The sequence below is a fragment of the Chrysoperla carnea genome, chromosome 5 (genome assembly GCF_905475395.1).
Source record: "Chrysoperla carnea chromosome 5, inChrCarn1.1, whole genome shotgun sequence".
In the NCBI taxonomy this organism is placed as follows: domain Eukaryota; kingdom Metazoa; phylum Arthropoda; class Insecta; order Neuroptera; family Chrysopidae; genus Chrysoperla; species Chrysoperla carnea.
The window spans coordinates 12,140,407-12,284,585 of record NC_058341.1 but is presented as its reverse complement, the minus strand read 5'-3'; the positions used below and the strand labels follow the sequence as shown (position 1 = coordinate 12,284,585).

At 28.7% G+C, this 144,179-nt stretch overlaps 1 protein-coding gene across 1 annotated transcript; it reads right to left on the bottom strand.

Moving 5' to 3' along the window:
* Nucleotides 1-49,323: 49,323 nt before the first annotated feature.
* Nucleotides 49,324-112,662, bottom strand: LOC123300067 (TWiK family of potassium channels protein 18). Its single transcript, XM_044882538.1, has 6 exons — nt 111,226-112,662; nt 109,503-109,678; nt 62,655-63,073; nt 55,412-55,626; nt 54,462-54,687; nt 49,324-49,657 (listed from the first exon to the last, which is right to left on the bottom strand). Exons 1-6 carry the CDS (start codon nt 111,483-111,485, stop codon nt 49,589-49,591), a joined length of 1,365 nt encoding a protein of 454 aa, XP_044738473.1. The 5' UTR covers nt 111,486-112,662; the 3' UTR covers nt 49,324-49,588.
* Nucleotides 112,663-144,179: the final 31,517 nt, after the last annotated feature.

Below are 144,179 nucleotides of genomic sequence, written 5' to 3'. Positions count from 1 at the left end.
TGTTGTAAGAAACAAAATGGAGACTTCTCGATAAGCATTATAAATAAACTTTCATTATCGCTTAATAGTTAAACAAACTTTAAATTTAAGACATTATTCCAACCTCAATAAAAAATAAATGCTTTGTACATGCCAGCAATAAACCCATACCTTTAATAATAAGTTTTATGAAATGTAGGATTGTCTATCTGATATGAACGAACGGTAGTACTTATTATTAAATTCAGAATTTGGGATATGAAAAAGGGATTAGTTTTCGACAGGAGTGAATCGAATTACATAAAACATATTACATAATTTTACTCTTATAATTGTAATTGATATATTTGTTTTTTCCTTGGTATAAAATTTTCCTACATAATAATTGGATTATTTTAAATGAAGGTGGAGATTATAATGTAAATTTTGTTCAAAATCCATTTTGAAATGTGTTGAAATAATTGATTAAAATTCTTACAAAACAATAACATTTTTTAATGTCTAGTTATGGCAGCTTACTATAAAGACTTGTTTTGCAGGATTACAAATATTATTCACGCTTTTTAAATCTTGTAACATTCGTTTTGACTATATTCAGAAATTTTCAAAAATGTAAAAAAAAAAAATGTTGGTACCCAATTTCATTTTAGGGACTTATTAAAGCAAACCAATAACACTGTCATTGGCCAGAGAGTATTTCGAATATTTTCTCTCGAAAAATTAACTCCATAGGGCCAAAAATTACGTTTACAAGCCGAAAACAAGCCAAATTTTTTTCATAATTTAAAAAAAACCAAACCAATTGTAGTGCCTATAGACCAATTGAGAAAAAATCAAATTTACATTATATTTTGTTGTTGTCATTTCCAACGGTGGTTGTGGTAGACTTGGTAGAGTGTTGGGTTTCTAATCTATAGGTTTAGGGTTCAAAGCTCATGCAAGTTGGTCACTTTCAATTGTTCAATCAATTCACAATATATGATCTGGAAGTGGTTATCTGAGGAACGCATTACTAAGGGCACTGATGGCACAGTTCCGATTCGTCTCGACGGTAGTACAAGTACGCTAAGAATAACCCGGATCAGATCATTCTGTGGCCAGATTGAACAGCTGAATTGAAGAACAATTGACGAAAGCCGTTTGCAACTGTCTGATGTTGATAACCTCATCATCACATACAGTTTTTTTTTAAATTGTTTGAAAAAATTTAACAAACGAGCCAGATAGGTGTCAGTTGTTTGTGCTTCTTATTACGGATACAAAGTACCCTATTTAGAAAAAAATCATATGTGGAAAACTAAATGTTTTATAAAAAAAATTTCATACAAAAATTGTAGGGAATTCAACTATCTACAACTTTTGAAAGAAACTTTCTTTCATAGAACCTTCGGTTTTCGAGATAATAATGAAAACCGAAAAAAGTAACCGTTTTCAGTTAACCATTTTGTAAGCCATGCGTTAATAATCTTAACATTGAAATATTTTTTCTAAGATGTCAAAATAGGCAGTTTCCATAAATTTTTTTATTAGCATTTTTTTCACTCCAAAAGTCTTATTTCCATATTTCGATTAGTGTAAATTGTAAAATATTTGTTTTCTTCGTATCAGGAAGAATTTCCTACCAAAGAATTATCTTTTGTTTTGTTACATATATTCGTTAATTTCTGCTCGAATAATGAAAGTAATTAAAATTCAGTAAATAAATTTTGCTACGGAGCAATACAAAAATACTGTTTTTTTCATCATCAAATTTGTATACGCTACAATAAATATTGTACTTTTTTCTAGTGAATTGCTTTTAATTTAACAAGTTTGCTTTCAATATTATGAAAATGATTTTATATAAAACTGTCATATACAGAGACCCTTACATACATAAACCTTTTTGGTTTTCAAACGAAAGACAATAATATGTCCGATTCCATTTCAAATATTTCGCTTTTGTAGAGAAGAATTTGAATATTAAAATTTTTTATAAATACATTTAACTCAATTTTTAGTTGGGTGTATAATTCATGAGAAACGATAAAATTTGTTGTGTATGCAATTTTTATCTCCATTTTTCTTCAATTCAAAGGAAAACACCCACATAATTTTATTCTACAGCCCCATTTTTCGATTATGCATTTCTAAATGAGAATCTTGTATTTATTTAATTTTGCGAATATTACTTTCGGATAAAATATTTTTATCTGATAATACAAATTTTATGGTATACTTTTTATAAAATTTTACTATATTAAGTATTTAAACAGAATGATTCAGAAGTCTTTAGCTACCATTTAATATAAAATATGTCGATGAAGACAAAGTAATCTACACTTAACTTAATTTTTTTTTTGAAATATACATAATTGCAAAAGGGCTTGAATCAAAAATTCTGCCCTTGATTTAATTTCTGTCCTATTTGAACATAAAAATTCTACTACTTCTTTTCAGTTAAGAAGTTGGGTTGACTTTTAAATGGGCGTCAAAGCAAAATGTAAGAACTATTTAAGACTTACCCCCTTTAGTTAAGCGATTTTTGAAGTGAAAACTTCCTTCGCCGCGTTGAGTGCTTTTATTATATGTACATAGTAGTTTTTTATAGGAGGTTTTTTGATGTGGTGGTCACCATGGTTTGGATCGTAAGCTCGGTAGCGATATACATACAACGTGATATACAAAGCACGTTGAAAATACCAATTTACGACCGATCTCTGAAAAAAAGTTACCTTGGACACAGTTAGTTTTTATTTCCGCAAAACACGAAAAGTTATCGATGAACTGATCTATAATTTTGAAAGATCTTTATATATATACTTGTTTGTAAAAGGTCTTTGTATTTCATGAGTGATTTTCATGCATTCAAAGCATCCGGAAGTTCTCACGGGAACGAATATTTAAAAATAACTGAAAAAGGGATGCAAGTCATATAAATCTCAAATGTGATTCTTAAAAAATGACTAAGGACTTCTGGATCATTCTGTATAACATATACATATACAGTCAGTCAAGTATGTTAAGTTAAGTGGAATTTAACGTTATAGAGAAATATTATATACAGAAGAAAAAAAAAGAAAACAAACTTCCTTGGAACACCAAAAGAAGATTAAAACTCTTTTGAATGAATTACATAGTATATCTCACCCTATTTAGCGGTTATCTTTTTTTATTTCCGTTATTCTATTCATACAATTGTAAGTATTTTATGATCTATTAAACTTGGAAAAAGTTTTGGAAATTTTATAGCTTAACTGTTTTCATCAATAACTCAATCATAATAAGGATAGCCCCATTTATGATCCTTTTAATGAGTGACTGATTTTCTTGGCTCAAATTATCGTATCTACTTTGTAAGAAGGTATTTCCAAATTTCCTAATTTACTAAAATACAAATTCGTGTTGCATAACAGAAGTAGAGTGGTATAAGCCAGACGGGCGGATGTTTTTGGCCTTTTTTAGGGATTCAAAATTTACAGATCTCTTCAGCCTGTTTCTGTTTTTGCAATACCTGGGTTGTTTCTGTAACTCTTGGTTCACTGCCAATCTTACCCGGTTCTTTTAACAAAAGGTAGGACAAGGCTCCACTTAAGTTCTGGCTTTTCGTGGAAATTCTCACAGATGATAAAACTTCGTGCCATCCGCCTTGTCATAATCTGGGCAGGTCACACAGAAAAGGCCTGATTTTAATTAATCATATTATTAAAGTGATGAACCGATTTTAATTTTTTTTGTTTTGTTTGAAGGTAAATTATTGAAGGTAAATTGAATTTTCGCACCCGAAAAAAACTTGCAATGATCTTCCAAATCGGCTCACTTTGAAAAACGTTTTGAGGCAAAAGACAATTTAATGGAGATTGTCTTAAGGTAAGTTTCAAATGCGAGTTTAAGGGTTCCGTAGCCAAAAAATTTGTCGGGGGCTTTTTAAATTTTGTAAATTTCACTTGTCGTCAGATTTAATGTTTATAAAACACTTCAATCGTCCTTTACCAGAATATATAGGCCCAGGCCTCTATAATATGATACCCAAACATATATTCTACATATATAACAACGTAAGAGTAAAACTATGTAGAAATTTATATAAATATTTATATCTTTTTTTTTATTGTTCGTAGGTTGTAAGTATAAATTCATGTAATAAAAATTATACCATATATCTTAAGTGTGTAGTTTGTGGTTAAGGTTGTTATTTCAGAAGAAGAAAATAGGCTTTTTTTGCATCTTTCTTAGATTTGTACATGAATATTAAAGTCAGTTTATTTATTCGTCTAGCAAATAAAGAGTGTATATTTAAGAATGTTCATGTTCCATCATGCGTTTCTCTATGAGCGTTCATAGGGAAAAAGTTTGCAATTGAAAAATTTTGTGAAATTATGTAAAACTTATTTAGCCAAATTGAGCGATTTTAGTATTATGGTTTTTAGTAGGGGGTCTGGTGATCACCATGCTTTGAATTGTGTCCTCAAAAGAGTATACCATGCTTAACACGTGACAAACATACCACCGTTGAAAAAAACGGTTTGGACCCCATCACTGAAGGTAAGCAATATTGAGCATAGTTAGTACTTGGATGGGAGATCTGACATTGTGTGCCTAAGGAAATGAAGCTATTACTTACTTTTGTACTGATGTTGAAGAAGAATTGTTCATTGATGCCACCTAATAGATGTCAAAAATGACCATCGCTAAAATTTTGACATGTATATATGTATCTGTCTAGTGGTTGCAATTTAAGTCCGATTTGAATAAAATTTGGTATCAAGAAGGCTTTTGGTATTTTGGTAGAAGGATTTTAAGAAAATTGTGTTATTTTTCTGCGCTACGAATTATTATTATGTATAACAGTTCTTTATACCTTTTGTATATCAAATATATAAAAAATTTGCTGTCGTATGTTTATGGCCGCAAAACTAGAAAAATAGTCATTATTATTACTTATTACAGCTGTTTATACCCAAAGTAAAATAATTTCTATGTACAAATTATGAAATTTTAAGCATTCATCCTACAATTAATTTAATAATTCAAAAAAAACATAGTTATTTTCAAAGTTTTAAGTTTGGGGTTCTGGCGGAAGTTCCCATGACTATCTCTCTTCTTTTTTTTATATAAATTTTTCCTTAAAATGATAAAAAATAATTTTTTTCTCTTTTTGGTTTAAAATCTTGAATATTAAAGTAGGATTATTTATGAGTTTAATAATATATATCGTATATATATATATATATATATATATATATATATATATATATATATATATATATATATATATATATATATATATATATATATATATATATATATATATATATTCTTATATATGAATGGTAATGTCTATTTAACCTTACAAATGTAAGGATAATAATGACAAATTATTTTTATTACATGAGATTTGGGTTTCTATAACGTTAAAGTAACACACTTGTTATGTACAATAGTCACAAATATATCCGTTCATCAATCAAAATAAATGTACTCTTATAGTGAAATGTTTTTTGTATTGTTAAAATAACGCTTTTAACTTACATATGTTTGTCATTGGTATTATTACTTTATCATTTACAACGATAACACAATTTCCAATTCGAGCATAGTCGCAAATGTTGGCCAAAGCCGACAAAATTTGCTGTTGCCTCAACGCTCATTCTCGACATCATATCATGACAGACACCAAAGTAGCATTATGTTGCGATGTAAAATTGAAGGATTTGATTTGAACAATAAAACTTAAAACTGTTAAAAAAAATACATTCATTCAAATAAATTTGTTAATAAGACTTCTATGCTTACTTCGTCCTGAATAATAGTTTGAGATTAATAAAGTTGATTGACATAAATGTGATTGAAAAGGAGGCTAATTCTCTCTTATAATAATCGTAATGGATCGACCTAATAAAAGCATAAACTAATTAACTACCATTGATTAGTTGAAAATCAATATTAAAAAAAAAAAACTTATCAAGCTATTATTCTATATTTGCATTTGCAAATTAAAAAGTCACACACATTCATTCATAGTGTTGTTGTTGTTGTTAATATATAATACAATTTATGAGATAGAATACGGAAATTTGATTATCTACACGATTTTTCATATAAAAATAAATCCGGTTTGAAAATTGAAATAGAATTTTTGTTCACTCTAGGTGCATTATATACGTGTGTGCTGGTGTCTATATTGTGTACATAATCATCAACGTTAACTATTATTTTCGATGGAAAATTTTATAAAAACAAAATAGATTATACTCACTACTGAATACTGTATGAGTCAGATTGTATAGAATTTCCCAAGAAAGATTAAACTATCTTAACACAAAATAATGGGCCTCTGTCCTAAAATTTTTGAATTCTGCAATTGCCATAGAGACTACATATTAAAAGTTGTCTTGCAAGGACAAGATTAAAGAAAAAATTATTTAATTTTGATTTCAGATCTTCTCATCGATTCTCGCACATTTTCAAATTTTGAAGAGCTTTCAGTGAAATTCGCCTGCTTTGGTAGTTTCAAATTTAAAACAATAGAAATGTCAGTATTAGTTATTTCTTTTCAGTGCAGTTTCACAATTCTTCATGGAAAATACACGTTGACTTCTTTCCATAGTTGAAAGTCTATATTGCTTAGTTTTCTCTGAGGACGAAACGTTGTCTCATCTTTTCTTTCACTGTTTTTATATTCTCTTTACTGTATGTCCTTTTCATCTTTTGCGATGAGGAGATGGGCCCACCTTAGCAAGCCTTTAACTCCCCAAGTTTCATGGACGTCAAAGAGCTCCTGCTATTCTCGTCCAGTGTGTCCCACCCCAGGATAGCCACTCTAACCTTGCCTAATTTAATTGAAAATGACATGAAAATAACTTGTATTAAAAACATTAAAAATTTCACTTTAGGCTCTAGTCAACGCATGCCAGGCGTTCTACATCCTTACCCAATTTCAATAAGAAAGATCCTAAATCCAATTAACTAGAAATAAACTTTATCGTGACGTTATAAGTTCTTCCATTATGATCCGCAATATCATGTAATATATATAACAATTTAAGAAGTTCATCGCATGCCGAAAATTTGACTGTTCTAGGAGGTTTCATACTGGTGACATGTGGCTTTCTATATACACATTATGAATAATAGCTACTACATGATACCTTCTTTTATCCAGACAACCATTGCATTGCACCTGATTCACGCTACAAATTCATCATCATATCCCATAAAATAGCATAGTTATTTTTTTTTTCATCTTTCAACATCATCTTTTACCGTGATCGTTATTGTTTTGTTGCATACATAAAAATCCACGTTCTTGTTCTTCGTCTTCGTCTATTTAGAACAACAACATAACATCAGAAGTTAAACTCTTGAAGTGTTTTGTTGGTAATGTATTATAGTCAACAATCTTCCTTTTTACTATAAAGTAAGTACACATCTATATTTTATTGTTGTATACAAGGTAGTATGATGATGTGCATTAAGTATATAAATCATATTACATATCCAATATTGTTGTGATAAGAAGTATTATAAAGCAAAGTATTATAATATATATAACAAGCATATATAGCTAAAGCATCTTCATCGATAGCTGTAGATATGTCAACGGATTATTTTAGCGATTCTCAGCTATAGTTTATAATAAATCTAGTAAGATTGTAAACTAACAATAAATTGTAAACGATGTTTTCGAATGATAATAAATAATTCCAGTTTACAATTTAACGATTGACAGTGAAGTATTTATCCCAAATTTTCGTACAAAAGTCAGAAATTTGTTTTTTGGTATAGTTAGATAATTACTCCATCATAAACAGGTCACTTGAGTTACCTCAACCTTGCCCACCGTCTGTTTTGTAAGCCGAAATCTACCTGTTCTTACGGATTCATGTTATTATTGTTGTCACTCTCGATTTACCGTATCATTCAATTTACATTTACTGTGTTTGCTAGAACAATTAAATGAGGATTTCTTTTTTTTTATATTGAAGACGAAGGTTTGTGCTTTATTTGTAAGTATTTAATGTTAATGTTTCTATTAATATAATTCAATATTTGTGATTCATATTTGTTGCTAAAAAAATATAATTTTTCTCATTGAATTTATCAAAATCAAAGCTTTTTGTTTATGTGTCACGTTTGCCCAGCAAAATAATTTTTTCTAATAACGCAAAGTTTAAGTATTCTTTAATATGTTTATGAACAAAAAATCTTACGCGAACTTGCACCTTTTGTTTGAAAACTGAGATAAGGGGGACTACGATAGCTTAAGGCAAAAGTCAAAAACGGAGCAAGCAGTTTTCCAGTGAAACTTTGTAACTTATAATTTCGAAAATCACCTTACATGGGAACGAAAGCAAGCACAGATAATTAAAAAAAAGTTTCTCAGAAGCAAAAAAAAAAAAAAAAAAAAAAAAAAAAAAAAATGAAAAAATTGAAGAAGAAACTGAAATAATTGGGTTTGAATGAGTTAGCTGGTTAATTTATGATTTTTTCACTATAGAATAACGACTTATTCAGGCCGCATTTTTAATTTTTTCATGAGCAAAACTACGATTTTGGGTGACAAATATTGTATAAGATTATAATATATCGGTAATTTACAATCTGCCTAGATTTATTATAAAGGAACGATTCTTACAATATTCCGGTGACAGATATATAACACAATAAACGTATACTCTCTCTTATAAACAACTTATGATTTTATGCTTCGATGACGATAAGATAGCCCGTTGATAACCTAAGTAATACTTTCTTTACGAAATTCCTCCAAGTTATCGTTAGATTATCACTGTTATAAATTATTTGATTCGACGCTCTTAATTTGTTTTATTTTGTACTCACCTTTAAATAGTTTCAATGTGCGTTTAAGCAACAAAAGCATTTTATTTCAAATCATATACAAGATTTAATTTATACACGTTTTAAACGCTTTATGAATATTTCGTTTAAAACGTTTAAGAATAAACTGTATAGATACTTTGAAACAAAATGCTTTCGTTACTTAAACAACACCTATAAACGTTTAAAAAAAGTGAAATTTAAACACTTCTGATTATTTCCAGCATGGAATTTGCAGTTAACATGCTTAAACTATGGTAAAACCTAATAATCGACATAATTTAACGATTTTTTTCTACAGGCCTTCTACTTAACCCCAAAGTTTTTGACCGTTTAAACACGAGATGATTAATGCCTGTTGCCAATCTTGAAATTTACGTCAAAATTCATGTTTTCTGTGGATAAAAGGAAAAGATTTCTGTACTAAGGCATATGAGATTACGTAACTTAAGGTTTTGTGACATGAGATGTAAAATACGGCACGAAAACCAACCTTCCAAGCTCACGAAGATTCACGATGCAATACTCGTTAAAGTATCCATTGCCATCAACAGAAACCACTGACCTACTTACACAGAAACCGGCGTCCTCTCACAAAGATGTGTCCTAATTTTTCGATAGGCTTAAGAAAAGACGTTGGATATTCCAGATAATTATTTATATATGATAAGATATTATTATGCTTATATCTTCGTCTTCTCTAAAAGCTTTTGATATTTTACAACATTCAACCACCAGAAAGACTCTCTGATATTATAATGAAATACCTTTACATATACAACAACAACTTCGATAATATCTTGTTACGCACAAAATATTCTTATCTTATTTTCATATAAGACTTATATTATCAAGTATTTGCATATGATGATACACAGTTTGTAAAAATTAAACCATACTTTAGCCTACGGTTACATGAACGGAGAAAACTTAAGTGGTATTACGCAATTCGAAAAATTGAAATAATATTCAGTTAAGAATGTACGAGCGCCTTTTATCCAATTTTGGATAAAAGGCTTGATTTTTCCTTTTTTAATATGAAGTTGAACTAAGTAAATTCTAAAAATTCAAAATTCAATCAACTCAAAAAATTTTATGAGGCATACCAAAAGTAGGCGTATTTAACAAAAAACAAAAGTGGGTGTGTTTAAAATTGGTCTTATGGGAAAACGGTAGATGGATGATTTGTTTTCATAGATTTCCTCAACTTAGTCGGTGGAAATTAAAAAAACTATTTAAATTAAAGTTAAAACCTTAATAAATTATTAAAAACAAAAAAAACCCGTTGTGCCCGACTAATTAAAGATATATGAGCGCGATAATATGGACACGAATTTAAAAAAAATAATATTTTCAATTTTGATGGTGAATTATAACTTGGCAATATCAGATGAAAAGTAAAAATAAAATTTCTCGATATGTAAACTATTGAATTTTTTTTTTCTTTTCAGATTTTATCTAACGTAGTTGGGTTTTTGATTTTCTAAATTATTAATTTCATTAAAGTTTCGATCTTCCAACAGTTTTTAATTAGTAGAATTATATTTATTTTTCATCTTGGTTACAGAAAATATTTTTGGTGTGACAAAATTATTTGATGGTAGTTTATTGAAATAAAAAATATTTTTTATTCAGTTTTTTTCTAAAAGGTTCGATTTTCCAACAGCATTGAATGAAGCACTCGCTCGAATTACTGTTTTTTTCAAAGCGACATTATATATTATTTATATAATTTTTTTTCCAATTTTGTTATTAAAAATATTTTGTTTACATATTTTGAACAATTTATAAAATTTTTAATTATATTATTATTAGCTGTCTACTAATGATGTAAATAAATATATTCTATGTATTTATCCAAACAAATTATAGTGAAAAAAATTCTTTGTTTGTACAACAACAAAATTTCACAAATTTAATTAATAAAATTATAATCTAAAAATAAAATTTAATTAAATACATGATTATTGTAGTTACAGCCATCACTTGCCACCACTGGCTCAGCCATTATAGGCAAATAGATCTAGAGCCAGGTGTGCTAAAAGGTGACGCATACATTTTTTGGTATCGAAAGAAAATTTTTTTTTCAACAAACAGGTCAATCGATTACTATGCCACATTGTGTATAATCTCTATGGTGATACTTTCGTATGACGTCACTAGTGGGTATTTTCCTCTTTTTTTAATTAAGAATTCTAAGAGTTCATAACTTGGATAGATACTAGTAAAGATTTTAAAAACCAACTTCACTTTTCTATACTTGAAGTGAGAATTCTTCATCTAAAGTGAAAAAAAAATTAGTCCGATCCTTATTATTATAATATCCTTATTATTATAATAGCCTGGCTCTTTACCTATTTATTACACATAACACATACATAATATTTTTAATTAAATATTTATCTGTAATAGAATCAAAATAATAATTGTATATTGGGATAAACATATATTGTGCATTGTTTACATTTTTATGAATGTTGTTAGTTTTTACACTGTTTTTAATCGATGAAAACAAGAGGAGACTATCTCTATAAATTCACTTTTAAACAATTTATTCCATGAGTACAGGAGATGAAATATACAGAATGAAATTCTGAAAAGAAAGTTCTTCGAAGATCTTCAGCTCATAAAATGGCACCTTCATGTCAAGGTGACACCTTCTATATCGTTATTTTCCGATGTTTTCATGTGATAACATACAACAGTCAATATGACAACCATACGCAGGTTAAAATCTTCAAAAAACCGAGAAACTTCACCGATCGTTGCATGAGATAATAATTGTACAATAAATCTGTTGATTTTTCAACAAGTTTCAACTATTGTAATTAAATAAATTGCAATAAAATCAGGGATGTAAAATATGTGGTTTTTTATATATTTTGCATACTTAAATATATATATACAGGCCCATAAAATTAGGAAAAATTTCGTTTCGGTATGGTAATTATTTTATTGGAATATTTTATTATAATAACAACAACAAAAAACCACAACACTACACCCCCCACTATAAAATAAGTATTTTAAATACCTCTTAAATAATTAATAAATAACCTTTTTATAAAAACAGAATTAATAAATAAAAGACTATTAAATACTTAAAATATAATTTATCATTGTTGTTTATTATTATATTACTCAATTTTATATATTATACCCTATCACCCCACTTTCAATTAAGTAATATAAAATATCTTTTTCGACGTCACATTAAGTGGTACACACAATATTTTATGTGTTCCTGAACGAAGGAAATAGGAACGAGAATGTTTAAGAAATTAAATATATAAACATAAAAGGGGCCTTTTAAGTCAAATTTTGTACCACAGACTTATTAGTCCAGGAGGCAGCAATCCTGAAAGCTCCGTGATCACGGATTTTAATATTTTTAATAAAAAATAAAAGTAATTGTTCAGACGAACAAGATTTGCTTGGTCAGCGTGGATTTAATTAGCCGGAAATATTATTAAAAAAAAACATTTATTATTAAATTTCCGGAAATTTTTTCCGTCATCACGGATTTTGATCAATCTTATAGAATTTTGTGCGAAATATTATAGTCAACAAGAAAAAACCCGGCCGACCAAAGATTTTTAGCCGGAAAGGTCCCGCATACTTATTTGAATGGTATGATAAGGGGTAAAATTTATCCATTATCACGGAAACCTTTTTTTTTTTTTTTAATTGAAGCGTTTCAATGTTACATTTATTAATTTCTTGGTATGCGGGCTTACAAACGGCCGGAAGTATCGCGCATACCAAATTTTAACGTGTAAATGAGGATTATACTATTGAAGATTTTACTTACTTAAGGACAACTCTTTTAAGATCTTTTTTTTATCTCTGATTTCTTCCTTAAATTTTTAACTATTTATTCTATTAATTAACTCAAATAAGAGAAAAATGAGGAGGATTTTTATTCAACTTGATCATATAATAAATGAAGGTTCGGACGAAGAATATATTTTATACTAGTTTATTGATCAATAATCATCTACATCGTTATCATCGAAGTTATCATTTCTTTCTTCTTCTGATTCATCACTTTCTTCCTCATTCTGTTGGCAACTTAATATTTCTTCAACTTTTAACGGTGCTGATGGGCCAACGTACCACAATGGTTCAAGTTTACCAGATTCATTAACTTGCCACCCACATTCTGTTGGATCGTATAATATACAAGTAGGTTCAGTAGCATTTTGCCACATTGCATTGACAAAAATGGTGCGTAATATTTTTTGCATTAAAGATTTCCAACATGGTGGAATATTACTTGAATTAAAATTTATCATACCTTTGTAAAATGCTTCTTTGTCGTTTGTACTGGCGAAAAATCTTAAAAATAACTCAAATCTTGCACCGTTTACATCATTATTTTTTAAGTTATATATTTCATTTGTGAATCGCTGTACTAAATCTGTCTTTTCTTTATTATTTATGTCTTCCGGATTCGTCAAATGCTCGAACATGTTCTGATATTCTTCATTTTCTAACAGTAGGTTGTAGGCTTTAATTTTCCTCTTTTTTGAGTTTTTTCCTCTCATTTTCCTCTTATTTGAGTTAATTAATAGAATAAATAGTTAAAAATTTAAGGAAGAAATCAGAGATAAAAAAAAGATCTTAAAAGAGTTGTCCTTAAGTAAGTAAAATCTTCAATAGTATAATCCTCATTTACACGTTAAAATTTGGTATGCGCGATACTTCCGGCCGTTTGTAAGCCCGCATACCAAGAAATTAATAAATGTAACATTGAAACGCTTCAATTAAAAAAAAAAAAAAAGGTTTCCGTGATAATGGATAAATTTTACCCCTTATCATACCATTCAAATAAGTATGCGGGACCTTTCCGGCTAAAAATCTTTGGTCGGCCGGGTTTTTTCTTGTTGACTATAATATTTCGCACAAAATTCTATAAGATTGATCAAAATCCGTGATGACGGAAAAAATTTCCGGAAATTTAATAATAAATGTTTTTTTTAAAATATTTCCGGCTAATTAAATCCACGCTGACCAAGCAAATCTTGTTCGTCTGAACAATTACTTTTATTTTTTATTAAAAATATTAAAATCCGTGATCACGGAGCTTTCAGGATTGCTGGCTCCTCGCCTATATTTGCTTGTAATAGAAAATAGCTGTGTATGTCTATTGTTAACTGCTTTGTTAGCTGTTTTATGCGACTTGAGAAAATTTTGATATAACAAAAATAATCTTGATGTTCCACTAACATTCATAAGCGTGTCCCAGCTAAACTTTACTTCCTATTCCTATTCACAAAAACCCGATTTACTGAGAATTCTATAAGTATTTCAATAAGAGTGAGAGAGAACGTGATATCTTAGAATGAGAGAAAAGATAGGTGGCAAAATAGTAGTTGTTTTAGTGCAGTAAATCAGCTACTTTTAGTCTCAGGTCGTTAGAACTATATAAGGAGAATTATCCAAAGTTTTGCCATATTCAGAGATTTAAAAAAGTAACGAGTTTTCATTTCCAATCTCATCAACTGAAAACATCTATGTAAAGCTTTTTTTAATGTTCTTTTGCGATATTTAGTCGCTTTTTTGCATCTTTTCAAGAACAAGGGATATACGGTAAAGCATCGGCATGGAGATATATCAACTTAAGAGAAGCCTTGTGTAATTGCCTCAAGAATGAATGACTTTTTGAGAAGATAGAATCCTTGCTTCATGCCGAACAAACTTTAAAAAAAAAATTTATTTCTTCTGAAATAAAAATAGACGAGATTAAAATATTTTTGTTTAATCAAATATATTCTTTTAAGTCTATTATTTTTTATAATAAAATTTAATTCGCGTACAAAATTTACATTAAGAATACAATTAAAGGATATGATTAAAATGTAATTAATAAAGTGATACATTAAAAAGGATCTCTTTATAGAAAATGGATTTAAAACAGATTCTTCAAATAAAAAATAATTTATTTTAAGTGCACAAAAGGATAAAACAATTAACTTGGTAAATTATGTTTTCAAGGATACTACATTAAATTCTTTCAGGTTAAAATTCGATTTGGGTGAAAAAATAACAATAATATTTTTAGTTAAAAATTGTTCAAAGAATGCAGAAATATCAAAATTTTCTTAAAAAGAATTGTTAATAGATCATTTGGCAAATTTAGCGTCTCTTAAGATAATCAACGGGAAATTTCTATTCAAATTCGATAAATTCCAAATAAGGCTTGCCAATTTTACCAATAATATACCACTCATATAAACTGTTAAGACCGGTCATAACTAACAAGGCGGCTCAAAATCGACGAGAGGGACGTAATTCTAGTCAATTCTAGCTACCACAGACACTATTCATTCACATTCTAACAAAACGTTACCATATGATTTTCAGGTTTCAATGAAATATCAAATTGGAAGAGATACCAGCATGGGTGACATATGGTTCAGTCAATTTTCCTTTAAGTTAAAATAGATCGAGTCCACTCTATTGACATAAACATGTCGGTAAAATCTATTGCGAGAATGAAAAATTATCGCTGTGTGTTTTTCGAAGAGCAGTTGAATAAAAAACATCAAAATGGAATAGAGTAAGAAAGAGCGAGAAGTGTCGTGGGGTATCCGGTAGGAACTATGCTCTTTTCACTATAATTTTAAATTAAATTAAATTAATGCTTTCACATGAGGAACAGGAATGGTAATCAAATGATCCATCTTAATTCAGAATATTTGTGTCCAGATTTGAATCTCAACCATTTTTTCGAGTAGGTATTATTTATATGCTTTAAAGATGCTCCAAAAAGTTATTTTATTCAACCAATGCGTCGCTGCGTTAGTCTCTAATACACTGTCAAAGTTTGTCAATCATAGCTATACTTTTTATTGTATTCTAACAAATTTTAACCTTGAATGTAATGTAATTCACAAGACAGTTTTATTTCTTCCCCACTCATGTGCCCTTGGAGTGAAAAAAAAACGTAATTTAAAAAAACAAGATATCAGATATCTATCATATCTGAACTGTGAAACACCATCATATGTATATTTTTTATGTCATACAACACATCATACACAAAAAAAAAAAACGACACATGATTTTTATGTTTGCAGTATCACATCACACCATAAATTTACTGTTGTAACGTTATCGTCAAAATATCACCACCAGAAAAAATAGGGTGTCAAATCATTATCACCCACCGTGTATTATGTACAAACACAAAATATAAATAAAAAAACAAAAAATCATCCAACCACTTTTATGTAAATATATATATATATAAATATATACATGAGTAAATTTATCGCGGGGTAAAATTGATACTGGCTGGCTTAAGAACACAAACAAAGGTGAAAGATAAAGTGGTATGAATGAGGTGATCCAGGAAGTCAAATAACTTTGGCAAGTCAACATAGAAGACTATATCGAAAAGAGTTTGATTAGTATTATTGCCGTGAATGCATCCGAAACGAAAATGTGGTTATGTGACTGATTCGTATATGGCGAGATTTAGATCTCATTCACAATTTTCATTCACTTTTCAAAGAAATTGATGAGAAAACTTTTAGCAGTAATGTTTTATTCTAAGTGTTCAACCGTTTCTGGATTATCGAGATAAATAAAGTAAGAGCCTAAAGCGTAAAGAAATAATTTGGTGGGGTAAGATTGCACGATCTTGGAAGCTATGAAACAGGTCTATTATGTAAAATTAATAGAAAATTTTATAAATTTTCATTAAAATAAAAAATTTTAACATTTTTCAAGCGTTGCTCTGGCATGAGTCTACTTATTATGAAATGGCAAACCAAACTAAACACAAAGCAACTGTTTCTTGTCAAATCGTTAATTAAACAGAAGAGTGTTGCCAATTTAAAGGTATGACCCTCTAAAAAACATTCTTTATAAGGGAATAAAATGAAACACTTTGTTAATTTTTAAATAACCGATAGTTTTACCCATATGATGCTAAAAATAACATGAAAGCAAAAATAAAATTTGTTTACCGTTTTTATTCAATTTTTATACACATAAAAATACATTTTGTGAAAGATAATATATTACTACTATAACCAAATTTAATACTAATTTTTTTGTCAAAAATTAATATGCTTGTGATTGGTTTTATTTTGGTTTTTGTTTTTGGTTTCCAAAAATTATTAAAACATGATACAGTTTTTTAATTAAAAATTTTTTTTTTCTACATTGAATATTTCTGGTCGATTCTTAACGGTGGGTCGCCCTATTAGCTCAGTTGATTAAGGCGTAACCAATTCCGTCCGCGGTATGCTTAGGGTAGCGGCATAGGGTAGCGGCATTTGATTCCCGCCTTCGCAACAAAATTAATTTAATTAATAGTTGTGATGGGCTGGTGTAGGGCATGGTATACATGAAGGAGGTGCACTCAGCCTCTGAAATTGAGGCGCTGATAAATGAAATTATCAGCGGAAAGGTGGTAAAACACATATGTGGTATCACAATGTGCTCTATAGCCTAAGCAAGCAATATAAGACAAAAATCATCAAAGATTTTAAACCATATTGAAAATTTTTTTGACATAATCTCGAAAATTTTGGTTAGAGAAGAATAATATGGAGTATACCAATTTTATTTTCTCAGTTTTTGTATTATGTGGGCGTTTGTAAAATCTATGGCAATTTCCTATAATAGGATAAAGTGACAAAACATTAGTGTCGGATATTCTCTAAAATATTTTCACAAAAAGTTAGTCCCTAATTAGGTTGTCAATTAAAAACCTTCACTGTTAATATAAAATTATCACTTCATTAAATACTCATTAAGACCAGAGAAAATAGATTGAAACTATCGTGTATTATCAGAAATATTATCATACATTTTGCAAATCATTAAGTTATTGATTCTATAATTTATAATTTATTATAAATATGTTTTATCAAACTTTATAATCAATTATTATTTAAATATAATATTTTGCCGTTAGCATTTCCTTGAATTACTACTTTCAAGAAAATTTTCAAGTTAAAAAATAAGTAAATAGAAAACTTGTGATTATACAATCGACATATCTAATGTTTTCTCATTACAATGTTTTCAGCTTGGCAAATCCTTTTGTCTAAAAATATTTTTCTGCCTTAGTGTATTCTTATCTGCTATCAAAATATTGTTTGATTTAAGAAAATTAAAAGTTTAATTGAATAAATCAAAGAAAAGTTATTAAGATAAAAAACATTTTTTAAATTATTTACAACAATAGGAGTAAGTAATTAACCCTTTTAATATATTTACTTAACGCTTGGCAGGCTTTAGTTTGTTATGAAAACATTACCATCAAAAATAATAATTAATTCATTGTTGTCATTGTTTACCAATAAATACAAACTCGTTGTTAAATTATTAAAATACTCTCTTTTTAATAAATTATTTACACAAATATACGGTAATTTCTTCTTGTTGTAGATGAAATTTTCGGTTTATGGAAAATATAAATACCCACTTTTATAATTGTTGATCAAACAATTAAATTATATTGTGTACTTTATATAATATGCATACATACTTTAATTATATTTATAATTATACGGATTATACTCTGTCCGATGTTATTTTACTGTAAAAATAACTACGAGATTATATTTTCTTTTAGGTCTATTTTGATAAAAGTCTCAGCAAAATTACAAAAACAAAAGACCTTGGCAACAAAAAAAACAATTGGCAACGACTTCTTGACCTTGAAGTTCAATTTTCGAAGGAGTAAATTATTCATTTATAAATAATGCAAAAGATTATATTCTGTAATTTTTTGCATGATAAATATTTTCATTTTACCTATAAACGTCAAATTCTGAGTTTTGTATTTAAAAGACACTAAAGCTTTTTAATATAGAAATTTACAGCTAATTATTTCAGACATTATGTCAGTTTTCCACTAAAAAGGCAAAGAAAATAAATCTGAAACTCTAGCCCAAAAAAACAGAACTGCAACTTTTTTCCAAACTCTTTGTAGACTGGCTATTATAGTTTCAGTTTTGTTTTTCTTGCAGTTTGAGTTTAGTGGAAAACCGGTATTAGATAATAAATTATAATACCTAAAATTTAGTTTCTACATCTTCGCTTTTAATAAAAGAAATACTAAAATTTTCATTTTCTTCTTATCCACAATTATCTTTACCCACAAATGGGCTACAAATCAAATGAGGTACAATTCTCTTGGGCTCCAACATTCTTCAAATTTTATAAATCACTAGCTGCAAAACAGAAGTAATGGCGCTGAAATATTTAATCATTGCATACGTTTTCAAGTAACAATGATGGAAATTTCATGAGGCATCTTCAAATTTATGAGCAAGAGAAACACTTGAATAAACGTTTTAGAAAATACGTGAGTGCTTGGCTGAGTTGTTTCGAGAAAAAGCTGCACAGCTCTCGGTATAGAAAGAAATTAAGTAACTACAAGTTCTCGAAATTAAAGTCTTAATGCCTTAATTTCCTATAACATGATAGTTGAATTCTTATTGACTTCTAACAGGTTGAAACGTTACGAGGCCCATTCTGATGTCATTCGTTAAAATTAATGCCCTATCTGCAAAAAGTTTACAAAAAATAAGGATAACTAAATTTTTTATTGGTATATCCAAAACTTAACTTTCCATCTTTCTTGAGCAAAAATTGATTTCAGACAACCTAAAACGATTTAACTAGAATATGAACCAATTATATTAGAATTTTAACATAATTCATTCCTATATCTGAGTTTGAGCTTTCTTTTATCATAAAAAGGTTAATTTTTTAAATAGATTTGCAAAGGTAACAAAAAAACATTTTCAAAACAGCTGGAATTAGGCCCTTCTTAATTAAAGCTGCAGCATTAATATTACATATTTAATATTAATTTCAACAAGTTTTCCGTATACAATTTATAACTTTCGTATTTATGCTCCGAAATTATCCTTTTATGAAGGATATTATGATAGTGTAATATATGTAAAATAATCTTTTTAATTATTCCAAAAAGCCTACACACATATAGATATGTTTGTATGAATGAAATTTAACTTTTGAAACTTTTCCCCAAGTTCATAACATAATTTAAATGTATATTTTACATTTAATAAAATACATATTTGTATAGGTTGTTCACTGAATATTACCATCAATTACATATACATATTAAAATTTTAACTAGATGGCAGTTTTGAATCATGTGGAGGAAATTATCGAGGACTTTTATATGATGGTGTAAGCTTAAAAAGTACACCAGACTTTTTAATTTCGATATTCATTCACAAAATACAAACTTTCAAGCCAAGACGTTTTGTAAATGAAATTTAAATTTTGATTGTATATTAATTATATGAAATAGGTACCTACTAAGTCGTGTTTTCTTCACCTTGTGCAAAAAAAAGCTCACAAAACCCGAAATTGTAGCTATTGGAACCTTAAAAACACACACAAATAAGAGAAATTTAACATAATTCCTAGAAATCGCTACTATTTTGTAGAGATATTTATATATTTGTTATGAATCAATTATTAAAATGAGATGGATTCAGTTTTCAGGTAGCAGTGGATGAAAAAAACAGGTCTCAATCTACGCTCTTGAAAACTACAAGAGTAAAATTCACAGTACTTAAAGTTTAACTGGAAAACACAAATCAAATGACATCCACCAGATATCAAGTAACTTGAACAATTTCAATAAATGGTAGAGAAGCTCGAGCAAAGTGAAATCAAAACCTCCCGTCTTTTATATGGTAGCTTAGAAAATGATATAACATTCATTAATAAATGAGTAGAAAATCTTTAGAATTCTAGAGAAACACACAAATAAATTAATTAGAAACACGTACGACACCTTAGCCACAAGAATTAAATTTAAAATTTATTTCATTATTTTGAAATGATTTTGAATATAATTGTATTAAACAAGGTTATCCTAAAACAGAGTACACTAATGAATTTATTGAAGTGAAAACTTTTTAAGCTGCGTTGAGCGATTTTGTTATAATATTTTTTAAGTGGATGGTAAAAATTTGTACCTTGTTTGACCAAAAATTGGATCGTCAGAAGCGACATGTATACCACGTGATATGATCACTGAAGTTAAGCACAATTGAGTGGTGTTGCCTTTTTATTATTTATAATGGTTTTTTTTTTACCCATTGTATATGTTTTATATCAAAATTTAGCCACAGGCTTTGTATTTATGTGACTTTTTGGTAAGTTGTTGCATTTTTGTATGCATAAGTGTTTATACTTACTTTCCATTCCGAACTTAGAAGGCGGTAACGAATATTTAAAATAACTGAAAAAAGTGATATATATATGCCAAGTGTGTTTCTGCACTTTTTTATTTAATCCTCCAATAATTATTTTCAGACAAAACCACAGAGAAACGAGCTCAATCTAATGAAGTTTTAATTATTCATACTGGAATTAACTTATAAATTCAAAAAAACGCAGTTATTCCAAAGTTTTAGGTCTTCACTTCTGTTGACAGTTCACTGCTTATCATTTTTTTTTAATGGATTGATCCGTAAATTGAAACTGAATCATTTCTCTATTGGCAAAGAAATTTATTAGTCAAGAAAATTACTAAATAGTGCCCCTTTTTTCGAGCAACCCTTTATATAATAAATTTTCGGTTTCGTATGATGTGCTGATGTCTTTTCTATAGATGTGATGACTAACTGATATAATTTTAATTAGATTATGTTATCCTTTAATCTTTTTCCCCCTGATGAATAAAATTCTTCTACACAGTTCGACTTAGGTACACTAATACTTTGAATACAATATTAAATTAATCTTATTTATAAACATAATAAATATTTCTCATTTTACATAATCCAACACCACGTTGTTATAAGACAGATATTTTTAAAAGTGATACCGTACGGAAGATAAAGATGAGATGATAGGCTTGACATAACTACCATGTAAAGGGCTTTGTGAACTTAATTCCGTATGTATTTCAATTGACTTACGATATATGATGACACTATTTTTAAGTTAAGAAAGGAATAGAAAATCGTTGCGATAAGATTTAATCAAATATTAATTTTATTTACTTCCGATATGACATGAACTTTGTTTAACATTTTAGAATAGAATGTAAAACTAAAAAAAAATTCGTATTGCGTATTCTTAATATGATATAATCAAGGTGGCTTAGGTGGCTGGATAGATAATTTAAAAGCCTGATCTGGAATGCCATTAGAAGAAATGTGCTAAGTCCCGGAAAAGCGAAAAACATGGACTAAAGGAATAATATTTCATTAGAAGAAAATATTTCTCTTTCGAAATCACTACAATAATAACTTCTCGAAGCCAGGAATGAAATGTGGATAGAATCTATCTACTTGAAAAACGATAATTATAATATTTTTAAGTATATCTGAAGTACATAAGTGTATCAGCCTACTCAAATATTTGATATAAAATAAAATTACATATAACATACATTTTGTAAAGGTTCGTATGTTTATATTATTTCAGGATTGTAGAACCAAAGTGATTCAAGTAACATTTTATATTTGTGAGAAAATAAGGAAAATGTTATTTAAGTTCTAAGTAAGAATTTTTACAACATAAGTAATATTCAATTTAATTTATTTGTTGGAAAAATGAAAAACAATATTTTATTTAATTATTTTTATTTAAAAAAGCAATTATTTAAGCTTTTACACTTTAAATAATTGTCATTAATATAAAGATTGGTATTTTTCGGGAAAAATGATGATAAAAATTGCACGAGCGTGAGTGTTTCATGAAATAGCTTTGGAGATTTACGTTTTTTTCGTACTTACATACCAAAATATTATATAATCTTTATTATTTTAAGAAATATTACTTGGATCATTGTGGTTTTACCATCGTTATTATTTGAACTTAATATATATTTTATCTTGTATACGTTTTATTAATTAAAAAATGATTGAAGAAATACATTTTTTATTATATTTAATTAAAACGTGTATGAGTTCTTAAAAGTGGTGAAAGGAGAGCATTGAACAACGATAATTTTATAATCTCATTTCCATAACTTAAAAATTTATTTTAAAAAATGGATTTTATCGATAATTTTATTTTGTACTTTTTAGTGAGTATAGGTCTACCTTCGTACGCAATAAACAAAGTCACTTACACGAATTAGTCCAAAAAAGAAGCAATTCTGGGAACACTTCGAAAGTATCCTTTTTCAAACAACAAATTTTTCAAAATCGGTTCACAACTGTTGAAGAAACCGGTGAACAAATATATTAAATAAAGTCAAACATGAAACCTTCTTGTTTTGAAATCGGTTATAAAATCATCATAAATAATTTCATATCTGTATTTTCAATAATAAACTTCGAACTTGGAGAAATCAAAAGAAAATAAGCTCTTTTTTATCTCGTATCTAAACGATAAACTCACATTTCCATAGCTAAATAGGGAAAAGTTTGATGTTGACATACATCAGAAATTGGTCTCAAATGACTTCGTGAGTAAACAGTCAAAAGAAATTAAACGCTATAAATAGTCATACAAAACGAAACTGTTTAAAGAAAATTGACAACAGTATTTGTATGTACGGAAATATTGAAGTTTAATATAAAATTCAAACTATTTACTTATTTATATTTAAAAAGAAGCAAAAAAAAAGTTTTTTATTTAAATGAAACTTCTTTTTGTGTGTATACCGACCGACTTATACACACATTCATTCATATGTTTGAAGCGAAAATGTTAAAAGTTTGAGGAACAAGGAACGTTTTATTTACGTTTGAAACCCGTTTAAATTCATTTCATTTATCTGTCAAACCCAATCTACTTTTCTTTAAAAAAATAATCTAATTTTTGGAACTATGTTCCCTATCGCACGTTATGATTTGTTTGCTGGTTGGGAGGTAAAACCAAAAAAAACTGAAAGGAAAACGACCCCAAAGCCAGGCACTTACGGTACTTAGGAAACTAAAACCTTTTTAATCCATTAAGCTTGATATGAATTTTGAGAAGATGCAAAAATAATTTACAATCTGTCAATTTGTATTCTGTGACAAAAATTTATGTTTTTCCTTCAAAAGAATGAGTCTCTGCTATGTCAGAAGTTAAACATAGTAGAAATAATTTAAATTATAATTTTGGATCCCAGACGAATAAAAAAAACGAACTTTTGTGGACATTAAAACGAGTTTTGATAAAAAATTAGTTTTTTTAATAATAATGTTCCCAAAAAAGAGTTTAGCAATGGTTTCGATGTTTCGACACTTGCATGTCGTTTCCACTAGATTTCTTTTACATCGTACATCCACGATAACTTTATACGTAAATATGTGACAGGTATAAAATTGAATTATATAATATCTACCTACTCGAAGAACTTATTTTTTCTATGATAAAAAAAAACGTAAAATTCTTAACACATAATATTCTGTTCGTCTAAGTCGCAAAATATATTATATATATTCGTTTAACAAAATTACTGACGTTATTCATGGTATATCAAGAAATCAATAATCAAATTGAATAGATTTTCGACATAAAGTTTTTAAAGAAAAAAAATATGATAGATTCTATTATGAAAAGATTTTTGACATACATATATATACCAATCCTTAGCCTTGAAAATTGATGGTAATTCTGATCTTAACGAAACACTCATTTATTGTTGGGTTCGCTTTAAAAAAATATTTCTGGTCTAGTATGAATGATAACTTTTATTCACGTATATTTCGAAATATAACGATTAAATTTTTTTCCTCAAATTTGATCGTTATTTTTTTATATCAATACAAAAATGAAAGTGCTTTTGAATTTGGAAGGGTGTTTAATGTTCGGAAATCTTCGGATATTCTCTTAAAACATTTATCAATTTTGTTCCAGCTTACATAGTAACAAACAATGAAAAAAAAAATTAATGGAAATAAACAAGTTTTTCTGCAACTAGTACTTTATTCTTTATCGTAAATTCAATCGATGATCAGGCTTACGTTACGAATAAAAAAACAGTCGTCAATAATCGTTATTTTTCGAAGTAAAAATTGATAATGGTGTACAATACTAAGACATTGTATATTTGAATGTAATCAATACACACACACAATTGTAAATTTATATGTTATTTTTGTGTATTTCCGTTTACCAAGACCTAAAAGAACGGTTTTCTCGTTGCCCAAAAGTCATAAATTAATGTTTCAATGCGATGTTTTTGAAAAAATAGAAAGAACCGTTTTCGATATATAAAGAAAAGTATATATTTTTTAAAGTCGATATACTTCTCTTCCTGCCTGCTAATTATATACATTTTGATTATTTATATCTCATAACACAGGCGATGAAAAATTATCCTTTTTTATATTAAATAATTTTATTAATCTAATATTTCAATTTTCAATTAGTTAGATAAGCCATTTCACGATTTAACTGCCTTAAAGGAATCTCGACGATTATTGTGAGTTGTGTCAGAAGGACGATCAATTTTTTCTGATTAAGAATCGATTTAAAAGCTCTTAAAGCTCTCTTTTACTTTGTGATATTTACATATAAAAATTTTCAATATTTTTATTATTATAACATTTCAATTTCCTTATTTATTTACTTAGATAGCAATCGAGAATCGTTCGAGATTCTATAGTTATTCTATAGTTTTTGATCGATTTGTATCGGAAAATAGAAATAAATAATTTCCTTTTAAAACATGGAAATTTTATATTTGAATAAAAATATAAAATTTATTGTTCCATAAAATTGAAAATAAAGTTAACCACAAATCAATATTTTTAAATACATAATTTTATTTTTTATAATATTTACACCTCTTTTAAGCCAACAACTTTTTACACTACGAAAAGGTTATTTGTGGAACGTACTGGTTCATTGAGCCCAGAAAATTTTTGATTGTGCTTAGTAACTATGTAGTTATATGATTTTGAAAAATTTGAGTATGTGAATTCAATAACATCAGAATTAAAGTGAAGAAAAGTTTGAAGTTTCCTTTTTACTGAGAAAAAAACTATTTAACTAATAAATGACAAGTTTAAAAATATTTTTCAGTCATCCAGTTGAGAATCTTTGAGATCTTTATAGGCTGTTAAAAATTTAATCGTTAAATTCTTAAAAATTTAAACAATTTAAAATTCGTTATTTTACTAATATTCAGATCACCCAGATTCTATAAGAAGCCAAATATATATACCCTTCCACAGAGTAAAAAGCCGGTGAGGTATACAGATGGCCGATAGTAGGAATATGTTCAAGACAGCGGTTATTTGGGAATGTTGAAACAAGTATTCAAACAGTAGGAATAACTCCAGACGTTATAACGGTTTTATGATTTTTTCTTAATTTGAAAATGAAAAATATTGTGATAATTTGGGAATGATTGATTTTTCATGTTATTAATTCAAAGCACTAAAAAATTACGAAAAAAGTTCGCTGTAAGTTTTAAAAGACTTGAAGGAGACTAAATTTAAAATAAGAGAAATTTTCAGAGCCATCTATAAGAAGTCATATACTCAGCCATGAACTTGAGGAAAGAACAAATTGGTAAGGTATACGGATGGCGGATAGCAGTAAGAGGCTCGAGATAGTGGTTATTGAGACACGCTGAAAGAAGTCTTTGTCTCGTTGGATTAACTTCATACCTTAAAATAGTTTAATGATTACCTATGTCTCAATTTTTTTTATTTACTGTGAAAATTTGTAAATAATTGATGCTTTAAAGTAGCACAATTCAAAGTGCAAAAAAAGTTTCTCAAAATGCTCGCTTTAAGATTAAAAAAAAATTAATTTCATATAATAAATAAATTATTCTAAAAGAAATTTCAATAAAAAAACTTTGCTGCCTTAAAATTTTAAAATATTCCACTTTTATCTTAAATCTAAAAAAAGTATATACTATAAGAAAAATCGAAAGCATCTCATATAAAATACCTTTTAAAAATTATTCATTAAAATTTCATAACAGTTGTAGTAGCTATGAAAGAAAACATCTTCGGTTCGCATATTATGCTCACGACCACCAACTAATTAGCACTTAATATTCTTCACAATTTTTGTCATCACGACAAAGAACGTATTAAAAAACCATCATCACATTTTCACTAGATAGCAAAAAAAAAAAAATAAACCTCAAACACTTTTCAAGAAAATTTTTAATTATAAAAACTTTTTATAACAAAGTTTTTTAAACAACAGATAGTTTAAACATAAATGATTTTCACTTCAAAAATTTTTTGTCATTGAAATAAAAAATTTTAATTACTCGTTCACAATTATTCACAATCGGAATTATTGGAATCTATATAGATTTATTTATTAATTAGCTATATATATATATTATTGAAAGTTCAATATATATGTATATATGTACATATATATAATGTACATGTAATTGGAACGATCCGAATATAAACAATTCTAAAGCTCAACTAAAGCTCGTTGTATGAATGTTACGGTATACAGTAGGGGGGATATTCTGAGGTTATAACATTTTCAAATAGATATGGTATATCTGTACATTTTCTACTATAATATTGGAGCGCGCATGTGTATATAGGGCCGCCTTGTTCCAATTTATTTTATGGTATAGTCATGTTTTTACATATGTGGGTACTTCATATATACATATACGTACTTTTTTTTAAAATATAGATTGGCGTTTAAAATTTCGGATAAATTTTGGAATTTTACACGTGAAGGAATCATTATCTCTCGCGTTTTTCGGGTAGATTACAAATGTTTCTGGAATATTTATGTTCATGCATAAAAATTTTCAATTTTGGAAGTAAGGTGTTTTTAAAGTTTTACATCTTTGAGTTGAGTTTTGTTTCATAGCTCATTTTACAGCAAATTGCTGCTTTGTTTTTAGTTTGAGAGCAACGCTAACAAATTGTTGAAATTATATATTTTAATGAAAATTTATGAAATTTTTTATTAATTTTACGTTAATAAGGCCTCCAAGTTGATGTGTTCTTATCCCATTAGATTTTTTTTTTGTTTGAAAATATGTAAAGTGACTTGTCTAAGATAAATCAAAGACGATTGAATACAACATGAAGCGGGTTTTTTGCAAAATACGACATTTTATTTCTGCGAAAAGTGTGTCAAAATTGGAAATCGACAAATAAAAATGGACATTAAGTGTAGCATACTTAAAAACAAATTCTCAAATTTTTCTGCCATTTAATTTTCTGCTCTCGAAGAATGATTTCGAACTATCAGAAATTGAAAACAGCCACCGCAAACTTGTGTCAATATTATAATTATACTTGAGATATTAAATTTTCTGAATTCTGTCCGAATTCTAATGAAGTTTGGCAACGGAAAACCTTGAGCTCTGGAAAGCAAAGTGTATACAAAATATTTTATATGTTTTTAAATCAACCCCTGTAAGTGGGTAAACTAGAGTGAACTTTTTTTTATTATGCGCAGTACCTGATACCCCCAAAATAAATATTTCATGAAATTTGCAACATGAACTTTCCGGCTATCATATTCAACAATGAGATTTTTACTTCCCAGGAGAAGTTGTTGTGTGTGTGTGTGTGAGTGTGTGTGTGTGTGTGTAATTATGTGCGTTTGTTCGTTCGGATTCTTTCGCGAACCAGCTATGACATTAACACGTGACTGGGCTTATTCGACGCGTAATTGCGTATTTAGAGAACTGAAAGAGAATTAGTTGAAAAGTTACCGTTTTTTATTGGTAACAAAAAAACTGGAAAAAACTGAATAAACAGAATCTGAAAAGTGGATAAAACACATCATTTATCTATGGAGATAATGATCGTTCCAGCATAAGCTGTAGTACATGTTCAAAAAATAATTAATCAATGAAAGCTAACAGGACCCTTTTTTAATGTTTTTACTCCTCTGGGAAGTTAGTCTTGTGGACTACAGGGGTTGCACTCACACGACTTCAGTACCACATTGACAATGTACTGCCAATTTCTTTTTAGTTTTAAAATACTCTAAACTTTCGATTAAACTTTGTTTGCCTATGAATCACAAACTTTTTTTGGGGCATGTTTTTATACACCTTCCTATTATGCGCAGTACCTGATTCCCCCCGTTTGGTCAGACAAACACATGCATAAATGCTCAGGTATTAAATAGATCCTATATATTAAAATTTAATGATAAATGAAATATTTCATGAAACTTGCCGGCTATCATATTCAACAATGAGATGTTTTGAAAGCATATTTCATGAGACTTCCTATATAATATTATAAATACATAAATGTGAATAAATAAATAAATATGTTATATACATTAGAGGTGTAGATCTGTGTATACTGTACACTAACTAAACACTGTATAGTGTACGAGTGAGTATATGTATGCACAACAACAGTGTAGTGTAGTGTAGAGTTAAAGCTTTTTGTATTTTCTGATATTTAAGGTTGATGAATATAAATGTTTTGTTGTTGTTGTTGTTCAAGCTTGCTTGAAACATACATACATACATACATGCGATGCATGCATACACGCTCCAAACTATAAAGCTTTCATGCTTACGTTTTACTACTGCGTTTTGTTGGCATGTGTGTATTATTGCAATGCATATAGAGTCTTACATTAAGAATGATAGAATTTTAAAATTAAATTACACAATTTGTTTACGAGATATCATAAAAATTTTGTTTTTATTTAAGTATTTTATGAAAATTTGTACGATATAGTAGTTGTAGCAGGATTTTTTTTATTCTCCAGGGGATAATTAGGTTCACCAAAGCAAGCATTTTCATTTAATGAACATGTGGACGAAAACGGTCCCCTTTATCTATCACAGATTGTGAGGCATTCCGAAAAACTGTTCGACATCGTGTGGAAAGCTCATATTTCACAGCTTCACTATATATATCAATGTAATTAATATTGTGAAAATCATTATGAAACATTTCCATATGTTATTCATTATTTTTAACCTTCGAACCAAAAAAGGGGTGTTATAAGTTCGACCACTATGTTTTTGTGTCTGTCTGTCTGTCTGCCTGTGATATCGTAGCGCCTAAACGGATGAACCGATTTGGTTTTCTTTTGTTTCATTGAAATGTATTTTAGAGAGGGTGTTCTTAGCCATGTTTCAAGTACGGGTTAAGGATTTTATACCCGGAACAACTAAAAATAGGCGATGATCCTCAAAATCGTTACAGATTTTTAAATTTTGTAAATTTCACTTATTATTGGTTCTTATCGTTAATGTTGGTCGACTATTCATCGTTTAGTAGGAAATTTTAAATCAACTGGTTTGGTACATATCAGATAACATACAAACACCACTGTAACGTAAATTTTGATTATGAGCCCTTCAAAGTAAGTGAATCCACTGATTGAATTGGGCACCGGAAATCATACATTCTACAAATTGCAAAAAAACACTCTTCTAAAATTTAAACAAATATCGATTATATCTGTTTTCCTACCGATGAAGTTGTGTAATTAAAGTAAAAAGTTATACCATTCTTAATGGGAGACCCTTTACTTACTCACATGTGTTTGTAATATTAAATTATAATACATAGTTTTGTATCCTTTATCTAAATATTATGAATATTATATTGAATTGTTATCAACAATTGTTGGACTTGGACGAGTAGAATTCTGAAAACAAGTTGATATATATCAAAAGTTTTAATTAATTTGAATTAAAATACTATAATCGATAAATAAATGTTCAATTAACCATTGTCAATCAATTTTTATCACACGTAGTAACCTCTAAACTTTTTTTATTGTTTCTAGGAAAAAGATCGCTCCGTTAAAACAACGTCTATGAAATTATCAGCGGAAAGGTGGTAAAACATATGGTATCACAATGGGCTCTATAGCTTAAGTGTGTCGATCGTGGACAGCCAATGTAACCTACCCTAATTTGAAAGTTGGGAACCTCTTAAAAACATCGTTTACCTACTCTTTTTTCCAATTCAGCCACACAGGTTTCCGATTACTATTAAAAGACAACTCTCCTTAATTACACATAGATTTTTTTGCAAAAAATGTAGTTCGAAATTATTGTCACTATTTCAGTATTCATGGAATTCAAAGTATTCAAAGAATTTATCAAAAATCATCCTATTTTAAATTCCTTTGCTTAAACTCAGGCCTACTAGAAGCATCCATTAAAGTGAAAATTGAAACCAGTACCAACAATTTCTCGTAAAAAAGTTATACATCAACAAGGTACTTGGAATCAATAACGACTATTCATTCCCAACCAATATAAATGTATTTACATAAGTTACAATATAACATTTGTGTAATCGATTCGTAAAAAGAGTTATTATTATTATTATATAATTGGAATTGAAAAGTTTTCAACACAAAGTTTAAAATGTAAATAATTAAGTTACCTACCAGTTAGTAATAGTACCATGTTATATAACGGTACCAGTTTTCTCACTCGTTCTCGTACAAAAACGATGTAACAACTTTTTCAACTAAAAATAGTGTTGATTTTGCACCGTTGGATAGATACCATACATGAATGCTATATTCAATAATTATATTTTTGATTATAGGAATGAAATCATCGAAATCCTAGACCACATTGTTCTATCTAATAAAACCTTTGAATTTCTCTGTTAATATTAAACAACCTGGAAATTTTCGCTCATTTTTATAGCATGGAGACAGTCGATTATAAATAATAATTAATGGCTTGATCATTTTTTCTATGCAATTAATATTTAGAGAAATATTCACTCTAATTTATAAACTTCAGGCCGAAGATATGGTTTCGATCATCTACGGCCAAAAAACCACCTTCAGTGAATCCTTCAGCCTAAAATCCAGTCGTAGCCGAAGGTTTCGCCGAAGATGGTTTAAGTAATTTTATCGGTAGCCACACATGTTTGTTATCTTATATATTTAAACGAGCAATTCTTCCTGGTACTCATTAAATTATGGAAGATATTAATTAAAAGTTTTTTTTTTATTGATTCGTTAAAAACATGTTTTTCCTTTCGTATATCTGCTAGGAAGTCTAAAAACGTGATGAAGATGAAAAGGATCACACTCACATGAACGACTTGTTTTTTTGTTTGTTTTTTATTTTGTTTTGTATTCTATGAAAAATAATTTGCATTAAAAATCAATAAATCGAAAACTAAAATTCGGACTTTCACACCAATAACGTCTGACTATAATATACATAAATTCATACAAACTAATATATTATTTTCTATAATAAATTATAAGCTTTGTTATTATTACATGGACTCAAATAGAGCGAACCCTTATAGGCCTAAGGCTAAGTAAAGTATTTAATAGTCATTTCAGACCGGCTGAAAATTTGACTTGCTCAGATTAATCTCTAAAACTTTTTCTTCTATGGAAAATTTTATAGCATGGAATTTCTGCCTGGATGATTTTTATTTGTGTGGCACCATGGACGACGGTATTCAAAACTGGAAAAACGGACAGAATCTCTGTTGTACGCCATCGTAAAAATGACAATTTTCAAGGTACAAGGTACAATGCCAGGAGTGTCAGTCACCGATTAAGGGTAATATTATACTGACTAACTATGTTTTTTGTGTTTATAATAATATTCTGTACCAATATCAAGACTTTCAAATTTTAGAAAATGCTTGCATGTTTTTGGCAGATGTAAAACCACCTCGCATCAAACGCTACAGAACCTAGCCGACTGGTGGCAGGCATTTCTCTTCTCCACCAATATAACGTAAATATTACAAAATCATCCTTTAGAAAGTGCTTGCAATTTAATTGTTACTCACTTCTAAGACTATTGCGACCAGAGTCACCTAATATGTTCCCTTCTTCATGGTCAAATACCACCATCTGATCCTAGATCTATTATGACTGCTGGTTCTATAATATAAAATATATTATAGACTCTCTCTTCGAATACATATATAAATTTATAATAAGTTTGTTTAAAATCCATTGTAGGATTATCCTAAAGCAAAGTTTTACTGAACTATATTAATATTTATTTAATACTCATTAAAAGTACGACATCATGGCAGGTATGGGAGTGTGTGTCTGTGTGTGTGTTTTCTACTATTAAATATTTCTAATTAAAATTTATTTACAATTTTTAAAACTATTTTCGTGTGTTTTGTTAAACAAATTAATTCAGTAAGTTTGATCTAAGCTCACGAATATAAAATTTATTCAATGGCATCCTAATTTTTGAAATTTTCAGTATTTTAAACAAAAAGATAGCACACATATTTTCAATTTTTAATATTTCAATTGTTTGAGTGCTGACTAGACTGAAAAAAAAAACTTGTTTACCCCGAACCATAAAGTTGTTAAGCCGTTTGTTGGACGCTCAGAGTATTAAATTCATATAAGCATGTAAAAAGTTTTCTTTCAAAATACCAAAGAAATACTACATTACAAAAGAATGTTCATTTAAAATTGTTTTAACCATGACTGAAATTTTTGTTTATAAAAGCTGTGTTGCTGTTGATTTACATTGTATCTCATACAGGTAGGTAGGTGACTGTAGTAGGTAGCTGTATATAGCTGTATAGACTGTAGAGATTATGCATAAGTTTTAATTATTTATTTATAAATGTAATTTACAGTATTTAAATACCTTAATTCTATGTTTATAAGCATTATATAATATACACATACATACCGATTTACATTATATTACCAACATAGACAAAACTTAACAATAGCTTTACAGTAAATATTTTAGGTATATATTTTTAACAATTTCATTTACTTTAATTTATAAAGAAATATGCAATATTAAGGTTGGTAGGACATAGGATTTTTGAATTTAAAGAAATTATTTTCTACCTTTTTGTTCAGCTAGTTACAAAAGCGTGTTTTTTAGGTTTTTTTTAAACTATTATTTATTTTGTATTTTTTAGTTTTTTAGACTATATTATTTATTTATCAAAAATTCAGTATAAATATGATGGGAGCGCGAATAAATGTATATACTGTCAGATTTGGAAATCGTTAATCCTAAAAGTTCTGATCAGGATCATCAAATAAACTTATTGAGTTATTGCATTGTCATTGGTCCTTGATAAATATAAAAATAGGCGATGTTGCTAAAAATCGATTCAGTTTGGAGGAGGCTCTAAGGAAAAAGGTATTTTAATGGAGAGTGTACTTAGATACGTATCAATTCTTAATTAAGGGTTCCGTATTCGATAAATTTCTCGGTGGTTTTTTAAATTTTGTAAATTTCACTTATTAGTTACATTACCTAAGTAAATTTATTATTGGTTGAATGACTGGTAATTGGTTGATTATTTTTTGAATAAACCAGAGAGTTTTATAGAATGTCTACTTGCATTATACACTCTACCGATCACATATACATGTACCTCGTTGCAGCATGCATTATATCCCGTCTTCATCATCTCATCAGTACCTATGTATAGTTGTATAATAAATGTTTGAAAGTAATATTCTATCTAAAGAAATGTTATGTTGTTAAATATTCAACAACTACATTAGTAAAATTAAATTTTATACCACATTATACAAGCTTTCACTGGAAGCTTCATACGTGAAACATTCGATAAAACAAATAGTTGTAATACCACTCTGGAAGGAGATGGTAATGATAAATATGACGAAGCACATCTCTTATTTAATTCCTTTGCCTGAGATTTGGTACAGCAGCCACTTTCAATCTAGTAACATGAATTTTTAATGCTTAACAGGCTTAAGTATACAAATCAGTAAACCAGTCAATATATATCGTTCCTCGTATTTTGAAGATTTAACTTCTAAATAAAATGCCAACAATTTTACTTAAAGAAACTCATACTTTATGTACCTTGGCTAAGATGTCATAATAAATATCCTGATCAAACCAATCATATTGGGTTGACTACTAAATCAGAAGTCTTTTTTAAACTAATAATACAATTAATTCATATAGTAAAAACTAAAAGTAGCTAAAATAAAAACCTAAAATTATCAGAAAAATATATTGTAAATTAAAAAAAAAAGCTCTACATTTTCGTAGAGCTTAGAGTTTGAGTGAAACTCAAATTTTACTATACCTAATTTCAATAAGCAAAAAAATATCCTAAGTTCAGCTGTCTTTTCTTGATTCACACATCAATTTTTTCGTGACGTTGCTCCGACTCTTATAACAGAAACTGGTACACTAGGTGCTGTAATAACGATTCAAAAGTATCATTTGTTTTCGCACTGTTTTTTTATTATCAGGTTATTTAAAGCAGACACAGCTGCTTTGCTTCCGTTGTATAACAATCGAGTATAGTTTCATTAAAAATATTTTTGGGAAACAACAAATTATAAACATTAGTTTTTTTTCGGATGAGAATGACCGTGCTTTATTTTTTTTCTAATAAAAAAAAAAACATTGTCAATTTAATTACAAAAACTGTGTTACGGAACATATAACACTCTCTACTAATAATACAAAACAAATTTTTATATGATTTTCAAATTTTAATTGCATGTAGTTTTTATTTCTATGGTTACTAGTTGTTTGTTTTTGAAGCACCACTAACATTATAAAATGTTGTACAACAGTGTTGTTGTTGTACCTATTATTTGTTTTAAAACAATGATTATGTAGGATTACAAAACAAATTAACTTCAATATTATTGTATTATACATATTGTGACACTATTAAAATTCTACAATGTTATTCATATAGCAGCATATCAGTCCTAAGCCCTAAAATTTAAATAAAAAATATTTTTTAAAAATGGACCAAATTTAATTGTATTAAATAGTCGAAAATAATTATTATCACTCATACATGACTATTTATAAAAGCTGGAGGAGCTGAATGTGAGATATGAGGAATGATTTGGAGCGCCTCGAGTTCTACGAATATTGATGCATGACTGGTCAATTAAAATCACTATTTGCTACTTTAAAGTTAAACAAAAGCAATCAATTCAATTTGTGTTGATTTCGCAATTGTTTGATATACCCATAATTTAATACATACTATATAATGTTATAACCTTATTTGCGCCCTCGTGGGTAAACAGTCATGTTTTATCAGAAATGATAGTTGTTTATTTTTTTATAACGAACATTTTTTATATGGAAACGTTTGATCTATCTCTAACTGTTTAAAAGACGGATGCTATGGACCCAAGATCCCATTGACCAATGTTGATCATTTTCGAGCTCAACCCCAATTAAAATTTACGTCCTGTTAAAATTTCATGCTATAAAAATTTCTACTTGATATCTCAATACCCATTGTTCGTACCATCATTATTGATAAGCGTTACAAACTTGGGACTAAACTTAATATACCTTGACATATTTCATATATAGTCATGGTTTAAAAAACGGTGATAAAACTATTGAAAAGCATAAAATTTTAGTACTTTATCAGCAGAAAAGGGTTGTTATTACGTATTGGGACTTGAAAATATATCAGAATCGAATTCAATCCATCGAAAGAGAGACAATAAATATCAAAATCTTACATTTTTCTTTAGAAAAGACTTTTTTATTTAGAAAAGGAAGTTTTTATAATCTTAAGCCATTTACTATCATTGCAATTTTATTACATTATAAAATTAACCAGTACAATCTGAAGCACATGTATATCGTTAGAATAAATTCATGTTCGTAAACAGGCACTTGACTAGACATAACCTTAGTCAAGTCCTTTAATGAAAATTAATTTTCTATTTTTTTTTTCAATTCCTCCAAAAGTATAAATCTTTGGTTTCCACAGTTTCCTTCGTGAATTTTACAGCAACCAATTTGTTAGTCCTTTATCGAACTACTCCTCACAGGGAACTTTCTTCATAGTCTGTGTGAATTCAAAAGCCTTTTTCTCCCTTAATCGACACCATAAATTAGGATACAGTGACCTACAGTCAAGTAAAATAAATGAGGAGTCGATATGTAACAAAATATTTTCTTGCTCGCCTGTACCCGTGTTGGGGTCGTGTTGCCTTTCACTCGGGTACAAAAAAGTACACTTTAAGCGAAGTCAGGCAGACGAAATACCACAAGTATCGCTTCCACATCATCGTTCTTTGTCGGTATTTGTACTACTTCCCGAGCGTGTGCAAGAGCCTTAGGCTTTTACTCTTAAATCAAATCTTATCAAAATCTACGTACCGCTCAGACAGTTTGTAAGCCTCTTATTACTCCTCTAGCACATCCTATCATATGTTTCTAAACACTGTAAGGCAATGTACCCTTGTGAGGCTCTAAAATACTAAATTATAAGCCAAAATAATTATTTTCCAAACCTTTCTATGCTTATCCTTTCTCCATAGATATTACCATTTAATAGCATGTATTACTATATGCTGAATAGTATTCGTACAATATGTTTCAACATAAAGATACTATTATGTGTATGTAGGTAATGTAGTACATACTTTAAAGTGGACTCGGTTGAATTTATATTTAACAAAATAACATCAACACTGATGTCTTTTTAATAGCATATTTTAATCTAATGAAACTACTGAAATTGCTGCATGCAATAGAAGGACAATCTATTATGGTACTAAAACTGGCAACGTTTACCAGATATTTTTTTATTGCGGTTGAATTTCGGATTTTCCTTTCGTTATTGAACTAAGGTAGGAATACGGAAAGGAAATTTGTCTTTAAACATGGTAGCGGTATACAACGGTTAAAATATGTTTTTAAAATTTTGTAAATTTCACTTGTTAGTTATTTTTAAATATTCGTTCGGGATGCAAAGCATTTTTAACACTTTTGGGTATATATATAGTGACCTGTCAAAATTTCGAATCAATTCATCGACTACTTTTCGAGTTTTGCAACTATACGCAAACGAAAGCTAAATTTTTAAAGATAAAATATTAATAGTTAATTAATATTCATTTTCATGTGGTATACACGTGGTGTGCATGTCACTTCCTAGGATCAACGCTCAATACCATGACGACCACCAAACTAAAAATTTTACGCCTTCTAGAAAACTATTAAAATAAAATCGCTCAACAATATACGTTATAGAAGTTTCCACAAAAAGAAGTTTCCGTGAAATTAACTATTTCGTGACTCCAGCTCTTTTACCATCATAAATTGGATGCAAAATAAATTTTAAACAAAAAAACCTTCATTATAATAAAACCGAATTAGTGTACAAATAGCTAATTGGACTAGGGCGTTCAAATTTGTATAAGAAGTTGTCATGGAGTAGCTGCATAATCATAAGAGTTAGTAAAAGAAAATCAATGCCGCAAATATACCTCTAAAAATAGAACTTCGAGAACTAGTTAAAATATAATAAAATTACAATTTCAAAACAAAAAGTGGCAAAATCTAATTAAAAATGATTCGTTTGTTTTTAAAAAATGATAAAATATTATAAACAATTCGTGTATAGGAATTGGGAACCGAAATATACTTTGTGGTAAAATCAATTCATGTTATATTTTGTTTTAAACATACACACGCTCACACAATAGGCGGTATTTTGATTTGAACACCCGCTGGAAAAAATGATTAACACACTTCGGTTTCAATGATGTGCTTTTTCTAAACCACATTATTTTTTAAGAGTGTATAGTATATACATGCTGTTCTTTTTTGTACTAGTGTATACAATATTTTCCCTGAGTGTAAACAGAAAAGAACGATTGATTGATATGTAATGGGACTTGGTGTACTACACCAAGTCATCAAATCAAAAAGAACAACCCCATGGGTTTACACAATAAATAAAAATATTTATTCAATGCATTGTTTGGTGCTATAACACTTTACGAACCCTTTCCTAAATTTAGGAATATGTATATAGAAATTTCGATATCATGTTTACTATATTAATTTATGAACATAGTTTTTAGTTAACGATTCGAATTTTGTAAATAAAGGATGATTTAAAACGTTTTATAAATTTTGTTTTCTTTTATAAGACTGTTATAAATCCAATCAGTGCCACCATAAATCTGTACCCGCCATTTTTTAGTTTTAAATAAAAATTTAGTTCAAAAATACTTTCAAAAATACAAACATTTATCGTTCCTACCCAAAAAAGTAAAAATTTACCATTCCCGATGTTTCTACTCAATTAAGGTCAAAATTTAATATTAAGATTTAGCAAATCGAATTTCATTACATTTCGTTTTTAGTATAATGGGTGCTAACGCTAGTAAAATAAAAATAAAATTATGACCATTCCAGTTACAGGGGTTAATGTAACATAAATGTTTATATAAATTATGAAATATGTAATAAACGTTGTTCTTTTGTACTGAATATGACTATTATTTTTGAGCTATATCGATTTTTAACCAATGCCCGACTTTTAAAAACGTGCAAATTTTCAGCAGTAATTTTTGAAGTGAAAATTTCTTTGGCTCCACCACCTCGAAAGCGACATAATTCGTATTGAAAATGTCGGTTAATGATCGATCAAGGTAATAAGGATTGGACATAGTTAGTACAGGTGCTGCGTTAGCTAAGAATTCCTTCAGACATTGAACAAAATAACGCATTTGCCTTAAAATTGAATACTTAATTTTTCAAGGATTTTTATTTCGAAAACTAAGACTTGTAGACTCCTTGGTCGAGTTTTCTTATCGACGAGCTTGACGAAAACCCTTCTTGATATGAAATTTTATTTAAATGGGAGTTTGCAATCAAGAAATTCCGTCCTTGTGTGTTAAGCTATTCGGGTATTACAAATTGTCTAAAAAAATTAATACAATGATCCATTTCGTGTGTTACGTATAAAATATTTTCGAAATATTCTATGTGCAAAGGGTGTAAATATATGCATTAAAAAATGAAACACGTAAGCTACACTGACGGTTAAAATTATGTGAATAAAACAGAATTGGAATTTAAAGTATCTAAATACATATTTTTTTATTAACTTTCTATATGTGCTTACTGTTATAAAAACTAGAAAATAATTCTCGAACAAAGTTGTACGGTTTTAAGGCAATTTACAAGGCAAATTTTTCCAAAAAATTATTTAAAAAAAACTGTATGTGATGGTGGTTATCAACATCAGACAGTCGCTTAAACGGCTTGTCAATTGTTCTCTAATTCAGCTGTTTAATCTGGCCACAGAATGATCTGATTCGGGTTATTCTTAGCGTACTTGTACTACCGTCGAGACGAATCGGAACTGTGCCATCAGTGCCCTTAGTAATGCGTTCCTCAGATAACCACTTCCAGATCAACATTGTGTATTAATTGAACAATTGAAAGTGACCGACTTGCATGAGCTTTGAAACCTAAACCTATGGATTAGAAGTTCAACACTCTACCAAGCCTGCCACACCACCGTTGGAAATGACAACAAAAAAATATAATATAAATTTGATTTTTGCTCAATTGGCGCTAAAATTGCACTACACAGCTATGAACGACCGTTAAAACAAAGATCCATTTTGACGTCCTATTCTTACATATTTCTTACTGTCATTATACATTCAAAATTTATTTAGTTTCAAAAAGACAAAAGTATAGATATACTTACATACACATACATAACCAAGTGCATTTATATAGGCTGGGACAGAGAAGTGTGTGATTTTGAAAACGCTGTGAAATAAAATCCCATTAATTCCAAACAATTTTTACTAATCTGTAATCTGTAAATTTTAATTTTCACTAAATAAAATTAATAATTAAGCCAAAGATTAGTCGTATCTAACAACTTTCGGATTTTTGTCAGTTAATCTGAATAGAAAAGTACCAGGATATCCCACACTAACAATTGAAGAATTTAAAGAACGGATCTGCCAATAAGTGGTTCAAATCCTCCGGGCTATCATGAATAATCTGGTCGATTAGAAAAATGTGTACGACTGAATGAACGTTATCCTACTAGATTCATTTTTTGAATTAAACAATTAATTTTATTCAAAATCGCACACTCCTATAACCCACGCTATGCATATTATGTAAGCAAATTCACATATGTGCTTTATGTTTATGTTGAATACATAAAGTTGAATATATAACATATGTTAGAATTACTACTATAACAGAAAAACATCAATAATACTAGAAGAGTAAGAACAGTTCTAGGTTCTGTTCTGTTTGTGTATATCATGAATATTTTAGTTTATCTTGAAACATTACCAGGTAAATCACTATTTTATATACGGTATAACAGCAGTTATTTTTTTTACGTCTATATACAATAGAACTGGTGATAACAGAAACTTGATCAGTAGATGAGTAGTATTTTCGAGATATTTCTAAACACATTTAATATCGATATCACAAAATAACACTACTTTATCTTTTTTTTGGATAATATTCATTTTCTAAATTAATTTAGACTGAAAAAATACAAAAGATGTGGTTTTTTAACAATTGGAAAAGTAGTTTCTGAGATATCGCTCATACTCATCTACATATACAAGAGATGTTATCCCGAATTGAATATCTTCAATCGATAAGTCAAATACTATTTGTTCAATCGCAAAATCAACCAAATTTCATTGTCTTTCGAATAATTGATGCCATTTTGTCAAGTCACATTAAAATCCAGCCTAAATTCACACTAAATTCGTATTTTTCGAGATATCTACAAAATCGATAAGAAAAGCCTTATATGAACGATTTTAGATGTTTTCTCAAAGACTACGAATCCAAAAATAAAATAATCCTTATTTTTCTAGTTTGTAAGTCAAAATATTATGAAACTATAATGAAAAAACATGAAACATGAAACTATAATGGTTATACCTTACCATAATATGACAAATATACATCCATCCAAAATTGTATAGTCATTTCATAATACCTCTCTCAAGCAGCATTGAAGAATGACCATGATGTTTATACATAGAGGACGTGCGATGAGAATATAAACATTTTTTACAATGTTTATGTAAGATACTAAAAGTAAATTGTGCTAACCTTTAAATATTATGTAAATATGTGTTTCATAAAGCTAAAAAATAGCTTGAAAGTATAAAGATATTTTTAAAGAAAGCAGTAAGAAAAGGTGATCAATTTTTATAAATTTTTCAGTAAAAATCGCAAATAAACTTTCTTAGAAATATTCTTGAAGTATTCAGTAAAAGTATTGACTGCGTAGACGTAGTACTACTGCGGTAGAGCAAAATTAAATTTTTTGGATTTTATGACGTCATAAAGTTCAAAAAATCAATTTTTTTGATATTTTGGCCAAATTTTATCGTATTTAAATGATTTTTTTTTAAATGTACCAATTTTTATCATATTTTTCATTTTTTGTAGTATTTATTCGTTTATATTAACCCTTATACCAAGTGTGGAAACCATGATACCGAAAGTTAAATTGTAGGAAACTGAAAAGTATTGAAATTTTGGAAATATCTTATATTGTCAAATTCTATTGTGCTTAATATGGATTTCCTTTTCCCTATGTAGTCATTCACGGATCTATCATAATTGGGAAGTTTACGTACGGTTATAGAAATGTACGGTTTTAATGTGTGGTATATGTAAAATTTACATTTCACAGTTTGATTAGTTCAGGCGATATCATGATGCATGGAAAAATATAGATATGTACGATTTTGAAAACGCTGTAAAAATGAATCCCAATACTTCTTTAAGACCTTAAACTAAATTCTAGATAGTTGGATTCTTGTGGGTATGATATCAGCAAATTCTAAATTTTCTTCTCAAGGGTATATAGAATAATACAATTACCATCCAAAATAGAAGTCGATTGCGAGTCTCTAACAGATTAATGATATTTTGGAAAAACTGATGGAATTTCTTTTTACAGCATTTTCAAAATTGTACACTTCTCGATCCCACCACATTAAACTTGTTAAATGTGTATAATAATGCATTGTGTCTAGTCAAACTAAAATTGCAGGTATCATGTTTTATTTTGTAAACTGTCTGATTAATAATTTTACATATTTGTATTTAATTTGAAACTTTGAGAATATCATATGAATGACAACACGCTTGTAAAATATAGTAAGAGTCGAATAAAACATTCTTAAACAAAATATGAGTGAAATCATCAAATTCAACTGCTAGTAGCTGAATTACTAAAACAGAATTTAATTATATGAAGTAATGTCAAAGTGTTGGTATGATACTGACTCACAAATATCAGAGCACGCTTTAACTACATTATCTTTAACAAGTTACAAAAGTTTTCTTTCTGGAGGCAAATGCGGCCAAAAAGTACATAATTTTGGCTAGATAATACAAAAGAGTAAGGCATTCAATCGGCCCGGAAAGCTTACGATTCGCCACTTTAATTCGATGGATATAATTACCGATTGTAAGCTTTTTTTAGCGATAGAAAATGTATGAAGTAAGAAGAGTTTTTATCCACGTTCTTATGTATAAAACAAAGAGGGAATGTGTACTGGGTGGTATGGTGTTATAATATAAATGACCAACGATATGGTTTACAAATTGTATAATTTGTTATTCATTAGGAATATGCATGAATAGCAAAGAATAAAATAGATTTGTCTGACACAGAATAACATGCCCGTTTTCTTTTACAAGATACTAAATGATTTTCCTAATAAATTACTCAATTATCTTTGGGATATTCGTTAAATTGAGGCTTGTGAAGGAGATCGAAAACTTTCCAAACCACATAATAATAATTCTAGTAAAGTAAACAGCTATTAGGCTAAGCAAAATGTTGTTTAGCCGTGCTGATGGGCACTCCGTCCATAGCGTAAACATAGTATACATAATGAAACGTAACCCGACAATCTTCAGTTTCGAAGGTGTATTAATATTGGTTACAAACATTATAATGCAGACACAATAACCGCTATATTGAATCCGTTAGAGGGAAATAACTTCCTAACAACATTCTGATTAAAGTTATTTTATAGTTTAAATTGAAATTGTTTTGACAGTTGATATCAATCATATTATAAGATGATAACATTTTGTCTACGAAATTATTAATCATTGTGTAGTTAAGGTAGTGCGTTCGTTTATAGTCAATCTATGTATCTCTATGATGTTTTAGGACAATGACTTCACCAACATATATCTTCCTCTTTGTTTCATTAGGCATTTTAAACGTTCATATTTTGCGTACTTCTAAAGATTTTCAAAAACCAACTTCACTTTTCTTTCTTTTTAATTTCGTTACAGATCAAACAGAGAGATCAGTTACAGAGCTGGAGGCGCTCAATTTAATTTACCAATAGTGATTTGGAGCATCTCAAACTTTAATCAATGGTCATGAATGAATAACTAGCGTCTTCCTTAAAATTTTTTTTTAAAATAATAATAATAATAACTAGGCCACCATATTAGAGTCAGAATGACGTCACTTAGCCAACCATACATTGTCATCGAAATCAAACGAGTATGCAAAATTTCTGCTTAATCGGTTGAGGATAATTCCATTTAAATTCGGAAAATTTTTCGAGGAAAATCTTTTAATTGAATTTTAAAGGCGTACACCCGGTATTCTATATGAAATAAGTATTCTTGTTTATAACTTAGAATTCTAAGTGTTGTAATAACATATGTGATTGATTTTGTAAGGTGTCAGATCCTTTATTGGTGTTACAATTAGAACTTACCTACAACAAAGCTATAGAAGTTTGGTATCTTGTATATTATTAACATCAAATATCACCTTCTCTATGAAGTTCTGTTCAAGATAACATATTTAATCAAATTATTGTACTGACTAATTCAGTTTGTGACGTCAATACATCCTTTATTATGTTGGAAATGAAACAATTGTTTAAGATTTTCGCAGAATCAATTGTCAATGGTTGCAAATAATTTTAAATATAGCCAATGGTTTTCAGTGCAGAATACTTGTGAAATCGATTTATTTATGTGGATATTATTTATATATGTATATATCTACTTCTCGTAAGTATGATGCGAATGCTCAAAAAAAAGTTTGACATAACTACTACTGAAAAATATGCCCATAAAAGTAATGTCAATAATGCCCTTGTATCAATAACGTGATTGTTCACAAAGAAATTCTTGATTGGAGTAGGTACATTAAAATTATTTTTTACTTTGGTGTGCATTTTTGATAATGCAATCCGTTTAAAGTAAAAGTTAGATTGCACAGCTAATAGTATAGCTACGTACAGATCGGGTACTATACCTTCATGGCTTACTTAATTTAGTTTCTAGTAAATGTATCTCTAACAATTTAAATGTATCTCTAACAATAGAAGTATGTAGTTGAAAAATACAGATACTTAGGTAAAGAAAATAAAATACAAAACAATGTATAAATATTACAATATAAAGTGTTTTATAAAACACGTTTTTAACTTTGAAGTATTGACTCTGTGCGTAGTCATGGTAAAGAGTTTCAGATCGACGCGACGCCCCCAGTCTCATTTTAAACTAGAAATGTGTCAAAGAGAACCGAATTTACGATTTATTTAAAGGTTCTATCAGTTTTCTTCATGGGTAGTTTAGTTTTCAAAACTCATTAAAAAGTAATGTGATTTACAATCATTAAAATTAATGTTTTATGTAAAAGGAAATTTAATAACATGGAAAACTGTATTGATAAAAGTGTTTCAACTATGGAACTAATCAAAAATGATAATTCAAATCAATTTAGATTTCGAATAAGATAAGTTCATATCTTCGAATTAGAAAACTATATTTATTATATCTATTATAGACAAAATCTATTCGCATACTTTCCATGCCATTTAACGTTCAAACCTTCAAATAAAAACTTCGTTTATCCAAACCATACTTTTTTAAAACAACACACATTTTTTCATGACTCTTTTCTAAAACATTTGTTATTTCTAAAGGTGGAAATTCTAAAATAAAAGGAGTGGGAACATGAAAAAACTTGTGACTTTCCTCACAAATAGATAGTTTCTTAGATTTGCAGTTCTCGAGATAAAAGTTCAACATAGATATATACTACGAGTATGGATTGAGAGTTCACTTAAGCAAAAAAAATTTCTATGAGAATTCACACTTTTTTATTTAAGGATAGATTAGAGAATAGGATGCCATAATGATTTGAATCAATACATTTTTAATCGTATCTTTTATAATACATGCGGTATATAGACATTAAAAAGGTGAATTTATAGACGTACCTGATAGTTACTCTACAACCATAACGAAAGAGATCGTTAATTTGGAATCTAGATAGTATACATTAAGAAGAATTACTATCGATATACAATAGTTTCTGTTTCTTTTACAGAAATAATATATGCAACTATTTTAGAATGGTATTCAGCCCGGAAAATTGAAGAACGTAGAAACAATACGCTACGTTTACTTTGAAAAATATTAATTATAGATTTTCATTTTTTGTTATGCAAATCGAATTTTGATGCCGTTCATACAATCGTTAATAGATAATCAAGCTTATCAAGCAAAGTTCTATATACACCAAATTCCTGGTCCTTTTTCGAATTTGTTTGATATTAAAGTTGTAAGTCACACTCTAACGATACTTTGATGAAATAAAACGGAAAGTTAATTTTGCAAACCAGTAACTTATCTTTTCAAACATTCTCACAGTCAGTTTATGATGTTCTTATCGTTTACCAGACGTGGTCAACTGCTATAAGTTGTTTTGGAACAATAAAACTCATAAAGATGGGCAGTATCATTTTTTTTTCACATCAATGTTCCTAGAAATACAGAAAATTACATAGAAAATGAACGTAATAAAATGAAAATATATTATAAATAACAAAATACTACGAAAAATATTTAATAATTTATTTATTTTTTTCTATATTTTTATGTACAATAATAGTAACAATATTATAATATTTTATAAGTAACATCTGTTGAAAATTATCTAGAAAATTTCTTTTTGATTTTCCGTAAATTTTCTTATGTGTTTTTTTATTTCGACTATTCTTTATTATATTATATGTCGAAATCTGTATATATTTTTTGTATTGCTAGATAGATAATTTTTTTTCAAATATAGTTTGTACTCCAAATTTTGTAGACTTTTTATGTTTTTATATACAGGTCTATTACAAAGAATCCATCACATTTTTGAGGCATTATACCTTCAAAACTATAAAGCTTACCTTTTTTTTAAACAATAACCATAGGAGCTCTCTATGGCTCATATTTCCTGGCTCTGCCTTCGACGAAGTACATTAGTTTTGTCTTGAATGGAAGAAAATTTGCGAGGTTTCCCCGTTTCGAACATATCGAAAATGTAATGGCCTATTTCTCGCAATATTTATAAGGACTTCATTTTGTAAAAAAATTTGTTTTAAATAAGACAAAATTTCTATGGAATTATTTTTTAATCAAACAATATCGAATTTTCTACGTTCCTTGAAATCTTTCGAGTAGCATTTTTGTACTTGTTTGGAGTTTCCATCCTCAAAATTATGATTGATAAGGCAAAAATAGCGACCTTAATCTTCTACGGGAACCTTCCGGGCGTTTTCACTATTAAATACGGATCTGATTTTGTTAGAAAATATAAGAATATTTTGCATTTAAGAATTCTGCTTGTTAAGAATATGAAAATTGATTTAAAAAAGTCCGAAAAAATATTGGGTTAAATGTTTGTGAGTGGCCAATCAAATAAGATTAAGGCTCAAAAAATGAAAAACATGTATTCCAATAAGTATATATTATCGATGCATTCAAACAGAAATTTCCCTCCAAACGAGACATTTTCCAGAAAATGAAACTCCAAAATACAATATTATCTTTCGATCCAAATTCAAAACATTATTTCCTCATAAAAATGTTGCAATAATAATTATAAGTACTTTTTAAATTATCTTCTGATCAATAAAAAAGTACCATTCCCAAAATATATAAATTTTTAATTTTATCTATTCACCTTTACTTCTTTTGTATCTTTTGTATCTTTTTTGTTTTGTAAACAAATAAATACTTTTCTTACAAAAAAGTACCTGTAGGTTCAACTTCAATAAAAAATATTTCCGGTAGAACGTTTATATTTGATTTTGGATGGTTATTTACCTATCTACGAGAAAAACTCAATGGTAAAAGAAAAAAGTAAAAAGTTACTCAATGGTAAGAAAATTTGTATTTGAAATTAAATGAAAATTGAATAACAACATCATTGTAAGAATGAAAAATAGATAACAATTTAATTAAATAATTTTTGCTCATCATTTCTTTTCATGATGTCTACCACCATGAAGGAAAAAAAAAACGTAAAAACTCATGACTTATCATCAATGTTGAGGATGATGTATAAAAATATGTGTGTTGGTACTACACTCTTGGAAATGTATAGACTGATTTACATTGGTCGGAAAAAACAAAAAACTGGTCTTGGAATTACAATTTTATGTCGTTGTAAAAGTTACTCTTTGTTATATTTTTTGCAAAACTATTTTTTTTCCGAATACCGAAAACGAATTTCTGATTTGATGTCACGATAGGTTAGGTTAGATTGTATTGGCTGTCCACGAAGGACACACTTAGGCTATAAAGCCCATTGTGGAATTGGTAATGCCTTAACCAACTGGGCTACCAGGGCGACATGTCACGATAAGAACTGATAAATATTTTCCAAAAAATGGATTTTGACCATCATCGATCAATCTATACTCCTAGAAATTTCTATAAATAAAAAAAACTCTCTGGAAATGACAAAGGTATTTTCCTTCATCATTTATGATATGATGTGCTAGCTTGCTGCTGCTTTTCAAACATCTATTCCATCTATATTGTTGCAGTGATACATACAGGGTGTAAACAAATTCGAATCGGACTATACCGTACTGACATCAAAATGTACAAACATGAATAAAATGTTAGGTACCCCTTTGAAAAAATCGGAAAAAATTTGCTACTTCGGAATTCGATCAAAATCAGTTTATAAGGTAAATTTGACCCAAAAAATTCAAAAATACGGTTTATTTGGTGATTAGATGAATGGTTTCCGAGCTATCGTCTAAAATCAGGTTGATTTTGGCTTTATATCAGAAACTTTTCGCCCAATCGTAAAATAAACCGGATTTTTGAATTTTTTGGGTCAAAATTACCTTAAATAATGAGTTTTACCAAAATCAGAGAGAAAATATTTTTTTCGATTTTTTGCAAATTTTTAAAGGGGTACCCCTTTGAAAAAATCGAAAAAATTGGAAAAAATTTGTTATTTCGGAAATCGATCAAAATGAGTTTATAAGGTAAATTTGAATTAAAAAATTCAAAAATACAGTTTATTTGGTGATTAGATGAATGGTTTCCGAGCTATATACTAGAATCGGGTTCATTTTGGCTTTATATCAGAAGCTATTCGTCCAATCGTCAAATTAATACCCATAGACTTTTTATTTATTTTTATTTGTAAACATCCGGAACTCCATAGTCCGACTCGTATTTTTGTAACACTTTGTAAATAGAATTATTCCTAAATATAGCGATTAATTTTTAAAGGATGCAGGAAAATTTAAACAACCATTTTCAGTTCACAAAATATTAGAAACAAAAGTAAGACAATGGGAAGTGAATTATTTTTTGATATGTCATTTGGACATATGCTTAAAGAACTTTCAGTTTCCACATAAATTATAAAGTGTTTTGTATCAAAATTTTATTTTGAATATCTCGAAAATGAAAAGTCCTTGACCACATTTTAACAACAGCTTTTTGTGTAAGGAATCTTAAAAAAATTTTTTTTCAATCATTATTATTTGTATTTAAACCTCTACCACTCCTTTAACATCTACATTTTTTGGCAAAATATTTATTTCAATGTCCCGTACAATCTTTAGAGGTATATTTATGAAACACCCTGTATAAATATCATTTAATAATACTTCTTTCAATATTGCTGACATGAGACAGATTGTCATCAGACTTTTGCTGTTTGTGTGCTCCTACTTGCTCCTGTAACTGGCTCTGCTGTTGGTTGGCGATGAAGATTTTTCGTTTCGTAATATAATCGAGGGAGAGAGTATTTGAAGAGAAGTTGAGTGAATCACTCGTCCATCACCTGTTACATCCCATGATGTATCGTAAAGTCTTCATGACTGTACGAATTTTGTGAATTACTTCCTCCTGTTGAATTGACAAAAGAATGAAAAAAAAAGAAGTATATAAATTTTTTTTTTTGCTTGCTGAATAATGAATGAAAATATCTTTTTCGTATGAAAATAAATTAGTTTTCTGTAAGAATATAATATACTAGCCTCTCCCCATTTGCTTCGCTGGACAGTTATAACTTTATAAAGAAATATTTTTACGCAATACTCGCACTTTACACCTCTTTGACTTTATTCTTCGATATTTTAATTTATATTTCTTAAGAGAGACGGGCGGCAGGTAGCACAAAGACCTTCTTCAGTTTCATACCTCGGTAAGCAGGTAGTATTCTATTTATATCTGTCTGGCGTTCACAGTATTGAGAGCCCGAAAGAAACGTTGAAGGAGAGGGGGATGCAAATAAAAAAGTACATCAGCTGGGATTTTACCACAGACCTCAGTAAATTTACAATATGACATTTATACATTAAAAAATAGGTGCATACTTTCTTAATTCACCGGCACGGCACGACTAAAAGCGAATTTAAGAAAGCAGATGTGACCCAAGAAGGGCTTTAGGCTCGCTTTTTTTCAAAGAAGTTTTTGACCTGCTTTCAGCTTCTGAACTGACACCCGGTATCTTTATTAAAGTGAGATTTTCCACAATCAAGTCAAGGCGCTCAGAATTTACACGATTACATACAGACGCACCAACGAATTATATAAAGATTTGATATATTTAGTTTATAAATAGCTCGACTATAAAATATTATGTACCTAATCTTTTACGGTATTCAATTATATTTGGTCGTGTTTTGTTGTGAACCTTGGAAATGAATTAAGCAATGGTTCAAGGCCACATTATTATAACAATTTTATATTCTAATCGTAAGAAAAAAGATTATAACAGTCAAAATGTCTGTAAATAGATATGCTATTATCAAGAATTGACTCCTTATTCTTCTTTGGAAGCAATTGTCGCAAGTTTTTAGCGTATTCTTTAAAATTTAACTAAAAGAAGACACAATGTAAGACACACGTAATTATTGGAAATGTTTTTTTGGATACAGTATTTCAAATGTATGGTCGATTTAATAAAATTTCAAGCTTCGAAATCAAAAAAACATATTGCGAGCCTTTCAGGTGGTGAGTGATTTGGTCTGAGGCACCCAATATATCGTTACTTCCATTTCCTGCATTTCCACATGAATTTTTTAATGGTATATCTATGTACGAATGTAAGGAAATCATATTGAGAAAATGATAAATAGTCATGAAGAATACAGCGTTTGATAACTAACATCCTTTGAGATATAAAAGTCAGTATAGTAGATAGATACAGAGTATAGAATTGTGTTATAATGATTTATTTTGTGCGAAGTGTGTGTAACCTCAATTTTATTCTTTATAGATACCAATAATGTTTTATTTATACACGATTAAGATACAAAATGATTGTATACACTTAAGTATAATAAATAATATTCATACGATAAATATTTCAAATATAAATAACTGTCCAGACTGAAGAGTACCTACGATAAATATATCCATGGGGCGATATTAAGCCGCAGTCCACATATGAAAATTTATCATGATAGATAGTTCCTCGACGTGATTTCTCTTAAGTTTAGAAGAAGGCTAGTAAAAATTGTTAAAACTGTTTTAATTATCAAGCCTTTCGCAGGTGGGGGCTAGTATAAATTGAAAATCTGATTGAATATTTCTTTGGTGTATCGAATTTTTTGATCTGCAAAATTATGGAAATTAAAAAAAAAGCTCCATTAAAAATTAATTCGAGCCAGACTTATCGAACTTTAAAATTTAGGCTGAATTAGGTTGAAAGAAATTTAATATTTTGAAAATAATGGTTTGGAATTTGATGACTCTCGAATCAGATCTTGGATTTTGCATCTATAAGAAATGTTAAAAAGTTAGATTTGAAGCAATTTGAAAATTTTCGCCCATCAAGAGTTAAAAAATGATTATTTATTATTTTTAGAAATTCAATAATTATATACATAATTTCTATTTCTAATGGTGTTAGACGCTATCTTACTATTCGATCAACTTTAATAATCATTTATTTTACTCTTAGGGAAATCATTTTCCCTACGACAGGTGATGTTTTAAAAAGGAGCAACGATAGCAAGTTCAAACTGGCTTTTAAATTGAATATTCAAGATATTTTATTTTTAAGTCCAAATTCAACTTGAAAAGTTTTAAATATATTACCAATATTTTAAATTTGATATTTTCTTGTTTCTGTATCAACATTTTAATATTCACCAATATCAGAAATAAACGTTTAGTTTGTCTTAAAAAGCCTTTAAAAGCCTTGCATAATACATTACATTCATAGTTAATAATATAGTTATAATCGTTGATCGATTTTATGCGGAATTCTAAATTCTACTGAAATTATTTCTCAACAAATTTCGAGCTAGCTCTAAACGAGTTTCAATCTTTCGACTATATACGATATTTGTAGATATAGTCGAAAGGTATTTGTTACAAGTTTAGTTTTTTTACTAAAATTCCAGGAATTCATTTAAATAAACCGACATATTACGAAAAAACAAAAAAAAAACTCTTGTAGATACCTGAATTAATAACTTCACATGGTAAAAAATTAGTTCATTAGAGTAAATTAATTATGAGAAGTTGCCATAAAAACAATTTTAATTATGGAAGAATATTTTATGCAATGTATAATATTATGTGCATGCATTAAGTGTAAGAATATGTTCGGGTATTTCTAACATGTTGATTGTGTAACATATTTAGAAACAGTTTCTTCTTAAGATACAAAAATGGATTTTTGACGAAGAAGAAAAATTGACCTTTAGATATAAGAAGCCCTCTTTAAAAAAGTTTGTAGAGTAAGTTTTTTAATCAATCGTACTTCTTCAAAAAAAAAAAAGGTCATTAAGTTCATCTCTACCATTTGTAATTTCATATCAGATCGCTCAGTGTAGATAGAACAATGGCAGAAAACCATCGAACGATTAAAACTTAATAAGTCTAGGTTTTGGTATAAAATCAAAGTAGGTAAACACTAATCCACCGAAAAAGAAAAAATTTGTGTCAAAACGAAGCTTAAGAGCAACAAATATTTTATGATTCGAATATTCAGAACTAATTCGGAAGATATTTGAAATAATCCAATTCCGAAATATATGAGCTCATGCAACAATATTCAATCTTTTTCTCAGTCTATGTGTGAAGCAAACGTACCTCTACAAACAACAGGTAAAAAAATAACGTTGGTACGAGGGCTGGAAACGTTGGTATGAAGTATGAACATGAACATGAAAGCGGTTGCACGCTTGTAATTTTTGTTTAAACAAGTAAAAACAAACAAATGGCTGACTTAATTGTTGAAATACTCCGTATAGTGTCAATGCTTGTGGCTCCAACGATTTTCATGAAATTTACTATGCAGGGGGTTTCGGGGGCGAAAAATCGATCTAACTAGGTTTCTTTTTTAGAAAATGTCGTTTTACCTTGGAGAACTTAATCGCAGAAACGGCTCAAATAAAAAAAATTTGGTCATACAGAAACTTTAATATATGCAGGGTATAAAAATTAAGAGTACATTCATAAAACTAAACTATTAATATTGCAACCACACTAAAATGAGTTCTTTTTTATACTTTTGCCGTGTTGCTTATATATGCTTAAAGGTAATGAAAAATAGACGTTCTTAAATGCTGGACGTATTGCACCTCTGATCAATTTTAATAAGTAATTCAAATATACAGCTGTCTTGAAATCAACTCTTCGAGACGTTGCCAGCACTTTATATGAGAACAAACAATATTTATTACTTTGAACGACTCAACTCGATATTGAACGATAGAACCATAGAACATACAGAAGGACTGTTATATTAATTAACAAAATGTTTTATCAATACAAATAATAAATTGTTTACTTCATATTGATTTGAAATAATAATAAGTAATTGCTGTAGATTTTTATAATGAACTATTTATATGTTTTTTATTTTTCAAAATAAAACTTAACCCTTGGAGTGTTGCCTCTATTATGGGTGTTTATTGTTGATAATATAATGCAATAAATAATGGAATTGTGACTTGATTCACATTCATGCAATTTGACATCTCTGGATTCTGTAAAACTATCAAAGTGATCATTTGAAAAATGTCATGGAAAATATCGATCAATTTGGCTCATGGTTAATCGTCCTAATAATCATATCTTTATCCTCTATTGAAATAATTTAAGGGAGCTCTTGCTTGAGACGATGTGTTTTTGTGCTTGATTTCAACAATTAACTCAGTCAATTGTTTGTTTTCACTTGTTTAAACATGCATATAACATTGAAAAAGTGCCTTGTTGGTAAGATAGTTTCCAAATCGTCTTAAAAAACTTATATTTTCATTAAAATCTTTTAATTTTGCCAGGTAAAGTGATATATTTTTAAATTATTGCTTTAATTAGTAAATTTCTAATGTTTTGATATATGTTACTCGATGTTACTCGTATTTTTGTTGAGCTGGACTTTTACACGGACAATGAAAATCTTTATTATCAACCTTGCAAAATTTTGTTCAATTTTTAGTAGATCCGACATGCCAAAGCTCTTTTTATGAAAGTGACTAATGCTTATGAAGGGTTAATTTTAGTAGGTAATCATATTAAATTAATTAATAAAAAACTATTATATTGCAAAATGTTTAATTCACTTAATTAAACATAAACAATAAAATAATGAACACACACACAAATAATTATGATTAAATGCAATAATTTTCAAAACAAATATATAAGAACCAAAACAATAAAAAAAATTAAACAGCTGTAAATTATTTACCTGCATTAAATTAAAACACATTGCAATCAATGCCATACCCAAATATAGATACATTGAACAAAATATAAAACTTAATTCAATACCCTGTGAATTTCTAACAATTTTATCACCCGGTACAATATCACCAAAACCAATTGTACTTAATGATATAAAACAAAAGTATGAACCATCAAGAAAATCCCAATTTTCCCATTGTGAAAAAAGTAATGCACCACCACAAACGTATCTGAAAGAAGAAAATATTACTTTTGCAATTCATTTTTTAAAAAAAACGACTTTTCATGTGAAATGCGATAAACTTATAAATAGAAGTTGGCTCGAGAAAGTTTCAAATTTTGATCATATTTTTCACCCAACTAAACCTCAGAAAAGGAAAGATGACGGAAGCAAAGAAAGCGGATGCGATATACTAAAGGCTTACAGCAGACGAGGACTGTGTGCAGATTTTGAACTCATCGGGCCAAAAGGGTATTTTCGATGAAAACATAAATAAAAACCAAGGAGAGTTCTACAAGATAGAGACTGCAATTGTCATTTCTAAAAAGTCTTGACCGAGGATTCATAAAAGTAGCAAAAAGGGCTGCTAAATCATAAAAAGAGCTTAGTCTACATAAATAATTCAATTATTAAGGACACTGTGCTCTCGGATTAGGCTCAAAAATTGGGATATCAAAAATCCGACAATGAAAAATCATCGTTTTCAAAACAAAATTTTGAGACAATTTTTGAAAATTTTCCTTAAGAGGTGGTAAAAATGGCAGGTTAAAGTCGGAGATTATTGAATGTTTTAATTAAGAGCATGGGAAATAGGCCTCCGAGCAACTGCCAGCAATACTAACCAAGTCTTTTCAGTAAACCTTATCCCACTAGTTCTTCAAAATTTTACTAGCAGTGATATTTTAAGCTTAGAAACTCTCTATCAATTATAAACAAGGTAGTTTCAAACTTACCCAACCATAATTGCCAAACATATTGTTAAAGGTACTGTTATTTGTTGTGGATCATTTTCCATTTCACTATCATCTTCCTCATCGTCTTCATCGTCATCGTCATCATCGTCATCTTCCATGTCCGTTGTACCCGCACTGATAATTGATTTACGACGCATGCGCTCTAAACGTGCTGATGATGTTGTAATTGAATTGTTTCCAGTGTTTCGATTTCGCTACACACCAAAGAAAAATAATTAAATAAAGTGAATAAAGAGTGAAGAGTTGATTAGCATTGAGTTACGTGTATAATAAATAAATTAATGATGGCAAAGATAAAAAATTTTTAACAAAAAGAAAACCGACTTCAAAAATCATCAAAATCGGTTCACCCAGTGAAAAGTTCTGAGATAAGAAACTTTAAAAAAAAAATACAGTCGAATTAAGAATCTCCTTTTTTTGGTTTGAAGCCGGTTAAAAATAAGAATTCGTTGAGTTGATTAATTCGATATTATGCCTAGACTCTATGGTCCAGTTGGATAAGAATCCAAAAATCCCGGATATAACATAAACTATGATATATTTTTAATTATTTTAATCTGTAATAGCAAATTAGGTTATACAGTTCAATAATTTAATCTCTTGGACATCTTCCTAGAAACACAACATATCTAGTATCATTTTGTATGTAATATTATACTAGAAAATTTATGCCTAAAGGTATTATAAATATCCATCAACTAGAATTTGATTCCTAGGAATTATTGTTTATGACTAACTAGTTCAATGTTAGATCAAATTTCAACTCAATTTGTTAAATTAGTAAGATATGATTAGTTATGATAAACCAAGTTTGTCGTTCAAATATTATAGAATGGATAAGTATTAAATGGTACTAGCTCGACCCGTAAAGAATTCCGCTCTCGTTGTTACTAAAAACAACAAACATGGCATGATTTCAAGAGTTTTGGGTTCGAGTCCTGATTCTAGTGTATTTTTTTTCAATTTAACAAATAACAAATTGAGTAGAACATTGGTGAAAAAAGTCAATAGTCCTTAAATTAATATTAGGAGAACATGTGTTAAAAAATAGGAATTATATGTCTAGAGTATTAGGAGAGCATCTGTAAAAACTAACATCATGGAATTTTATAAACGAATAAGAAAGATAAGGGTAGGCAGAAAAAAACTGTCTAGAGTACTAATTTATCAGATAGAGTATGAACCATATAAGCTCTTAATGAGCTTACCAACCATTAATGAAATCCTTCCTGATTAGTAAGACACAGAAAAATGATTCAAGAAAAAATGTCAAACACCTATTATTGGATCTAGACCTTGAAGGTCAGTTTAAAATGAATTCGTTTTCGATACCGATGAGAGACAGATTAATTTGATTAAGAATAATTTTCTTCATATAAATACGTTTAACCCCCAAACTAAATAAAAGGGTGTTATAAGTTTGACCGTTATTTGTGTGTGTCTGTCTGTCTGTAGCATCACAGCGTCTAAACGGATAAACCGATTTTGATTTTTTTGGTTTTGTTTGAAAGGTAATTTAATGAAAAATGTTATTAGCTTTCAAGAGCGAATTTAGGGTTCCGTACCCGAAAAGACTAAAAATTTACTATTATCATCCAAATCGGCTCAGCGTGGAAAAAGGCTTTAAGGAAAAAAGTAATTTAATAGAGTGTGTTTTTAGATATGTTTCAAATGCGAGTTTAGGATTCCGTAGCCGAAAAATTTGTCAGGGATTTTTTAAATTTAGTAAATTTCACTTGTTTTGAAATATGAATGAATATATTCAGTAGATTGTAAAATTTTAACTAACCATGAAAATATCTTGGAATTGTAAAACTCTGTTTGGTCATTGGAATACTAATTTTTTCTGAAACTTCTTCCAAAACCCTTAATTGGACTAAAATATTTAAGTATGATTTCTTATTCAAATCCATTCATATTTCAAAAAAAATATTGGTGTTGAGGATGATAATATTTTCAAAACGTAAAAATACTATTTTTAATCTTTAATTTAAGAATCTTTTTTCTGGATTTATCTTATTCCTATGTCTGCGTTATCTGGTAAGAGTATTATTGTAATATATGAATATATAAATATTCTACGAATATTTCATTTTAGAAAAATAGTTTTCGTATAAAGTTATATATTTCTTATGATATTTTCTTGTTGTATAAATGAAACAGAATACTATTACCCTTACTGGTATAAGAGCCAGCCAGCAGCGTCAGGTAAAAATTTTAAGACGACTATACTTTGAATATTTCAGATGAAAATTTTTAATATCTATTAAAAAAAATTGAGAATATACTATTTGATGATAGGGACGACTATAGTTAGAGTATTGATGATTGAAGAGCGATATCTATAATATCAAATTTACGAGCATCACTTGCACACAATATATTATGTATTTTTGTAGTTGCGTTTTTGTAGTGTAAAGCCAAAAATAACTCATTGCTTGACTGCAAAGCATATATTTGGTTTATAAGTATGTACCGTGCAATAAACCAAAGTTTTTTTACATTTCTTGCTTACAATAACCTTAATTTTAATTTGGCACAAAGAATTTTGTTTGCTTTACTAGCTTTACTAGGGAGCATTCAGTGTTAGTTAATGTCATTGCTATTAGGTAAAAATTTTCTGCATGACAACTAAAACACAATAAAGAAAGAAATATCCGAAATTCAGCTGTTTAGAATAAAGCTTTCGAAAAACGTTACCAGCTATCGTACCATACGTTACATATACGTTGGGATATTTTTTTTCGAGAATAGAAAAATAAATTACTATATCTTGAATAGAAAAGATTTCTCAAATTAGATATGTCATCCAAATAAATGAAATATTTTTCAGTGAATATGACAAAAACATAAAATAATTGATATATATGATATAATAATAACTTTTAGGAGGTCCATCTTTATTTTGTGTCCTTTGAATAACAACCACAATAATTACTAATTTTCTGATATTTTGGAATTTTACTAAACAGATCCTCACTTGGTGTTTATTTTTAATAGAGAGCTTTTATTTGCGGTTATACGAGCGAAAGGGCAATTTTGAATAAAAGGCTTGATTTTTTTTAAATATGAAGCTAAGTCTTAATTAATTAGGGGTCAATTCTGAACATTATCCGATACAGGAAAGTTAAAATTTTCCGAGAACAGGCTGTTATATAACTGCTTTATGCGATTCTTTTCCTTTTTTAGATTCTTGCAGTTCTTTAATATTTTTTTCTGCCGATTTCGGAAAATTTTGTATTAAAGGGTAGTGTATGAAAAATTTGGACTCCTGAAATAGATATAACGATTAATTAAACAAACATATTCGTGGTATTTTTACAAATATGAAATCACTTCATTCGATTCCTTCCAGACTTTTTGAATATTTTTAGAAATATTCTTTAAAAGCGTATCATTTAATTTACTTGTAATGAAAATATTTAAATAAAAATTCAGTTTTAAAAAGTCTGTATTTACAGAAGAGAAAATTTTTTGTAATATTTTATGTTGAATAAACAAAGAAGTAAATAAATTTCGTTGTTGTGAAACACATTATTTTATTTGAATTTCTTTAACCCAATAATTACTTAAAGGTACTACCGAATACCTCAAAATTGTACCGATAGATAAGATTAATTTTATGGATAGATTAATAATCCAAAGCACAATAATAGCACGGGAATAAAATGCGATAGTTAGAAGAACAGTGCCAGAAGTTTCATGGGACACCCGATAGGAACTGTGTTCTTTTGTACTATAATTAACAAATTTAATTTAACCGCAACCGCAAAACCACAACTTCGTTGAAAATGCTATTAATATTTCCAGATAATAAATTATAAAAAAAAATGTCAGTCAGTCGGCGCCGAATAATTTATTTTATCTGACATTCGATAAAGCGATGTGCAACATCCAAAAATTTTCAACTTCTAGTATGTCGGAGAGCAATACCTGATTCTTTGTAGCTGTGCCCTTTCTCGGGTTACGTAAGGATTGAAATCACGTAACGTAATTGATATGAACTGGCACTAAATGTTGCAATACTTGGTATATAACTAACTACCCACTTTGTAATTGAATTTTATAAAAAAAAATCTCTTTTATTCGAGTAAAATAATTTAGTATTTAGGTAACATTAAATTAATTCATTAATTAAGGAAGAACGGTTGTTTTTTTGAGAAAAAATTACTCTCTTCTATTTAATCAGTTTCCATTCTTTTATTATTTAGAGCGACAGTTGGCGAATTACTGAGCATTGCATTGACACTACAAATATTATAATACCTTTGACAGTTTTATATTGCTGTTTAGTACTTTTGTAATGACGATATCGAAAACTTGTGGTAGTAATTATATTTCTAATCAACAATTGCTATTGTTAACTTAGTCGTTTGTTTGTTTATAATTTTACTAATAAAAATATTAGTGTTTAACAATAATAATAATTGTAGATACTATCACATGATAAGATAGTGCAGAGCATAGTAGTGTCTAACATCGGAAAATTATTAAATCCATTGAACTGATAGCGGTAAAATTGAGATGAATTGTTCAAATTTTTTCAGTTTTTGCTACGGAGTAAGAAAAACGAAAAATTCAAGAAAATATTTCATGAAAACTCCGTTCATAGATGACTAGAACCTGGTAAAAATGATGCAACCGACTAAAATTCATTTTCGAATTATGGCTCTCGAGATATCAGCTTTAGAGGACTTAAAAACAAAATTAAATCAAAAATTAATTTTTGGGTAAAAAATGATTTTCATTAAAATTAAGAACAGAAAATATTTTTGGGTTTTTCCCTTTTTTCTAAGGGGTAAACCTTGATAAAATCGTAAAAATTCAAGAAAGTATAATTTTTTCCAAATTTTATGAAAACATTATTTGAAGCTAATTTGAACCTACCAAAACCAATTATACCGGCTAAAACCATCTCTGAGTTATAATTCTCGAGCTAGCGGCTTAAGCGTCCTCAAATATAAAATCGAGCCAACTAACAACGCTATAACTTGGAACAAACAAATGATACGTTCAAATAAATACGATTTTCATGATTGCCTTGGGTAATGATTTTCATTAAAATGGAGAAAAAGAAATATTTCCGTTTTTTTTCCATTTTGTCTTGTAAAAATTCGAGAAAATATAATTTTTTCCTAATTTCATGAAAGCTCCGTTCTAAGCTAATTTGGACCTAACGAAAACGATTCCTCCGGGAAATATTCATTCTAAGATGAAGTTCTTAGAATACTAGCTTCGCAGGGCACAAATTAAAAATTCAATCAGCTATAACAATACTATATTTTGGAACCCAGAAACGATACGCTCAAATAACGACGATTCAAAGTTTTTGGGTCTTATCAAATGGCAACTTCATTAAAATTGAGAAAAAATTGAATCGATAAATTCAAATTAATCTGGTTTTCAAAATTTTTGTGCTAAATTAAAAATTTCCTAACAAAATTACTTGCACTATTGTGTAAAACATATTGCAAGTGTTAAACATATTCCAATATGGAAACTAGAGTGCGACATTTGTATATACTTACAAGTGTTATCATATTCAAAATATTTGTATTATCCAACGTATAAACATGTTTACATGTTTATTTCAATGTAATAATAATTACTTTACACATTACATGCATAGACAAAATTTTGTCATTTGTTGAACTTCAAAATTACTTACTTTAAAATGTAAATTCAATATTAGTTCGAGATCTAATTTTCTTTAATATACTAACTTAATTTTATAGTTGCTTATTTTAAAAGAATAAATATTTTTTGGCAATAAAAATAGGTAGGTATTTTTGATAATTAGTTCGAGATGAGTATGTCGAAACCATTTCGTAAACATCTGTTATATTTGAACTAGTCGGTACAACGTTGAAAATTGTTTTTCATATTATTGAAACATGACAAAAGGAACTTTAAATTAACCATTCATTCAAGTTAACTAACCAGCTAGTTTATCATACTACTTAATAAAATTTTAGACCATGGCCCAACAAAAGGAACTCGGCTCTTGTTTATGCTATGCCTTGAACGTTTCGTTGAGAAAAATAACGCAAAAATGGCTATATAAAGCCAACTTAGGCTATTGAAATTTCTTAGAAACCAAATGACACGCTTGGTGTAAAGTTAATATTGAAAAGAGCGCGCCTGATACACGCGCAAGAGGTATGTTCTTGACCCCTTATCCATTAACAAACCATTTTCGTAATTTGCAGATGCAGAACGAAACACATACAGAATGAAAATTTCTAGGCAAAGTTGTGAATCTGTGAATCATGAGAGTAATCAAGGAAAATTAGTTTCGGTTTGTCAAAAATAAGAATTAGAGTAAGGATTCAAAATCTAAGCTCGAAAACCGATGACCAATTTTAATAATTTCCGCTACGTTCTTAAATTTTATTAACATATGAAGCTGCGTGGTTTAGTGGTAACTTGCATTTAATATAACACCGTTACAAAATATACAACAATAACAAAACAACGAAAAATAAAGAAAAAATAACATTAAAAAGGAAAAAAAACATGAAATAATAGCACAAAATGATATTCGTTGGTACATAGAGAGGCTGGTGGTGTACAGTCCGTTCACTTTTCGTAAGTCTATAGCAATATTAAAATGGTTCCTATCTTTTGGAAAGTATTAATTTTAGTAATTACTATTTTTGCTACAAATTATTATAACTACGGTTGATAAAAGTCTTTGAGATGGATAGTTCAGGAACAAAACTGCAACAAAAACCTTCGTGGAAGTGATTTTTCTTTTCAACTGAGTATGACGTCCGATTTACGTATCCAAAAGCGTGTAAGCTACTTCGTCTTATGTTTCAGATTTTAACCCGTTTCATAAACGCGAAAATTGTGGTCACTGTTAGGAAAATCACAAAATATGTCAAGCAATCAATACGACCAAAGGCGCCAAAGTCATAAGCAGGAATAATTTAAAAAAAAACTGATCCATGGAAAAACTAGACCATTAACAGAGTGATCTATAGTTGATTCATATGTTTGAACAGTAATGTTGTAAATTACTAAGGTTTTTTAATATTCATCTATTTATTCAACCCTTAATCGTAGTGCCATTTTGTCACATGACAAAATAATTTATTGGCCCAATAGGTAATCGAGAACTAAACGTACGGTAAATAGAACACAGAGAATAACATTCATTTTTTTTAACTTTGACATTGATAAATTAAGAACGATAGCGTAAAATAATATTTTATTTTACCTGCCAATCATCTCTCGCTGTTGTTGTAAAATGTTGTTGAACTTCTGATTCTATGGATGCCTCACTACTGCCGTCACCATGATCACCTCGATGATGTCGACCAACAACACTAGCAGCACCAATAATATCATTATTATCTTCATCCTCGTCCTCATCATCATCATCATCATTGTGATCATTGTTATGCTGTAACTGTTGTAATTGCATACGACGTCTACGTTTACGCCGTTCAGCCCGTCTACGTGTAACTGATGGACACCATCGACATAAACAACATTTTGCATAGGTCCATTTAAATGATCGTGCCATAATATCACCAATATTTGATAAATATAATAGGAATAATGGCATACCGATGATTGCATAGATAATCGTGGTTACTTTACCCCATTCTGTACGTGGTGCGATGTTTCCATAACCTTGAAAATTGAAATAGAAAAGTTACGTTAATAAAAGAAAAAAAAATAGGATGAAATATTTTTATTATTATTAAGGATAAGGAAATTGACTTTGACAATGTGATTATACTTTGATGATATAATAGTCCAAAGGCCTACGCCCAAGAAACCTACTGACAACATTGTCATTAGACTATCACAAATGAAGGAAAACAAATCGAGTACATTTTCTTCTCGGTTGAACATTTGATCGGATTAAGGTCCTCCAAATACTGAAACTTAAGAAATTTCAGAAATTCTTGTTTAGCCAAACGGAACACGTTATAGAAAAAGTTAAATTTACATGTTAAGAATAGAATTTTCCGAGGATTTTTTTGGTTAAAATTTCAACTTTGTAAGAGCTGAAAGCTTTTCTTTTTGTCAAACAAGAAAAAAATTTTGTTTTCGACAACTGAACCAAAAATAATTAAAATTCATTCTATGAATTTTTCCGTAAGGATAAGTAATTTTTCATTATTTTTCATGTTATATGTGATAAAATCAAAACTATTCGACAATTGCCAATAAAGAAAAATAGTGTATGGTTTCATATGAAAAAGAAAAATGACTGATTAAATTTTATTTTGTGACAAATATGACATTATTAATATTTCTAGTAATCACCACTAACAAAAAAATAAAAGTTTAAGATTAGTATCTTTTTTAAGTTTAATATTTCCCCACATAATTGCAAAGAGTTGCTTCTGTATAGTGGTACTAACATTAAATATGAATTTTTATTTAAAAAAAAGGAATAAACTTTAATATACAGGGTGTTTCAGGGTCAGCAGTGATAATGCTCACTTACCAATCGATTTAATTAAATCAAATGCATTTATCTAGATGAATATTTAGAGATTCGTTCAATAAATCGGCAAATGACTGGATTTATATATTTTTTTAGACATAGTTAAACTAAAATAATAGAATTTAACAAATCTTAGAAGTAAAATTTTATGAAGTCTGTGTCTAGCTTCATCCATCTGATAACCAGATGAGTGAAAAATACGCCTATGAAAGCTTGCCTTTCGAAAAATTTCATAATTAAATTATTTTTAATATATCGTTGTATTTGTCTATATTTACTTACGCTATGAACAGGTGAGTCAATACAGATAAAATTGATTCTTTTGAAATGTCACCCCTACATCCCTACATCCCCCGAACTACCATCATGACTCTAACAATGCCACAATTGTTAAAATCAGACAAGTAAAATATCATTCACAGTACGGTAAAACACAGTTTCAATTCATTTGTCAGATAAAAGTATGAAAAACCCAATAATTTGACAAAAACACTTTCTCTTTGCGGATATTTTTCAAGTAGTTATGTGGTTATTATGCTTCATCTTGTATAAAATGGTACATGAATTCATTCTGTATTTACTAATACCTATACTGGTTGTTTAATTTACATCTTGGCATAGTACATCTCTTACGAGTATGAGAGAGTACGTATGTATACATTAAGCAATGCATACAAGAAAGAGGTGTTATAGGCGTGTTTTCCTGCTATGGTAAATTCGATAAAGGCCAAGTTGTATACAGTTCACACAGCGGCAGTAGAATCGTACAACTTAAAGAGAACTGAATCTACAACACTTTCAAGAAACATGTATCACATATAACACCTCTTTCTTAGACGCATTGCTTAATGCATGTACTCTATCATACTCGTGGGAGATGCCTATGCCAAGATGTAAATTAAACACATGGTATAGCGTACGAAGAACATACATGCACAAGAAAAGTGGAGTTATATTATTATAGTCAGCTCTTATACAACTTTTTAGATATTATATCATTGATGAACGAACATTAAAAGAATAGAAATGAAATAAGAGAAAAAGTTTGAAAGATGAATGAAGAAATATAATTGAGCTATATCCTTAGGGAGTTCTTCCACACAAACCATACACCAGAGTTAGTTGTGTATAGTGTGTATAGTGCCAACCATCAAGAAGTAAGTAACTAAGTAACTAAACTCATGATGGTATGCTATATAGTATATATGTATAACAACATATATACACAACTTATAATACTTACTCTATACAGGCTGGTTTTGTAAACTTTCGCTCCCTGAATAACCTGAGAAAAGAAAAAGAAAATGCTCTCTACCAAATTTTGGATCTGAAACCTAGTTTACGAGAAACTTAACCTATCCTTAAAAAAAAACTATAAACCAAAATCTTATACATCGTATCAACTTCAACCCAATATACTATATGCTTAAGGTATGTGAAATGAGCACGATGGAATGCGTACAAAACTTTACAAAGAAAGGGAATGTAATAAAACTTAGTTTTAGTTGTTAGTAGCCACACAGAGCTTTTTTGTAGTAATTTTGCATTTAGATCACTTCTTCACACTATGATAAAACACATCCTCTGTTCGAGCAGTGTTGAATGAATTTTATTTCTATGAATATACTTTTTATTAATTTATTAACATAAACGTAGGTTTGTTAATTATCTCGTAAACGAGGGGGTCACAGATCCAAATTGCAAGGACAAGAAATTGCTACAAAAAGTCTCATTTTAAAAAAGAAAGTTTTCATAATATGAGAGTATGAAGACGTATAAAAAACTAAATCCAGAATTTTCATTCCCCTTAAAAATTAGACGTTTCATGTTTTTCAGTTTCTGTTTTTTAATTTTCCATTCGGTTTTCGAAATACAAGGGTGAAAACTAAGTGAAAACTAATTTAAGAATCACCCAGTATAAATAATAAACACATAACAATATTTTTGATTACAGAATGTTATGTACTCAACATTTGGTGATTTGTATGAACAAAATTTAGAAAGTCAAAACTTTCGAACTTTGAAACATCACAGATCGGTATAGGCCTGAGCAATTTGTTGGAAACTCCTGACATAAAACACAATCATTCCCTTAACAAAATTTCTAACCTATTCTGACGATTTAGATTCATTTTTATTTATAAATATACCGACTTGAGTGTGTTTTTTTATACAAAATGAAAATTCTGATTCGCGTAGACTTTTGTTTAATAATCTGGCGGATTCTAAAATTTATTCGAATCAAAACGCCCATTAACAGTTTGGTATTCTTCATCAAAAATTTATATAAGGTCTAATTTACTATGAAAATTTCGTTATTTGTCGATGTTGAGGTAAAGGAAAATTATTTAACTAGGTTTTAAAAAATTGTTCGAATGAATGGAGACAGAAAATCAAGTTTTTCGAAGATTCTTTTTATCGGTCGTATGTTAGAAATTTTTGAATAAAGCTCATTCAAAAGTAAGGTTAAAAGAATTTTCACCAATTATTAAGTTTCAATCAATCGGAAATCAAATACCTTTCTTTATCAGAATAAAAGCAAAAGTAAAATTGATTCGTAAAGATTTTCTAAGAAATCCAATCAAAATCAAAGACAGTTTATTCTTTTATTGGTATTCGAAGAATCTGTTATTCGAGTATCAAAAAGACAGAGAGCAAATCTGTACAACAGATATTTCCTTCACCTGGAACATAAAGGTATAGAAAATCATTTTTGATGAGATATATTGAACATCATTGCGCCATCATGATATGAACACCTTACAAGTAGATTCACTCAAACTTAATAATACCAACATCTTTATTATGAAGCAGAAAAAAGAAGAAGAAGTAGATAGATATTGATAAGATATATATCAAATCGAAAAACTTAACCAGAAATATTATATACAGCGAATGAACACATTGATTACTGATTGACTGACTCCTTATTACAGTCAAAATCCGTTATTACGACATCGGTTATAACGACGAAAATGAAGGGTTTCATTCGAGTACCTATTCATTGTGTGCGTAGTCATGGCAGGGACAATTAAATCGATGCCAGCGCTTCCAATGAAAAATTTTGGCGATAAAGGAGGCTGTTATGACTAATTTGTAACTCTTTACATGTTAATGTTATAGAAAATGTCAAATTAAAATTATTGAAAAACACTAATTAATTATACTTAATGCATTAAAAATTGTGAAAATTAGAAATCAAATTGCACAAATATTATTTTTCAAATATAAATTATCAAAATTATTTATTTAAATTTGTGAGACAATAATATTAAATTTTCAGTGTAAGTCATAGATGCAATCCATACAATTATATATACATCCATACAATTCTATAATTAAAGTAGTGTATCGTTCCCTTGGAAACGCATCCAATAAAACTCACACACGGTGCGAATAGATAAATACATGTAAGAATTTCGTCTATACAACGTTGCTTAAAATGATATATCAGCTAGAGCAACCAATATTCAATGATATTATAAGCCAACATATCGGCTATAATGACTAACTCATGTAGATATATACTTTTCCAGTTTAACAAAGCAACATCATAGTGCTTTTCCGAAGTTTATTCTCGACTTTATATAAGCTTATATATCGGATATAGCAACTATAATATTGAAATATTGGAATTAGCCAACAATAACGACCAATAGGTCGAAATAAGAAGACTATCGATTATAACGATTAAAATTTTCTTCATTATCATTAAAACCGATTTTGACTATACTTTCCTATACTTTTATTGACAAACGGACTCTTATTCGAACTTAAATCATTAATTTTATAATGAATTCAAAGAAAAATATTTAATAACAAATATTCAGGTATTAATAAAATATGATTGGCTGACGTGCATTTCATCATTCTAAAGAAAATGTTTCCATGAAGTGATTAAAATTTTTTCTTGTTAGAGACTTCTTTTCCATTGTTTGGCAAAAAGTGCCGTATTTTTTTATTCTATATTCAGTTTTTCTTTCAAGTAAAATATTTAAAATTTTAAAGGTAATTGTAAGAATAAAAAAAAATTCGCAGTCGGGATCCATTAAAATCTAGACCAGCTCAAATCTTCCCAATAATGAGTCCCGACTACTAAGTCACTACGTAAATTCCTTGAATTTTTTTTCTATAATAAATATATATCTTATAAATTTTATAAAAAGTTTAATAATAGAAGCCTGAATCTCTAAATCAGTGCCTAGTGTGCCTTATTATAAATTTGTCACTGGCTTGTGATAATAGGCTTTGACGTACAATAATTAACAAGGCAAACAAAAGCTACTCTAGGACCAATGGTCGAAGTGGAAATGTTTTCCCGCCGAGAAAATAACCTAGCGCATCGATTCATTTATGAGAAAGTCTCGAAAGTTATGAAAAAATATACATTTATAAGAATCATTATTTATATTTTCAAATTATAATTATTATTAAAAAAAATTGTTTATAATAAAAACTTCATTTATTATTATTATTGTAGCTGCCTGCAATACCGATATAAATAATAACAATAATTTTTATAGAAAACTTTTAATGACCTTTTTATTGCAGACGGGAAAAAAGTACACACACGAATTTAAAAAATATTCAGCCTTTATTCCATTCCTTTCATTTTTTTTCGAAAATCAACCAAATTTTGCTTCGTTCTTTATCAACTACGAGAGAAATAGTGTTACGGCGATTGTTTGTATCCGACATAAAATGAGTAACTATAATTTGACCTATAATTCAATAACGGCTATAATTTAATCTGCATAACTGATTCCGTATTTACTATCGACTTGCTGTTTGCTGTTTTTCTTCTTATCTTTCCAACAAATCCAGCAAGAACCAGCTTCTTTGTATCGAAAAAAACTAATAAATCTAATAATAAATAATATCTTATTCCACAGTCGCTGAAAAAATGTTTTTTTATTAAGTACAGAATAATTTTATTTACCTTATATTTCAATGCCAGATATGAAAAATATCTGTACTGTGAAAGCAATAAGGTGAAATACTTTATTTTTTATTAAGATTAGTTCATTTTTCTTGACCTGGTGTCATTTTACACAGAATATGCAGTATATGCATCCCGAATATATATTATAAAGTTTTTACTGCTTTTTTCATTCCTAATCAATGGCTACCAACATTTTTTATAAAACAGTATTGTTTACTTTTTAATTTATCGAATAAATTTTTTTCGTTGAGAGTTTAACTGTCTGCATTCAATAAATTAATTGAAACTATTTTCCATATAGGGCGTTACTGACAGTTTAACAGCATTTTCAAGGAGGCCCTGGTCTTGTGATTACGGTCCCTTCTTGCAGAAAGACGTCAGATAGAAACCCATAAACGTCAATACATTTTTTTTTCTAAACATATTAAAACATAATTAAAAATACATATTTTTTAGCGAAAAGAACATAGTTTCTATTTTTTTATAACAATATCTATTTAGGACCTTTTTTGGTAAATGCCACCCTTCCTTTTACTTCGAAATTGACAAGTTATTAATAAAAACATTCTGTATATGTTCGAATTATTTTATATAAATTTTTATATAATTTAAAATAAATTTTTCTTATTTAAAGTTGTAAAATTAATACAAATTATATGTATAAATGTATCATGAATATATTTTGTACAATATATCATATATTGAATTATAAAACTTATTATTATAATCATGTTTAATTAAATATTAAACATAGATAGGTATATTTAAATTATACATGACTTGTATAAAGGAACCAAAAAACATTATTTATTTCTATCTACGAAATTATGATATTCAATCAAATATGTATAGTATGCAGGTTATAAATATTTTCAATATAAATGATTTAAAAACTAAAAATGTACGCTGTAATGCACTAAAAAGTAGATAAGTATTTAATTTGTAATGTAATTCAAAGCGTCTATATGCATTCTTTGAATTGAATGATTTGACAGATATCGACCATCCCACGCTTTCAATTTTTCATGACAATAAAAACTATAATTTTTATTTTTATGCAATAAAGTGTGGTGTTGCAGTTTTATAAACCAATTTATTTTGTTTTCGATAAATGGAAAATTGTGTACTCTTTGTACCCGGGCGAGTAAAGAACAACAGTAATGCTTGCGGAAAACAGTTATTAAACAATTATTCGATGGACTACCGGGACTACCATCCGTATTCCAGGGACAACCGTCCATCAAAATCAAAGTCAGTTCAAACACTTGACATTTTTAATATACAAAAAATTTTCAATAAAAAGAATTCATATTGGAAATAATGATCTAGCCAAACCGTACATTAGGTGTATGATATGTATTATATATCAAAACTTTATTTAAAATATAATTAAATTATCTAACGTATTTATGTATTAAATTAACAAAAGTTTATATTTTTAATGTCATTAATTAACTGTAAATTATTATGTAACATAAAAATAATTAGGGTTAAATACTGTTCGGATGTTTTTTTTTTTTGGTTGGAAGGTATCTTCTACTTACCTTAATATATCAAAAACATATGAGTGTACATCATTTTGAGAAAGGTTGAAAAAAAGTATTCAGACATGTTTAATATGATTTTTAAATAATTATGAAAGAGTTATTTTAATTTTTATGTCTATAAAGTCGGATAAGGAGTCTCGCTTCGCCTCGCCTTGTCTTACTTCTCTTAAAAGGCGGTTTTTTGGCGAGTAAAGGTCATCTCACCAAACTCGTGTATTCAGTGATTACACGGCTTTCTTCAGTGGTAAAGCAAATAAAATAGTCATATAACAAATTCATCTCAGTAACTTAATAAATAGTTAATTGGATCTCAGTAACTTCACGCAATGTTTTGACGAGCACAATAACTTAAAACATCAATATTTTTATTCATAATTTAACATAGTCTCTGTGTGTTCAATAAAAAATATTCTATTTAAGAAACGTAAGCTAAGAAACATACTAGAAAGTTTTGTGACATTTACATCATATATTTACGTAACCAACAGATCGACTTCAAATTATTTACGCCTTAACGTGGTCAAATAAATAACTAAGAAAATTTATTAAAGTGTACTTACTCTTCCTTGACATCAAATAACTAAGTTTAAAAATACTTTATACAAAGGATATCTATCAATTTCTTTTGTTTTGTTTTCCTTGTTCGTGAGTTTTCATTCTTTGTAATTTTTTTTATTTGTGGTTTATAGAAAAAAAAATCAAAGATCGTTGCGAATAAAGGCGTTCTGGTAAAAAATAATACAGCATTGTTCAATAAAACTCCACTAGAGTTTTTTCAATTTGAAATAAAGAATTTGAGTTTTTTGGTGATGGTGTAAAATCTTGTTCAATCAAAAATTCGTTTCGACCTATGCATATCGCGATTACTGGTTACCAATTTTAGCTCCAACACACTGACAAAAAAGAATTCTTAAAAATAACTAAGTCTGGCTGCAGCAACTTTCTTGTGTAAAAGTTATTTTAATCCGCCTTCATACTTCTTTCCTTCCGATATTCTGATACTTCAAAGAACCCGTCTACTTTGTACACGGGTAAGTGATATTTATGTTTCTTCCAAGAATTATGCGCTCAACGATTTTTAATGTTTTTTTGTTCATAATTATTAAACAAAAATTCATTATTTATAAAACCTTTTACTAAAATATTTTTAATATAATTAGATTTTTTATACAAAAAAATAATCATTCAAAAATGAGAAAATAAATATATTTCAGGTGTACATATTTAATTTAAAAAATTAAAAGCATATAAAAATTTTATATAATAAGAAAAAAAAGAAAATGTGTTTTTGCATGAAAGCTTTTTGTTTATTTTCTTTTTCATATAGGTATACACTCTCATTCCCACTACGGTCTGTTACCAACCTGTCAGTTTCGTGCCATATCGACCGTGAGCCCATAATGAATCGAAATTTTCATTATTTTTTTAATTTCCTTTTTAAGAATTGAAATGGTTTTTTGAAGAATAAAAAAAGGTAATGTACAATAAATTATAATAAGTAATAATTCTTCAATGGCAGTCTAGTAATAATATCACTGACCCAACAGACACATTGAGTTTAGACTGTAATTAGTTTCGACCAAGTGTTTAGTTTCGACTAAAACCTACAGAACCCAAAAAACTACTCTATATTCGACGAAATCAACCCAAGAGAAACTCGTAGTTACAACAATATTCCGGATCTTTAAAATTTGCGATCAATTTGTAGGTTTATTTTTTCTGGTTCTATTTTTTCGGCTTACCAAAAAAAATGGCCGGACGTTTAGTACACATTGAAAGAAGTTTCGTTATCACTAAAACATAAATTGTTATTATAAAAATATACTTTTTTGAACCCATTTAACACCCCCACCCACTCCTCATTTTTTCACTAACTCTCTTTTAACTTGGCAGAATAAAAAGAAAATCGGACAAAATACGAAAATAAAAATTCTCGATTTCTATAAATTCTTCACTTGATTAATACTACAAATTGTCAGAAAAGGAGAATCATAAAAATTTCATGTCATTATGATCTTATGATCTATTTTTAAAAATATTGAAGCCTATTAATTTCCAGGCCTCCCCTACACACATACACGCCCACATTCTCAATTTTCATAATAAGCGAGTAAAGATACAAAGATGATAATAAAATGGAGAATGTTATTGAATGTAAACATTTTTTTTTAATTACAATTTTCCTGTGTCACGTAAAAATTATCGCTTTCAAAAATGAAGTAGTATGATTTTAAAGTTTTTCTAATAGATATAGTGTTTCAAGTTTTTTTTTTGTATAATGCATGGATAATATAGTAAGGAAACACTGATAATTTTAGAGGTTAAACGAAATTATGAACAAAAGGAGGCTAAGTGACAGCATATGATGTGAAGATTATAGCACAATAATTTTTGTATCTAAAATTGAAGTTGCACAGCGAAGCGGGTTGATCTCAACTAGTTTTAATAATAATCGCGTTGAAATTTCACGAATATTTTCAAAATATAATAATATTCAATCATAACGATGGTTGCTTATATAATATTTGTTGTTTTTAACATTTGTAACATTTGCTAATATTCCTGATAATAAATTGAATTACAATACGACATTGAAATGTACTCTAAAATAATAATCATTGCAACTTGAGTTCTACTCTAGTGCAGTACATTATCATCTCTATTACCAGAAACTATTTTGATTAGATATAAATTTAAATCATCTCTTCAAGAGCAGCAGCTTTTTCATGTATATATAGGGTGGTTGTAATATTATTTAAGATAGCTTAAACAGGTAATAATTACGTGTATATTTCAATTATTAAAAAGTATTCATTTCAATGCGAAAAAAAGTATTTTGAATATTTTTTTTTTAAATATTGCAGATAGGAAAATATTGTTTATTTTTCTATAAAGATTAATTTTTATTGTTTATCTTTCTATAAAAATTCATTTTAGTACCTGGATGACCGAGTTTTGCTCGGTATTTTTTAGTTAAATGGCACAAATTTTATCAATTATTTGAGAATCGTATTAAATGTCTTCACACAAATACTAATTTGAATGTCCCGGTAATTTACTTTATTTCGTTATCTACGATATACGTGTAACGCACCAACTACCTATCAACCAAAACAGACAAAGCCACAAGGACTTCACACTATAAATACGAAGCTAACCATGTACAATGTATATACTCGCCAATAGATGTCAGGAAGAGTCATATTCCTGAAAACATGGATAAAACGACGTTTTATAAAAATGAAACCTAGCTAGATCGACCATTCTCCTCTGAAACCCTCGAATACTAAATTTCTTGAAAATAGTTGGAGCCATTTCTGCGCTTGTTGAGATATATACAAGAATTGCTCCTTTAAATATATAAGATATAGCCTTTTTCATAGAATTCATATCAATATTCATTTCAGAAAAACAAGGAGCCAAAATAATTCATTAACTTTATTATGATTTTCGAAAAACTATAATCTTATGAACAAGAATCTCATGGAAGCCCCAAATTCATTTTGTGTTTCTATCAAAAAACATCCATATTTAAATCGACATGAAAATTGATATACGTCGTCTTTGTTACTCAATTGAAAGATTTCCATAGAGATTTTTTGCCTCAAAGAAACTGTCTTCAAAAAAATATAGCCCGAATCATTACAAGATTGTGTTAATTGTTTTGATGTGAAAACGTTTATTATGAGACACTCTATATAAAATTTAACTAAATATAAAGTTTAATAATAACATTATCATTTTATTTTAAAATTATAACAATGCCATATTATATATATTGTTATAACACAGAGTAAAGTAAAACATTTATATAGATTAACTGCCAAAAACAGTAATATATTTTATTGGCACTGATTTGTTGTAAATTTAATATGTAAATTTGGCAAAAATATATCCAAACCAAACCACAGAAACAGAATTTGTTGAATAAAATTAGTGTTTATACTAAGAACTTATAATATTTTATTTCTAACGGCCCGCGAGATATTTATAAAACTCTTCGAGATTCGATTTGATTTACAAAAGTAGAAGTTTCTTACTTTTGAATCAAAAGAAAGTGGAGCAACATTATCAAAAATTTATGTGTTCATTCAACACTTGCCATTCACAATATCTTAAGGAGATATGCAAGGATTGAATAATACTAGAGATTTCAATAAAACTTAATAAATACGTTTTTTGATTAACAAAGCTTTAATGTCCGATCAACCTTAAAATGTATTTCTTTTTATTTAAATACTTAACTCTTAAGATATTCGAATATCCAGAAAATAAAAACATTTCTATGTATACATTATGTTAGTTTTATTAGAACACAAGTCATTTTCTAACATTGCTAATACTTTGTAGTCAAAAGTATTGCATCATTGCAAGCAATCGATGAGAACATGTCCCAGGGGCTATTAAGTTAAGTTGTGAAAACTTTTCTATAGTTACAATTACTCTAAATGTATGTTGTTATTCCAACAGCTACAACAACTAGGCGCTACAACATAGAAAAGCTAGAAAACTATAACATGTGACTTGTCGACGGATTACATTATTATTATACTACAAACAGCCATTAACCATTTTATTTCTTACAATTTACATTGTATTACGTCATCCTTGTATACCTTACAACAGTCCAACCCAGAGCACACACGGATTCAATTATATGTGTATGTACATAAGACAGCGATAAGTAATACATCTTCGTATATACTCGATAGAGAACGTTGTACGTGAAATTTGGGTTGTTTCGTGAGACAGACTATGAACTACCCATCATCACATTCATACCTTATAAATGCTAACAGTTTTGGAATAATATATATACTTATTTCTGTCTCTTTCCTTCAAATCGATGAAAGTAAGTTTCTCTTTTTCATATTTGAAAAACTATATAAAATGTGAAGTACATGCTGTTATGCTAAATTATGTTAAAATAATGGTATTTATCATATCAAGTATATGCTAACAGTTTTATATTTTTAAAATTTTAATTCCTAAAGCTTTTTATCTAAAAGCCAGGGGCCAACATATTTAAGGCACATTCGTTAAACGACACACAAAAACCAGTGATATGGTCGTCAATAATCAATATCCTGTTAATTGATATTAATTATTGAGATGTTACGGGCGGTGTGCTCAACCAACAATCTTATTATAATAATAAATACACGGTTAAATTTATATGTTTAGTGGCGTCATGCTCAAAAACACAACATTTCTGAGAATGATCACAATTGTAAAGTAGACTCCTAAAAAAGGAATCGCTCACGAAGTTTGGAACGTGTGAAAAATTACCTGATGTACCGAGGACCATTAACAAAATTAACTCGATATCTATATAAATAGAGATATACTTATCATGCAGAGAAGTAAGTATAAGCGACTAAAACAAATTGCTAGAAAAGATGATAACTTGTAATCTATGATATGGGTATGTCCAGGGGCGGATATACTTAAGGGCTTTTGGGCTGCAGCCCATGGCCATGTAAATTCAAAATACCTGCGATCAATCAGGTTGGCAAGCCTGGGATCAATGGCACTTCTGTTCTCTTCATTATGAAAAGAAATTTGTTGATCATTAGCTGTGAAGCGGAGTATTCTTTTCTTTCTCCAGGATGTCGTATATAGAAAACAAACATAGGGCAAGGATTTCGAAAGAAGTTTCAATGTATAAAGCAAATAAAAAAATATACAGCATAAAAATGGAGAAAGGATGATTAATAATTTATACATCATAACTAAACATAACCTGTCAATTTATTTTGTCATAGTCGTATTATATAAAAAAAATATTTTACTGTCCTTTTTTCCCTATACCGAAGACCTTCATCATTATAGAAACAGTTATTTGACGAAATGGCAATTAGATCAGTTGTAAAGCACGTCCCTAAGCAGTATACGCCCAGGGCTCAACAAATTCAAGATTTTCCATTTGAAATATCCAAGGAACTGCATGAAATTATTATAAAGTAACATTGTTTTTTATGAAAAATGCCGCTTGGATTTAAGCCTCAGAAAGCCCTGAACTCTTTGTAACAATATTATTTACAACATTTGCAATTTTATAATGATACACACATTTATATAAATGTTGATAGTTCCAACAAACAGTATAGAAAGCAATACCATTGCAAAATAAAGTTACGGCTAGGTACGACAGCGAACACTAAACCAAAACGAAAATAAACCCATACAAAACAGTATACATATAAAGTTAAGTGAATACAATCCTGTTTATATACTTTCTTGTATTCGTTGTTATTTGGGGTTTGTCTTCATGCCTGGCCGTATCATAACATAGTATTTATAATATAGCAAGAGTAATATCGCAACCAGCTAGCATACTGTTTTGTTAAAGACTTTCACACACTGAATAAATTGTTAGTGACACTTTAAACTGTATTTGTAACACAATGAAATACATTTATATATGTTATATAATAAATATTACTTACTCGAACTGATAAAGGATGGTCCAAAAGTCATTGGCGGTGAAAAAAAAGGGTGTATAAGGGATGATATTATGACCAACACTCTGAACCAGGCATGCCTTTTTACGTTCTTAACGAGATACCCTTTTAGACACTCAGACAAGCACAGCAAGGTATGCCTCCGTTAATTATATCGATATTATTTTATTCCCTTATCAAATTTCATGATTTATCCATCATTTTTAAGATCATCGTGTTGGCTAACTTCAAAAACTAAATCCACGATCTAAAAATGTATCGCCCTGTGGGTGGTTTTTAAGATATAATTTGGTTCACTATATAATTTTATCGTATCTGTAATAAAATTGCCTATACACAATACAAAACTAGTTAATTAATATTGATAACTTGTGTCACTTATATATTATTTCTCAGGTCTAATTTTAACCACGGATATCGCATTGCAGACTTCCCCCTGGATTGACTGTTTAATTAAATTTGGATAACAATATCAAGGTCAGATGAAGAATGTCACTAAATTAAAATGTGTATAAATTTGTTAATTGTAATTATTTTACGTTTACCAAACGATAATAAAGGAAAATTAGTTCATTCTCCATGCACAGAATGATTTTGCGTGAATTTTGAAACATTCTGTATATACATTAAACACAACAAAATAATCTATCTATTTCATTTTTACTTCTGTCACAATTGTATAGAGTTCATTCATTTTATTTTAAAATTCACAAGTATGATCAGTTTGGAAAGTTTTCAAAGTGGAATTTTTATCAGTCCAGAAGAACACTATGCCAGTTATATGATTTTCACCTTCATTTAGCTACTACCCATATCTTAGGAAACCAACCCAATGAAGAATGAAGCATCTTTTTATAAATAAATGTCAATGAGTTCTGTAGTAATCTAGGTTAAATTTATTCCCGCATGAATTCTAAGAATTGTAGAATAATAAAGATACACACTTACAAACAGAACTTAAGATTTCTCCTCAATATGAGACACAGAAACCATTGGCCTCCATCTTCAGAAACTTTAACCACCTTATCTCACCAAGGTATTCACGCTTTATTCCAAGCGAACGTTCTTCATTTTGAGCACTTTAAGAACTTTCTGTACTATAATGTATATACATTAAGTAGAATTCTCTTTTTTATTCAATTGTTTATTTATTTATTTGTTTATTTATGTATCTACTTTCTTTTTTTTCTTTTTTTTTTTATTATTATTTATTTTATTTATTTATTTTTCGACGTTTCGCTTATGTTTTGTTTTTTTTTTTCGTACAAGAATATTTTTGTTCTATGTGAAACAGTAAAAAAATGAATTTATTTAAATTTTTTTTATACATTGAATCTGACTTTAAACAGTCTCCCTGGAAAAGAATTGTTCCTGTATAAAGACATAATTTTGTTTCTTTCATTGACCATTATGTACTAAACATGGCATATGTAATCTATCGAAAATTAGAATTAATTTCTATATTAATAAAATTTAATTTCGATTTTTCACAGATTCATAAAACATGAATTTTTATTCAATATGTTGAGATTTACTTTGTGGAATTCCATATTCAAATTAAAACAACAAATGTTATATTTGTATTACTTTATTTATTTGGCATAGTCCACTTTTTTTAAACATTTTTCAAAAGAAAAATAATTGTTTTACATGTATTCGATCTATTTGATCATCTTCAGAACATAAAATTAAATTAAAAATACAAGTTTATATATTGTTAGCTTATTACGTAATTACCGATAGTAAAAACAAGTTAACAACTTGTTCAATATTTTGTTAAAAATACATATTATTTTACTAAAACTACATCTATTTACCTTGAAGGTCAGGTGGATAAAAATTATTCAATAAACTTATTTTTTGTTTTTCAAAAATTTATAAATATGTCAGTTATTAGTTTGTAATTGGAATCAATTTCAATATTAATAAAATTTAATTTCAATTTTTCATAAATTCATAAAACATGAATTTTTTAATTGAATTTCTCTATGATGGTATCCAATAAAAAAGTCCGGACATTATTTACCACCATTAAAATAATTGAATAAAAATATTCATGTTAAAAAAATGCAATTCATAATTTGATGTGAATAGAATTAAGTATTTATAAATAAAAATAGTTTGCAAAGCAGTAAAAAAAATTTATTAAAGGTACAGAAAAGCAAACAGAAAAGTAGTAAAAGAAGATGGTTCAAGTTCAAGAGAAATGTAGAGCACTGTTTAAAATGAGTAAATTTTTCATTTTATTACATTTAAGACAAAAGTGATATCAATTCGAAGGTCAAACATAAAGAATTAAATATCACACAACAAAAATGATAGAAGTTTAATGGTGGAAGTGCAGATAAAGCCATGTACATATACTCTACCAATATTAAATATTTTGTTCTCTGCGCCAACACCTTTATGATATAAGAGCTAATAATGTCACGATATTAGACGACTGAAATGTTGATATTAGACGACTGAAGGATGAAGTACGCCCGGCATTTGAGATCCGTATTGTTGCGTTTATTACAATTACAAGAGCTAAGAGTTTACGAAAGTTTAATTACTTAAAAACTTAACTATATTTCACATTCAGAATACAAATATTGCATACATTAACATGTAAGATGTATGTATTCCATTAGCATACGTCCAAAAATGACTTGTTGGCTAATCTACCTGGAAATAGGATGCTTTTCCTTATTAAATTTCCAATTATAGTATGCATTTACATATTCTAAAAGATTGGATTACATTAAGCAAAAAGTAATGATACAAAAAAGTAATGGAGCTTTCATTCTTATATTATATGGTAATGATAACGGATTAAAAAAAAATAAAGACATTAAACCTTTGTGTATTTACCGTACGATAATATAGCTGCTAACCATGTACAGTGCTATTCATTAAAAATACAAACATTCTAATTTATTCTTATATATGAATATCAACGCTTTTGTCATGGCACTTTAAAAAAACTTCACAATTGGTTTAGACATAGTCCTAACTTCATATAAAAAATGTCAATCTTTTTATTTACAATTTCCTTGGTGCTCGTACATCCTTAAGGCCCATCTAAATTAACAATGTTATAAAAAGTGAATAAGTAGAATTAGGGAGATAAATCATACTTTCCTGCATAGTTTGTAAATTTTGTTGTAGAGCATGCATGGACAAACGTGACTTACAGAAGTCCCTCGGACTCCTTACTTAAAATACGAGTAAGACAGAGAGACAACATTTATTTCTCTACTTATCTCATTACTATTAGAGAAACTGAGATAGATAGAAGAATCGTATACCCGTATCACTTCCTCTTCTATGAGCAATGCGGATTTCGATAAAGAGACACGCAATAAAGTTTATTCGATTTAAAATTACTCGCCCATGCCTGTTGTAGGGCATAAAAAATAAAAGCCTACAAAAGTATAACTTTTTGATTTGACTTTTTAAAAGCCCTTTCTTTAGGCCTAATTATACCGCGGTGATATAAAAGAAAAGCAGATGAGGTAAAAAACCAGAAGTTTTATAACAGTCTTCAAATTTTAACATTTGATTGCACGCAATTTTGAGTTACGCAAAATTATTGCATTCTACGATTTAAGATTTTTGAGTTATGCACTATATCAACAATTTTTGATATCACTTCAAGGAAGCACAAGAAATATTCAAAATTTCCCCATGAATTTCTTTACGTTTACTTTAATTTTGTCGTCATTATTTTTCAAGTGATTCATTTTTTTATGGATAAATTTATTTAGATAGACATTATACGTTTGCGATTTTCATCATCATTTCTCTTGAGATAAAAATAATAATGTTACAAAAAAAGTATATATATATATATATTTATTAAATTTTTATATTAATAATAATAATTAGACTTGACTTCTTTTCTGTGTGATGTTCTTAGCTCTCTCTCATTTTCTGTATGTGATTTATTTTAGTGCAAAAAGGCTTTATGATTATTATAAAGCTTTCTCTGATTACTACATATAGAGATGCTTTTTTTTTAAAAACAATACTTTGTGAATATGTGGATACTAATTTCTAATTTAATTAAAATTTATATAAGCTTGTTAATGTTCTGTTTTATAAATTTAAAATCGGTTTCTAAACAACAAAAGATATGAAATTTGTACATTAGAAGAGCTAACTACGGTATTAAAAATTATTTGTATACTTATAGTTTTTCTGAAACCAGGTCAAATCGATATTATTACTTACCAGAGTCATATAATTAATAAAATCAATTTGTTTCATTTATTAATTGTAACGAAACTAGAATTTAAAAATAAACTAATTTTGATTTTATATCGATCAAACTGCGTATGTTTATCCACCAGGACTTTATAGCTGTCCAAAAATGTAAGCTGGTGATAATAAATAAATAAAAATTGGGAAAAGTTCATGGGAGTTTTGACCAAGAAGTTTTCCCTCTTGGACAACAGCCTTCTTAGCCAACAATTTTCATTGTATTTATCAAATTTTATTGATAAATACACTCCTAGAAATTGAAGTGCTCTTTGTAATTCATAACTGGTAAATATTAGACAAACACTTTGAATTAGAAAGTTGTTTTTTATAAAACTCCAAAAAAAATTTTTTTTTAACATTTTTTCCGAAACCAAATAGTTTACCCAGTAATTTATAGCAAAAATACCCTTTACGACCCAATAGGAAACCACATACCATAGCTTTTTACGTGTTTCTTCATTAAATTTGGCCAAAAATGGTCTTTAGAGAAAAACAAACCAGTTTTATTGGTAATTTTTTTCCAAGAGTGTCTAGATTTCGCAGATGAAAATTTTACTTTTTTAATTAATAACAGCTTTCTAATTTAAAAAGTTAATGTATCTATTACCAGGTATGGAATAGAGCAAGCTTTAAATTGAGCTTGAAAACTTGGGCCAAGTTTAATGTCTACGTAAAATGTGCGCCTATAGACCCAACATGTTTTGCTTGTGCTATAAAGTTACCCTGTATAATTTTCCAGCTGCTGTGAGATTACAGGTTTCGAAAATGCTTTTTAAAATGAAAAAACCACCACTAAGCATTGAGAATAGATGAGAAAACCACCACTAAGCATTATTTGCTTGGAGTATAATAATAATACAATGTAAAACAATACCTTTTATCTTTTGAACTTTTTTTTTTTAAGAAAATATTAAAATAATGTGACTATGCAGTTATTTCATTAAAACTACAATCTGAATGATTTTTACATAATATTTCTCTCAGACATTTTGCCATTGAGATTTTTTGTATCTTTTTTGGAATGTTTGAATAGTCACTTTAAAGCCAGACATTTTTAATTAAATTTATGTAATAGTTTTCAAAGGCTTTTTTAAAATTTTTTATTATCAAATAGTCTGAGTAAATGTTAACACAAAATTTTCTACTTGAGATAAGCGAAATATTGCGAAATATAACAATTCTATAATCCGACTTCAGTAAGCTCCGTCAAGAGTTAACTTATGGAAAGATATACAATGATATTTTTGTTAAATATAAATAGAAGAGTTCGTAATAAAATTTCTTGATTCAGTACAGCCAAATTCCTTATCTTTTTGATGACAAATAGATAACTTTTTTGAATTTATTTATTTATTTCCAGTAAAGAGAAGTTCCTATAGCTAATTTGAAAAAGCAAATCGAAATTTTCAACATATCTTTACGGGCCAGGACAATGTACCACCACTTTTAGATTGAAGTATAACATGAAAAGAATTCAAAATATTTTCCATTTGAACAATAGTATCTGAAAAAGTGTGGTAAAATACAGATTTAAAGCACTGACAACGTTTCTACAGATGTTATATATGCCTACTATTGAGCCTTTATTTGATTAATTAGTAAATTATACGTGGAACACTTAGACTTGTACATGAAATACAGTTGTTTACTTAAATATAAAATGATAATAATTGTATAATGTAAATTTAAAGTAAGATATTACACGTAATGTAGACTGCAGACGATGTAGACTGGTAGGATACAGTCAGGATATAGATCGTCAGATGATGTCACGTCACGGTACCCCCTTTTTTTTCGTTTCTATCTTGAAAAGTTAAAAATTATATTATTTTTTCATCCAGTAGGAGCAGAAACTTTTGACGCGTCTGCTTGCTTAACATTTAACTAACTAACACATAAAAATTTTCATTTTCTGTTATGTTATGCCTATGATTTTACCAGCAAATCAATTTTCCCAACAAATAACGGATCTTTGAGAAAACCATTTTTCCATGTTACAACAAATGAATTAGAATTGAGCAGCGATAACTGGCTAAAATTTTGATTAAGAAACTCTGGTAATACTGAACTCAAATCTATGAACAAACTGTAAAAATCACAGACATTTTTAATGGTCAAATCATTCCATAGATCAAAAGAGAGATCCAATAGTGATTTTCCTATTACTATGTGAAATAGTTTAGTAAAATGTGAGGCATTATAATTCAAAAGTTGTTTGAATTATTTTGGGCCAACCAAAATCTTGACAATGGATTTCATGAGGTCTATAAAAGGTATTTTCCCAAGATCTACGAAGAAAATAATTGGTTTATATACATTTCACGTAATTCACTATCAAAAATTAACTTTATTTTATTCAATCTTCTCAGTTGTTTTCGAACCAGAAGCGAGAAGAGAAAGACCACAAATTTGTCACTATTTTACAGTCTAATAAATAATATCTACTATTCTCAACTGTAATAATAACAAAATAACCAAATATAACCAACCATCTTTGTAGACTTATCATGACTTAACTTAGTAAAATATAGAAGTACTTTATAAATTAACCACAATTCAGGTGGGAATATTCAACCGAAAATGTAATAATAGATACCTTTTGTCAGACGTTACAAGATTATCATTATTAATATAGCTAACTGATGTATAAGCTAGCTGTGTGTGGTGACTATCATTGTATAGTTATTACTCTTATAATATTAGATTTAGAAGTACAATGAAATTCATCTATGTTGAGGTGAAACGGTATTCATAAGATGTATAATCTTCTCTCTACACTCTCGCAGAAGGTTCTGGCTGATTACACTTGTCAATGTTTTGCTTGTTTTGGGCGTCCTTTTGAATTTTCGAGCGAAAGAAAAGAAATAAAAAAGTGGAATGGGAGATTCCTGAACTCGTCTTCATTCTTGTCTTAGATAAATCAGGCAAAGTATGGCGTAGTTATCTTAGAAACCATAAAAATGTTTAGCTCTCCATCTCATTCTCTAGGATTCCCAAAAATAATTCATGATTTTAACGTTTTTAAAGTAGAGAATGGTGGGACACAATAAAACACAGGACAAAGTAGACTACGGGTGTTTTTTGTTTCTTTTTTCAAGAAAATTTCTTTTTTCAAGAAAATCTAGTGTCAAGATTCAATCATGATGAAGGTATTTCACTGTATATATATAGTTATATGTATATAAAGAGACATTTTCGACATGGTGTTGAAATTACCGGAAATTAGAATATATGTCTGAGAGCCATATCCAGTTAAAATTATACCATATAGCTAAGTGAAATTGGTGTTTTAATGGTTTTTATTGTTGGTAATAATATTTTAATACGTTAAGAAAATTAGAAAATGTTTTCGTAGTATTATCTCCAACTATTTTATCAAAACTTTCACAGAAAAGGATATTTCTTAAGGTATATATTGTTTTCTTTGGATGTAACTCATCAGCATTCGCTATATGAGCAATTTGCTCATGCTCAATTTAAAACATAAAGCACTTTTATTTTACAAATGGTATATGTGATTGAAATTTTTCTAATTTCATTTAATTTTATCTTTTTCGAATTATGAATTTTTCAGATTTTTCCAACCTGTCCACAGTTTATCCTTCAGAAATAATTGAATTAAAAATGGCCATGAACATTTTCCGATAGAAAAACTATGATAGGCTTGTTTATAAATCAATAAAATTTCATAAAAAATATGTCAGACCAGATGAGTGAAGTTCGACCTTCTACCGTGTCTTGTACTATTTATCGAACCTGTAGTTTCTTGTTATAAACGCTAATTCTATCTATATCTTAGCTCGAAAGATCAATGCCAGATGTGATCCTAGAGCTATGTACACAATAACTTTGTTGTTCTACATTTTTTCAAAAAAAATTCTTTGAGTGAATAATATTTACTCATTATCTCACAGTGCAACGCTGAGAAATAAAAGAGTAATAGAAAACCTTTTCATACTATTCTTAATAAAATGATTTGATCATAAAGTGCATAAATACACCATTTTTATATTCTAAAGAATTGCTTTTCTGTACGCTATAAATGCAATTTAAACATAATAAGTTTTCTTTTTTAAAAAAAAAGAATAAATAACGAGTCAAGGCAAAAACGGTAAAGAAAAAAATTAAATTTTAATATGTTTTCTTTACAAACAACTTAAAGCAATTGAAGAGTGGGGTAAAAAAAACAACTTTTGTACAGATAATAATGATTGTAAATACAATGCTGTCAAGTATTATTAAAAAAAATTATCATGTTAAAATTACTTGTATATTATAAACTTATTAAAATACTTTAAGCCAGTAAAATCTTACATACAAAACAACTAAAATCACAAAACGCTGTGTAAAGCTTCTTGTTTAATTTATTATTTGGACCCTTAAGGGAAGTGTGAAGCTACGTTTTACAAGCAAAAGAAAGTTGTGCTACCTGCATAATCCGTGAAAAACCTCAGTTCAGTTTTTAATTCAATGCTAAAAATTGTTAGTAAAATAAATATAATTTATTTTTCAATTTTTACAAATACAAAAAAAAAGCTTTCTGAGTAGATAATTGATTTTCCCAATACATTATAACAAATTGAATCTATAATTTCAATTTCAATAAACTTTTGAACATCATGAAAACAAGATATATTGTTATAAAATTTTGCAACCATACATAATTAACTTTTAATATTATTTCAAAGTTCAAATTATATAATTTCAAGTTTTACAACATAATTAATTAATGAATTTATTAAGAGACACAAATATAGAAACTTTTCATATATTGTAGTTTGTTTTACGTAGCAAACGGAAGATACAGTTACTAAAATAAGTGAATGCACATATAATAGTTATCATCATATCCCAACAAACTATGTCGTCCTTGTCTTCGGCTTCGTTGTTGTAACTGTTATTCGAATAGTACTTAATGCACAAATGCATTGTATATACTTAAGGAGCCAGAATACTTTTCGTAATCGTCAGAGGTTTTAAACTGTGCGAAAAAACTTATCATAAATCTATTCCAATATCTTGTTATTACTATGTAAGTCGCCGTGTTATTTATCGCCGATTGTGTTAATGGAATAGGAGGCTTCGTTTTCTCAATATTTATTACCTCAAAAGCTGAAAAGTTGTTTTATATTCGTTAAAATGAGAAAAAATTTGTAAATAAATGGACCGAATTTTTCGAGATCTTAATCTTACTTCGCAATTCGCGGACTTTAAGCCAAAATATGGTTTAATTTTTTTAACTGCCATAAATTTAAAGCAGGCGAATCAATGTGTCTAAAACAAATTTTTCGATAAATTATCCACGCAGTTTACATTTTAATTTATTGACATTTGAGCGCTTCACCGATGCAGAAATAAGAAAAGATCGAGAGGTGTCATGGAACATCCGGTAGGAATTATATTCCTTTTTTTTGCTTAGTTTTTTATTTATTTATAAGATATTCTTCCGAAAATGTTGATATTCTTGTTTGATTCTTTAAAGAATTTAATTTTAAGCTACTTTTAGCTTATAATTTATGAAATAATTGTAGTATTAGTCTAAAAAAGACATACTTCTGATTTTGTAGTCAACCCAATATGTGAATACATTACGTTTGATTTGATTAGGATATTTATTATGACATAACATAAAAATTGCATTGTAAGTTTACTTATGTACTTAAAATTATCTCTGTTTACTTTAACTTCTGATAACTATCATAGCTCAATTTTTAAATGAATCGATTGAAAAGTTTTGGTTTCTTAGGTAATCTAGATGTCAGTTTTTGGTGACTGTAATTTGTTTTGCAGTTTTTTTGTATCATGCGATAAGGAACTTAGTTCCAAAAATCTATTACCCTTAAGACAGAGACCGAGTATGAAAAGTGGCATGGCACCCAGAACATCAGTGCACCAACTAGTTCATAGTTCCTTCTACCCATCTGTCTATAATAGTTGTTGACGTAGTAAAACAGTGTGAGTATTATTATTATTTGTTGGTCGTCAACTTTCAAAATAATAATGAACTATCTATCGTAATGTTTGCATAAACTGCAAAACAAATTAAGGAAACCTTAGATGGATGTATTTATATATAGTTTGTTGAAAACGTACACTTATATATTTATACGTATATGTGTGTACCTGTGTACAAGATGTTTATAATTAAACTTGACTAGAGTTCATTCTTTGCAAACTGATTCCTCTTCACAGATGGACAACTTATAACAATTAAGGTAGTACGAGCGCCAAGGCAAATGTAGATTTGTGGTTAAAATTATTTGTATCTTATTTTCAACTTTGATAATTAATTTTGTTATAGCTTCATGAATGTAGACGAAAAATAAGAATAAAATTTTTCGATATTTTCCTTGGTTTTCGAAATATCAAAACCTAAGCAATTCAATTTTCGATAATTTAAAATTACTCCTGATATCGAAAAATTGTATTCTTACTTTTCGTCTTATATTGCCAAGTTATAATATAATTCACCATCAAAATTGAAAATATAGTTTTTTTTTTAATTTGTGTCCTACCTACTACCATGCTCATACATCCTTTATTTGTCGGACACAACAGGTTTTTTTTCTTTTCAATAATTTACTAAGGTTTTAACTTTAATTTAAATAGTTTTTTTTTTTAATTTCCACCAACTAATTTTGGAAAAATCTATGAAAACATATCATTTATCGAGCGTTTTTCCATAAAACCAATGTTGAATATGCCTACTTTTGAAGTATTTTTCTATATAAATAATTGGGCAAGCTCCCATAAACTTTTCAGAATGTATTTTGACTTAGTCCAACTTCATATAAAAAAATAAAGCCTTAGACTGCGTGACATCATTAGTTATTTTCCCAATAATGCAATAAGAAAACTTGGCTGGTATATTCATGAATAAAATATATCGCCAGTGATAAATATTCCAACAAAAGTCTTTATAGCGGGGGAACCCACCTTGAATAGAGACTGCAACTTATATTTTAGTCTATTTTAATCTACTAAATGCCATAGGTAGTACTTTGACAATCCTTGAGGCATGTATCTTGAATTTCATGCAATAATGTCCTTTTAAATTTATGTGTATCGAGTTTCCTGGAATAAGCTTAGGAGTTCCAGGAATAAAATAAATAGATCCAACTCTATTTGTTGATAGTTTAAATAGAACAAACATAACATAGATTCACTTTTACAGTAGCATGTTTTGGTAGTGACAATGATGATGATGACATTCGTACTAACTTGTCTTCTTCTAAAAGATAGTTTAGTAGTTAGGTAGTAGCTACGTAGAGATAGTAAAATAGTAGGGTCTAAATGTTGTTTACAATTATAGATATAAACAAAATGTTGCTTCCTTCTTCGCTTGGTATACATCAAGTAAGTTTGGTGTACAGAGGGTAATCTACGTTTACCTAGTTAACATTGTTAAAAGAATTTTATTGCTTTCACCACGAAAATCGAAATGAAATCGGCTTAAGCCTTAAACAAGTGAAATTGACAAAATTCAAAAAGCCCCCGGCAAATTTTCCCTAAGCTCGCAATTGAAACGCATCTTAAAAACACTCGCCATTAAATTACTTTTTTCCTTAAAGCTTTCGCCAAACTGAATCGATTTTGAAGATCATGGCCTATGTTTTAGTTGTTCCGGGTACGGAAAACGAAGTTCAGACTTGAAAGATAGCTAAGAACACTCTCCATAAAATTACCTTTCAAATGAAACAAAAAAATCTAAATCAGCCCATCTATTTAGGCACTACGTGGTCACAGACAGACAGGCAGACACACACTTAGTTTAAGGATGTTTAAAAAATTAAAAAAAAAACATAGTTATTCCAAAGTTTAAGGTTTTCACTTCCGTCGATAGTCTCCATGACTATACTATTATTTGGTAACATTTTCGTTTTGGTACCGAAACAACTTAAATTTCGCTAGTTTTGCTCAAAATTACCTTCAAATTATGACCTTTAGTGTGTAATAAATAATCAGAAAGTTATTAATTTGACCACAAAAGGTCAAATCTACCGTGACTCATTTATAAGTTGTATGTGTGTAGAGTAAGGTAATGAGTATGACATAGAAAGCTTCATATCAAAACTATTTATTTATTACTCTCTTCCGTGTTGGAGGTTTAGAAGAAGCGTGGGTAAAGGACGATGGGGGCGGGAGGTTCACTATAACAACAATATTATCATCCTCTCATTTTACCATTAAATTCTTATTCATTTCAATTTTATATATCTTTCTCACTTGAACATATTATCTTTTGTTCAACAAGTATAAAACCTTTACAGTTAGTATAATTTTAAATAGATAGTAATTTATAATGAAAATGCATATAACTACTAAGGATTCAGGTGTATCTAGGTATCTGATGATGAAGGTAATAATAGGTACAGGTTACGTTCAATGAAAAGAAAGGGCTGTAGTATACTTTCTAATAACTTACATTTCGTTATGATAAACATATTCACTTTTATCACAAGTGTTAATTCAAGCATTAATTTTAAAAATATACCCACATTTTTATGAGTAATATATGTTGGGTGCGTAGTCATAGTAGGGGCAATCAAACCGATGACAGCGCTTCTAGTGGACAATATTGGCGTATAAGGTGGTTGTTATGACTAATTTTCAATTACTCCAATGTAAATTTTATAGCAAATGTCAAATTAAAATTGCATTAGAAATTGTGAAAATAACAAGCGAAATTGCATAAATAATATCTTTTGAAAGTGTAAATAAGCATAATTGGGTATTTTCATGAAAATGGTGTCTAAGTAGTCAAACGGTTAAAGTTGATTGCGCTTTAACTCGCTCGGCAACTAAGAGTTTTTATTTTTAGATAAAAAAAAAACTAAATACTTCATTCAATCCTCCTAAAAAAGATCGATCCGTATTTTCACGTTTTGTGATTTTCTATTTCGTTAACGAAATCTATAAAGGTGGAATCTCTCGGTGTATGGAAAAAGTATATTCGAAAAAAAAAAGAAATTTTACTATGGAAACTTGTTCGTGCGCATTACGGTGCTTGGAACGCAGGTAATAAGAAGAAAATTGTAAGGAAGGTAAACATTTACATTTATTAGACGACACAAGGAGTCAGGAAATAAACTTTTCATTCATTTATGTGTATTTTCATTCTCATACCTGCTTTAACGATAATATTTAGTATATTAATAAATACTTCAATGCTTAAGGGTAGTCAATTATACTACGTTTATATTAAATTTAAATCGAAAGCAAAATATTGTTTAAAAAAGGCAGTATTATCGTGAGTAAGACCTTGACATACCTTAAGACACTAACTCGGTGCCAAAAACGTTAATAAAGCGGTTGAAAACAAAGTGTATTATCGATGTTTCTCATTGAAGAAAGATGTGACTTTATTTCCTTAAGTTTAGTTTGATTACTGTTTGTATAGACTGTAACAGAGAGGTGTGAAATTTACAATCTTAAAAGGTATTAAATAGGTATTTAGGATCAAGTGGGACAAGAGTATTACGAGAAACTGTACCGGAATAATCCTCTACAGTGCAGCGGGTGAAGAAGTGAACAAACGGGACGGATAATTGTAACTCAAAGCTTGCGGATATTATTCATCAAAATAACTTGATTGCCAAAAAAAAAAAAAATTCAGACACATGAATGGTCACATACTGGTTCATACATTCATTCATTCGTTGACTGGTTTTTCTTTTAACTGCATTTTTTTAATAAAAATAAAAATTTATTTTCTATTAGAAATGCAATTTATAATTTACATGAAAATACAATATATTTTTTCTTTTGAGAGAAAAATAATTTGAAAAAATTGACATTTTCAGGTAGGCTTTTGGAATCATCAAAAATGTCTAAATTTTAAAAAAAATCACGTTGTTATCCATAAAACTAACAAAGATTAAAGTAATTTTAACTAATTTCACACCTATACGAGAGTATTCATGGAGAATAGTTTGAATATTTGTATAAAAGAAAGAAAAAAATAACACAGACAAACTAACTGGGTTATTAGAAGTTGTAGACAACCAGAAATACATGTCACACTATCTCCAACTTTACATAATACGCTTATACCACGATATATTTACAATAAGTACGGTATTGTAACGATTTGAGGTTGTTACTTATAGAACAGAAGAAAATATTTGTATAATACTGATATATAAATTATTATCCTATTTCTTGAAACCCATCGTGGTCTACAACGATCACAAATTTTTTCTTAGGTTTTTATTTTGTTTGTATATATCTCGCGCGGAACAAAATTTGAAGCTCATTTGTAAGAAGGAAGCGTTTAAACGAATAATTACAAGAGATAAAAAGTGTTCGTTATATCCCATTTTAAGTTAAAAAATCAATCGTTCTCAGAACCCTAGCTTTTTAATATATACTGACTGTCAGAAAAACTACCACAGTTAAAACATTCTAAGCGTACTCATCATATGTTATGTTATAATAGTAACACTTAGAATGTTTTAGCATTTTTTCTGACATTGAGTATACATGTCAAAAAATATTTTATACTTTTTCTGATAAAAAAAATTCAAGATACAAGCAAAGCCGGCTCGGAAACATGACTGCTAAAACAGGGACGTTATAAGTTTGACAACTATGTGTTAGTGTCTGTCTGGGGTATCGTAGCGTCTAAGCGGATGAACCGATTTTGATTCTTTGTTTCGATTGAAAAGTAAATTAATGGAGGCTGTTCTTAGCTATGTTACAAGTGCGAGTTTAGGGTTCCACCAAAAAAATGGCGATCATCTTCAAAATCGGCTCAGTTTGGAAAAAGTTTTAAAGAAAGAAATCAATTTAGTGAAGAGTGCTCTTAGATACGTTTCAAGTGCAACTTTAGGGTTCTGTACTCGAAAAATTTGTCGGGCTTTTTAAATATCGTAAGTTTCATTTGTTTTATTAATTTACCAACTACATTAGTTATTCAAACCCATCCAACCTTTTGCTTATATATTTCGAGCTTATGCAAAATTCATGCTAATGATACTATGATACTATCATTTTACATTTTACATACAGCCCAGCATCTTATCTTCATGGGTTTTTTTTTCTTCTAATTTTATTCTATCACAACACGACTGACTAATTGCAAATTAAAAGTTGTCTAGTTTCTAGAAGATTTCAATTTAAATATTTAGACAAATTTGATTGTGCTTTTTAATCTATGGTGTAAAAGGTGTGAATAAAATTCCACAACGGGTAATGTCTTAGAAAAATACAAGTCGGTACTCGTTAACTTCGTTGAATAATTACAACTTTACATAAACAAATATCATCACAAAATATTTTTTCTGCGCATCTTCTTCTAGACTAAAAAGGTGTCAGCTTAACTTCTACTAATAACGTTCGACCTAAAAATTCGACACGCTCGTTATATGGCATTTACACTCCTAGATAGATATATAATACCTGCGTAGCAAAACTGGTTTTATTCACTCACGAATATTAAAATTAAAACGAAAATTAGCTGTCAAGAGGTGCAGTGTGACACCCGTTGAGAACTATGCCCTTTACGCTGTTTACTGATTTATTTTGAAATAAAAAAAAAAATTTTAAAATCAATATTAAAAAAATCTAAGACTTGGGGTGGGCTGTGGACTGATGACCTTCCACAGGAGGGGCGGGTACCGTTATCAAAAGGCCACGCCTAATTTAGAATACTAGTAATATCATCAATTTCTATGTCTTGTACGGTATTTTCATATTTTGTTAAAATTGCGAACAAAATTTCATGAATTGTCGCAAGTAAATAATTGTTATGAAAAATTCAAAAATTGTGTTTTATTTTACATTACAAGATTTTATTTATTATTTAAAATTCTTGAAATTAATAATAGTTTCACAATGATCCTTATCGAATATTTCTATACCCATTCACATTTTTCAGAGAGGTTATTTTCTCGTAAATTCTACTACATTAAACATCAATTCTATTAAGGACAAAGTATTAAATTCTTCCAACCAATAAAGTTGTCTGTAAGTGTTTCTTACGTTTTTTTGGTATGATCGTAATTTTTTATAAAGTAAAATATAATTGATAAAATCACTCACACACGTAATAAGCCTACAAAAAATTTATTTTTTTTTAAAATTATACTTGCTCGAAAAATGTCATGCCGTTAGAATATTAATGAAGAAAAGTAAAGAAAAACAAAAATGTCAACATAAAAAAATACTGCATTGTCATTGCCCTCGAAAACAGTATGGAATTTAAATGATGTTATTTTTTTACCTACAGTTTTCTGTGGTCAGTTGAGTTCAAACGTTTATTCGGAGTACCCTAAGCGTTTGTTGTCACTTATTCTTTATAAATTTTGTTTTTTTAGGAAAAGTAAGATTTGTTTTAGTCCGGTTAGTATAGTTTGTATTGATTTGTAAGCTTCCTAATGTGGCCTACAAATATATTGATATTCACGTTCGTGTTAGCCAGTTTCCACAGCTTTGTTTGTATTTATTAGATTATAGGACTGTCCATATTTGTACTGCTTCCATTACCCAAGAAAGCTATTCAATTTTCTGAATACAAAATCCTTCTTTTAAATTTTCGCAAGAAGTAGACGCTAGAAGAATTTCTTTAATTGCGATTATTATTTTAATTAAATTCAAATATTCGTAGGCTCAAATCGAATTCGAATATTTTGTTTTGATTTAGACGAATACGGTTAGATTATTAATAACCACTTATAATGTACGCCTGCATGCGTCTAGATCATGTTTCTTTTTTTTTTTACACTCCCTTACAAAAGTATAAAAAGTTTTCGCAGACGATGTTAAATTATTATTTTTTATATTTATATTATAAACAAAAAATAAACCGTCTTGAAGATTCTGTTTTCTCTTTTTTCTGAGAATATTCTTACATAAAAAAAATGGTTTTGACTTGTTATCAAATATAAATAATAAACTTTTGTAATGAAATCACAAAGAAATTTGGAAATCTTCTTCAGAACTTACAGTTTTTACTTTTCAAAAAAAAATCAACGACGCCACTATTGCTTTTCAAAAGAAACCCACTAGTTTTGTTCTTACAATGGTACAAACGAAAATTTGCGGACTTTATTATTTTCAGCAATTATGAATTATACTAATACGATGTAAATTAAGGGAACAAACAAAAGTAGTGGTAACGCTAATGGCCGTAACTTCAACATTTTACAAGCATGTATGTATATTTTTTCGGGTTATATCTTGCAACTGAATTTCAAAGCCATTATCCTTAACCGATTGAGCAGAAATTTTGCATACACGTTTAGTTTGGATGACAATGTACGGTTAAGTAAGTACCACCAAAGATGGCGTACTAATTATTTTTTATGCACATCCATGAAATGGGTGTCAAATGAAAGGTTTTATTGAGAAGAATACAATTAACATTTATAAATGGTGGATGACAATGCATTTTGGTGGTAAGCATGAACCAATTTTCCCGTCGTTTCTACCATATTTGATATACATACCTTTCGTAGAAGGAGGTGGTTTGAAAAATCGAATACAAGTTTTTGAATTTGCTAGACCCACGTAAATTACGCGAAAAAAATACACAATGGAACTCCTTAATCTATCAATTTCTGTGTCCAAATCATTTACATAAAATAATAAACGCTTGTACAATCATAAACCCTTGTAACATTTTTGTAAGCGGTATGAGTAATAAAAGGCAGTTATGCGGAAAGTTTTTCTCTGGTTATATTTTGATACACAGTTGATGTGACAGATGTTTATATTATCCATGCATACGACAAAGACGAATGGTGATATGTATCCCAAAAAAGAACTCGACATAGATATTGTGTGTAGAGCAAGAAGCATTAAGAATAATGAAATTCTTTGATATATTATTAATAATAAGCACAATATACACGTTGATACATATATATACTTATTTAGTTATTTTGGTGGTAGCACTGTGTTTTATTTTTCACTTTGCATGGTAAATGTATTTTTACTGACATGTTCCCTATGAGTACATCTCAACTAACTTTTATGTGTGTATAAATCGGTGTGGGAAAAATGAAAAAAACTCATGGTGAATATGAGCATTTGAAAGTAAAACCAAGTACTAACTGATTTTGCAAATTTATTGTACTATTCTACTGGACTTTTCAATTTGTCCGCCAATATTTGATTAATTTTTCATAAAGCGCTATAAATATTGAAAACTCCCAATCGATGGAAAATTACTAAGTATTACTTACCATGCGGCTATGCATACGGCCATTTGCAATCTGGTCTTGAATTCAAATTCATTAAAATAACGGAACGCCTCAAGCTTTTTAATTTATTCATGCATTATAGTGACTCATAGAAGTGGTTGTTTAGTACAATTTAAACTTGTGCTTTTAATTGTATTTCTTAATTTAAATTTTTAATTTGAAACTAAAAAAAGTATGTATATGGATATGGTGGAATCGATGCCAAAATCAGGCTATACTTACCACGAAAATGCCATCCGATTTACATGCGTGATTCATATTCTTCTCAGCAAATCTTTCTATTTGCATAAAAAATAACTGCTATTCAAAATTTCTGCACAAGCGTTTGAGACTGTGTTGCTTTATAATTCAGTTGCAAATTTTTAACCCCGAACAAAAGGATTTTCCGAAGGCCTTATCTTTCCTCCAAGGCCTTCCTTTATTCTGCAGAAGCTGTCACAGTGAGGAAAAAAAGTTCATGTCACAGTTGAGCTCTTGATATGAGAAGACCTACAATCTGTGGGCATTATTCCGAAACCAATATTTTCTTTAGGTGGACACTGGTCCTGTCTCAATCAGACAACCAAAGTTTCATAACCAAACCTCACGCACAAATAGATGATACATTTTTTTTAATATTCGTAAGTGCCTCTTATTATTTTGATTTTCTAGTTTAGATGTGAAAACATTAACTTACTTTCGGAAACTTAATCTGAAAAATTTTCAAGTATTAAAATATAAATGCAAGCCGACTCGACAGTCGTCTCTCTGTTAGAAGTACTCTGGTATGAATAAATAATATGTTCATTGAATCTCAAGAGAGACAGAGATAGAGTAAAATTCTTTTACTTGTTTAAAACAGGTGGAAATTTGTACCTTTAATATTTGGCAGTAATGAAAAATATTATTCTGATTTTATACGAAAACAAAATATCAAGTATTCTAAAAATATGATACGAATACCTTACTTGACTATTTTGCAAACTTTTTAATCACGTATATAAAGAAATTGACAATAAATGTAGCCAGAAGACAACACAAAAATCAGGATGACAGATCCATGCCCTTCCATAAAGCATGTCTAAAGCTGTTGATTACTATTTCGAATTCTAATATATCAAGTATGAGCCAATCTTTTTATCGTTCAGATTAATTGGCCAGGATGTTATTTTTGACTTAATCAGCCCCTTTTTTGCTTCCCATGTTTTCAAAGAACCACTTTTGAAAAAATCGAGAAAATTGGAAAATAAATTTTGTTTTGGAATTTGATGAAACCTGGTGGATGGGGTAATTTTGATCCAAAAAGTCTAAAAAGCAGGTTAATTTAATGTTTGCACCTAAGTTAAGAGTTCCCCACCGAAAAATTCAAATCCATTAAGTTGTGAACAAAAGGGAGGATAAGTGGGAGCTATAACGTGATAGTCTTTGTTTTAAAAAAGGAGAAATTATCCATCAAAGCAAGTGAATAACTGCTAGTTATCAGTAAAGTTTTTAGATTTATAAAATACTTTCTAAAGATATTTATTTTTACCTTCATACCTTCAGTTTGATCTTAATTAATTTCCTTCAATTCCCAATGTCGTTAAATATGTATGCGTTCTATTACTGTAATAATATAAAACACTACATTTTGATTAAATCCTGTTTAAATATGTAACTATAGCTACAAATTTCTCTCCCAATACAGAAACTTAAGACTCCATATACGTATATAATAAATATATAGGTCGATATAATTCCCTTGATATCTGTTAGTAAAATACTGAACACGTTTTGACGATCTATCAAATATCACTACATGTTCTTGTATAGTAAGTAAAGTATAAGTACAACAATACCAATATTAAATATTATTCTCAAGTCTACGATATGAACAAATGTACAAAATGTATTTTTATTTTGGTTTTTCTTTTCATTGTTTTTTCGTGATTGTGGATTACCTAGATTCTCTTACTAGAATACTTAGATGCCAAATCATATTTTTTTCTTATTATTTTTGAAAACTTCATATTATAATAGTTTTACTAGGTGGTAAAAATTTTAGTTTGGTGATCACCTTGATTTAAATCGTCACTTCAAAAGCAACATGCATACCAGACAATGTGAAAACACGTTGAAAACATCCGTCGACGATCGATCATTAAAGTAAAGCAACAATTGGCACAGTCAGTACTTGGATGGGAGACCACTTGAGAACATTTTCATAATACAAATTAAATGTGTTTCTAGACTATTTTTATTTACTCCGTTAATAAGTAATGCGAGACAAAGCCACACTGAAATGTGATCGAATTTAGGTAGCATGATTCAATTTCCCGAATGAAATTTTAATTATTCATACCATAAATCCAATTCAAACAAATAAAAAGTACAAAATATTGTTTTAAGTTTTTACTTCTGTCGGAAAATTTCTATGACTACCTATTTTTAATCGAAAATTGTTTAAATTCCATTTGAAAACGTAACACTTTAGAAAAAGTCGTAGAGAGAATGTTTGGTAGACCAGCCAAAAGGAAGCCACTTACCAAGTTTCAAGAATTTATTGATCATTTATCAAAAACGGTGCTGTTTCGCTGACTGTATTGAATTATAATTATTTAGCGTAAGATGTCAATCAAAATTAGTTTAATTTCTAGACAATAATTTTATCATTTACGTAATAAAATTGCCTAAATGTTTATTAGTAAATACGAGAACTATTTTAAAGAGTATTGTTGATAAATTTAGAACCATTTTAGCTCCTGGCTTTATTCTAAAACCATCGAATGTACCATCGCATCATATCAACTTAAATACATAAAATAATTAGTACGCAATTAGTATGGAACCAATTATAAAATATATAAATTTTCACTCTTATTGTGAATTGAATGATTGTTTAGACATAACATACATTAAATTGTACGTACCACGTACGTATTTTGATGTTTATCAAAATAATATAACAACAAATATATAATCATTAATTTTAATGAATGTTTAGTTTATATAACGTTCATATTATAAAATGTTTTTATTCAAATAACAATAGAAATTATTATTATTATTGTTGTTGTGTGTACATAATATAATACACAAACAAGTGAAAACAAACAATTGACTGAGTTGATTGTTGAAATACCATGCATAGATAGTGTTGATTACTCTATCACATTACACGTACATACATGTCATACATACATAACTGATACTATACAATTTACGCCTAATTTGCACTCTCACGTGCAAACAGTGATGTTTACGAAAAAATGTTTCATACAAAAGTTGGTTACTTTTTTATAAGGAACATTTTTTACGTTCAAACTTTTGTTCTATCTCTAACGATTTACAAGATGAGACTCAATGGAGCTATGTTGCTCATTTACGAGCTCGACTTCACTTTTTACGTCCTAGGTACGCTGTAAAAATTTCAGCTTGATATCTTTTTTCTTTTTTGAGTTATCGTGTTGACAGACAGACGGACAGACAGACAGACAACCGAAAATGAACTAATTAGGTGATTTTATGAACACTTATACCAAAATTTTGTTCCTAGTATCAATATTTTTAAGGATGTATGAGCATGACAACAATGTTTGATTTAAAGGCTCAAAAATTGTTTGTAGGTAGTCGTTTACTCAAAGAATATGTGGTTAAAATTTCAGCTTAGGTAACCGTACAAATTTTTAAGAAAAGAGTCATTAAAAATCGATATAAAATACATTGGCTCTTATGGAGGAATCTCAAAAAACGACATATTTTGGAAGTTTTTGATAATTTTCATTTGGAATGAATGAAAACAAATTAAAAAAAAACTTTTTAATAGAAAGTAAACATATTAGCAATGAATTAGAAAAGAAAAAAACTAAGTGTCACCGTCCATATAAGGGATGTAAGTGCAGGGTAGATTAAGGGTTGAAATTATTTTTATCTTATTTTCAACTTTGATGATGAATTTTGTTATAACTTCATGAATGTAGACGAAAAATAAGAATAAAATTTTACGATATGTGTCTTGGTTTTCGAAATATCGAAAGCTAAATAATTAAAAAAAATTTTCAATTTTCGGTATTTTGAAAATTAAGCCAGATATCGAAAAATTTTATTCTTACTTTTCGTCTTATCTATTTTTAAATTTATGCCCCCACCACCATGCTTTTACATCCTTAAGCGTTACAAACTTGAGACTAAAATTAGCATACCTTGCATATTACATATATGCAAGGTATAACAAATACATGTTTATTTATTACTGTGTGTGGTTAGTTTTGTTGGTAGTTGATTGTTGATGTATGTTTGTAGTAGAGTATTGTTGGTGTTATTCATAAAATTTTCAAAAACAATATAATATGGTACTTTTTATTTCATATACATATAGAGTAATATGTACCTGTCAATTATATGGAAAGTTAAATTTATATTAATGTAAGTTCTCTGCTAGAGTATTTATGGTTCGCTTGGAATTAATGCATTGTTGTGAAAACCATATTGCCATTCGACAACTGGTGGCTTCAAATGAAACCACATTAAGAAAATAAAATAAAGTTCGAAAACTAAAACCCGGACAATAACAGAATCGCGCTCTCTAAAGTATGAAAACAAGAAAATATTTTCGTCTGAAAATGTTATAAGTAAAATCTTCATTACAGACGGCGGATCTCTTTTCGGTGTTGTGGAAAGAGCGCGCTTCTAACTTCATTTATCCAATTATGGATAAATAGTTTAGAAGCTCGGACGGAACAGACGAAAATAGATACATTTTAAACTATTTTGCAGTTATAATTTCATGAATAAGTATAACAATATATATATTTGTTGATCGCAGACTTCCGTTGTCTTAACCTTTACTGCGATAGCATATAAAATGAGCCTACAGTGAGTTTCAAAACAATGACTGTTTCTCTAAAATATCGAATTATTGCAAGAAATGATTGTCATTATGTCTTTTTGAATCATAATCGAAAAAAAAATGGATACTAAGAATTATTGTTTTTCCAACGGTTTTCAAATATGTATTATGTTTTAAATAATCATGTTTTAAATAATTGATTGTTTTTTGTTTAGTAGATAATTGTTTATTTATGCTGTTCATTTAAAATTACTCGGCTATTTGTTTTGGCTTATTAATTATAAATAATATAGAATAATTTGATTGTAATTTTGCTCATCAAAGCCATTCACTCTTCAATATAAGTGAGTCGTTTGCAACTAGACTGTACTAACTCTGTTTTTAGCGTACTTTCCCCTCTAAAACTACCTGGATAATTTTCACGAATGAAACCGTACACTGGACACTCACTTCTTTACATATAAAAGTAAAAAACATCTGCTTTTCTCGTACATAACGATCAAATTTAAAAAATAAGAATCTGGCGAAGAGTTTCGTAAATTTCTTAATAAAAAACTAAAATAATTCACAAAAATTTTCGTTCGCGAAGACGAAGTAGACTCCAAAGTAAGCTATTGAATATCTTTAATTTCTGTTAAAGGGAAGTTTTGAATCTAGGTACTTTAGAAATTTTAGTGTTCTGACCGATCAACCTTAATATACAAAATCATTGATTAAGACTAATTCATCAGTTAGTCAGTTTTATAAGTTTTTTTACAATCAATCATTTTTCATTTCAATTCCATTTCATTTCCTTTCAATTTTTTCTTTCTTATATTTTAATTTATGATTATATTTGTCTATAACTGTTGTGTTATAGTTGTTGCAGTTCACCTATTCAATCAATGTCTCTTTAACTTTATCAATCTTTTTGTTTATATGATTCTTTTTTACATAATATATTTTGTTGTTTTAGTAGCTACGTGAAATCATTATGTTCCTTTGATAATCCTCAGAGAAAGGATAAAAAAAAACTTTTATTTTTTGTGTATATTTGAATAATATATTATTAGGTTTTTTAAAGTGTTATACAAGAACTTTTTTTTTTTATAAAAACAACATTTAAGGAAGTGTAATCATTTACTTAAAAAACATTTTTCTTCGTATTTAGATTTCTTAATTAATTTTGAAAGCAAAGAAAGAAAGTTAAAAGGGAATTCTTTAGGTAATTCTCGAAAAATTAACTTTTTTTAAATAATATTTACAATTTATTTGGGTTTTAAATTTTTAATTAATTCTCTTAGAACTTAACGAATTTCGATTAAAAGTGAGAGTAAAATTTTCCAACATTATTTATAGTTTAGTGAATCGAAACATAAAAATGGAAATTAAAGAATAAGTACTCTATTTAGAATGACTACTCATTATTATTAATTGCTTTAAAGTCATTCACAACATATAATATTCTTCGCTAATTTATTTGTACGGCTTTTCGAAAACCTACAGAAAAATAATATTTTCCTGATATATTTTTTTTAATTCGAGTAGCTTAAAGTAGCTTCTTATGGTCAGATTTGCATGTAGCGACCTCGAAAACCCCCAGTTAACTCTGTTTTATATTTTGAGGGGTCAAAATAAGGAATTCGGCTAAAAACATAATTTTTCGGACGCCCTTTTGAGTTTTAATATTTTTTATGCCAGATTCGAATTCAACGGCCCCAAAACCCCTAGTATTTTCACCCTTATTTATTATTTTTAATACGTTTTAGGGCATAAAAGTCGAATTTCCATAAAAGAAGAGGGGAAGGCTCACAAACAAAACGACCTGTTAAAGATTAAAATCGATTCATGGTCAAAAAACTTGAGTAGGTAATGATTTTATTATTCATTGCACAAAATATATTAAAAATAGTGTTTTTTAAGCCCAGTATAAAAATACGTCCCATATAAATTAAAACAATATATTTTTGTTTTACATAGAAGATAATGACGTCAATAGTCAGTAAAATATGTCTACTCTTAGATATCAGGATAACCTGTAATTTGCCATAAATATATGCCGTAGGTATACATCCATGTACAGAGTGTTCAAGTTACAATAGAAGAACTTTAACAAATGGTAAATAGCAATATAACGGAAAATCGTATTTTTTTGACACAGGTTATTAGAATTTCAGAAACAAAAATTATTGTGAATATTGCTGAAACGATTCTTAGAATAATAGAACGGCCGTTGCTTAGAATAATAGAAATTTGGTACCCAATGCCCCAAGTATGAATTATTACATTATAGTTTTCCCAATTTATCATCAGCCATAAATTATGAAAGATCCTTCGCTCCTACTGACAAAATTTTCAATCTTTCTAAGTAGTCATTTTGGTCAAATTCACAATAACATATATTCGCAAATATTCAAGTATCTAGAAAAGGGCGCTTTCACTGCTTTAATTTTGCTGAGAAATTGTCAGAACTTAAACGTTATTTACCATTTGATAAACTCTAGCCGTTATAACTGGACCATCCTGTACATAGTGACGTCGAATGAAAAAAGAAAAACCCAAAGAAATCAAGTAATTTGATTTGAAATTAGATTTGAAAATAAGTTTTTTGAATGAGAATGTGTTTTGCAAGTTAATCAGAATGATTGGTGGACTAGAACTTTTTTCCCTATACCTACCGAAAACAAAAAAATAAAAATACGAAGCGAAAGACAAAAAGAAAATAGATAAAAAGCAATGAAGAGAAATAAATGAATCAAAGTTTTTTTTTTTCATATAAATAACCATCATAGTATTAACTATTATGTTCCACCACCCATTGGACTATTGTAAAAACAATGGTAAAAGCATGTGGTAAGTATACACATAGACAGAAAATTATATTAGACATAGACTTATAAATTTCAAAATTAGTTAGTCTTCCGATTCGGAATTCTGGTCCTGTCAGTTTGATATGTCGAGAATAATAAATCGCATCGTACTTGAACTCACGACAGTGATTGTGTTGTGTCCAAATTAGTGCAAAATTGGAAATTGTTTGTCGGATTTTTACAATACTCGAACGCTAATGCAAGTTTAGATTAATGGTTGAAATTATTTGTATCTCATTCTCAACTTTGGTGATGAATTTAGTTACAACTTCATTAATCAATAAAATTTATCAATGTCTGCCTTGGTTTTCAAAATATCGAAAGCTAAATATCTAAACATTTTCGATATTTTATAAATTACCCCAGATATATAAAAATTTTATTCTTACTTTTCATCTTGCATTGTCAAGTTATAACATAATTCACCATCAAAATTGAAAATATATATATTTTTTAAATTTGTTTCCCCACTTCCGTGATCAGACATACTTAATTAGTCGGACACAACGGCCTTTTTTGTTTTCAACAATTGACTAAGGTTTTAACTTTAATTTAAACAGTTTTTTTTTTTTTTAATTTCTACCGATTAGTTTTCGAGAAAACTATGAAAATATATCATCCATCTACCGTTTTCCTATAAGACCAATGTTAAATATGCCTACTGTTGTTGTCATTTATTTATTTAAATCATCACGCACTCCCCCTTTGAAAAAACAATTTTGAAAATTTTGAAAAAACACGCCTTTTCTTCAAAATTGCCCCGCCCCTCGTACATCCTTAAGAAGTACCCCTTTGAAAAAAATGAGCAAAAAGTAACAATCATCATTTTAAGAAAATAATTTTCTAAGTTAATTATCTTAACCCAAAAATTGCAAAGAACAGACTGGCCAAGTCATTTTTACATAAGACTTGGTCAGCTTGTTTCCAAATAGTTCTATCTATGTGTGTTCTTGCTATATAATAGACAGTAGGTAGTTATCCGTATAAGTTTTGTTTCTGCTAGACAAATTTCAAAAGCGGTAGATACTACATTTTAAATTTATATTATTCATTATTTATATTAAATTTATTTGTATACTCTTTTTCGTGTAAAGCATGTAAACCACATTCAAATATACTCCACTCTCTCTTTCTGCCCTTATATTTCTCAATTAAACTTTTTATTTTTTTTCCAAAATTGCAGTAGCAATAAATTATTTTTTCTCAAAATTAAAAAACTTTTTTAATGACCAATACATTCATATACCAAACATGTATATAACATTTAAGAGTCGAAAAACATCAATAGATTTTTAGTAATACTATTTTGGTAAGGTGTATAGATTGTACAGAGTGCACAAAAAAAAAAATTATAGTTAAAAAAAATTTAAACAAACACGTTTTATTGTTCTAAAAAGTGGATAATTGTTGTTATTTCAATGTGAATTAAAAGCGTGCGGTGCATCTCATCATTCATTTTTTAAATTCGCTGGTTGGACAGGTGTCGATCATGCCACGCTTTGAATTTTAAAATACAATTGTATGCATCATCCACTTACTTGTAGGTGCAATTTATCCTTCTTTCTTCTTAAACTATAATTATCATAAGTAGAATAAAAAAAGCATATTAACAGGATTAGATTTCACCCTGACAGCCTTCCACTTAAGGAGCGGTCATAGCCCTAGCCCTTACAGCACGTAATTGTTGAGGTTACTATTAATATTTCAGTAATCATCGGTATCTCATTTCTATTGTATTGTTCAAGATCTTGCCTTGCTCCAACAAAAAAAGAAAGGAAAAAGAGAAAAGAAAATTTCGTTATTGATATTTATTTTTCATTTAATAAAAATTATTAATTAGTAAATTAATAAAAAAGAAAAGAAAAGAAATAGAAAACAAATCGATCAGCATTTAGAATGAAAAACCTGAACCAATTTCTTTGAAATAAATATCGATACAACAGCAGAACACACAAAAAGAAAAATAAACATCAAATAATAAATAAAAAGGTTTTTATTATTGATTTGTCCAATTATTATGATTTTCTATTTATATATAGGAGAGAGTGATGTACCTTGGGTCAAAAATTACCCATAAAAATGTAAAACTAAGCTTAATACGTGAAATTAAAATTGATTCAAAAACGAAGAAGTTATCAGCATTCAAAGATTATTGCCCATTTCCTTTTAGCAAAGCAAAGTTTATATGTAATCTCTATGATGGTACCGTGCAATGACGTCACTAAACTATATCTTGCTTTTTGTTTAGTTAGGAACTTTAAACGTTCATATGTTGCATGTTACTAAAGATTTTCAAAAGCCAACTTCACTTTTCCACTCGTCCAGTGAGATTTCTTCACCTGAAGTAATCAAAAACATTCAGTCAACATGCCTGTTGTTAGTAAATTAACAGCTAATGCATCATTTTTACTTTTTGCAATAAAAGTTTTATTTCGATTTTAATTGAAAACAATAGCACAAGGACAACGATTTACTTAATTGGTTGACGAAACGTGAATTTTCATGTATAAAAAAAGGAATCGAAATTGTGTGATAATTATAAAAGGTAAAATATTATCTAGGTACAACACTCTACCTAATGTTTATTCTATCTAAATTCTTCACGAAGAAGAAGTAGAAGAACATTATTATTATAAAATGTTATCATTTTCTATACCACTCTGGTGATAATGATTATCATGATCATACTATTGAGAATATTGCTGATAATAATAATAGAATAGATATTTATCAGCCCAGAAGAGTAGCTACTAGCTACCAGGCTATTTATAAAAGTACTATTTTTTTATTATTGAAAGTTTTTGAAATATTGAAAGCAAATCCCGATCTGACTTACAGAGAAGACGCATGCAGTGAAAATTCGTGATTTTTGTTAAAAACATATAAATTCAGATTAAATAATAGTACAAAAGACCTGATAACCAGATGAGACATATTTTTTATGATTTATAAACACGTCTATAATAGATAGTCTATCGAAAAGTGTTCATGTCTATTTTTAATATAATCAATTTTCTAGTTTTTCCCAAGAACGCTTTTTTGATGGTATGTATGTACCATTATTTTCGTAATTTCGTAAATTATCTTTCTCCTGATACTAATTTCGAATGGTTAACAGATCGGTGTAGATCTGTTTATATCATATGAGCTATAAGTTTGTGTTCTCCCTCGAACATTTTATAAACTTTTATTATTTTATTATTAATAATTCGTATATGATAAAGTACGAATTATTTACTTTGCTATCAGTTGCACTTTATTTACAAATAAATCATTCCATTCACCATTAATTACATGAACAATAAATATTTACTTTAAATAAATAAACAATATTATTTAAGTAATCGATTCAAATCGTTCTAAAACCATTTGGTACTTATCTGCAATATTAAACGGTGAAGTTATTAATGCTTTTCTATTTCAAAAAACTTATTTCAATGTTGTACACGGTAAGAAATGCATGTCGTTTACTACAATGCTGGTATGGTATAGAGACAGATGCATATAGTATGTATATTAGTGTAGGTAATATACTCATCAGAATTATTGTGGGTATCGCCAACCAGAATGGGCCTGACGCCCATAATGGTGGATTAAAATGAATTAATGAAAAATAAGTAGGTGTAGTTTTAAAAGTTATGAAATAATATGTAGATAAGAAAGAAAAAAATTTACAGTGTATATATATAAACCATAATGATTTCACTTATTGAGTCCAGCCACCCGTTGGCTAGAAGTGTCGACGAAACGAAATGATATTTAAGGAAACCTTGGAAATGTTTTCATTTGCATAAAAGTTAGTATTTTTGTGCTTCGATTTTGCCTAGTTTAAGAGAATCGATTTTGTCAATTTACGATGTCAGTGTCTCGACTCGGACTGTTCGGAAATCGCCATCCCACATCAAGATATCTAGTCAAAAATTTCTAAAGTCAAAGTATCAATGAGAAAAATCAAAACAAAATAAAAACGTCTATCATCCCTGGTAGAAATAATTTGAGGCACCTGATAGGGTTTCGTTGAATATGCCCGGTTTGATATATTAGGGCCTGACTAAACAACCGGGCTATTTCCCTGACCAGAATGTAATGCGTTTTGGGAAGGATTTATACACTGGGGTTAACGATATTTTGCCGGGTTGGTTGCCTGGTTGGGTCAATAGTAATCAGGGTAGCGCGTTCAGCTGTTACGGTTGCCTGTTCGGGTTCACGTACTCGGATTCACTTTATATATCCGGTCAGTTACCCCGGTTGAGCTAAGATATTCGGGCTAGCGATACTAGTTACCTGGAAGGGTTTGCATAAATTGGGGCAGTATAATCATCCCCGGTCTGTAACCTTTCATGGCTCACGTCATCGGGCCTTCTTTTCATTCCCTGATCGGGCCCTGGTTGCAAGTCGGGCAGTAATCGGGCACTTTCTACCAGGGATTGACCTAGAATTATAAGTAAAACTAATAAAATCGTTCTGTAACTAATAGTAGAAATTGTAGAAACGATACTTTAATTTGTATACAGTTTCAATAATAAATAGGTACACACAAGTAGAGGAAAACAATATATAAAGGCTTCTCCTTGTTTAATAAATAATAAAAGGTTAGATTTTTTTTTTAGTAAATAATACACACAAAAACCTTTTCAATATTTTACGTTTTTAGTAGGTATCTCTGGATACCTAATATTATATTATATTACATAAGAGAAGACCTTGTTGTTTGTTGTTGAAAATATAACAAGGAAATGAACAGAAAAAAAGAGAAGTTTTCATAAATAAGGTAAATAAACCTTAATAAATAAAATTTATATTCAATGAAAAAAGAAATTTTACAAAATTTTCCCTATTTGATATTGCTTATCTTATTAAGGTATACAGAAGGTTGTAAAAATTATGTTTCAAGCACGTAGATGAAAATTGTCAAGAAAATTAGTCAATATCAATTTCCTCAACCAACTATTTTCGTAAAAAAATGTGTATATAATTTCAAGGGTGATATTCGTAACAAGTGAAATTTACAAAATTTAAAAAACCCCTGACAAATTTTTCGACTACGGAATCCTAAACTCGCATATGTAACATATCTAAGATCACTCTCCATTAAATGGTCTTTTTCCTTAAAGCCTTTTCCAAACTGAGCCGAATTGGAAGATCATCGCAAATTTTTAGGTTTTTTCGGGTACGAAACCCTTAATTCGCACTTTAAACATAGCTAAGAACCATTTCCATTAAATTATTTTTCAAACAAAACCAAAAAATTCAAATCGGTTCATCCGTTTAGGCTCTACAATGCTACAGACAGGCAGACACCCACACATAGCGGCCAAACTTATAACACCCGTTTTTTAGCTCGAGGATTAAAAATAGATGGCATTATTGTTTTAACGACTGGAGCAATTGTTAGCTCAGAAATTCCGGTTAAAACAAAAGAAGATAAATATCTCTTCCATCCATTTGTTTTTTTCCACCTCTTGATTAATCTGCCCGAAACAACTTCTTTTTTTTCCTGCAAATACTTTTCTCTAATGTTCCCTTTTTTTCATTCATGTGATTTCCTTTTTTATTAAAACATAATTTTGGGACAGCTTGTATTTGCTAATTCAAAACAATTTCTGAACAGAGAAAAATAAGATAAGAGTGTGGAAATATAAAATGGATCGTAAATTAATAAAATGTACTTTTTTGTGTTTACCTATTTAATTAAAGATACCTGTTTTTTTTGTGTTTAATCAACAATGTCTAAATCTGTGGCTATCTCATTGGTAAACAAAAGAATTAAAGAAGTTTAACGGACCGGTACTAATAATATTACTAACTGTTCCTGTAAAACATTTATTATTTTCTTTATAAACCACAAACTTTGGAAAATAATTATTAAAATGATTTTAGTCCCAATCAGTGGAAAAGAGATCATAATATCCAAACACTGTTATTTCAAACTTTATTGGCTTTCAAAATGTTTGAAAGGCTTTTAAGTTAGCTAGGAACCTTCTGACGTGCTAGCAAGGACGTCACTTTTATCAAGCAATTATAATATTCCAATAAGTACTAAATTTGGCTTTGAAGTTCGGAAACGGACACTTGAAGACAGGTAGGAACTGGTAACGTCATGAAAAAAGGAATGTCTATGTATGTTCTTGGCAATGTCTACTCAGCGAATTCAACTAGGAGACGGTAGCAATGAACATCGGGCTGTGCCATGATCCAGCTTTATGGTGAGTAAACTTTCTAATAAATTTTTACAGAAAAGTCACTTTATTTTGCGATATTAGTTCAACATTTTTGGGGAAGACAAAATTTGAAAAAACTGATAAACGCATAAATTAAAAATTAAAAGAAACCTCCGGCACAAAATCAGGTCTGATCGACTCGTATGTGGTATCGTAGAGAACACATCTAAGAACACTCTTAATCAAACTCCCTTTCAAACAAAATTACATCATAGTTGACTTTGCCGTTTGGGAGCTACGATACCATAATCAGATATACAGATCCACAAATACGTTAAACTTACATCACCGTTAATTAGAAGAAAAATGAAACAAGTCACTTACCAATGGTTGTAATCACAGTCAAAGAATATAAAAAAGCCCCCGAAAATGACCATTGTTTTGAATCTTCATCAGCACCATCATAACCCAAACGTATTGCATTTACAATATGCTCTTGATAATCTTCCATTTCAGTTTTCACAACACTCTTCCAAAACGATTCATTTAATGTGTTTGTTCTACAGGCATTAAAAAAAACCATAAAAATTATAAAATAATGAGTATTTATTATGATAAACATAAACTTTCAAAAAAAATTATTATTTTAGATAAATATTTTATGGTTATTATTATAATTATTTAAATTAAAATTGCCTTTTTATGCAAATGAATACTTTTGAAAAAATTTATACGAAATTTAAATGAATATATTGTACATCACGATCGGTGCTATAATTTAGATTTTTTTTATTACGCTTTTTATTTACAGGTTTGTGAAATTTTACGAGAGTAGTTGATGTAAATTGTAAATAATTGTATTGCAACATTGTGAAAAAATATCTTTCCAGAACGATAGATTTTCGATTTTTCTTTTAGTTATTGAAAGTAGGTAGGAATAGGGTACGCGTGGCGCCTAAGAGCGGTTGCATTGAATGTGTACACCACCAAAAATGTGGCGAAAATTGTTTATAATAATTTAAAAACAAAACAATTTTTTTTAAATCAGTTTTCATATCCTTTTAGAAAAATAAATTTAAAATAAATAAAATAAATTAAACAGTCGTTTCTTCCCGAATATCTCGTTACCACCACACTTTTCCGTGGCTATAGTGAAATCAAATTTTCCTGAAAGGACAAACAATTTGAGAATTCTGTTCAGAAAAGTTTGAGAATGCTTTTTGTAGCTCTTATTCAAAAATGTTGCCATTATTTTCGTTTGAAAGCTTTTATAATGTCAGAATTATCTAAAATCGGAATTTTCATTCAGAAAATTTGTTTAAATACATAAAGGGGTTGTTTCTTTTCATAGTATTTATCTATGATTGAAATTTAATACAGTTAGATACTCTATTTAAAAGAATAACCACTACTCGGTATTGATTCAAAATTTAAGGAACATATTTTATCTTATAAGCAAATTTTTCTTGAGCAAAATATATTTTGTCAGTTTAAGGCCGTGATATTTTTCATTTATTTCAAATTGTAATGGCATTCATGTCGAAACGAATGCTGTTACAATTCCCTGCCCGTGTGTTAGTAACATTACCTAGAAGATAACAGGATGCAACAAGTTTAATTACTTTGCCATTCAACTAAATTATCAGTGCCATAACAAAAATATTAAGCCTCCTCTACACTCGCATAAAGTAGCCGACCAAGGGACGAGAATGTAGTAGTAGTGAGTGCTTCGCCTCCACTACACCCCGCGAGTGTGGAAATGTATGCTTTTTTATGACTATATTGTGGGACAGAAAAGGTGCTTTGTAAAATAATTAATCATACTTGAAATTTCGTGAGTGGCTTCTTTTGGCTAGTCTACCAAACTTCTCCCAGCGACTTAAAAACTATATATCTAAATGGCAGCAAGGAATTAGGCACTATGGGCACTTGATAAATAAGATAAATAAATTATGAAATATATCTAACATTTGTAAACTCATCAACGATTATGACATTTTTTTCATTACTGTATTGCAAATGCTTTATAAAAATCATTTTTACAAAAGACAAATTGAAAATAATAAAACAAAAAAAAACAAAACGAGTGGATAAAGTAGAAACTTACGTATCTGTCAGTTTCCATAATCTGGCAGCTGTTGCATTTCTCATTTTGATTACATCGTATGTACGTTGCTTTGAGCTTTCACCTTCAATTGCCATGAATATAAAAGCACCAGCAATTGTATATCCAACCACTAATCCCACAATGCCAACATTACTAAACATAAATGCAATAAAATTACGAAAATAATCTTTTAGTTTTTCATTTAATGGTTTTTTATATTGACGTCGCATAGATCGTCGTACCGAACGTTTGCGATCCATGTTGTTTTTTTCTTTTTATTTTTAAATTAAAAACACAATATTTTTTTTTAATTGTCACTTCTTTTCAAATAGCACAAATAGTCCAGTCTGCATATACCTAAAAACGGGATTAAATAATACTGAATATAGAACTGTTTTCTTTAAGGTATTGATGATTGTAAGGAAATTGTGCCTATAAGTTTAAATTTTCGGTACAGATTGAATTTGCAATTTTCTTTTTTTAACAAGACAATTAGTCCGTAGGAAGGTGGCAAATTGGAGTAATTGTTTTCTCGTTTTTACCTCAAAGAGGACGGAAGAGTATTTGGTTGTGTGCTAAAATTTGCGACTGTTTTCTACTCTTTTCAGTTTCTTTAACTTACTTGACCATTTTCATGTCAATAAGGTTTACGTTTGCTTTACGATTAAAATTTGCACTTTTCAGGAACTGAAAAGCGGAAAATTGCCGTACTGCATCCCAAAATCTTTTCCGAGTTTCAACTCTTTTGCTATTTGCACCCGTTTCCAATGAATTTTTATTATTATTTGAACATGACAATCTATTACCAAATAATAGCTGTTTTGAAAAAAAATTTTCGATATACTACTCAGCCATTCCCTCTCATTTAATCAACACTGACATCCTTGAGGTAGAATCATAAATACTGGTCGATTATCATTTTAGGGTCAAAATTTTCAATTAAGTTACATCAAGAAGTTTTCCCAATAATCAAAATGAACCCATATTATTTCTACCACCTCATTGATCTTTTCAATCATGACCTATTTACTTTCAGGCTCAACATTCATAAATTCAATAAGCTTAAATTTTGTAGGAATTATATCTAAATTAAGGATAGAAAATAAAGAACTGAGCAACATTTTTCGTCTAATATGGACGTCTGAAGGATATGCCGAATCAAAATTAGAAAGGGGAACATACAGGTAAGCGGGTTCAGAAATCAGTGAGATCATATTAATCCACTAAGTGACCAAAGCCGTGCAGAAAAGAAAACATTTGCATCTTAAAAATATGAGACCAAAAACTTAGATTTAGACTCTTAATAGATTCCTTCATAGTTTCATATTCTCATTATTGTAGTACATACAGACTGTATGAAAACGCACCCAACGTTTCATGTTATATTCAAAAGAATTTTCAGTTGTTTTTTGAAATATTTTTGAATTAAGTTTGTAGTTTTTATTAAAGGAGCCATCATCATAGTGTTGTTTTTTATCACGTAGTGTACACGACTCACGTATTTTACTTTTTGTTTTAATATTATTTTTATTAAGTATGAATTTTTGTTTGCTATCTTTATAGAAGAACAACACTTTTTTTAGTTACATATTTAGTTTTTTATTTTTTTTTTTTAGTTGTTTATTGTTAAAACTTTCACTCTGTTAGATCTGTTGGTTGGTAACACTGTGTGTTTATTTTTTTTTTTTCATGTATAACGTGAAACGTGTTGTTTGCAGTCACATTAATTTTTTTTACTCATGTACAGCAGCGATCGTATCGTTGAATGTTGCGAGTTGAATGTATGTTGAAACACCTAGAAAAAATAATAATATTTATTTTATTATTTTTATTTACAAAATGAATCATAATTGAATATAAATTGGTCGAGATAAGAATAATCCTTGTCTCAAACAATTATTAAATATTCGAACAATTAAAAAAATATTTCCAAAGTAGTAGTAATCTGGCAATATATCGTTAGAAGCTTTTCCTAAAAAAGCACAATAACACAATTGAATCACTGGAATTAATCTCTGGTGGAATAATAGGTCCGGGTACCGATCCAATCGCAGTTCCCATCAAAATCGTTCACTATTGAAATCAATTCAAAACTGATTACGCTTGATAAATGGAGTATGAATTAGTCACTATACCGTTTAATTAAATCGGACTTCTTTAAGGTAGTACAATCGCTGTTGTCTCTATTTGTGACAACAGTGTACAATAGTAAGACATTGTATCTATACATATACTCAATACACACACATAAATAAATTTATGAGTTGCTTTTTGCATCTTCATCTTGCAAGATGGTCAACAAATTTTCAATTTTAATCTACGATTACTGTTATCTTATATTTCAATTTTATCCAATTAATAAGAAAAGTTTTTTCACAATTAAACTGCCTTAATTATATAAAAAAATTCTAGACATCATTTAACAATTTTGTTCCATTTTTTGTCCTTTATTGTCGGTATAAACGGATCAGATTTACGAATCTAACTATTAAATGAAGGTGAAAATTCTTCATCTTAAGTGATAAAGAAAATTTAGTCCAATCCCCTATTGAGTTGCATCTAGAATTCCAAAAATATATTACAAATAAAATATGAAAGGATAACTTTCTTTTAGTACAGAGACGATGAATTTTCGAAAAAATACCATTTTCAACGTTAAATACCATAATTATTTATTACTTGTTGTACTTCTATTAATTCCATCTTGTAAATTTAAGGTTAGAAGAATTGAAATAGTTTCTTAAAACAGTAAAATACGTGACAAGAAAAATTATAATTTACTTTAAATGTAACACATTTAAAATAAAAATCACGTAATGTATTAATTATTTACGCATAAAGAATCACTTAAATAAGATAAAATATGGTAATGACGTCTAGTATACGTTTATGACGGATCACTAAACTAAGGTTACAGAAAAATATTCTTCATTAAATTTCTAAAAAATTTTTACATAAATTTTCTCGGTAAGAAAGAATCATTACACTGTAATTAATAACAATAATTACCGTTGTATTTGATCAGGTATTATGGATATTAGGTTTTCACAGGATGTAACATGGCGAAAATATCGTAACGAGTTTGGTATCGTAGTTGAATGTGGAATGTGGAGGTCGTTTCTAGAAGAATATCGTTCACTCTGACATCTGAGGCGGCTGTACAAATAACAAAAACAGTTCATAGTTTCCATGAAAAGGGCTTGCATGTAAAAGTATAGTTATAGGTACTGTAAAATAACAAATCAGTCGATACGGAGAGTTCTCTATAGATTGTGGATAGTCCAATTAACAGTGTGGGCAGCAGTTGTTAAATGACTGTAAATTGATTCCATGTGGAACAATTAATGTATCTTCATGTTAAAAACTAGGGTATCGCAAAGTTTTCAAATTTCACTTACTGTTGTTTGTCTCGAACCTACGAGGGGTGGTATTCTTATTCTATTTTAATTATATTCAGCTGATATTTAACTCAAAAAATTTGTTGAGACTGTGATCCGGATCTCATTCACATCAATCGTTAAAATACCCCCAAAAAACTTTTACTCCAAATCCACAATTCTTTTTTAAAATTACTTCAATAATTCTCAATCATGTTTACTTCGAAAGAAAACGGAGAAAAAACGAAGCATTTATGGTCCAGTTAGATAGAACGCTTGGCATGAACTCAAGAGTACCGTTTTCAATTCCTGGAATGTGTATATTATTTTTCAATTATATTTAATTAGTATAAACGTAGGTTTACAAATACCAATTAAAAATGTATGCTGATTTGTGAATTTTAACACAATATTTACATTATTCCTGATACTTCCTTCTGGAATCTATTTTAAAACACCAGAATAAATATAACATATACTTTCAACATCCTGTTCCTTCTAATTACATATATTATTATACGCATAAATCTATAGAATATCTATCATCAAATTGGTAACAGCTAACCAACATACGTTGTTCGACTACTACAACACATACATATATCGAAGATAGAAATTCTAACTACAGTTATAACGTTTGAAGATTGTTATTACTACTACTGAATACAATTAATCACAACTGGTGCAAAATTTCTCTAGCTTAAATATATTATATGTGTATACAGCGTGGGGTGTAAGTAAGTATACAGTTGTACATCGTTATTCACTGATTTTCACTGTTATTCACTGATTAAACATTCGATTTTTGAAATTTCTATTCCCTGTCTAACACTTACTCACCAGAATATTTTACGTTTGTTAGTCTAAAGTTGATTCAAAATCTTCGGAAATTGTTATAACACAATAGTTTTCTAATAGGGCTAAACTTCGAGCTAATAATTGGCTCTAAGAATCAATTATTTGTAACTGTATATCTACTTAGACCCTACTCTGTATCGAATATATTGTAACAAACCCTCTTTTATAATTTAAATGAAATATTACCATATTGAAAGTTGGCAATTTGTCAATATCTCAGGTAATTTAAATGCAAAGTTATTCAAACATGGTCGTTATACAACATTATGTACAGTTACATACAGACGTATACAAATAAAATGGTACCAGTGTAATGTAACGGATGTATCAGGAAAGAAATCGTTTGGGATAACACCACAATGAAGTGCACTTAGTTTAGTAACTGACGAGATGACTACTCCCTAGTCAGTTAGTCAAGAAAAATTATACAAATGCTTCAAATAAAATGACCTAGTAATAATAATTTTAAAAATCTACTGCATGCAATCAGGTCTGATTGATTCGTTTATGACATCGTAGTTCCTAAATGAATGAAACGATTTTGAAATTTTTTTTTTTTTTAAATTAACTTAATCGAGAGAAAATCTACTCAACATATTGAAGATCATCACCTATTTTCTAGCTGTTTCGAGAACGGACCTTCTGCTCGTACTCAAAACATACCTAAAAACACTCTCGATCAAACAATCTTAAAAAAATATCAAGATCGATTCACCCGTTTAAGAGCTACAATGAGATAATCAGACTGTAGATACACTATTAGATACATCAGGAACGTTAAACTTATTATACCCCTCTTTTTAGTCTCTGTTTAGTCGGGGATTTCTGATTTTTATGACATGAATATAATTTGATCGTGTCTTTCGAAAGAATTAAAGCAAAGCGATATCAATGGGTGATCAAATCTTGTTCCCATTACAACCTTCCTCCACCAGAATGGATTGAAAGACATTTCATTTTTATATATTCCAATGATTAGGTTTCCTACACTATAAAAGCAAATTGGGTTTGATTGATTTGCTTAGCTTTTGGTACTGCCACTGGCTGACCTCGTAACCAATTATAGTTAAATAAGGCCGAATCTTAGAACCGTTTTTATTTGTTGACAAATAAGTTACCGTATCGAATCTGTAACACCTAGTACAGAGACAATTTCTCTGTTGTTTTATATTCGAATTTACACCAGTTACATTCACACACATACATGGAATAATGCTGGAATGTCATGACGATGATGTCGATGATATCGTTGTTAGTACTGTGTTGACGTGTTTTCATGATATTACAACAAAACTCTTCATTCATTTTTTTTTTTTGAAAACAAAAATCAATGTGATTTAAATTATTAGCATTTTACATTCATTCTGACAATGTTGTTGCTACGATTGTTTGTTTTATTAAATCATCAATGCTTTTTTATTTTGGTTACAAAACGAACATGAAAATTTGGCATAATAAAGTATTGCTTATTAAGAACTGGAGTTCACACGTAGCTTCGCCTCGCGGTTTGATTCGAAGGAAATATTGCATTGCTCCGACTACTCTTTGCACATTTTTATTTGTAGCGATATCAAAATGTTTCTATTTTTGGATCCATTAATCCTTTGTTTATTTTGATCATTCCTGAATTCATTTTGATTATTTTATGAGCAAGGAAGTCATGACTTGTCCTGGAGTTACTCTATCGAAAATGTATGCGTTCATTCGACGTTTCCTACCCATAATATGTTAAAATTCAAATATTTATTTATTCATAATAAATTAAATGAAAAACCTTCGCCAGATTTTTATTTCAAAAAATTATTTTATTCGAGTTAACCATTAATAACATATTAAAACTTCATTTTTTTCTTATCTATACATTGCCATTATATCCGATCAACCTTAAGTAAATATATCATAAACATATAATAATATATTTAATAGAAATCATCCCAGAAATGTAATAAGTTTCTACGAAAATGTAAAAACGTATAGTAAGGTAGTATTAATGATATAAGAGTCGGCAACATCACGAAAAAAATGGTTTCAAAATACTGGATATAAGATATTTCTTATTGAAATCAGGTATGGCTGAAGTACATTTGGTACCAGAGAATGATTGCGTTAACTGTGTTTAGTAGTGCGGAAAAGTTGCTGATTCTAAATTTATTTTGTGACAATTCTATCGCAATCAGGAAAGTTAGAAATTCTAACGCAATCAGGAAAGAAATAAACTTTCGTTAACGTTACCAGCTCTGGTATCATAAATGTATATATTATATCACTACATATTATAAAACAAAGTCGCTTTTTCTGTCCCTATGTCCCTATGTCCCTATGTACGCTTAAATCTTTGAAACTACGCAACGGATTTTGATGCGGTTTTTTTTAATAGATAGAGTGATTCAAGAGGAAGGTTTTTATGTATAATACATCCATATTTTAGTAGAGTAAGGGATTGAAATAGGGGTTGAAAAGGATATTCTTCAAAAACTAAAAAAGTTGTGCATCGATTAAGCTCAAATATTGACACGATATACAACCAGCTTCAAAGATCTGTTGTTTTTATCTACTTTTAACCTTCGGGTGGTAGAAAGGTGTAGCGAGAAAGTGGGAAGGAATTATCGAATATTTACAAATATACCTAAGTGGGGTATCAAATTAAAGAGCATGACGTGTACATTACAAAACTGTTATCCCACGCAAGGAAATGTGGAGGGAGGGGTGCAAGTGGGGATGTTGCCCAGCAAAGCGAGTAGTTCACAGCTAGTATAATATAAAGGTAAGTACACAAATAATAACAAAAGTACATACTTGCAAATATATAAAAACATATTCCACGAAGGCCCTAAAAAGTTAAGTGTTGGTGTATACCTAGATAGAAAATAATTCCCTTGTACATATCATGAGATCTTATTCAAACATAAAATTTTATTTTCGGCTTATATACAAGATGGTTTAATTACTAAAATAAAGACGACACAAAATTCGTGGAAAAACAATTTATAGGCTAGGAGACACTAACATAAAATTTCAAAGCGTATTTTACAGTATGGTGACCTTAGATTTTGTTACAGAAAGGTTCCGTACCCGAAAAAAACTAAAAAATTGGCGATGATCGTCAAAATCGATTCAGTTTGGAAAAGACATGACATATAATTTTTACATATAAATAATTACTAAAAAGAAAAAAGTCAAATCAATTATTTCAATATCATTTAAAATAGTTCCAAAAATTTGTCCCAATGATAGATCTAAGTATCCTTTTTATCTCATCCGATGTCCTTGACCATCACTTTGATATTGATTTAAGAAGTAGTGTTATAAGTTTAAAGTGTTAAAATCTGTACGTCTTTGTGTTTCTCAGTGGCATCGTAGCCCCTAAACGATCGAACCAACTTGATTGAGAATATTTTATAGTTAAGTTTCCAAAAATCGGTATACAAGAAATAAATCGCATTTGTCGGGGGTTTTTTCAATTTTGTAAATTTCACAATGTGAAAAGATACTGGTCGTTTCTAATAAATGAGAGTGTCTTTTGAAAATGATTCGTTTTAAAGGATTACTTAGATTTACACGAATCATTCTGTAAAATTTTATAGATTCCAATTCTTTACATCACATAAAATGTTAAGAAAAGTTATCAAAGTTATTTGTGTATGTGGTTCTTGTAGTAAAATACGTAACACATAAAACTTTCTGCCACAAAACCAAGCGTTTGTTATATTAAATGAACGAATTTTACTACATAAATTCACACGGTACACAAAATTATTTCTTTCGGAAGGGAAAAAAAATGAACTACATCTGTGGTACAAATGAGATAAACCATACCTTTCGAATATGGAACTTCAGATTTAATTTAGTTTTTATTTAGGATTAGATGAATAATAATCGGTAAGAATTAAATAAACAATACTAGTGCTAGCGTGAACAATCAAAAGGTATCAGAATTTCTGGAAGAGTATGGCTTGTTTTAAGTACGTCTTTGTTTCTTTGATAAGAGAAAATATGATCTTTCAAATGAAAGTCATTTCGAAAATAAATTTACGCCTCAAATGGGCTTCACCTCGTTTCATAAAGCTTCATAGCTTGCCTATTACCGTGGTTGCAACTACGCACCTGATCTGAATGTGTTATTCAACGCAAGAGGCACATTATTTCAGCTACTGAGATTTCAAGTAAGTCCCAAAAATCTAATACTTGGGATGTTAGTTATTCCACAAAACCTACATTTCCAGAAAAAAGGAAATCCAATCAGAAATTGGGCAAGCTTTGATTGTTGGGATATTCATTCAATTAAGTTCGGATTCTTATTGGGCACATCCGATATTTGAAACACCTTAGAGTTTGGAGATGAAAATAATAATCGATTCTGAATATCGAACAAGCATAATTGTTTAGTGCGTTACAATGTTGAAGCAAGAGGAAAACTTAGTTTACGCATCAAAGGTTATGTTCTCACTTGCATTTTATGGGTCAAATAAAAAAAAAGTGTCAACACCAAAAATACTACAACAAAACTTCCTTGTGTAGTTTTTATGACCACTCGCACTCTCTTAAGGTAGTTGCTTCGCGATTGAAAAATATTAAGACATTATTTGCAAAGCTTGGAAAAAACGCAATTAAAAGCAACATGGGTGATGCGTGGGAATAAATTTTAATTTTTTCTAGGCTAAGTAGAAATATCACCGTCTTTATAGAAAACTGATATCGATATATTATTTTTAGAAGGCGAATATGGAAAGAATTATGTAGACAAGACAACTATAACAGAGTATTTTGGTTGTAACAGAAACAACTATAGTATGGTGGTGTTAAAGAACTGATCATGCACTGAGTATTGTGTTTGTGAAGTCTTCAAGCCTCGTTTCGCTAAAAGCTCATATACTCATTCCGTGCATATAATCCAAAAATTTTCAACAATATTGTAACGGAGCAACATCCTTAAACAGAATATAATAAACGTATAAAGTATAGGTTAGGTATAGAAATAAAAACTATTGAATCGGAATGATATTAATAACAATTTTAACGATGTTATTTTTACCATGTACTTATGTTTTTCCACACCATTTAATGATAGGTTATTAATACACATATCTACTCGACATATTGCTATTATCTTTAATAGGTTATGGTTATTTAGTGGGAAAAACAATAAACATTTTGCAGTTTTTATGTGTAAAAAGTATTCAAGTTGGTAAAGCTACCTTCAGTGCGCTTATGGCAAGTTAAGTACAGATAAAAACCTAAATTTTTGATACAATCATTATAAAATGGAATTTTAACATTTTGAGAATAGCAGATGTTGAATAACTGCTTACAAACTTCTATGGATAAAAAGTATAAAACTACAAAAATAAAATAGTCTGACGAAGATTTTTGTAAATATCTTTATTAAAAAGAAAAAAAATTACCTGAAACTATTGCGTCCGCTAAGACTGCAAATTAAGTAAAATTGCAGTCTAGGTCAATCTACAGAGTCGAAAAAAATCCTGAAATCAACGCAATTTTCAAGTTTTTGTATCCAGATTATTTTCGACCTTTATTGGGAAAGTCACTTATGACATTCACCACTCAATATAGCAGCTATAAGCAGGCTCAAATGATAAAAAAAAACAGCAGTGGTTTTTATCCAATGTTGTAATGTATCATTCAAACCGACTTTCTCAATCCAATTATTATTTTTCGTCTAAATCAGCTAAATATTTACATGTCGGAAGTATTAAAATAAGTAATAACTTTTACAATAAACCTTATTTACCTATAAAGACATAGGTCTTAAAATATATATATATTTATTTATACCTTAAGGTTTAAAAGTCTACATGCGAAAAACTTTTTTTTTTATTATCTTGAACCACTGTATTTAAAAAACAAATGTATATTTATTAAGAAAACTTTATGAGCATTTACCAAATACTATATCAAAATAAAATTTATCAAAATAATGCGATGTTGGTTAATTTAGTTTTCATAAAATTGTATTTGTGAAGAAATTGCTGACTGATATTTTATTTGAATTTAAATGTTATTCATTCAAAATTTTTATATAAAGCGGTTCTAAAAGCGATTTCGTTGAGTAAAATTCATAAAATTCATCGAATAAATTTCTAATAACTCTTTTCCTCCTCATACAGTTAAAAATCGTACGTACCGTTTGCAAGAAAATATGTTTTTAATATGGTATCAAGTACATGTTTATTGATTCAAGAAAATATTTACTTGTTATAAAACAAGTGACATTTACAAAATTTAAAAAACCCCAGACAAATATCTCTCCATTAAAAAATTACATTTTTCCTTAAAGACTTTTTCATACTTAACCGATTTTGAAGATAATCGCCAATTTTTTAGTTTTTTCGAGTACGGAACCCTAATATCGAAGTTGAAACATAGCTAAGAACACTTTCCATTGAATTTTCTTTCACACGAAACAAAAAAATCAAAATCTGTTCATCCTTTTAGGCGCTACAATGCCACAGACAAACAGACACACACAAATATAGCGGTCAAACTAATAACATTTTGTTGTTCGTCATCCATTAATGTTTTCTACTCTGCAATTATTCGTTTAGATTTAAATTTCTTGTTTAGATTTTCACAAAAAATGATGAAAAACTTTACTTCAATTATTTAATGTTATTGTAGCAAAAATTACCGCAAATTTTGTTTAATATACCGATTTCTTTGTACACGAGTATATTTTTAATAATCACACTAAATTCTTTTTGTTTATTTTGTAAGGTTATTTAAATAACCCATAATTTTGTGGAATTTTAGTGTAAATACCTATCAAAAATAACTTTAAAAACAATAAAATTTTATTTACATCATTTTTCGATGTTCATAATATATATTTGAGGTAATAAACATTATACGTTCGATACAAAACTAAATACCCGTCGAATATTTAAGGACCTTGTAGTTCACTGTACAATAAATCAGAAGGGAAAATTTTTGTTTTTATAAATGTAATACCTTTTGCAATATTTTTAGTTAATTTCATACACCAGCTACAAAATTGACCTTTTAGCTTGTAAGATTTGAATGGACAGAGGACTTTCAGCATAACCATTATAGAATTTATGATATTTATAGACACGTATATAACATTAAATTGAATTCAATAAAATGAAACAAAATTTTATCTAAAAAACAACGAGTTTACAAGAACATGTTACATATAAGTCCTAAATCTTAAATTGGGGCATTGTACAGTTAACCGAGTTTGAGCTATGCAAGGCATGTAGGACTTGCAACTTTTATTTTTCGGGAATAAGTCCCTTGAAAATCAATATTAAAACGCTTTAACCCGTCTTTTTTATTAGCCTGAATTTTAAATTTTGGACTCTTTTCAACCTAATAGTTTAATAACTTAAATATCCTGATAATTTTCTGATCAGAATCAGCAATATTATCTTGACTATGATTGGTCGTCTCAACGGTTAAGGGGTTGGTGGCGATGTTGCGTGTTGCTCATGTGAAAAGACGTGAGGTCGGAATCCATGCAGGCTAATAAATTTTTTTTTTATTCTCCTTTGGCCCCAAAATCTTTGTTTTTTTTTTTATTACGCTTATGGCACTAAAAAGTGTGTTATAATTTTAATGTAATTTTCAAAGCGTGGGATGGTCGATATCTGCAGCTTATTTCAAAAGTAAATTTATAGAAAAATCATTCCATGCTTTGAATTTTATTTGAAAGTGAAAAATGTATTACAATGCTTTCATGAATAATGGAAGTCCATGGAAGTCTAGAAGATTAATGCTTTTTAAAATCCAGATGGTCAAACGAATAAGATAGAAAAGTTCTACATTAGCTTCAAATGAAAAATATTATGAAAATATTTCAAAATAAATTTACTGTCTCAGTTCGAACAAACAATTTTTTCTTCACTGACATATGACTGTTGGAGAGTTATTTTTCTATAGATCACACAAATGACGCAAGTTACCATCAGTAATATTCCGTGTGCATTAGGTATGTACTGAATGTGTCAGTAAATGTGTTTCATGTGTGTTGTTGGGGTAGAATCCTAACAATACTGTTGTTTCTTTCATTGGTGACTGTATTTTCAATAAAGACAGAGGTGCGAGAGATTCTTTTTCTTGAAATGAGGTTAGACACGCCTATATATCTTGCTGGGTTTGTAATTTAAGTGAAAAATATAAATACTGCGTCAAATGCTGTATTTAATTGTAAAAAAATGTTTAAAATACATTATAATTTTGAGATATTTAAACGCAATTTTTTGGCGCTCTCTGTTGATGACGTAGAAGTAGGTGATCTGTCAATTGGTGACAGTTCAATGTATAATTTACACTTTAAAAAAATGAATTTACAACACAGAATTTACACTCGTTATTATTTAGTTTTCTAATTAGAGCCGTAGAATAGTATAATTTAATGAAATACCATATAAAATTTAAGTAATTAATATCATACAGTATGTCAACAAAGACAAGCTCGTACTATGATGTCACGTCCGTATAAAAATTTGAATTTCCGTTTTAAATTTTTAAATGCCCTCTCTGAATTTGTACTTTTATGAATTAATTTTGAGTAATTAAAAAGATAATAATTATTAAAATAATGGTTTAGTTGAAATGTCCAGTCATTAAGGTAAAGGAAGAAAAATATTTGAACCAAATTTAAATTTCATGAATATTCCCTATTCCTTAGAAAAGTCAGTATGAACAATCTGTGATTGACTTTTTGATGCGATGCATCTTGAATACCAAACGAAAATTTTTATATAATCCTACATTTACCATCAAGTCGAGAAAATTGACAACATTTGACAGGAAAGTGAAAGATGCCTATGCTTTCAACAATAATTCTGTTTGATTTAGGGGCTTAACCAAGACATTAAAAACATATGAAACATTCTGTATTTATAATATACATGTATCTCACGAGATGTTATCTTTCATATTTTATATGAGAAAAGTTATTGGAACAAACTATTTTTGAATTTTAAATTATAAAAATTTTTGTTCACTCAAAGAATACCAATGGAGTTTTTTATTTTATATGTCGGAATGAATAGATGTAGGTATAGATCAGAACTGAATATGTTCGTTTGTTAGACACGTTACTTGTGTTTTACTAGCTGTGTAATATTTGATTTTTAATAAATAATATATACAGGATGTTTTAATAAGTGAAGTTTACAGGGCTAAGTGGTCTATTTCCACATAGATAACGGGAAACTTAAAAAAAATTAAAAAAATTTGCAGAAAAGTGTGCGATTTTGAAAACTATTTTTATCCATCTTTAAAAAAGTATATATAAAGGCATTTAACAAAAATTTCATAAATGGTATTTTCGAGTGAATTTTAAATTATATTTTTAGGTAAATTAGATAAAGAAGCAAATAACTCTAATAAGTTTTGTAAGTTTCTCTGCCTCTCTCGTCGGAGACCTCTTTTCCGGCAGGGTGAAAACTTTTTATCCTTAGAGGTCCCCCACTGTAATGAAAATTTTATTAATCATAACAATTTCAGATGAAAATAATGTCTTCTTTTCATACTTTAAAAATGTGATTTTGTTGCCGTTGGGGTTTTAGTTATTTGGGGAAAATCCGACTTCGAAAGAAAAAGAGGACTAAAAATAAAAAAAATAACGAGAATAAAATGTAGTTACATTCATTGTTATTTTGGCAGTCGGTTTCAGTAAACTGTCCTGTCACAGTTGTTTCCATGGCTGATACCGACTCCAAAAATAACAATTAATGTATAGTGCATATTTATTTCAGTGCATATTCCATCAAACACTGGGTATTTATGACATATTCAATGTGATCTATTACAGTTAAATACAAAAAATAGGCGTCTGTATGCTAACGAAATTGGATAAATAGGCTTATATTTATATAATTATCTAAGAAGATTAACTCTCCATCAGTTGATGACAGTTGATACTAGTAATGCATTCAAGAGTAAGAACGGCTTTGTCAGGATTTTTCCCATCTGGAAAAATATTCTGTCAGCTGGAACTGAATTACGTCAATTTATTATATACTTTTGTTATGAAGTGTACTTTATATTTAATATGCGAACCTTGTTCTGAAAAAAGTTTGATTAGAAAATTTTTCTAAAAACATACATAGATATATTTTTTTAACTTGAAATATTTAATAGTTATAATATTATCATTTTGAAACCATTAAGAACCGGATTCGATAAGTAAGTTACCGTTTATCCAAAATTTAAAAAGTTAGTCTTTGTTGTTGAGTAATTTCCTAAAATTTGTGAAAATATGTTGATAATTTTTCTTTGAAAATAGTTTTCAATATGATTTTAGATTTCTATTTGATGTAATCAGAAAATTCAATCACGTAGTTTCGTAAATAAAATTTTAACTTTAAGGCAATTCAATCGTGCAATGGATTTACTTAGGAATTCAATAAAATTGAAATATAAGATTAATAAAAGTATTTTGTATTTAATAAAGAAAGGGAATTTTTCCCCGTCTGTAGAATTTCATATAAACAAACAAAATGTGCATAATTAAAACACTGAACTCCGACTTTGAGTTATGTGGAGATGATATATCGAATTATCTAAAGAACTATAAATCGTATCGTATTTAAACTAGTGGTAACGTTTTTTATGGGTTCAACTAAGTCTAAAACGAAGTTTTTGTTAAAGTTGGTGGCCAAATTTTTTTCTCGAAAATTCACGATTTTTCTTAAGGGGTACCCCTTAGAAAAAATGACAAAAAAGTGGAAATAATATTTTCCCCCGATTTCAATACATCATTTTCTAAGACCATTTTGACCCAAAGATAGCAAAAATCAGGTTCAAAAAAAGTATAATTAATGACATTAACAATAGATGATAAGCCAGTTTTTCGGATTCTGACTTGGAGTTGCTGCCAGACAATATTTTCTTAGAATTAAGAACACAGAAATTTTTTAAAATATAAAAATAGAACTGCTTTAAATAAACAAAAAATAATAATAATAACAGTTATATATGCATAAATATCTCTCATTGTCAACGGAGAGAAAAACTTTTGGAAATTCATTTGACAGAGAAAACATAAAGAAAAACGACAACCATTACCTTAAAACTAGACGAAAAACGAATAATATAATATATTATAACAAACCAAAAAATAAAATGAACCAAAAAGAAGAAAAAGTACCCGTAAACAATATATATTTTTATAAAAGTATAAATTCTTTCTTATATTTAAAACGATTCTATATCTTTCTAATAGTAAAAAACTTTTATATACGTATATGCATGTTATATACAGGATATTTCAGAATTTTCCGGAAATATTGAATTTTGTTTTCTATAGGAATAAAGAAAAAAGTCCATTTAAACATTTGTCTCAGTCTCTGTGAAATGGCTACCACGATTGTCCCGACTAATCACCGCTTGGCTATATTATATTTTGGCTGAATGAAAGTTATGGCTATTTTGTTCAGCAAGAGTTATTCTACATTTTAAATTGCTGAAAAATAGTCCTTGTATTTTAGTAAAAAAAAATTTGTATCAGTTAGAATCGCAGTGAAACGAAGCCGGGTTTAACTAGTATGTTAATCTTTTCAATTTTTTACTTCCCAGAGGAAGTTAATGAAATGGGGCCGATTAAAAAAAGCTCCAGTTTTACAAATTTCCGCGGTTCCAAGGCCGCAATATCCGAATCACACCTTTTTAATGTGATATCTGTGTGTGTGTGTGTGTGTGTGTGTGTGTGTGTGTGTGTGTGTGTACGTATGTGCGCATGTTCGTTCGGATCCTTTCGCCTCGATTATCTCGCGAACCATTAACATGTCACTGGGCTTATTCGTCACGCAATCGCATATTTAAGAACTGAAAGAGTTTTCAGTAGAATTAGTTAAGCTGTTTTTTAATGGTAATAAAAAACTGAATAAACAGCATCTGAAAAGTGGATAAAACACATCATTTATCTATGGAGATAATGATTGTTCCAACATAAGTTGCAGTACATGTTCTAAAAATAATTCTTGAAGGCTAGCAAGACCTTTTTTAATGTTTTTCCCCCTTTGGGAAGTTAGTCGTGTGGACTACAGGGGTCGCACTCACATTACATCAGTACCACACCGACTATATGTACTGCCAATTTTCAAATTATGAAATTTTAGGTATTCATACTGTAATTAATTAAAAAAAAAAACACATTTATTCTAAAGTTATAAGTTTTAACTCCTGTCGACAGTCCCCATGACTGCTCATCATATTTTTGGTTATTCTTAGTTATACAGCATATACCTAAAATAATAGCAAGAAATTTTGAAACATCCTATATTCAGCATTAACAATGTAAACTTTTAGCAAGTAAGTTGTACATACATAAGGTATATTACGTTGATATTTTATACTATTGTGTTACCCACAGCTCACATAAAAGTATAGAAAAGAGTGTCATAGTATAAGAAAATAATTCGACATTCGACACCATCACCAAACTTCCATTTTCTATAAATTCTAACATAATTATATAGGGAACATTTTTTTTACTTTCAGGAGAAAAATTAATTTTTTTTAATTCGAAAATTCCTCGAAGATACAAACTGTAGGGAAAGTAACGTTAGATTTAACCTGCCTTAATAGGAGATCGGACTAAACTGGACGTTCAGAAAAGGGAAGTGGTTTTTAACAAGTTTTTAATTGATACGCAAGATATGAACGTTTAAAATTTCCAATTAAACAAAGAGGAAAATCCAATAGTGACGTCATACGGGGGGGGTATCGTCATAGAGAATTCATATAAAACTTTGTTTTGTTAAAAGGAGATGCACCTTTATAACCTCATCGTTTTTAATCAATAATAATTTCACTTTCAAATTTTGTCATGGTATCATATTTAGTTTCAGATTTTTATAAATAATATGGCCAATTCGACATCAGGATTATCCCTAATTTATGTTACTGCATTTCTGGTTTCGTTCAAATCTCAGTATCCTTTGGATCTGTATTTCTGCTGTTTCCTGCTGGCTTCTAACGGAACTGTGTCTCATTGAACTTCCTCACTAGAATAGACTCTACCTATGACTTCTATACTTTTGGAGGATCACTCCAACTGAGCCATTTCTCTGTAATTTTCTCGATGGAAATGTATACTTAATATTTCCAACCATCCAATAATTGTGTGGTTGTAGGTGAATTAACAGTCCACAGTGACTGGATCGAGGGGCAACTCACCGCGTTTTAATGCTTGCCTTATTCGACATAGTTTTATCAATAGTGGACTTCTGGAAGTCACGATCCCTCAGCCATTTTGTAGTTGCTATGGAAGTAATATAAATAGAAAATTTATTATCTAGATACACAATCTTAGTATTTAGTACGTAAAATATATTCATAGCTTTCTATCCATTCAATTCGTTTGAATAACACCTTTATAAATTATATCATTCATACCAAAGTTATTCAACAAACAAACCACTTCATAGGTAAGCGATTCTCCTCTGCGATGGGGACAAACAAACAAAAAAATTTGCTTGTTATTTGCAATGATTCATTTTAACTAAAAAAAAAAAGACAATGATTTCCCTTGACATTACAGTTTGTGACTTTTTTTTTATTCTTTTTTTAGGTATTGATCTATTTTTTGCAAATGTAAAACTATTTTTGTCACTGTAATGCAAATGTTTTAGGTATGAAAGACAAAATCAAGGTTTTATGATTTACCCGGTTTCAGGAGTTATTACTTTTATAGTACAAGAGCTGGCAATGATTCCCAGATTTTATTTTTTCGGATATTTTTTTCCTTATAGTATTAAGGTAAGAGTACATCTCGCACCAAAGTTACAATTGCCTAATAAAAAAAACTAAACCATACTTAAATTACAGTCACCCAAGTGCCATACTATTGATGCTCCAATTTATTGAACGTCAATTGTTTATTAATTTAAACCACGCAAACATGATAAATTTTAGCTTGAGTAGCTTTTTCAATGTCACCCACGCTCAGTGTTGTCCACCTATCTAATAAATCCACCTTGGCAAGTTTTAAGCTATGGAAAATAATCCTAAAAAATGTAAGCTGTCTTTAGAACCATAATTCAAAATCTATAAATTTTTAATATCAGGAGAATCTGTCATACATCATTCTAAAACGTTTCAATTTTTCATAAATCCAGGTGTATATATAAAACTATCTTCTTAACAACGTACACCTCTAGATATATCTTTAACGGTGGTGAAAGCTAGAATTTCAACTAGTTTGCCAGCAGTATGTGTATGCATCAGCAGTATGTTGTACGTATGCACCAGGTAAGTATAACAGATATCTAAAAATATATATATAACAAGTGAAAAGAAACAATTGACTGAGTTAATTTTGAAATACCATGCATAGTCAGTGTTGTTTCTTTATCACATAACTCACAAAAATGTATAGACAGTGTTGATGCGCAATCGTTTGTTTTTTTGACGTCACGTAAATAACAAAAGATATTCACTTTTAAATAGACACACACACAACTGATATTCCTATACTAATACATACTATAAAATTTGCACCTAATTAACGCCCTCGTGGGTAAACGTGATGTTTACAAAAAAATGTTTCAAACAAAAGTTTTTAATTTTTGTATAAGGAACATTTTTTACATTTAAACTTTTGTTCTATCTCTAACGGTTTACAAGATGGGTCCTACGGACCCAAGACCCAATTGACCTATGATGCTCATTTACGAACTTGACCTCTCTTTTTACGTCCTGAGTACGCTGTAAAAATTTCAGCTCGATATCTTTTTTCGTTTTTGAGTTATCGTGTCCACAGACGGACGGACGGATGGACGGATGGACGGACGGACGGACGGATGGACGGACGGACGGAAGGACGGACAACCGGAAATGGACTAATTAGGTGATTTTATGAACAGCTATGACAAAATTTTTTTCCTAGCATCATTATTTATAAGCGTTACAAACTTGGGACTAAACTTAATATACTATGTATATTTCATATATGCATGGTATAAAGATACGTACAACAACGTACGGTAAGCTGCAGAATAAACAGATATATGTGGGGTAGATTCTAAGGTATATTTTATGTTTACACAATGATTTAACTTTAATCATGGGTATGAGACGATATATAAGGTAGATATAAAAAAAGAACAAAAAGAGTTACGAAGGTAAAGTAAACTGGTATCGATATAAAAGAAAAAATTAGAAAACTAATAACAACTGAATGAAATGCTTTAAGGAGATATGCAAGGATTGAAGAATCCTAGGGATTTCAATAAAACTTTATAAATAAATTTTTTAATTAAAAAAGTTTCCACAAAAATTCCTAGGACATCGGGCTTTTTATTATTATTTTATCGTTCAAAGTTGGTTGAAAAAATGATGAATCATATAGGTTATCCTTTTCAATTGGATATTTCTATTCCAAAAAATCTAGAGAGTGTGATAAAAAGCTATTTAAAATATTTAGACAATTTTGTAGCTGCGTAAAATGTAATTTTGAAAGATCTATTATCTATCTATCAGTCGTTGTTTAATTCGAGGTAATTTAAGCAATACACATCAAAATTTAATTTTCAAAAAATTGTTACAACAAGGGCGATGGATTGATTGTGTTAACAACTTTTCTCCATTTTTGATGTCGGTTCTAAAACAACTATAAGAGTTATATATAGAAAATAGTTCTTGTTGTAGTATTGTTGTTCAAACTATTACACAAATACCTGGGGTTTCTCTTCTAACTCTAACTAAAATAAAAATTTCTTTAGGAAATCTATCTATATCTACTATCTACACTAGATATATAGAAGATGATATTCGTATATAAGTATAATCTTAGTTTCCGTGTCTTTTACAAATGTGAATTCAATTTACTTCCTGTTATATCGATTTATAAAAAAAAAAGAAAGAACTGAATTGCATTTATTTATTATTTAAAAAAGTATACCATTGATAAGAATAGATTTTAACTTTTACAGCATAGATTTGACAAGAATTTATTTTAAACTTGTGAATATATAACAAAATGAAAAATGAAAAAATAGCGATTCAATTTAAATAAAACATTCTTATTATCTGTAGTCAAATAATTGATCAATTTAAATAATTTTTTAGAAGTGTTGAGCGCTTTTGTTATAATAGTTTTCTTGTAGGAGGCAAAAGTTCTAGTTTGGTGATCACTATTGTTTGGGAAGCAACATGAATACTATATTGAAAAGACCGGTTTACGATCCATCACTGAAGATAAACAACATTGGGCGCAATCATTACTCGGATTGAAGGCCGCTTGGGAATCATTGTGTGCTGTTGCTTTTTTATTATTTATTATAGTTTTTTATGCACATTGTGTATTTTATATAAAAATCTTTAGCTTCCGCATGTTTATGGCTTAAAAACAAACAACTTTTGTTTGAAACATTTTTTCGTAAACATAACTGTTTACCCGTGAGAACGCAATTATGCGCAAATTGTATAGTATATACCTATAATATGGGAATATCAGCTATATATGTATGACATGTATGTACGTGTTACGTGACAGAATAATCAACACTGCCTATACATGGTTTTTCAACAAATAACTCAGTCAATTGTAAGTTTTCACTTGTTTCAGAATACAACATTATAGCATTCTTGCAACAGCTTTAAAAATACTAGAATAGGTACTTTTTTTCAAATAGTTAATTAGACAATCAGAAATCATTGATAATATTATGAGGAATCCAGAACATGATGTGATTCCACGAAAAAAATTAACAATGTTATAAATGCACAATAATTGTTCTAGGAAATAAAAAATATGTACTTGAGTTGACGGAAGGCATCTCCATGTTCCAAAGAATTTAAATAAATGATCATTCCATATCGAATTATGAAGAACTGAGAATTTGTTGATATGAAAGGAATGATTACCAGGAAATTTAAGAAATATTCAACTTGCATATTTACATGTTACATCTCACGTAATATTCAATATAATGTCCTTCATATATACTCTTATGTGACAACATTATAAAATAAAAGCGACAATTCAATCAGGAAAAAACAGGGAATATATGAGAAAAATGAAACACACGTGGAAAATATCAACAACAAAATATTAATTAAAATTGAAACAATAAAATATTTACTTCGCCATATATTCTCATGTGAAAATGATGAATATATGAAAAAAAATGTATTATAAAATATGTATAGCTATAGGAAATTAAAAAATGTTATACTTGAATATTTCAAATTTTTTTAATCAATATTGTGTATTTATTAATAAAGAATGGATTTTTGAAGTGGCATTATTATAAGGGCTGATTGAAAATCCGATTAACTTAGGTTTCAAAAGATCCAAATCACAAACCTATCGACGACTATGCCAATATAGTTCTTGAAAAGATTGGTCCATTATTCTGTTAATTTAGATCAATGAGATACTGGACCACAAGACACGTCAAGGTGTCCTGTATTTAAACTTCTGTCTTGCCAGAGCCTGAAAATTATATAAGTTTTGACTTGATTGACGAAAAAAACTAACTGAAACTTAATTTCCAATTACCTCCCTTTTCGGATATATGTTTTAACCCAGATCTCCCGACGAACGAAGTTTCATTTAAATTTTCATCTGTTTTAACAAAAAAAATTGAGGTTAAGTATATTGAAAATTAAGCCTCAAAAACACTCATGGAATAAAAAATATTTCAAATCTAGAGACTTTTTTCCAAAAAATGACGAAAATTGAAGACTAAAAGAAACATTGATTGAAAGCCGTATTTGAAGATTTGAAGAAATAAAACACGGATGCATTAAACATCAGGATTTTGGACTGAAAATATTTTCTTCGTTCAAGAAAACTTACAAAGTACTTGCTTTACTTTAATTTTTAAGCCTTATTTTTTTTTCTTGATGGAAATATTGACTTTATTTTTAACCCCCGAACTAAAAAAAAGGGGTGTTATAAGTTTGACCGCCAAGCTTGTGTTTCTATCTGTATGCGAATGAACCGATTTTGATTTTTTTGGTTTTGTTTGAAAGATAATTTAATGGAAAGTGTTTTCAAATGCAAATTTAGGGTTATGTACTCCAAAATACTAAAAATTGGCGATGATCTTCCAAATCGACTCAGTTTGAAAAAGGCTTTAAGGAAATAGGCAATTTAATGGAGAGTGTTCTTTAAGATATGTTTCAAATTCGCGTGTTTAGGGTTCTGTACCCGAAAAATTTGTCGGGGGTATTTTAAATTCAGTAAATTTTACTTGTTCATTTCTTATTCAACTCGTTTAGTTCTAGTAATCTAGTTTTTTATTATTCTGTGTTTGAAATAGAGACAATAAAATAAAAAATTATTAACCAGCATATGAGAAAATAACGAGGCCGAAGATTGAATATACCTTAAACATCCTATAAAAATAAATTATAATCATTTAATTAAAATCACATATAATGTTTTTTTAATAACATATAAAATAAAGTATTAAAATACAATATACTTTAATCAGTTATTTTATATTTTTATGAACTATACAAAAACCATATAATCATATCCTACCCCACATATTGTTATATAATATAATATAAAATATAAACAATAAAATTAAATATTAATAAATATTTATTATAAAAAAACATAGTAAATATATATTAAATTCTATATTATATCAATATAATAATAATAATAAAAAAATATAATGAATATAAAATATCTTGATTTTAAAGATTTTGTAATTTTATGTGTCAATGATTTTTCGATATTATTATATTATATAGATACACATATCATAGATGTATAATATTATATTATTATATTATAGTTTGTGTATATGATGTGTTAATAACCATGATTGTTACATAAATATTTAATGCTTTATGTATATAAAATATTGTATTTTATAAAATGTTACAATATGATCTAAGATACGAGTGATAACAATCCCTATAAATTAAAAATGTGAAAGTCAGGATGTTTGTTAGTTTGCTTGTTACTCTTTCACGCAAAAACTACCGAACGGATTTAAATGAAACTTTACAACAATATAGCTCATACATCAGAATAACACATGAGCTATAATTTGTAATTTAATTTCTGTAAAAATTTTAAATAGTAAATGGCCACTTCATGGCCATCTTTTCTGATAAATTTTTCTGATATGTTGTGAATATATTTTAACTGTGTAAAACAATTCCTGCGAGGGTTATAGAAGGAGGATAAGTGAGAACAAGAGAGGTAGAGGCTATAAAGCGGTGGTTTTGACTTTTCAGCCAAGTGAAGCGGGTGGATATTACGCTAGTATGTTAAACTTTTTTTCATATCTTCGGTACAAATTGTAGTAATAAAGTAAATTATTTCCGATGGAAGCTTTCATGGAATGCATACAAATCCAATGATAATTAAAACTAATAGAAATATGAAAGATGAGTTTTGAAACTGTATTACTTTTTTCTCTCAAAAGCTTCGAGCATATTTTGATATATTTTGATAAACATACCTACATTTAACTAGGATTACTTCTTCTTGTACAAAAGTTGCTGGTACCCAACAAAAACCGTTTTAGGTAAAAACTAACTATAAAGTTTAAGTGTTAGTAGAGGGATTCCGGGAAAGCAAAACAATTGAGTACCGTATAAATATTAATGTCAATATTTATCAAATAATAAAGAATCGACTGTTAGGCGGTACGAAGTTCGCCGGGTCATCTAGTATCAAATAAACAAATTAATTGTACATTTAATACGTACATGGACTCCAATAACAACATTTTTTCGATATTTGTTTCTGTTACACACAGTAAACTCGCAATATGAAATTTTTGATATATCACATCTATATATATGTGTGTACAAAAACCTTCTACGTACATTTTTCTCAATATAATAACATTGAGCTGTGAAATATTTATTGACAGTTGAAAAGCTTGACTATAATTCACTAGCATACCTAGAAGCGATACTACATGCTAGTGAATGTATGGAAAAAAATGTATACATATAATCGTCTGTTCCGCAGTATATATAGAATGAATGATTTTACATCTATATACAGATTACATCATAATATCTAATCTAGAAATTATGTGCATGATCATAGAATTTCGATATTGAGTTCCTATCAGAAAAGTATCTTATCAGAATTGGAGTTTAGAAGTAATGAAGCCAAAATATTGTTTGTACTTCATTGTATACAGTAAAGAGTTGTAGCGTCGTAAAATTCTGTGTTGATATATTAGGCTGAAAATATAAAGGCCATTATTGGCCCCCGAATTAAAAAAAGGGTGTTATAAGTTTGACCCTTATGTGTGTGTGTCTGTGTGTCTGGTTTATTTCAATAAGGCCGGGATCTTGTGTTAACGGGGCCCGTTCCTTATGCGGGAGGTCGTCAGGTTTGAGCCCACTCACGTCAACATAATTTTTAATATCTACATATTTTGTATATAGAAGCGTGATGTGTATTTGAAACCAAATGTAACTATGTTGGATGGAATGTTTCAAATACATTTTGTTATTGCTTGTTGTAAAAAAAGTATTGAATGATGATTGAAAATATTTTATCCATTTAACAAAAAAATATTTGTACCTCTTAGGGATGTAAGCAGAATTTTCTGCATACCATTTCTATTGTGTATTTTTTTATATAATTAAAAAATTTTCAAACACAAAGACTAATTAAAAATTTACTGTATTAAATTGATATACTGCATTCTGTTCAATAATTCTTTTGAAGGTAAAAGAAAAGCATTTTTTGCTTACAACTATCCTTTGAATTCGATATCATAAGTAATCTATTGATAAATTAAAAATAACATTATTTATATTTAGATTAAATTGTATTTTATAGTGAATTCCCGGAAGATAATTTTTTCCCCACTTTTTTCAATTATGGTAAAAATTATATATCTCATGTGCTATTCTAATATATCAGCTATATTGTTGTACAGTTTTATTTAAATCCATTCAGTAGTTTTAGCGTGAAAGCGTAATAAACAAACAAACAAGCATTCTTACTTTCACATTTATAATATATATTTATAGGGATATTCCTAATGATAAATGTTTAAAACATAAACGATCCAGTAGTACTGTTTAATTTAATTCCTAAGTAATTATTTTCTTAATTTTCAATACAAGAGATAATAGAATTTTCACTTAAACTACCAAAAAGTAGGCATTTAACAGGTTTAATCAAAATTTATTCAAAAAATATATCTTAAACAATTCTTGGTGTATAAGGCCGATTGAGATCAATCCAGCAATCTAAGTAGGTTAGTTTTAATTAATTATTATGGAACACGTAATCTTTCATCCCATGATTATCTGACAGCATAAGGTATGAAAATCGTCATTTTTCTCTTTCGCACTCTACAGTACTGAGGGGGGGATATCATTTCGTGACTAACACACTCACGAAACTTAGTTATTGGCTTCATTTCAGTGTAACCTACAACATTTTTATTTACGAAAACTTTGAAAATTGGGGCGTTAGCATAATAAAATATATAGTTGTTAAACTGATATGTTTAAGGCGTAGGTCTGAGAAAACGGCTCATGAAATATGTAGGCCGGTATGTACATTTAATTTTAATTATATTTAATTTACTTTATATTAAACAATTGTGTAAAAATTAGCCGGTTGTTCATAAATTTTCATACTTCCGTTTTACCGACATGTTGGGGCTAGAAGTCACACCAAACGGCCCAATTTTGTAGGTCACTATTATTCTCTCTTATTATATTCATATATCTTGCATTTAAGAAAACAGCAAACGGTTGTTCAATTGGTCATTTAATTGACATGACATTTCCCGTCTTCCCCATATTGAAAACGCTCCAATTACAAAGTTTCCGTAACTGCAAATGTTGTTGGTTACACTGAAATGAAGCCAATCACGAAGTTTTGTAAGTGTGTTCATCACGAAACAATACTCCCTCTCTGTACTGAAGACTATAATGAAACCAAAAACTTTCTATCAAAAAGTTAAAAATATAGATTAAAATATTTAAATAAGCTAATTAAATCGCTCTCTAGTTAGTAAAAACATAAAAACGCAATCAGTAAACCACTTTATTATTTTCATAAAGAAATATAATTACTATAAAAAAAGTTTCTTACTCGAAACAATAACAATTATAAATAAATATACATCAAAAGTTTTTAATATGCAAATTACTTTTCGATTACGTGAAACAATTTAATATTATATCATGTACGGTATATATATCTTGTTATAAAATATTTTATCATATCTTTAAGATTTTGTTATTTAAGTAGAAAAAATTCAGAAAATAAAATAAAGCTTATTAAAGAATAGGGTCGAATCATCATCATGTTACTTAAGAAGTAGAACAAACTAGATGTAGAAGCTTTATTACTCTCAACGTGGATATACGACATATCATGTGGCAGCTAGATTGTTAAAGCTCATTTATTTCAATAGTTGATATTTTTATACCATGTATATATGAAATATACATAGTATTATAAGTTTAGTCCCAAGTTTGTAACGCCTAAAAATATTGATGCTACAAAAAAAAAATTGGTATAGGTGTTCATAAAATCACCTTATTAATCCATTTCCGGTTGTCCGTCCGTCCGTCTGTGGTCACGATTACTCAAAAACGAAAAGAGATATCAAGCTGAAATTTTTACAATTTGCTTAGGACGTAAAAAGTGAGGTCAAGTTCGTAAATGAGCAACATGGGTCACTTGGGTCATGGGTCCGTAGTACCCATCTTGTAAACCGTTAGAGATAGAATAAAAGTTTAAATGTAAAAAATGTTCCTTATCAAAAATTAAACAACTTTAGTTTGAAACATTTTTTCGTAAACATCACTGTTTACCCGTGAGGGCGACAATTAGGGCGGAAATTTTATAATATGTACTATACTTGATTATCAGTTATGTATGTGTCACATGTTGGTATATGTAATGTGATAAAGAAATCAATACTGACTATGCATGGTATTTCAACAATTAACTCAGTCAATTGTTTGTTTTCACTTATATATATATTAATCTATTTTAAGCATTTCTGAATTCAGTTTTTAACTTCGTATAACTCTTAAATCATTATCTGCATGAAACTTTAATTTATAGAACTGTTAAAACATTAGGGTTTGCATTTCCTTTTACATAAAGGTATCGAAAATTTTTGGGAACTATGTTCGTTATCGTGCATTCTGTGGATGAGACTTGACATACAAAAGTGTCATACATCGAGCGACCAACCGACACTTTTTTATATTTTAATATCTTAACAAGTGAAACATACAATTGACTGAGTTAATTGTTGAAATACCATGAATAAATAGTTTTGATTACTCTATCACATTGCACATATACAATTTATATAATACATACTATAAAATTTACGCCTAATTTGCGCCCTCACGGGTAAACAGTGATGTTTAAGAAAAAATGTTTCAAGCAAAAGTTGTTTATTTTTTTATAAGGAACATTTTTTACATGTAATCTTTTGTTCTATCTCTAACGGTTAACAAGATGGATCCTCCGGACCCAAGACCCAATTGACCTATGATGCTCATTTACCAACACGACCTCACTTTTTACGTCCTGAGTACGCTGTAAAATTTCAGCTCGATCTTTTTTGTTTTTGAGTTATCGTGTCCACAGACGGACGGACGGACAACCGGAAATGGACTAATTAGGTGATTCTATGAACACCTATAGCAAAATTTTGTGCATGGCATCAATATTTTTATGCAACAAACTATTTTTTACAAACTTGGGACTAAACTTAGTATACCTTACATATTACATATATGCATGGTATAATGATAGTAGAAGAATGAAGTATAAAAACCACTCGAAAAAAATTTAAACCTCACCATTATGGCAGTGAAATATGGACCCTAAACTGCAACAAAAATGAGTTGAGAATTGTCAATGCACTTGCTTATAATTTTTATAAAGAAATTCTATGTGTTCCGAAATCTACCCCTAACTCGGCAATTAATATTGAATTAGGTGTGACATCCATTGAAGAACTCATACAAAAAGCCTTGTGTTACTTTTTACGAATAATGAAAAGTGACAAATATTTACACAATGTATGAACGGAAGTTGGAGCGACGAATTTGCTATAAAAATGAACGAATTAAATATCAGGGAACCTTATGATAGTATAAACAAAAACGTTATCCAAAGAAAAGTAAATGAAAAATCGACAAATCAAAACAAAATCAATTTGAATTTTCAAAAATCAATTTTCAAGTATAAGTACGGCTTTAAATGGAACAGCCGAGGGATAAATGATGAACGTGTTTGTGTTTTATGTGGCAGGATAGAAAGTGTGGAACATTTGTTGGAAGATTGCGAAGGTAAAGCTGGATGTTTAAGAGACAAGGTCAACGAATTCACTCTGTTTTCAGCATTAAGCATCTTGAATGAGTATGACGAAAAAAAGGTACCCATCATAACAGATTATCTAAATCATATTTTAACCAGAATCACATATTGCACACTTATTAATTATTTGGTGCTTTTTTATCACTTAAAAATTATATTTTTTCTTTCATGAATAGATTCATTTACAGAATTACTTTTTTTTAGAACATTTATAGAATTTATTTTTAATATTAATAATTTAAAATATTTGGAATGTAATTTTAATGTTTAAAATTTAGAATATTTAATATAATTAATTATTGTTTTTGTAATTGTTTTCTTTTATATTAATAATTTGACTTTTAATGTCAAAATTTGTAAAATTGATTATTATATCAAATAAATGTTATCTAAATCATATTTTAACCAGAATCCATATATTGCCCACTTATTAATTATTTTTTGCCATTTTATCACTTAAAAATTGTATTTTTTCTTCATGAATAGATTCATTTACAGAATTACGTTTTTTTTAGAACATTTATAGAATTTATTTTTAATATTAATAATTTAAAATATTTGGAATGTAATTTTAATGTTTAAAATTTAGAATATTTATAATTAATTATTGTTTTTGTAATTGTTTTATATTGATAATTTGACGTTTAATGTCAAAATTTGTAAAATTGATTATTATATCAAATAAATGAATGAATAAAAATTGACAGTAATTCACATGAACTGAAGCGCACTATATTGATTAATTATCACAAAAATTATGTTTTAAAGATTGTTCGAAACACATCAATTTAGTTTTTTTTTATTGCAATAAGTTTAATAATTCACACTTTAACTGAATCTATGGATTTTCTAATTAATATATTGATTAATTATGATTTCAACTACTAGAACATGTCAAATCGATACACGCTATGTCCAACACCTAGCTAAAAGTCACCAGGTGTACCAATATATAAAAGTTAAATTAAAACATCTAAATTATGTATATTATATATATATATATATATATATATATATATATATATATATATATATATATATATATATATATATATATATATATATATCTAAATTATGTATATTATATATATATATATATATATATATATATATAATATACATAATTTAGATGTTTTAATTTAACTTTTATATATTGGTACACCTGGTGACTTTTAGCTAGGTGTTGGACATAGCGTGTATCGATTTGACATGTTCTAGTAGTTGAAATCATAATTAATCAATATATTAATTAGAAAATCCATAGATTCAGTTAAAGTGTGAATTATTAAACTTATTGCAATAAAAAAAAACTAAATTGATGTGTTTCGAACAATCTTTAAAACATAATTTTTGTGATAATTAATCAATATAGTGCGCTTCAGTTCATGTGAATTACTGTCAATTTTTATTCATTCATTTATTTGATATAATAATCAATTTTACAAATTTTGACATTAAACGTCAAATTATCAATATAAAACAATTACAAAAACAATAATTAATTATAAATATTCTAAATTTTAAACATTAAAATTACATTCCAAATATTTTAAATTATTAATATTAAAAATAAATTCTATAAATGTTCTAAAAAAAACGTAATTCTGTAAATGAATCTATTCATGAAGAAAAAATACAATTTTTAAGTGATAAAATGGCAAAAAATAATTAATAAGTGGGCAATATATGGATTCTGGTTAAAATATGATTTAGATAACATTTATTTGATATAATAATCAATTTTACAAATTTTGACATTAAAAGTCAAATTATTAATATAAAAGAAAACAATTACAAAAACAATAATTAATTATATTAAATATTCTAAATTTTAAACATTAAAATTACATTCCAAATATTTTAAATTATTAATATTAAAAATAAATTCTATAAATGTTCTAAAAAAAAGTAATTCTGTAAATGAATCTATTCATGAAAGAAAAAATATAATTTTTAAGTGATAAAAAAGCACCAAATAATTAATAAGTGTGCAATATGTGATTCTGGTTAAAATATGATTTAGATAATCTGTTATGATGGGTACCTTTTTTTCGTCATACTCATTCAAGATGCTTAATGCTGAAAACAGAGTGAATTCGTTGACCTTGTCTCTTAAACATCCAGCTTTACCTTCGCAATCTTCCAACAAATGTTCCACACTTTCTATCCTGCCACATAAAACACAAACACGTTCATCATTTATCCCTCGGCTGTTCCATTTAAAGCCGTACTTATACTTGAAAATTGATTTTTGAAAATTCAAATTGATTTTGTTTTGATTTGTCGATTTTTCATTTACTTTTCTTTGGATAACGTTTTTGTTTATACTATCATAAGGTTCCCTGATATTTAATTCGTTCATTTTTATAGCAAATTCGTCGCTCCAACTTCCGTTCATACATTGTGTAAATATTTGTCACTTTTCATTATTCGTAAAAAGTAACACAAGGCTTTTTGTATGAGTTCTTCAATGGATGTCACACCTAATTCAATATTAATTGCCGAGTTAGGGGTAGATTTCGGAACACATAGAATTTCTTTATAAAAATTATAAGCAAGTGCATTGACAATTCTCAACTCATTTTTGTTGCAGTTTAGGGTCCATATTTCACTGCCATAATGGTGAGGTTTAAATTTTTTTCGAGTGGTTTTTATACTTCATTCTTCTACTATCATTATACCATGCATATATGTAATATGTAAGGTATACTAAGTTTAGTCCCAAGTTTGTAAAAAATAGTTTGTTGCATAAAAATATTGATGCCATGCACAAAATTTTGCTATAGGTGTTCATAGAATCACCTAATTAGTCCATTTCCGGTTGTCCGTCCGTCCGTCTGTGGACACGATAACTCAAAAACAAAAAAGATCGAGCTGAAATTTTACAGCGTACTCAGGACGTAAAAAGTGAGGTCGTGTTGGTAAATGAGCATCATAGGTCAATTGGGTCTTGGGTCCGGAGGATCCATCTTGTTAACCGTTAGAGATAGAACAAAAGATTACATGTAAAAAATGTTCCTTATAAAAAAATAAACAACTTTTGCTTGAAACATTTTTTCTTAAACATCACTGTTTACCCGTGAGGGCGCAAATTAGGCGTAAATTTTATAGTATGTATTATATAAATTGTATATGTGCAATGTGATAGAGTAATCAAAACTATTTATTCATGGTATTTCAACAATTAACTCAGTCAATTGTATGTTTCACTTGTTAAGATATTAAAATATAAAAAAGTGTCGGTTGGTCGCTCGATGTATGACACTTTTGTATGTCAAGTCTCATCCACAGAATGCACGATAACGAACATAGTTCCCAAAAATTTTCGATACCTTTATGTAAAAGGAAATGCAAACCCTAATGTTTTAACAGTTCTATAAATTAAAGTTTCATGCAGATAATGATTTAAGAGTTATACGAAGTTAAAAACTGAATTCAGAAATGCTTAAAATAGATTGTTTAGGCTGTTCAATCATGACCATGGTGAACGCACACTAAATGCTCTTTTTTGACAGTTAAATGATTGATGGTTGGTAGCATTTAAAGATTAATTTCATTGAACAATTTCTACAGTTTATTTTCAATAATTAATTCTTTACGTTCCTTCAATTTCATTCAATTCAAGATTCATTTGATTCAATCCTTTTTTTTTGTGGTGTTAATTCAAGTTAAAGTGATATGTTTCTCCGAGCCTTTTTCATTCCACGTGCTTAACCTACGAGCCATTGTGTTTCGATTAAAAACTTAAATCGTGATTGATTTAATCTGTGTACAACTTGAATGGATTGTGTAGTTATTTCTAATCAACTTTCTTACAAATTTTACCAAATTCAGTACTTAATAAATTGTGTTTCTTGAAAAACCGACGTGAGAGTTATGCACATCCTTCACGAAGCATCCAGCATCAAGATCTGATCATCCTTTTCTCTTATTCTTTCTGGGTTTCATTTGCTATAAGTTATTTTCAATGAAACGTTTGGTCCAGGTTCCAATAATTTCTTGGTTTTAAATTGAAATTACGCTAGTACTATTGTAAAATATTGGTCTTTGGTATACTTTATGACAGATTATAAGCGAATAAAGTCAAACAAGTTCCATATACAAGCTGGATGTACTGTTTGATGTGCAGTAAAGTGCATTGCAGTAGGTACAGTAGCAGCATGTTAGCCAACATAGCAAAGGAAAACCAAACTATCATCTTTCATATCTTTTTATATCGTTTGTTTTTTATTATGTTTTGTTTTTTCTATTCTTCATCACATTGTCTTTTGTTATTCACCTCAAGATTCTTTTACAAGTTTTTATATAGAGAACGAACTTTTATTCACATATACATATAATACATGGATACAGTGTGGTCGGCTGCTTTTTTAAATGCAATTAGCGTTTTCAATTCGTACAGGGTCGAAAAAGAAACAATCTTA

Coding starts and splice junctions, on each gene's coding strand:
- LOC123300067 (XM_044882538.1), bottom strand. CDS start 111,485: ATGGATCGCAAACGTTCGGTACGACGATCTATGCGACGTCAATATAAA. Junction 109,679..111,225: donor TTATGGAAACTGACAGATAC/GTAAGTTTCTAC, acceptor TAATGCCTGTAG/AACAAACACATTAAATGAAT. Junction 49,658..54,461: donor TGTGTTTTAATTTAATGCAG/GTAAATAATTTA, acceptor TCAATTCAACAG/GAGGAAGTAATTCACAAAAT.